General features: G+C 40.6%; 5 protein-coding genes, 2 long non-coding RNA genes, 1 other non-coding gene and 1 pseudogene across 16 annotated transcripts; 3 read left to right on the forward strand and 6 right to left on the reverse strand.

Annotated features, from left to right (window-relative positions):
- Positions 1-16389: 16389 nt before the first annotated feature.
- LOC147800355 (uncharacterized) lies at positions 16390-32107 on the reverse strand. The gene is made up of 11 exons (XM_087143699.1): positions 32042-32107; positions 31003-31074; positions 29535-29606; positions 28774-28845; positions 26821-26892; positions 24379-24450; positions 21822-21893; positions 20433-20504; positions 19875-19946; positions 17120-17191; positions 16390-16613 (listed from the first exon to the last, which is right to left on the reverse strand). Exons 1-11 carry the CDS (start codon positions 32059-32061, stop codon positions 16412-16414), a joined length of 870 nt encoding a protein of 289 aa, XP_086999825.1. The 5' UTR covers positions 32062-32107; the 3' UTR covers positions 16390-16411.
- A 2021-nt stretch (positions 32108-34128) lies between these two features.
- Positions 34129-58722, reverse strand: LOC110990914 (uncharacterized). 3 transcript variants are annotated; one of them, XM_087147712.1, is made up of 8 exons: positions 58575-58722; positions 47787-47858; positions 43804-43875; positions 42766-42837; positions 41874-41945; positions 39295-39366; positions 37590-37651; positions 34129-36857 (listed from the first exon to the last, which is right to left on the reverse strand). In XM_087147712.1, coding segments are annotated over exons 1-7 (405 nt in total). In that variant the 5' UTR covers positions 58577-58722; the 3' UTR covers positions 34129-36857; positions 37590-37608. The 3 variants fall into 3 exon arrangements, with proteins under 3 accessions (XP_087003838.1, XP_087003847.1, XP_087003854.1); XM_087147721.1 differs by lacking the exon at positions 39295-39366; XM_087147728.1 differs by lacking the exons at positions 47787-47858; positions 58575-58722 and adding an exon at positions 45370-45799.
- A 5015-nt stretch (positions 58723-63737) lies between these two features.
- Positions 63738-75140, reverse strand: LOC110981440 (uncharacterized). Its single transcript, XM_087141818.1, has 6 exons — positions 75075-75140; positions 73378-73449; positions 70526-70597; positions 69084-69155; positions 68194-68265; positions 63738-64003 (listed from the first exon to the last, which is right to left on the reverse strand). Coding segments are annotated over exons 1-6 (366 nt in total). The 5' UTR covers positions 75077-75140; the 3' UTR covers positions 63738-63927.
- On the forward strand, positions 67964-68036 carry Trnat-ggu (transfer RNA threonine (anticodon GGU)). Its single transcript has one exon. It is a non-coding gene; the product is annotated as a tRNA-Thr (tRNA).
- An 8923-nt stretch (positions 75141-84063) lies between the features above and the next one.
- Positions 84064-92101, reverse strand: LOC147800357 (uncharacterized). Its single transcript, XR_015427369.1, has 3 exons — positions 91776-92101; positions 84849-84927; positions 84064-84165 (listed from the first exon to the last, which is right to left on the reverse strand). It is a non-coding gene; the product is annotated as an uncharacterized LOC147800357 (long non-coding RNA).
- A 16562-nt stretch (positions 92102-108663) lies between these two features.
- LOC147800358 (uncharacterized) lies at positions 108664-124662 on the forward strand. Of its 6 annotated transcripts, XM_087142774.1 has the most exons (4): positions 108664-108931; positions 109525-109616; positions 114807-114949; positions 122148-124662. In XM_087142774.1, exons 3-4 carry the CDS (start codon positions 114892-114894, stop codon positions 122543-122545), a joined length of 456 nt encoding a protein of 151 aa, XP_086998900.1. In that variant the 5' UTR covers positions 108664-108931; positions 109525-109616; positions 114807-114891; the 3' UTR covers positions 122546-124662. The 6 variants fall into 6 exon arrangements, with proteins under 6 accessions (XP_086998900.1, XP_086998895.1, XP_086998890.1 ...); XM_087142769.1 differs by lacking the exon at positions 109525-109616; XM_087142764.1 differs by lacking the exons at positions 108664-108931; positions 109525-109616 and adding an exon at positions 108938-109203.
- On the forward strand, positions 123132-128815 carry LOC147800359 (uncharacterized; annotated as a pseudogene). Its single transcript, XR_015427298.1, has 3 exons — positions 123132-123141; positions 123379-123531; positions 124681-128815. The product of XR_015427298.1 is annotated as an uncharacterized LOC147800359 (transcript).
- An 810-nt stretch (positions 128816-129625) lies between these two features.
- On the reverse strand, positions 129626-136233 carry LOC147800360 (protein SPATA45 homolog). Its single transcript, XM_087142788.1, has 2 exons — positions 135879-136233; positions 129626-133017 (listed from the first exon to the last, which is right to left on the reverse strand). The coding sequence occupies exons 1-2, from the start codon at positions 136135-136137 to the stop codon at positions 132995-132997; spliced, it is 282 nt and encodes a 93-aa protein (XP_086998914.1). The 5' UTR covers positions 136138-136233; the 3' UTR covers positions 129626-132994.
- LOC147800361 (uncharacterized) lies at positions 134376-135288 on the reverse strand. The gene is made up of 2 exons (XR_015426308.1): positions 135130-135288; positions 134376-134430 (listed from the first exon to the last, which is right to left on the reverse strand). It is a non-coding gene; the product is annotated as an uncharacterized LOC147800361 (long non-coding RNA).
- Positions 136234-144179: the final 7946 nt, after the last annotated feature.

The raw sequence follows: 144179 nt of genomic DNA on the forward strand, positions 1-144179 counted from the left end.
CGTCGATTAATGAACAGAAGTTTGAAAAGAAAATGAAAAGACTTTCAATTTAATTTAAAACACGCCTTCTTTTGTTCCGCTAAGAGCCGATAGACTTGTACAAGCTTGCTAAAGTAATATGCGGATCTGATGGGAAATGCGAGTGGCCAAACTGAGTTGAAGAAAATGCACTGTCACAATGATAGTAGGATCTACAGCACTAGTGCTTTATTTTAGAAACACAGACTGATATCACTGAAAGTGTGATGGTAACCGAGGAAGACTGGACCGAAGGAAGACTGAAGATGGAATATTCTGAGAGTAATAATTTAATGCAGGCTGGGTGGTAACTACCGAAATCCGTGGTCAAACTTGCAGTAGTAAAATTATTGACAAATATTGCCTGGAGGGGTGGAAGTACTGCTTGGAGATTGCCGGATGGACCACAGAGAAATATCTATAAGGTTACAAATCTACCACAAATGGGAACTTCATCAACAGTCTTAAAAAGAAATTGGTCAGAAATTGGAAGAAGGATCGGCCAGATAATTAAAGAGTTAGAAATTCTAGGATTATACTTATTATGTAAGAGCAGTTCCCATATGTAAATTTTGCTCTGGTTTTTTTCTTTTTTTTTTTAATAAAATATGATATAGGCCTACGCTACTGAATTCAAATTTATAAATTTATAAATTATGCCGTGCATAAGTGACATTTATTCAAGTTAAAGCGGTTAGATTATTTCAAGATATCTAAGGCTTTTGACATGTCTTTTCATTGATTCCAAGATATCTTAAAATCAATTTTAAGATATCTTGAGCTCATATTCAAGATATTTTCAAATCATTTTAAGTCCTCTCTAAATTTATTTCAAGACATCTTTAAATAAATGCCTTTTAAGATATCTTCGTTTTCAAGACATTTTGAAATCGTTTTCAAGATACATTGAAATCGTTTTCAAGATGTGTTTAAATTACTTTCAAGATATCTACAATTAGATATCAGGATATCTTGAAATCCATTTGTCAGATATTGTAAAAACAGTTTTCAGATATCTGTACATCCATTTCAAGATATCTCCAAATAAATTAGAGATATCTTCAAATGGACTATAAGATATCTAGAAATGATTTTGAGATATCGTAAAATGGATTTCAAGCTATCTCAAATACGATTTACTAAAATCCATATCCATTTCAGGATACCTTGAAATAATCAAAAGAGACCGCTTTAACTTGAATAAATGTCACGCGCGCCACACTAAACAGTACACCATAAGAAGAGGTGACGCAGGGCACGAAAAATAAATTGCACCATTATGCACCAACAACTTGGAACCTGGCCGACACTTAGGCGCACGCGTGTTCACCCACCCTTACACGGCTATACTTGTGGGGTATTTCCTTTGTTCTCGTTTAGAAAACTCCTGGGTTGAAATTTCGACCGTAAGTCCCAGATATAAAGCACTTCAATTTGCGACAGATTTTTACCCATCAAAAATTTCCCCTTTTTGAGTTATTTCCAAATATAAGTTTCGTGAAATTCTGGTACCCCACAAGGGAGAAACTGGCCTTGTCGGGTACTTTCCATTGTTCCGGTACCCCACAAGGCCCCATGTATAAGCGCAGGATGACATGCATGTAACACACACGTGCTTACGAGTTCTTGTGCAAACTTGGCGTAGCGAACAAGAATAGGCCTGACACCTCTAGCTTTACTGTGATCTCTCTCCAGTTCGTAATTGTGTCGTCAGTTCAGTTTAAACCACGCCCACTGCATATAGAGTTACATGGAACCATGGAACCGGAAGTTAATGTGCAACTTGATTGTTCGCCCAATGGAAGCTTGCAACAGCGGTGCGTGCGCGTGTATGACGAAGTCACTTACGAACCGGATGTTACGCACTCAGTGCATAGGTGCGCGAGTTCATGCCCATTTGACGCGGAGCACGCTGAGTACGCGCAACGAGCATAATGTGGAATGTATGGTCTTCAAGTCAAGATTAAATCTGATACACCGTTTTCCTAAAGACTCTGTCCATAACAAGTACGTCTCACTTCATCAAATTAATACTATTAAGGAAATAAATACGTGCCAATTAGTACATTAAGGAAATAAATTAGGCACCAAAAGTGATATAACAAACAAGGTGTCGTAGCCCCAGGGATTCATGTGAAGCCTATTTTCAACCAACCAGATTAATTAACATATTATCTCACAAGGGGTACAGCATTATCATCAGGGATCATGATGACACCGCTACATAAGATGACTTCAACAATGGACACGTCATATGCACTAAATTTGAACCTCTATTCTACTTCACACAACATAAAACTGGCATTTTCCATTTACTTTGGCTTTACCAATTGTCCTTTTTCTCATTTGCACAGAGAGTCCAGTATTTATCGTATCATCTAACCGATTTGATTCGTTTAACATAACTCCCTCCATGTAATTATTCAATGATTTTACCAAAAAAGATCATATCACACATTTACCTTTACAAAAAATATTATTAAGCATTTTAACCTTAACTACATGTAATACACATGATTATACACCAAAACCCACTAAAAAGAGGCGGGATATTTTTCGCACAACCTGAATCTCACTCAGGCGTCCTATGCCTGATCTTTTTTGGCATCATGCATGTACAAAAAAACTCATCAGGGTGTCAATGTTTTTATTCTATGGTTCTCGTCTCTTTTTTATGCAGGGACGCACTTCTATTTCAACTCATTGTGATGTATGAGTTGAGTTTCACAGCCTCACGCATGGCGATCAAAGTACATCCGGGACGTTGGTGGAAAATTTGTCTACATTTTGACTGAGCTGTCCAACGGAACAGATGGGAAAGCGGTATGTTTGATTTTACAATAATTGGCATCAGGTGGCAAAATGACGGGTCAAATGTTGTTACAAAAACCATGGCTTGACCCTTGGAAAAATACACTGCACTGCGGGTATGTGGATTCTTTAGGGGTTGAGAGAAGCTAATGATTTCAGGGCACTAAATCCCTAGATGTGCATGTAGACTCCATGTTTTTCTCATGTCAAGCTTGTTGGGACGAATCAGGGGACGCGTTAAAGAACACCAGGGCTAATTTAACTTTAAATACCAGTTTGTTATGTGAAATGGACATCAACTTGCTGGTAATCGGTGAAAGAGGAAAGAAAGAGCTTTCAAAATAAATGAAACTTATATAAGCTTATGGTAAATACTTACTAGTTACTCAAAAACTCAACTACAGAGCCATGACACCTTGAAGACACCCAACAACTAGTGTAGATAAAGATTGAATTGTACAAATTTAAGTCAAGAACTCTCGCCTTCACACTTTTGGAAAGTGCAATTTCAGATGCCACCATGATTGACTATGTAAGGCAATTTTCAGGTCATTTATACTCGAATATATGCAGACTTTTTTGCGCGGTAACAGGACCGGAGAAATGTGGAATTGCACAAAAACAGCAAGCGGTAGGTCAAGAAGTCTCTCCTTCTTTCGCAGATATTTCCCTCACTACATGAAATAACGATATTAAACGTTCATCATTCTATAGAATAACATGTGCCCTTTCAGATGACGTCGACTGACAGACCTGGACAATTGTTAGGTTATTTATGCTGGAGACTTCTTTGCGCGCCAATAGGACCTGAAGTGTAGATAAAGGTTGAATTGTACAAAATTAGAAAACAGTGGGTCAAGAACCCTAGCTTTTTCTCGCTGATAGTTACTGAAATATGGATATTAACATTACATCATTGGATAAAAATATGCTCTTTCAGATGCAACCGTGGTGGACAGATTTAGAAAATTTTCAGGTCATTTATAATCAAATATGTGGAGTCTTCTTTGATCAGGAACAGGGCTGGACAAATATAGAATTCCACAAAAATAGCAAACAGTATTAAGAGGGGAACGCTTGTCTCATTTGGAGGATTTTTTTCATTACTGCATGAAATCAAGATATTAAACTTACATATCTGGATAGAGGAACATGTGCCCTTTTAAATACCACGGTGCCATAATTGACAAATTTTTTCAGTAATTTATGCTTGAATGTAGGCACACTTGTTTACGCGAGAACAAAATGTAGAATTGCACAAAAATGGCAAGCAGGAGGAGAAGAACTCCTGCCAACTTTCGCAAGAATTTCCCTATAAATACTAAACATATTATTAAACAAAGGAGCATTCCACCACGATTGCTAGATTGAGACAATTTTCTGGTTAGTTTTGGTCGAATATGTGCAGACATTTTTGCTCGAGTAAAAGGATTTGTAAAGTGTGGACAAAGGTTGAAAACAAAAACAGCAAAGAGCAGGACAAGAACTCCTGCATTCCTTCCAAAATGCTGGCAATCCTAAATTAAATCTTACATTAAATTACATAATTTTATTTTATTTGATAGGGTTCCTATACGTCCGTCGACGAGGCCCCAGGGATCGTCCTGCCAAAATTGCCACTTTTGTCCATGTACCTAGCCGACATTGCAGCATTGACAAGGACACACGCTCAATCAGATCAACACGCTCAATCAGATCAATACATAAAATTGCACATAATATATAATTGCTAATATTGCACTCGAGCAGAGGTGAAACCATGTTGAAGATCTAGCTTGGATATCACGTGTTATAGATAACAGTCCGAACACCACACAGCACCAGCATGTCTAGTTACAAGACTCACTATGCTATGAATGAAACATATGCCGGTCACAAGGTCTTAAAAAGGGGCTTATCCAAAACTTGCCTTCATACACAATGTACAACCTCCAGAATGAAAAGAAACATTACAACAGAAGTTTTGGTCCTGGTCGACATTCTGCTCTGTAGGTGTGATTACGGATGCTGTGTCCCGGGTTTCAGTGCTGCAATTCGGGGCTACTTGTTAGCAGGGCATGATTTGTCTTGTATGGTCTGAGGCCTGTGTTATTTTGTTACATTTCTGTTGGATGTATCTTGCCAACGAGACAAGTAGAATGATTAACGCCTCCCAAGTCCTAAAAGACAAAAACCTAATGACATAGCGCACGAAGAACCACAGATTATTGCCTGCATGAATCGTGTAGGCTTATGGCGAAAACAAATGTGAGAAAGTACGCTGTCGAAGTGCTTCAGACCATACAGCAAGAAGGACACAGATATGATCAGGCTTTGTGTGATCGCTCCCACAATCAAAAACCTACGCATGATGAATTAGCGGAACTCTTTCCAAACATGCCCTTTCCTCTGGTGCCTAACGCCGACCTCAATCCTTAATTTGATTTTTTAAATGTACACATTCAATGTAAAACCACAGTTTGTCTTGGTGCATGCCTTCGCGCATTCCTGGTTCCCTTTTCGGATCTCGGTTAGGCCTATGTGGGCTGGCAAACATTGGCACTTTCGAATCCTTCAAAAATGTCATAATGGGGCCCCTTGCACCCCTTTCCTGCAGTTTGCCTCACATTTTTTCCACCCCCAACTACACTACTGGAAACATGCAAACATGGCTTTAGTCACTTCCCAATGACTTATCAAATAAAGACTTTTTTCAATACGGCATTCACTTCATATGGATATTGAACTATCTGTGTGCTTGTGAAGACACCGATGACGATGATTTGATCAGCTTGTAAAGTGAACAAGAGAGTTTGTGTAGCCTATAATCAAATTCACTGAAAGGTATCCTTTAGCTGTTCCTCACATTGAGCCGACACGAAATTGAAGCGGATTCGAAAACGCGAATACTATTCTCTACGTTTGGGAAATGTATTAGTGGTCATGATGCAAACTAACCGAAGGCTTGTTTAGCAGTGTAGGCCCTGTCTAGCTTTTGATGGCGTAGTGGCTATTTGGCTCATTCAACATGTTGTTTGGGAGAAAAATCAAAAGTCTTATTCATGGTCCCAACATCCTTGCTTTCATTTCATGTTGATATTTTCGTAGGGATTTGGAGGTAATATCTGATAGGCCTAAGTAAATTCTTTGTAACAAAAAAACAATATATATTAATAAAATCCGTCAACCCTCCCCCGGGATACTGCTGTCTGCCTGCAGTTTGGGCAAATAGGGGCCCTTACTGGTCAACACCAATAGCCACTGGCGCGAATTGGGGGAATGGGATTGGAAAATTGTTAAGGGGTTACCTGTCTGGCCATGGATTACCATATGACACTATAGAGGGCGATGTAGGCCTATGACTCGTAGTCCTGCAAACAGGACATCCAAAGTAGGTACTCGTGGCTTACTGGTGTGTTTTTTTCTCCCTTTTGAGTGTCAGTGAATACATTTTGATTGGGGATAATATATCCCCATCCCACAGAATTCTCACTCATGCCAGTAGCTCTATCCTGGAGAAGCCGAAGCCGTGCTGGATTTTACAGTCATTTGCAAAAGTTGAAGGCCACCTTGAATTTTATTGGTATTTCTGTCACTGGGCCTACATTACACTGTCTCACTGAATGATAACTTAATATAATTTTACAGTGGTGCATAACATCAGTGTAGTGCTACATACCAACTTGAATGAAATGCTTTTGCAAAGGCAGGTCTTGTATGACATTTTGTCTGTAAGGCAGCTTGGGTAAAAAAAAAGCAGTTTAAGCGAACAGAAATAAGGGAGGGCACACTGAATATTAGACTGTTAACATGTCAAATCATGGAAATGTAGTCAAAAATGTTCAACCAAGGTACCAAGGTTACACATTGAAAATAATGTATGTTTTGAAAACCTCCCTTTTTAAAACTCTTACATGGTGTTTCAGATTTTTTTTAACTTCAGAAATCCCACGTACAGACTAGGCTCAAAACATGGTGAGTGGGCGTGAGCTGACTCCAGAGAATTCTACTCTTATAGTGAGAAACTTCTGTTCATCCAACCAAACCCTTTGCATTATCCAGAGCAGTACCTTGTGGTAATGAGCCACGGATGTTTGCTCAGTGCAGCTTGGGGTGAAACAAGATATTTAGATTTAAGTATTGCAAATCTGCTGTTTTATATGATTCAATTTAGGAATCGACAAGTTTTGAGTCGGCCATAAGCCTTCCTGGATGAGGGTTATCCAGGAGTAGAATAGTAACTTCAACGTTTAACTCTGTAGCCGTATAGCCGTCAGGTCTCTTATTTGGCATTTAGGCCTACTGTGGAAACTAACCAGACTTGACAACAGGTGGCAAAACAGCAGCCTTGCCATTACACAGGCTTGGCCGTTGGGCCATTATTCAGTCAACCATGTAGTGGAAGTAGTAACAGTTTGCCTTTAAAATTACTGACTTTTGTTCAGGAAGGCTTGCCACAGTCTTAAAAATACTGACTCCTGTGTCCGAATAAATTTAACTGACAGATAACCTGGAATATTTGCATCAAATAGAATTTTCCTGAAAAGACGGTCTTGTACCGACGTCCGTCGGTTTATGTCTGGGCCAAAAAGGTGGCTGCGTCCTTAATATTGCTTTCGATTCAGATTCAGATTAATGCAATCAGTATAAATATCCGACAAATATCCGACAAATTGAAAATTGAAATCTTTTTTCCCTAGTCGAGCAGTGCATTATAAGAGGTAAACTCTGGGGATGAGCTTGCTGTTTGTCCGTATGCACATTTCCTGAAAAGACGGTTTTGTACTGACGTCAGTCGGTTTTTGTCTGGGCCAAAAAGGTGGCTGCGTCCTTGATATTGCTTTCAATTCAAAAGGTTAGATGCCTTCTTGTTTCAGATTAATGCAATTCAGTATAAATATCCGACAAATTGAAAACACAACTAAGAGCCACAATAATGTTATCTATTTCTACTTTGATAAGGCCTATACTCGGCAAGGTTCAAGAGTCTATATTTAATTCCGAGGAAATTGATTACTTATAATTATAATGCTTATTATTAAGACCTCTTTTTTATAATACTTCTCAGTGACGCCGGCAACATACTGCGTGAATTAAAAAAAAACTTTTCTTCACAACATACGTACAGTTTCAATATATGTACCAATATTTGGTTATACACAGTAACACACTGGACTTTTAATTCAAATTCATACGTTTCTTTGTCTTTAAATTATCCATGCATGCGGCATCTAGATTTTTTGCCGACTCTCCGAGTATATTTACGAGGAACATTATGCCACTTCATTGGTTCTTTAGAAACAAATGCCCGAATAGATGGAATTAAGCCAGGTACGAACAATGGTAATTCTTCTAACTGTCTTCTTAATCTGCTTTAAACAAATGCATAATTGTCAAGAGATTTTTTGACAAGCTGTTTACATGCTAGCAGTTTTGATTCCAGACCCCAACGCCATGAATCGCCTTCAAAATGGGTTTTTAAGATACAGTAAATTATCTCAATACTGCCTTGCTCACTTGTTGCGATAGATTCAAAGAGTACTCTTGTGTGACCGTTTTTTAAATTATTTTGTTTCCTACTTGTTTTCTTCAGAAGACTGTGCAGCACAATATACCATCATGCGTCACTCGTATTTTAATATCAACACTACTGTTACCATTACAAGCTTGAACCCACACAACATTGTGTGTCCATTCCGGGGGGGAATACATCCCCTATACACATGTTAATGTGGGGGATGAGCTATTGAATCACACCCCACTTTTGTGGTGAGCAAAAAAAATAGTAGAGTGTAAGAATTTTTCAGACTTCCAACGACTAAAATGCATTCAATATCACGCAAACAATGTAAACAATTTCAAAAGTCATAAATATACCATTTAGAATACATATTATAGATGTACATTAATATCATGAACATATCAACCTCTTTATGTGTCAACCCCTCCCTCTTTTCACACTTTAATGCCACTTTCCTCCCCACAACTTTCTCCATCTCCAATCCCTCCCAATTTCTTGCTCAGATCTACGCCACTGCAATACAGGAATTAAGATCAGTTAACAATTTAAATTGGTTTCTAATATAATTTAATCCAAAGATTATACAATTGTAAGTATATACAGACAAATCTGGGGAGTCGTTGTTCAGACTCGCGCACGGGTTATTAACTTCTGAGCGGCCTAGTGCTCGTATGTTGGATGTGAAAAGTATTATAGCAATGCCTTCTAATTCTTGTCAACGTTTGAATTTATACTACAAGCACTCATAAATTCGACTCCTTTGGACTCAAGCTCATAAGCTCACGTGCATCCCTCGACCAGAAAAGGTCGTAAAAGGACAAATCTCATCATGAAATTAACAATTAACATCAGCACCCTCACTGGTAACAATTCCATCCAACCCTTAGAGGCCACTGTTCCCTTTTTTCTTCAGGTAATGCTTTTTCGTTTACCTCCTACAAATGCAGAAACACTGAAAACTCGATGTTTGGCATAAACTGCACAACTGTGAGTGATAACACGTGATGACAATGCATGTGCTACGCATGTGCAATGCATGTGCTCAGTGTGCCCCGCCAAACCATCCGTCTGAAAAGGGAGAACCATAACGTACTTCCAAGAAAGAACAGAGAAACATGATGTTTCAAGCATAGGAAGCTATACACAGACCTAAAATGAATGTCTCAGTGAAATCATGTCCATCTGCACGGCTGGCTTTCCTTGTTTTCTTTGGACTGGCCCCCTCTTCCCAGATAATGCAATGAGTGTTTAACAGAATGGTTTACGCAAGTTAGGGTTGCAGTTAAAAATTACATAATCTAACTTATGTATAGGCGCAAAGAATGCGGGACAGGTGTGCTGGTATCCAAGCGGCATTTACATATTTGGTTGCGTAGTTGTCCATGTGATCGTGCATGCGTAAAGCGGCGCGGGACTGGTGCAACTTTATGTTTTGTCTAGACCATGCCATGCTGCGCGTGGTGTAATTGGTGTCTGGCTGGTGTAGCCTGGTCTGGTGCGTGAACAGCGCTGTGTGTGTCCGAGAGAAAACGTAGTCCAGGAAAATCTACTAAAACGCATGACTGCATTTTGTGCACAAACAAATGTTACACTGAGGCTTCTTCCTGAGATGTCATCACAGTTTGCTCGTGAATATGGAAATACTCATTACCATAAAAAACCAAAAGGCATTAAAATACCCTTGAAAATAAGGTTTATTGAGGAATTAAAGTGAATTTTAGATGTTTGCTACTCAAAAACACTGATTGCAGCTACCCTTTAAGTAACCGTAACGTATCCGCAGTAGTAGACTTATTAGTCACGTGTACTGTTCTTAGTATCGGTAAGAAAGGATCGTGAATAGAACATCACTGACGTGTGGGTAGGGTTGTGGGCAGAGTTGCCGAGGTCTGCCCGAAGATCACCGTCTAGGAAGATGGTGAAATACTGGACAGCCAGAGTGTCAGCAAACGCCAAGAGTTACTCTTTATGTTGATTTAGTTAGCACCGGCAATTGGCGGATATATCTTGTGTGCAGTCGCCCGAGTGAGGAGTGCCCAGTTGCGGATACATGTTATAGGTTGCGGAGTGCGAACTATACGCGGCACTCTGCGATGTGTGGAGTGCCGATTATTCAAGCGTTCTTTTGTAATTGTCTTTTGTGTTATTTTTGTATAGTATAAAAAAATTTCAAGTGTTGAAATATATTGGTTATATAAGCTAAAGAAAAGTATATTAAATAAGTTCAGTTAAACTTGCCGTTATTTCATGTGCCCAGACATGCTCATTGTGTCAGTCGACCAGGTCACCCAACCAATTAACAATCAGTGGTATAGTTCCGCCAAAACGGCCCCTAACTCTGGACCTTAGATTGCTCGTTAAACTCCTGGGCCAAAGCTGATAATTAAGAGTTAGGTCAGGTGACTTTCCTGTAGTCAGTAATAGAACAGGACAACGCAACGCTCAAATAGTTGCAGACTTGAATTAGAGAGTGGAGGACAGACTAAAGACATTTCTCAGTGAGAGTGCTAGTGGTGCACTCTGTAAAACACGCCGGTCAGATGGGAATCAGGTCAACTCACCCCTTCGTCAAATCGCCCCCTTACCATCTCGCCCTTTTGCCAACTCCCCACATTTGAATCTCCCCCTTGCAAACTCGCCCCCTAGCAAACTCGCCTCCTGAGCAAGTCGCCCCCTCAGAGGAGAGTCCGCTGCTTTGGACATCTACATTTCTATGTGTCCTTCAGAAGGTGGGATATTGGAGAGTTCACCTTGAGAATTATTCAATAAACTTGCGTTCAGATGATTCAGTCGCCCCCTAAGCGGAAGTCCGCGATTTGACCTGCAATCGTTGAACCACAAAACCATCTAAAAATCACCTGAAAACAAGCCTCTGCCAGCCCTCTGATCGATAAACTGAATGGGGTGTCTCACGTTCTGCTGAATTTCCTTTAGAAAAATGCCTAGAAATGATCGGAAACATTCGGCTGCAGGTCCAGAAGATCCAGAGGATCCAGGAACCGCGCCACTAACATCACGTGATCCGTCCGACCAATCACCAGATGCTGTGCAGTGCGAATCTAACGCCATTGCAGCGCTACGACGAGAAATCAGAGGGCTGGCAAACGATCCAACTTCCGAGCTTGACAAAGCAATCCTCAACCAAGAAACACTCATGAATATAATAACTGGTATTGAGAACAAACCGAGGGAAATGGAGGAATCTCTGTCTTCTCTTCCAAATCTACGGAAGAACTACAGGCGAAGAATGAATCCTTGATAGACAAGATCTCCAAGATGACTGTCGAATTGGAAACGATGACGATAAATGTCACAAACTTAAAGGAAGCAGCCCTTAGGCTGGAACGGCATTCCCGCAGTTATAATCTCCGATTTGGTGGTATCCCTGAAATCTGATTCATAGATCCTGCTTATCCCTATAATGAGGTGAACAAGATTCTTGCTGAAAAACGCCAAAATTGAAAACGCTCACAGAACTGGTCGTAAGCCTGAATCCTCCACTGACAAACCGAGATGTATCTTGGCTAGATTTGTCTATTGTCCAGAACTAAAAACTGCATAGGCAAAACTGGGCAAACTGTCAAGGCAACCCTGTGAGATCTCCCGTCGGAAGATTTCAGAACCAAAAGATTTCTCCGTGACATCATGAAGAGGGCCCAAGAAGAGGGAAAGGGAGCCGTTTTCAAGCAATGCAACCTGTACATTAATGGAGTGAAAATTCCTCCCCCATGAATAGCCCAATACATATATATATAAATCATAGCTTGGATTAATCATGTCAAAGTTAAGTGATGATGATATCTGTACCCTTTTTTCATCTGATAGGACTTTGATAAGTTCTTTCTTTCTTACAATTTCCTTAATTGACACCCCTAGCACCCGTGTAAAGTGTTTTCCTTTCATTGAGTACTTAGACCTTCCCTGTTATGGTTATTCACATCCTGTTATATGGCATTTGTTATTGGTATGTGTATAAATTGTTCCGTTATAAATGCCTGTTAAGTATCCATGTAGTGTATGTTGTAACCCGTTAAGAACTAACTAAAATGGGATTTTCTGTGACTCCTGTAAATTGTGGACCCACCTTAAATGACTATTATAACTGAACATACGGTGACGATAATTGGTTTTGCACTACCTGTCTTATAATATTTTTCCTTTTAATTCCTTGGATTCTGAGGAATTTGTGGCTGCGAATTCAGTCTTGTGTTTACACATTCACCATTTACTAACGTAGTAAATGTAATTACTATCTTAACTCTCTTGAACTGCCCCTCGTTAGTGATCCTGATAGTCCTTGTCAAATTGTAAATCATTCTAGTTACTATTCATATGATAAATTTGTGGACTTTTTAAAAATCAATTCCCCACGGATAATTTTTCACTTCTTTCTTTAAATATACGTAATTTACCGCAAAAACAGACCACCTAAAAAATCTTTTATGTGCACTTAATTATAATTTCCCTGTCATCGGATTCTGTGAAGCTGGCTGAATGGAAATTCCTATATAAATAGTTTAAACATACCTGGATATACTCATCTGACTAAAAGCAGAGTTGGCAGAGCGGTGGAGGGGTTGCCTCATATTTATCCGTAAATCTTCAATATGTATCCAGACTTGACCTAAACGCTTATTCATACAAATCTTTTTCATGCATTTTTATTGAAATTTCCACACCCCAAAATCATAAGAACCTTATAACTGGGATTGTATATAAACCCCCGATGCAAACTTGTTTGCTTTATTACTAACTTTAAAAACCTTTTCTGATTAATTACTAATGAAAACAAGCCCTGCTTATTCCTAATGGGATCCCTACTCGACAAGCACTGCTTCTATGGGGCCCAATCCACAACCATTTTCCTTCCTGTTATACCTTTACTGCTTCTAATTAGGTGGAAATAAAGAATGAATGAATGAATCGTCAGATGTACCATATCTGGGTCATTTGAGCACTGATCCCGAATTGTGAGTAATGTTTATAAGTGGAGAAGACACCATAAACTTATTTTGAAATAGCCACAAATAACCAAACCTTGTGTCATCGCATTTCCAGTTAGGCAAGGATACGTCAAGTAATGTGCACCGCCTGCAGTAGGCCATCCCTTATGTTATTTGTTTTAACTTACTCCAAGCATCATTCAAGTGCTTGTATGCTGTGATGTCTGAACTAATGACAAATATATCACTTAATATGTCATCATCTTACAGTGCCTGAAGTTTAAGTTGGTTTAAGACACAATTAAGCCCCCAGTACGGCTTAGATTAAAATAAATATATTCCATTACCGCTTAATCGAGATATGTATTTTACAAGACAGGCATTCAAACTTTTACAACAAAGATTTTAAAAAAAATTCAATATATATAATATATACAAGCTTTCTGCGTCACTCATGGCCTCGGTAGGGTCAAATTGCACGATCATTTGTGTAGGTTAAAAATGACCATTTTCCGAACCGTTTATTCCGCCTCACTTTGATATGATAGAAATCTGTATATTCTGTGAGTCTGAACTTCTGCTTTGTACACGTGTTTGTTCGGTTTTGTTTTCTGCGTGTTTTGCTTGCACTTGCAAGTTGTTTGCTTTGGATTTAGTTGCGTAACACACGGTAAAAAACGTATACAGGTAAGGATTGAGGGACGAGTTGATTGGCACAATCAAAACCGCGGTCCACGCGTAAATGCTAGATGACAGTTTGACCCTCCCTGTCTGAGACAGAATCCCCATGATTATTATTGGCATCCAACAGCTGAAATCGGTTAAAATGATCGACGCCATCTTGATTGCCATTTTGATTTCACGCTCCCTGTGTGCATTTACTCGGACAGATTTTGCTGTCCGCTTCACACTGATGAAAATGGCTACGTAGCAAAATAGCACAATCAGGAAAGCAACCAGATTTACGCCAAGAAAGAGAACGATTGACAAGATCCAAGATGGTTTCTCTCCTGAAGGTTTAGGAATGTTAAACCTGGAGGGGCCTTCTGTTTCCTGAATCCCGTTAGGAAAAGGTGGGGGCTCAAATCGGACGTATGCTGTCTTAGTGCTGAGAGGAAGGCCGATACATACATCCGAAAGTCCATAAACGTCCGAATCAGTCCCAACAGAAAGTGTTGGCACTAAACTCAAACAAAGCGCCGAACACCATGAGACAACAACAAGGATTTTAGTTGTTTTGTCCTTGAATCCGATTTTTTTAAACGGAAAGACAATGCCAAGAAAACAGTCAATGCTGATAAGTGTAACGAAAAACACCGAAGCCTCACTAGACAGAACTGACAAAACTCCAGCTACTTTGCACGGTATGCTGACGCGCCAGTCTGGGGCATAGAGATAGTACTGATCGCCATACATTAGATCTGCCCCTGCTATGATTAACATGTACACACCCATCAGAAAGTCTGCTGCAGCCAGATTGCAAACCATAAGTGACAATGTCTTTTTTGTCCCTTCTTTCCCTTTCCGCTTAAGCCTCCAAATCAGCACAGAAAAATTACCGATGAGGGCGCTTATTCCTAATACCCATAATGCCACTCGCAATAGGACGTTTGGCATAAGGCTGTCGCACAGGTTCAAAGCTGGTTTAACCTTTGTTGTCAGGCAGTCGTCCTCGACGGAAAAATTCGGTAGCTCAGAAACGACACAGCATAGGCGGTAATCATCAACGATCGTCAAACTGCAATGTTGATCAAAAAGACACATCTTAATGCACTTTGAAGAATTGTAAACATAAGTTGTCTTAGGTTTGATAAGAAAAATACAAAAGTACAAACAAAATAATATAAAAGCACCAGCATCGTCTGAGGAAAACACTACTGCTTCCGGTGATATTAATCAAATTAGCAGTCACTCCCAAGGAAGCAACGATTTGTCTTGCGCGACAGAGAAAGCGGTTGGTATCAATGTTTAATTATTTTAACACTAAAAGAGCCAGGTTACCAGTTATGTTGGCCCCCTTTCATAGCTGTGTGGGGGGATCCCTCCCATCCAGTTGAGGTACCTTTTCGAATCTTGGCATATACCTACAGATGCTCACCTCATTGTAAATCTGAAGCTTGAACTCGAGCAGAAATAAATGGTTTTGTTGTTACGATTCCTTAAACATTCAAGGATGCGTGCCACAGCGCGTGCAGTGAGCACCACATACACTTTTGGCTGACCTGTCTCGGAAAACGGGTACTACACTACATTAATGTGTTTGATTTTCACAAAACTGGTGTCGAAATACCCAAGCACTTCGACAATATTGGTAAAGGTATCATCATGGACGGTGGATTCCTCCACCAAGGTCCTTTAGGGTTAAAAGAGTTTAGACAACTCTCATGGCAACTCTCTAACGAATTCCAAAATTTTATCCTATCTTCTAATTCAAAGAGCAAATCCATTGATGAGCATAACCAAGATATTCCATGACATACTGTGTCATTCAAATCCATTTCTGGGCATACTTTATGTCACATTGGTGTTACCTAAGTAGATTGAAGCAGTTATGACCTGTTGTTTTCCATGGTAACAGATCGCGATTTTATCGGTTGGGAAATGGTCACTTTGTATACCACATATTACAACATGTTCCGGATCGCAAGAACATAAGCGACGTCCACCGTGGTACCTGAGAAATTACCTCATGCACCTAGAAACTGCTGTTTCCAAGGCCTTTCGAAGGGATATCACCCTTTACACTTTACCTTTCACACTGATTCGAAGTCTAAATTCTCTCAACAGAAAGCTTTGATATTTGTATGAGACTTCCATATGACCACGAACTGTGGAAGTTTACGTAGGCCCTACTTGGGAATGGGAATGGCACGTCACATTTTATGGAAATGAATTGAAAAAGAAATATAACAAAGCCAAACAAATTAAATAATGTGCAGCATTCAGTTGTTTGGGAGCAAATCGACCTGGATATTTTTTTCCGTTTTTTTTCTTTTCTTGTTAAGTTTCGCTGATCCAGGAAAATAATGTACAACCCTTGTCAATTTTTAATGTACTACCATTGTCAATTTCACGAAAATAATTGATTCCTCTGTATGTTTACAACAAGTGACGCTCTGTTAAATTGGGTCTCATACGGCTAAAACATGCGCGTGTGAAACAAATCAAAAAGGCTGAAATTAAACACAAGGTCAGGAAAATTATTAAACTTGATATATTTCGCTCGGAAAAGAAATTGAACGACTAACTTTAGGTGTGAAGTCCGTATCCCTCCAAAAGCACCTTTTTCGATGTTTGAAATTGTCTTGGTCTTGGTCTTTCCCGACACATTGAACAGCATACTGAATATATTGACATGATAGATCAACATTATTTTAAATAAGTCACGTAAAAGGTCACAATAAGCAATTGCAGAAATAACATTGCAAGTCACATTTATCGAAATGACCATTACGAGCACCGCACTTTCGAAGTCATTGGCAACTCTAACCAAACCCTTCCCTGCATCATTGGTTTTTTTCGGCTGTTAAACCAAGCAAACAGAGGCAAAAGTTTTATCTGCAAACGTAGTTCTACATCCAATATTTCTTGTCTATAGGGTAGGAGCTTGAACCTAAATTCACCCCTTCCCTTCGTAAAACAGCTGCTGATGCACAAACACACCAGAGGGCAGGTTTCAACCCCCCCCCCCGCCTCCTGCTTCGGTTTGCCACTGCAGCTCCAAGGTTAGAAGTCTTTGACCCACAAGAGGTCTTTTGATGTATTATGTGTAATGAAATAGGCAGATTAAATATTTACCACAAAACAGCATAACACTAACACAAAACAGAGACAACCTCATACTTACAGCGACTGGAGGTTGGAAAGTCCGCTGAAGGCGTTGAGTGGAATATGATCAATTGTCAGACCTGTCACCCAACTGTCAAATCAAGTGAATAATAACTTGATAAATATTCTGTACAACTAGCTTTAGATCTTCAAGCATTTCCACACGAAGACTTCTTTAAGGGAGAACAATCAACAACTGTCTTCCTGACAGACTCGGTTCTGAATGGGCCTGCTGACCCTAAACTGTGACTTTCCAAGGGAGAACACACAATATTTGAATAGTCATAAGAATGCAATCGAAAACATAATCAAGTGCATCAAAATTAATAAAAGACAAACAGTATCACAAAATTAATAAAAGACAAACAGTACCAAGGGTGTAAATAAAGCGATTCCGCATGTCAACATAACATTACGCTCTCTTTGGGTTGCATATTGAGACCATCCTTAACGACACTGTATTTGTCTATGGCGTAAATCCCAGGGACTTGGGTCATATCCCCCACTTTTTGACCAGGGCAATGGGGGAATTAAGTCGCCTTAAAGGCGGATTGTGAGAAATTTCTTGGACTTCCAACTGAAATAAATTTCGTAGCACTCTAAAATGAAGAACAAAAAGTCAATAAATACGCCGGTTTGATGTCAAAGGTGGGGAGGCGTCTTGTTTGCCTGCACGACCATTGTTGGTGTGTTACTTCTTAGGTGATACCATCAGGACCTGCGTCATTGGCTGCTCTTTGTAGCTGTAACAAGTTGCAAGATTTTTACCCCCCCCCGTCTCCAACAATGGTCAAACCGAAGCATTCGTAGAGTGAAAAACACTAACAGTGAGATTGTTGTCGGGTGGAAACGGGCGATTGGTGAGTAAAAAGGCCAACTTCACAGACCTAAGCTTCAAAGCCAAATGTTATTTTGGTCCAAAACTCTGAAATTAGTGAATATGAGATTTGAGATTTCCATGTCATTGACCTATATGAAATAGCACCATCCGCAATAGGACTTTTAGATCAAACCTAATTCCATAATGCCACAATTTCTATTTGATTGTTGAAAAAATTTACAGAGAGTAGAGGCAATATTGCCTGAAACTGTTTATTTCTCGGGTCGTGTTTTGGAATCAACAACAGCATAAACTTTGGTAATTTCTTTTTAAAACTTAAAAGAATTTAAATCATTATTAAATTATTTACATTAGAACCATTTGAAATGGAAGCTGCAGAGTTCTTGTGGCGTTTTTGAGCCACATCTCTCCAAAAGCAGGCATGTTTTGTCCAGAGTAGTGGTTCTTTATTTCGGCGTTTTAAACATCAGTGGAGAATATTCTAATCAAGTACGCAGTTTAAGCGGATGTATTTTCGAGAATATAGGGAAAGTGACCGGATTCTTGCATGATATATAATAATTATGAAGATGAAGAAAGAAAATTTACCTGCGTGATCCCTGTTTTCCGCTTCCCCTACTGTATTACGTATTAGTGACGTAATCCCTGCTATGGCGTTTTGGGTTTTATGGTTTCTGTCCACTGCCCATTCAAAATATTGACAAATGAGTGGGGTCGCCAACGTACGACCAGATAATTCATTCAGTAGAGCGCCAGTGGAGTGTTTTGGAGGATTTATGGTGTGACGGATTCCGATCACATTGTTCGTCTTTGAAATTAATAAATAGATCAATATTGCAAGCATCCAAACTTACATGGTTTGGTCAACATTTAAGTCTGAAAAGCCGTATCCTCTTTTGTAATCCCCGTTCACCACTTCCAAGTTGGGGGGGTTGCAATCCCTGTCTTTAATGGTGTTTCAGGATTGTTGGTATATTTTATCAGATGTTGTATGGCCTCTTTAACTACTCTCCTGGTCAGGACATGCTCAACAGAAGTCCAAACGCCATTTTTTACTGAAACATTATGTGAAATCTCATTGTATATTGAGTAATCTTAAAATATAAACTACAACATCACAGAGTACCAATTTGGTCTGAAATGGACCTCTGCAAAAGATGCAAGTTTTGTGTCGATATCTAAAATATGAATGTCCCAACCATTTTAACTAAAATGAGAGTTTCGATCAAAATGACCCAACACAAATTCAGTTAAATTCAAAAGCTCCACATCATGATTAACATGAAAAATAGACATACGAAGGGTTCCAAGAGCTTGTGTATGGTGGGTTGATTGAACTCTTCGGATAAACGTCTTCTTTAGGGAGCGCTGCTCGCCCATAAAAAGAAAGCAATTTATTCTACATCATTTGATAATTTGCAATCTCTACACTAATGAGAAAATAAACAAAGGAAATTGGCAGATATTTTGATATTCCTCCCTAATCTACACATCAGAGCATTGTCTGGAATTGTATCAGAGGACAGTTTCATTTGCCATAGGCTAAGAAATATTGCGTGTAGAATACACCGCACCGCTTGCTCATTAACTTCGTAATGGCTTCGTGATATAACCTGAAGTTGTATTTGTGCGTTTTTAATCTAATCTCATAATTTCACGTGGCATCATTCTGTTGGCACTTCAGATTTCATTTTTATTTAATCCTCAAGTTGAACTGTACAATTCAAATATCTGTAAAAAAAATATTCTCGTGAAAGAACATTTCGCTTTCCAAATTCATGAAACGGTTAAGTACAGCTATGTAACCTGCACAGTTGCGTATTAATGGTTCATAATACTAATACAGCTGGTGCATCGCCTTCATAGAGCAAAGAACACATCAAGAACAAAGACAACGCGTAAAAACACAACTGCAAGGCCATCACATGCTTACAGATTTTGCAGATTAGACATTCCATGGAATGCATCAGCTTCAATGGAGCCAATGTCAGAATTTCCGATGACACTGTAATATGACAGAAATACACAAATCATGTTTGAACTAGGACAACGTGCATTGTCAAATGGGTTTACACTTTATAAGCCTTAAATCATACGGTTCATACCAGTTCACCTTACCATTGGGTCAACTCTGGGGAAAATATGCATCGAAACACTTCGCCAATCTGACCGTTGGTCCCACACAGGGTAAACGTATTAAGCCAACCCCTTCCCTTTTCATATTACAAAACCCAAGTCAATAGACAGAAATATGTGGATAGTTATCCCGTTTCGCTTGTCGGGGTATTATTGATTTAAAAAAGTATGACTCTAAAGCATTTAATTTTCACTTTAAAACGATGACCATAACTCGTGTATTTGTAAACGGTAAAACAAGTAATAAAATACCAATACCTTTTCTTGAAACACACAATGACAGTAATAATAATTTCGTGTGGATCATGGTTTGTTTCTTAGCACTTAGTTGAAAATGTTTATCCAAAAAACTTACAGCATCTGGAGATGTGAGAGATTACTGAAGGCATGGGATCTGATGGTATTGACGCTACCTTTGTCTATGACACTGTTAAATAAAGGGTACAGGAAAACAGTTGAAATACACTATGCAATGTAAGGTTTAGACAGAAGTTGGAAACAGGGGCTATAGAGCACCACCAATAGTTTGGCACGGGAGGCGCTTTTTTCACGTTTTCGGTAAGAAAAACACGACCGCCTTGCCCCAACTTGTATTTGAGCCAATGTCAACAGAAAACCTAACCCTACCGGTAAATTAAAACCCTTCAGATTCACTGACATAGTCATGATGATGATGATGATGATGATGACTTTAGATACCGGTAGTAGTGGTGGGAAATCCTAGACAAGAGGAATTTAAATTTGAATCCCAAAGAAAAAAATTAGACCAGATAAACTGATCTAAATGGGTCGTTTCACAAGAGCGTGCCTTCATAGGGTTTGCAACGCGTTGGCCAATCACAATGCCCGAAATCTGTCGACCCAATGTGCGTTTGGAAATGGTCGACAGATTTCGCGCATTGTAATTGGCCAGCGCGTTGCAAACTCTTGATGGCGCGCTATTGTGAAACGACCTTATTCAGTGGTTTCGTTCGCGGCCCTCTTCAAAATGTGATTTTCACAACAGACTGTGGAAAAGTTTGAGCTCGCGATGTACCTCCGGCGTCCTGTTTCAAAATAATATCGAAACCCCCGGCTTATTATTCACTGTTACATTCGAAGCCACCCTGCAATGGTTCTTCTTTTTATTACGATGTGATATATTAAGACCTACGTGGACGGCAACATGTGCAGTGAAAAAAGAATGCTATTATTCAAACCACTAACGTTGCAGCCTTTCAATGAAGTTGGATCTGTTTACCGTACTTAATTGTCTGTGCTTCATACACGCACGCTATACGCCACGTACACGTGTAGCCCCAACTGGGAGCTGTTTTTAGTTAATTTATGGGATCCCAGCTTTTGCCTTTTGCTGTTAAAAGTGTTTTTGCAATGTTCTTTCGAAGTTTATTACTGATTTCAAAGATTTAGCAAGACAGTACTCTTTTCTTTTAATGAAGGAGGAATGTATCATGCTATTGGAATGGGCTGGGGCACCCCTGATCATGTAGGCCCGGCGCTAAAAAAAAAACAAAAAAAAAAAGAAAACGAGTGATACTTTCTGGTGTTTGCAAAAGAGGGCAGCTATCTTTATCAAGCCAAAAGGGGAGTTATGGCAGCTGATGGACGGGGGGAGCAACTGCAAGGATTGAAGCTGTCAGTTCGCTAGATCGAATGTGTCCACGTGAGTTACATTGTCAAGGGAAGACAGCATGACGCGTTCTCTCTGACGAAATAAATATATCGGGAATGTTTAACAACTCACAAAATATAAAGTTTGGAGAGCCCATTGAAGGCATTTGACTCAATGTTACTGATGTTAAACTCCACGAGGAACCTGTCAAATGAAGGACAAAAAACACGATTAAAAACATCAGTTAAAAGAAAATAAAAAATATTTTGAAGTCGAAAATAACATTAATCACTTGAAGGACACTTTCAAGGGTTGAACCTACCGCTAACTGCTACGAGAAGAGGTTGACAAGACCTTGGTTTATAAGTGCATGCTGGCAACGTATGGGTAACAAGATTTCCTTAATACCCTCAGCTTACCTGTACAGGGCCAATTCACATTTCCATATTCCCCAAACAACAGTTTCCATCCCCATGCGAGTTTGCGCCAATAGAATTTCCATAGTACTATTTATCCTGAGCGAAAGATTACCTTACCCTTTTCTCTTAGCAGCAAGACAAATAAACCGTATTTTCAAGTACAGTCATGCAACCGAGGTTGAGCCATTATAATAGATAAAAATTGCTGTTCGTACCATCTAGACTGAAGGCACTCTAGGTGTAAACGGCATCGTGCACAGGCTATACAGCCGAATTATCATACGAAGTGTGGATATTCCTTTGTTCTCGTGTGGTTAAAGTAAATGCTTCTTTTTCTCCCACTAGGATAACTCCTTCGAGTCTGATGATGATTTCCTGGACTGTTCCTCTTCATTTTGCCACAGATAACCTCAACCCCAAAATGTCTCTGAAACTGTTTTTAATTAAGAGAGGGGAAAGCAATGTGTGGACGTGTGCAAGTCCACACAACGCCATTGTAGCCTGCATTATGTGGACTTCTTTTGTGCGGAGGTCCACACTACGTATGACACGCCTGTACAGGTTGAAAGTTCTGTGTGCGAGCATAGTGGCACTAATGAAAAAGCCCCCTTTTTCCAACTCAAGTGTCAATGTATCAGCAACGCAACGTGTGGTAACTGGAAAAAAAAAACAAGCTGCCAATCCCTATTTTTTGTGCGACCCAGGCGCCTTGTGATACTCAGCCACTGATAATTGAGATGCATTCCCCCACAGATAAGCTCGGCTGACTCTGGTTCGCACTCAAACTAATATCAGGGCATCTTAAAGACAGGAATACATTCCATTTGTTCTTCTCGAACCCAATTTGAACAGACGTTTCACTAAATATCGCCACATCGACGTCACTACTGCCACAAAGGCTCCCCACCCCCCTGGTTGTCCCACATTTTAACCTAACTACTCTGAGACTGCAATCAGTCAGATGGGCTGACATGCAGGGAAGGCATGCAAAAGGATCATTTAGATTTATCCCAAATCAGCCTAACCCTCCTCGTTAGATTCATCCAACGGTCGGACTAGCCTTAACATTAACCCTAACCCTAGCCGATTCATCCCACGGTCAACCTAACCCTAGCCTAGCCCTAAGCCTTTAATACACTACCTGTCAAAATTCATCCCACAGCAGCCTCACCCTAACCCTACCGGTAAATTAAAACGCTTCAGATTCAATGACATAGTCATGATGATGATGACTTTAGATACCGGTAGTAGTGGTGGGAAATCCTAGACAAGAGGAATTTAAATTTGAATCCCAAAGAAAAAAATTAGACTAAATAAACTGATCTAATAGGGTCGTTTCACAAGAGCGTGCCTCCAAAGGTTTGCAACTCGTTGGCCAATCACAATGCCCGAAATCTGTCGACCCAATGTGCGTTTGGAAATGGTCGACAGATTTCGCGCATTGTGATTGGCCAGCGCGTTGCAAACTCTTGATGGCGCGCTATTGTGAAACGCCCATATTCAGTGGTTTAGTTCGCGGCCCTCTTCAAAATGTGATTTTCACAACAGTACAGTACAACAGACATACTTCCGTCGTCCTGTTTCAAAATAATATCGAAACTGGCCGGCTTATTATTCACTGTTACATTCGAAGCCACCCTGCAATGGTTTTTCTTTTTTTATCACGATGTAATATTAAGACCTACGTGGACGGCAACCCGTGCAGTGAAAAAAGACTGCTATTACTGTTCAAAGCACTAACGTTGCAGCCTTTCCATGAAGTTGGATCTGTTTACCGTACTTAATTGTCTGTGCTTCATACACGCACGCTATACGCCACCTACACGTGTAGCCCCAACTGGGAGCTGTTTTTAGTTATTTATGGTATCCCAGCTTTGCCTTTTGCCGTCAAAAGTGTTTCTACAATATTCTTTCGAAGTTAATTGTTGATTTCAAAGTTTGCATATTGATTGAGCAAGACAGTACTCTTTTCGTTAAATGAAGGAGGAATGTATCATGCTATTGGAATGGGCTGGGGCACCCCTGATCATGTAGGCCCGGAGCTTTAAAAAAAAAGAGTGATACTTTCTGGTGTGCGCAAAAGAGGGCAGCCATCTGTATCAAGCCGAAAGGGGAGTTATGGCAGCTGATGGACGGGGGAGCAACTGCAAGGATTGAAGCTGTCAGTTCGCTAGATCGAATGTGTCCACGTGAGTAACATTGTCAAGGGAAGACAGCATGACGCGTTCTCTCTGACGAAATAAACATATCGGGAATGTTTAACAACTCACAGCCAATTGAGATTGGAGAGCCCACTGAAGGCATTTGACTCAATGTTACTGATGCTAAAATCCTGGAGGTACCTGTCAAATGAAGGACAAAAAACACGATTAAAAACATCAGTTAAAAGAAAATACAAAAATATTTTTAAGTCGAAAATAAAATTAATCACTTGAAGGTCACTTTCAAGGGTTGGACCTGCCAGTAACTGCTACGAGAAGAGGTTGACAAGACCTTGGTTTATAAGTGCATGCTGACAACGTATCGGTAACAAGATTTCCTTAATACCCTCAGCTTACCTGTACAGAGCCAATTCACATTTCCATATTCCCCTAACAACAGTTTCCATTCCCATGCAAGTTTGCGCCAATAGAATTTCCATAGTACTATTTATCCTGAGCGAAAGATTACCTTACTCTTTTCTCTTAGCAGCAAGGCAAATCAGCCGTATTTTCAAGTACAGTCATGCAACCGAGGTTGAGCCATTATAATAGACAAAAATTGCTGTTCGTACCATCTAGACTGAAGGCACTCTAGGTGTAAACGGCATCGTGGACAGGCTATACAGCCGAATTGTTCTGTGTTCAGTATATTTGTAAAGAGTTTTCCTGTAATCGATCTCCTTTTGCAGAATTAGCACCCTACTTAAGCTACTTAATTTAAACAATATCTATATCACACACATGTTATTTTCTCGATTTATCATCCGCATTATCGAAAGCATCCAGCCAACGAGAGTTAAGTGGCAAGTTTATTTCAAAAAGAATCCCTAAAGGCTTTAAACAGCTTTATTTTTATATTGCCAACAACCACCTCTTGCCAATTTCACATCTGGCTTGATTTATGACAGTGCATTCAACAAAGGAATCGTCCACTGGCGTGGCAAAGTCATATTGACAGGGAGGTAAAATTGAAGAATTCATCATCAGTACTGATGGTAAAGGAAGAGTTGCCATTCAATCAAAAATCAAAGGGCGGGGTGGGCGGAGTACCACCCGTGGCGAAGCTGTTCTAAGTGGAGAAGGGAGCTGACGTAATTTTTCTCCTTATATATTTGCATTTTTAACAATTTAGGGATTGATCAGTACATAGATACAATATCGAACTGCAGCGTCAACTTTTACTTTGAGATACAACTTTTACTGACAGTGAAGAAAATAAAAGAAATTGGACTACTTGACCGAGCTTCCTAGGAGTCACTCTCCGCTTTTTTGTTAATGAATTCATTATGATGCATATCTGCGCTATCTATCAATTATCTAAAATTATTGAAATACCATTGAAATCTGCTTTTTCGACGAACGATTTCAGATTGAAGGCATAATAAATATAACCAACCAAGGAAGGGGACCCGAAAATTTTGCAAATGATGTCCAAATTTACGGTACAATGCCAAAAAGTAACAGTGTTTATAACCAACAAGATGTTACTTCCACTTAAGCTTATATATTGCTGACGCCACCTTTAATCCGGTATAGGGAGAATAGGGTTCATTCAAATAATTTGTTGAAAGAAAGAGGGTGCTTTATAATCATTTATAAGCACCTTATCAGTTTTCCTATATATTCACAATGCCCGAAATCTGTCGACCCAATGTGCGTTTGGAAATGGTCGACAGATTTCGCGCATTGTGATTGGCCAGCGCGTTGCAAACTCTTGATGGCGCGCTATTGTGAAACGCCCATATTCAGTGGTTTAGTTCGCGGCCCTCTTCAAAATGTGATTTTCACAACAGTACAGTACAACAGACGTACCTCCGTCGTCCTGTTTCAAAATAATATCGAAACCGCCCGGCTTATTATTCACTGTTACATTCGAAGCCACCCTGCAATGGTTCTTCTTTTTATCACGATGTGATATTAAGACCTACGTGGACGGCAACCCGTGCAGTGAAAAAAGACTGCTATTACTGTTCAAAGCACTAACGTTGCAGCCTTTCCATGAAGTTGGATCTGTTTACCGTACTTAATTGTCTGTGCTTCATACACGCACGCTATACGCCACCTACACGTGTAGCCCCAACTGGGAGCTGTTTTTAGTTATTTATGGCATCCCAGCTTTGCCTTTTGCCGTCAAAAGTGTTTTTACAATGTTCTTTCGAAGTTAATTGTTGATTTCAAAGTTTGCATATTGATTGAGCAAGACAGTACTCTTTTCGTTTAATGGAGGAGGAATGTATCATGCTATTGGAATGGGCTGGGGCACCCCTGATCATGTAGGCCCGGAGCTTTAAAAAAAGAGTGATACTTTCTGGTGTGCGCAAAAGAGGGCAGCCATCTGTATCAAGCCGAAAGGGGAGTTATGGCAGCTGATGGACGGGGGAGCAACTGCAAGGATTGAAGCTGTCAGTTCGCTAGATCGAATGTGTCCACGTGAGTAACATTGTCAAGGGAAGACAGCATGACGCGTTCTCTCTGACGAAATAAACATATCGGGAATGTTTAACAACTCACAGCCAATTGAGATTGGAGAGCCCACTGAAGGCATTTGACTCAATGTTACTGATGCTAAAATCCTGGAGGTACCTGTCAAATGAAGGACAAAAAACACGATTAAAAACATCAGTTAAAAGAAAATACAAAAATATTTTTAAGTCGAAAATAACATTAATCACTTGAAGGTCACTTTCAAGGGTTGGACCTACCTCTAACTGCTACGAGAAGAGGTTGTCAAGACCTTGGTTTATAAGTGCATGCTGACAACGTATCGGTAACAAGATTTCCTAAATACCCTCAGCTTACCTGTACAGAGCCAATTCACATTTCCATATTCCCCTAACAACAGTTTCCATTCCCATGCAAGTTTGCGCCAATAGAATTTCCATAGTACTATTTATCCTGAGCGAAAGATTACCTTACTATTTTCTCTTAGCAGCAAGGCAAATAAGCCGTATTTTCAAGTACAGTCATGCAACCGAGGTTGAGTCATTATAATAGACAAAAATTGCTGTTCGTACCATCTAGACTGAAGGCACTCTAGGTGTAAACGGCATCATGGACAGGCTATACAGCCGAATTGTTCTGTGTTCAGTATATTTGTAAAGAGATTTCCTGTAATCGATCTCCTTTTGCAGAATTAGCACCCTACTTAAGCTACTTCAGTTAAACAATATCTATATCACACACATGTTATTTTCTCGATTTATCATCCAGCATTATCGAAAGCATCCAGCCAACGAGAGTTCAGTGGCAAGTTTATTTCAAAAAGAATCCCTAAAGGCTTTAAACAGCTTTATTTTTATATTGCCAACAACCACCTCTTGCCAATTTCACATCTGGCTTGATTTATGACAGTGCATTCAACAAAGGAATCGTCCACTGGCGTGGCAAAGTCATATTGACAGGGGGGTAAAATTGAAGAATTCATCATCAGTACTGATGGTAAAGGAAGAGTTGCCATTCAATCAAAAATCAAAGGGCGGGGTGGGCGGAGTACCACCCGTGGCGAAGCTGTTCTAAGTGGAGAAGGGAGCTGACGTAATTTCTCTCCTTATATATTTGCATTTTAACAATTTAGGGATTGATCAGTACATAGATACAATATCGAACTGCAGCGTCAACCTTTTACTGACAGTGAAGAAAATAAAAGAAATTGGACTACTTGACAGAGCTTCCTAGGAGTCACTCTCCGCTTTTTTGTTAATGAATTCATTATGATGCATATCTGCGCTATCTATCAATTATCTAAAATTATTGAAATACCATTGAAATCTGCTTTTTCGACGAACGATTTCAGATTGTAGGCATAATAAATATAACCAACCAAGGAAGGGGACCCGAAAATTTTGCAAATGATGTCCAAATTTACGGTACAATGCCAAAAAGTAACAGTGTTTATAACCAACAAGATGTTACTTCCACTTAAGCTTATATTGCTGACGCCACCTTTAATCCGGTATAGGGAGAATAGGGTTCATTCAAATAATTTGTTGAAAGAGAGGGGGTGCTTTACAATCATTTATAAGCACCTTATCAGTTTTCCTATATAAGTTCATAATATATGTTCAACAAGCCGTATCCTCTTTGAGTTATCCCTGTTCACCACTTCCCAGGTTGTATCGTGTTACTGGAGTATGATCCCTGGCTACATAGAGTTTCAGGTTTAATGGCATCAGACTAGCAGCCCCCGAACAGAGATATTGACAAATGGGAAGAGCCACCAACATAGGGCTGCATAGCTCAGTTGGAAGAGCACTGGTACGGTATTCCAGAGGTCGCAGGTTCAAATCCTGCTCCAGTCATTTTCTTTGTTCATCTTTATTATAATTTATAAGCACCTAGTCAGTTCCCCCTATATAGTTTCTTTCATAATATATGTTCAAAAAGCCGTATAATCAAATCATTTATTTCAAATCAGCTGTCATTATTCTCTTTAACGACATAGATCATAAGTTACTGAACACTTACAGGTACTCCAGAGAGGAGAGCCCACTGAAGAAATTTGAATCAATGGAGATGTTGTGAGCATTCGCCTTGAACCTAAAAAAATGATGGAAGAACTGTAGCATAACTCACATTGTCTGTGCTGAGGAAAGAAGACGTCCTGAACGGGTTAACTTGACACCAGCCCCTAATCGAATGCCTTAGTTTGATGGTTTTAACTAGGCCAACAATTTTTGTTCTCCTTTAATACTAACAGGAGGGAAAATTGTACGGCAATCCTTCAATCATATCACCAACTGAAACAGAATCAAGTAGCTTTTGAAATAAAGGGAATTGTCCAGTCAAATGATACACACAATATACGCATTACGGAATTCTTAAAGATTGTCGGAGGGCGTACCTCAGTCAAAACGGCGATAAGCAAATTCTTGTGCTGGTGTCTTTTTCGACGCAGGGTAATAACATGGTTCTATTGTTAGTTTTAACATTTTTCCCACTAAAAATTAAAATTGGTTTAATCAAAATACCATTAAGCTGTGGTCTTCGCCGAACTTTATAAGATTATTACCTCCTTTGGATTGCTCAATAAGAAATCTCGCAAAATCTTGCAATTAATGAAATCCAAATACATAGTCCAAACAAATTGCTTTATTTTCAATTTCTTTCTTTTTCAATCATGAAAAAATCTTTCCTTTTAATAACAGTAGCTCAGCATTTGTGATGCTTACGTTACACATTTGGATGTTGCTCAATATGAGTAAAACCTGGAGCCACACGACACTTACAGGCTTAGAAGACTGGAGAGTCCCGTAGAGTCATTTGATTCAATGGAGTCAATGCTAACAGTACCAATATCCCTGCAAAAGACGAAACCAATAACTTAATTGAAACACACTGAAAAGGTCATGACGGTATTTAAAATTCGAGGGAAGGTAATTAGTTTTAGAATCCTTGACAGGATAATGAAGCCTTTTCCAAAAAAACCTGTATTTATAGCATGATTATTAAAAGTTAAGAAGATAGCAGTCAGAGAACAGCGTTTGCGCCCAGGCATACATCCATTCTTAACACTCAGGTATAAAAGGTCAATTTGATTCAAGACGTGATATCGAATTTTGTGGCACTTAGTTACGTGACGTGATATTTATGTGACTGAGCATGATGTTTAATATTTGTTGAACATCTCTTTTTCTTCTGCAGTTACGTAATAGGGGCACACGGATTCAAAGAGTAATGTGTTACAGTAGGAAGTTGGGAGAAATGTTTGGATGATGCAATCAGGGGTCCTTGGGCGTGATCTTAAAGGTACATAATTTTTTTACTGATTAAAACCTTTGAGTTCGATTGGGTTTTCTTTTGGAGTAAAGGTAGACAAACGGTGATGAGGTCTTGATGAAAACTGACGTTACGTCATTATCATATAACGACGCGTGGCTTTATCTTAACGGTGCATGGCGACTCTTTAACAAGAGAACTGTCGGTTCGAATGGGTCCACGTTTAGAAAGTGGATAGACGGGAAGTGTTGTAGGTAAATATTAAAATGAAATTGCGATGACGTGAACATAGTATTGTTACGTCGGTTTAAAGCTGCATATTTCAAGGACTTATAACGAGAGCAGTATTTATAGTCCGATCTGGTTCAGAATTTTTATGCTAATAGGCATCAAAGTTGCACTTTCAGGGTGTTATATATTGACAACTAGCACAGGTATGTCATGAATAAATGGATCACTTCTTGTAAAATATGGAGGAATGACATAAAACCCATCTTCCAGATTTACCGCAAAGTATTAGTTTGTAAGAAAAATAAACGTTGGAAGGACGGAAACCACAGAGTTTGTTTGCTTTTTTGAAAAAGAATTTTTTGTAACACAATAATTATTAGTTTTGACTACCTAAAGGCGTCAAGGAAGACGCCACGTATATAATCTTGCAAGTAAAATCCACACAGATGTCGCTCAAGACATTGCATTTATGCTGAAAAATGACGTGAACTCGCAAAGTTTTTAAGTATTTTTCATTTTACAAAGATCAGGGCAAAATTATTGATGGGGCACATGCTGTGGTTAATTCATACAATTTGTGGCATACATCAAGTTTACGGTGTTCTCAGTGACAACAAAACTGGTACCCAAAACTCCCGACTCGAGCACTTTCCCTGGACATTGGTATTAAATTACATAGCTTGTCATGGAAAAACAGCTTACAGTGCTCTCTGTGACAACGCAAATGAGGAATTACAGAAGACTTACAGTGTTTTGAGACTGTAGAGCCCACTGAAGGCATTGGATTCTAAGGTGCCAATGCTTACACTTTTCATTATCCTGGCAAATGAAAGGAAGTACAAAACTGATATATTTAAAATTGGAAAGAAAGAATCATTTTATAAATTGATCAAATACTTAATTAACATTCAATAAAGTAATATAGCCGGTGGTACCTATGCCACCAATGTGGCATAGGTACGGATGCATATATCTTAATGAATTTCACTACAGGCTTATGTGCGTGAACTTTTCAGGGCACATTTTCTAGTTTTTCCCAAAACAAAACACAGGTGCCTTGATTAAACGGGCCACCCCCTTTTCAAAGAGAGGGGAGAGATGCATGCTCAATGAACTGGATTTGCGAGTGTATTTGAGAAATTAATCGTTGGAGGGACGAAACACTGTAACATTTATGTCGACGAAAAATTTCGTATCGATATTGGTATTGACTTCAACTTTGCGGAAAATACGAGAATATTGAACACAATGGCATTTGCTTTTGAACAGTTTTAAACAACAAGCTTTAGATGCAAGAGGAAAGTTCCATTTAACTTGGAGCTGATCAGGGGCTTAAATATTAATTGGTGATTTAACGAGAATAATCTCCTAAATTATTAGTAAAGAGGCATCGTGTTGTGTCTATGGGGCATACAATGTCGTATCTCAGCCTGCAGGTTATGATGTTTGACCGGAATATGCATAGCGCGCCGTTTATGCTAATTGCGGTTCCATTAAAAAACCTCATTGACTGAAACTCGATGAAGATATCAAAGATCAGAGAGAAAAAAATGATTTTAAATATGTTATCTACCACAAGTTACATTTCCCTGTATAGAGTCATTCAGCAAAACAGAATTACTGTGAGGACAGAAGCCACTTAATGCGTTTTTATCAAAAGTACTCCAAACCGAGATAGGACTTTTTGCACTGAAAAAACGATTGGCTTGTTGTGGAAAGAAGCACACACTTATCTTCTCTCCGACAAAAAATGACAAAATACGTTAAAAAATCGCAGAGAACTTACATTACGTAGAGATAAGACATCCCACTGAACGCATTGGACTCAATGTTACCGATGGTAACGTTTGTCAGGAGCCTGTCAAATTAAGGGGTAACAACATCATTGAAAATTAGTGAAAAAGGTATTACGTGCAAAGTTGGAAAGCAAATTGATAATTTGCAGGCCATTTCCCGTAGAGAAATATTGCAGATAACTACGAAGCCCATCCTCTTGGAAAAAAATAGAGCGGAAATGAGCACCTTTAAACAAAATTATGGAAAGAGAAAGCCACTTCCGTTGCGCAGTGATGGCACAACTTGGTATCGAAAGGCGCGTCGAAGGGCTGAGGCTCCAGGCTAAGTATCTTAAGACAGGGCTGGGCCTCAGCAATTAAACATTTTTTTTTTGTATACGGGATGCATTGTCGGATCGGTTTTTAAATTTGTATGCCTTTTTTATTTGTCTGTATCTAATCTAGAAATGCTCACAACTTCCGTTCCGTTTTCAAAACACAAAAAGTGATGAATTCCTCTTCGTTACTTCCCATTTACACGGGCCAGTATTATTGCACTCAAGCTCCCTTTTGGTTCGAAGAAATAGATTCACGATTGATATGCCAGGGTCTCCCAACACAAGTTTCCTTGCGTAAAGATCTCGAATGCACCAGGGAATGTAAATAACATTTCTAACAATATTAATATAGAAGTCATCAGTGACACCAAATGTATATGTTAACAGCAATTCCTTGTGACTTAAATGACATTTGGATTAGCAAAAAACACAGACAGATCCACAACGTATGAGTGCCAGGGAAGGGCAAGCCAAAGGCCTTTAATTGCTTCTGGAATAGGACCAGAACCAACATTTTGTCTTAAAATAACGCATGGTAGGTTATCTCTACAAAGGGATGGACTGTGTTTAATATATAACAGAGAAATTTCCACGTGTGCTAAAAAAGCAGAACGTCACTCATGTGATGCTCTGATGTACACGTATGCGATGTAGATTACCTGTTCGTTTTCAACTTCATTCGTTAAAATCTGTCTGTGTGAGAGAGACGTCATCTCTAACAACGAAGTTGGAGTTCATTTCTGTTCTTGTTTTCAGTATTCTATTGTTGCCTTTCACTGTGCTGTTTATGCCATAATATTTTGGGTTGTTTTCCAGGTTAACGGCCAACATTTGTTCTACATGGTCTGCTCATTTGCGCTTCGCACGGTGTGGTGTTAATCGCTGGGTGTGGGTATGAATGGTATCCGATGAGCATCTCCTGGATGATGGTGTTTCCGTAACTCATCTGGAGACGGGCGATCTCCTCTGCTTAGTTCAGCAACTTCGTGACATTTTCAGCTTCTTTGTTTGCTCTGGCATTATCCACTGTAGATCTAGGGTTAGAAAATGCGTCTTGGTTGGCAAATTCAGAAAGTTCTGTGGAACAGAAGAGGGGCCCTTTGTCGCTTTCTTGTAGCAATAAGGCGTGTCGATACAGCCAAATCTAAATCAAAGCCTGTAGAGCTCCTTTCGGGTTACAAACGAATAAAGGTAGGTCCCTTGTGGGGTTTTTCCAAACTTAAGCGCATATTTTTTGTCGCAGTTTCTGGATTTTTTTCTTTCTTTCGTTTGGTCAATGACAACTGCAGGGTCTACTTCTAGGACTTTCTTTATCATCTTCTTAGGGCCATCTGTTCCAGTCTCCAGCGAAGGGTGTCTGTAAAAGTGTCAAGCAGATCTGCTTGGCTGGTTCATAGACCACTTCAAAGTCGACATCTGTGTCATTTTTCCCACTTCTTGATTAAGATAGAGAGTTTGGCCGCTTTATCCCTAACACGGGTATCTGGGGTTTGTGACAGAGGTGGTAGCAAGTCAGTATTTGTTAGTCCAAGTCAAGTCACTTGTAAATTGTTGCAATCTAAACCAAGTCACAAGTCATTTGGTCCAGTCACAATTCAAGTCGCAAATCAGCTTGGTCCATAAAAAAGCAAGCCACATGTCTTTTCCTTCAAGTCTACAAGGTAAGTTGCGCCTTATTTCATCTCACTGTAAAAAGTAAACAGGGCCTGCCATCAACTGAAGACTTATAATTTGAGACAGATGAGTTTAACGCGCTTGAGTTACAATTACATGTACGCACGTACTGTTTATTATGCCATAACAATTTCCATGTGTACCACTACACTCTTACAGTAGATGTACATGTCCAGTAATTCTTTAAGAACTGTCAAGTGACACCAAATGTCTGCCACTGTGCCTGCCCAGTAAGATTATAGCTGACTGCCAGCAATTAGACAAAGGCCTAGTTTCTATTCATGAAATTTTCCTTTTATTTATTTTCCTTTTAATTATTTTCAAGCCACAGCCAAGTGATCAGTCCTAGCTTTGGGCACAGACGACCGATGTGGAAGTCCAAAGGAAGTCTTATGCCAATTATTTTAAGACCACAATTGGTGTAAGAAGATAAGGCTGAAGGTAATACCCAGGTGTGGGGCTCTCTGCAAGATTGCTTGTAGTTTCGTTAATCTTTCGATGTTTCTCCCCCCCCTATAGAATGTTGTCAAGCTGATTTTGGCTTTTACTCCGAAGTACATTTTAGTATTTCCTAGTCAATTTCTGTGTGTAATGTTGTGCTGTATGTAGCGTGCTAGTGATTGTCGTGACAGTCTTGTCTGATATCCGAAGGTCATTCGTTTTGGTAAGGAAGTCATCTGGTTGGAGTTTCGTCGTTTTCTGTTTATAACTTTCAATGTTGTATAGTGATCAGTTTGTCGTATAGTATTAGTAAGGTTTTTATTATGTAGCTATCAACTATTGACACTTAAAGTTTGTATTTGTAATTTACATTTGTTTTACGTGTGCAAAAAGGCCAAAGTAATTCTCTTTAATGGGATAATAAAGTTATATTGAATTGAACTGAATTGAACGTGGGGCCGAGTTGATTCTGCTGTTGCTGACAACAAATTTTGCTGTAGTTCCACATATATTTCTACTGATTATCATCTGGAATTTCCTTTCACAGGTAAAGTCGTTCTGAAAGGTGTGTAGCTGGATTTGACTGGCCTGTAGTCTTTGTGGTTTATTCGGTCTGTGCTGTGGTGTCTTGTGATGGTGTTCGTTTATGATGTTAACGTCTGCTCTACGCTCTGGGTCAATGCATAGACCTGAAGGAGAAAATACAACGGACTGCCAACTCCGGCGGGTGCACCGAGCATTGCGCGTAAACATGTTCCGTCAGCCGGAAGCTCTGGAGTTGCCGGCACAGGAAACTTCCGATTGACCTTTGTACCGTTGTCCACATGCGATGAACGATAGCGACAGGCGCTGCGCTCGTAATTTTGCCTCGGAACTTTTCTTTTTCGTGGAAAAACAATTGCAAAGTGGACGAGATAGACAACATACAAGTGTGTTATGACATTGTGATAATTATAAGTATACTAACGTGAGCATTAATAACAATTAGTGAGCCTTTAGACAGGGAAAGCTGTGTATGTATTCTTTTCTCATGCACAATTGGCAAACATGATCGATTACTCTCAGCCCCACCGACACTACCAGGTCTGGTTGGCTTGACCCAGCAAAACCTTTTTCTGACTCGTAAAGCAATTTTTAGAGTTATAAATACTCATCTGGTAGGGTTGTCGGATTTTTCAAGGGGAAAAAATAATAAATGTTTTCCCGTTCATATTCAAGTCTTTTAAAAATATTTTCAATGCTAGGGCTATGAGCAAATTTGTGTTATTCTACAAGATTTAAATTTAAGGGGCATCGTGTTATATTAGAAAAATGAGTGGGAAACATGAAGGCCCATGACATAATTTCCCCAATGACTTCGTACATGTACATGCCATACTTCATAACTGTATGTAAAACTAATAGGATCTTTATAGGCTGATTTTATGCTGTCAAAATTGTTTTGAGGCAAAAAAAGTGACAACATGCCTCGGCTTGGTAAATTTTCAGGCAGAATATTAATGACGGGTTTCTGGCTTCCCTTGGTCAGAGGAACAAGCAAAACTGCTAAACATTACTCAAATTGGTTTGTAAACGACCAAATCCCCCAAAATTCTGAATTACAAAATGTAAATAAACAGATTTACAATGTACACATACAAACATTATATTTTTTTCAAGCACCCCATTTATTATATAATAGTTTCAAAATTGTCTCTATCAATTTTGTCAAATAAAACTGAGGTTTCATTAAAACATCCTGTAAGACGCCTTTCTTTATTAGTTGAATTTGTCCATATTCACGGCAGGCTTTTATGTAGGTGGCGTAACTGAGGGCAGAGGTATCCCCAAAGATATGGAATAGAGCTGAGTTCTTAAAGATTCTGCAGGTACTCATGTACATCATTATGTGACACATTTGAAAGGTGTAATGTGCACTAGTCACCATGATACTTGACCTTTGGACTCTGGCACTAATATTAATGATTAAAGAACGCCTCCTAAAATCTTCACTGTTTAAAATCAAGTACTTCAGTTTTCAAGGAGGTAAGATGAAACGAATGAGGAAATTGCAAATGATAAAGTAAGCTTGTGATTTCTTTCCTGCAACATAACTTTATTATCAATAAATATTGCTTCCCCGAGGAAAAAATCCACAGTGTGCCAGGCTGGGATCAAGCACACAACATCCTGCATATACGGTTAAAGCATGTGGCCTGCTAAAGTTTTATGCTCCTTATGGGTGTTGCAAGTGCTGAAAAGATCAATCAGTGTACTCCTTGCAGTCTGCTGTCAATAGCTGTTGTGTCCTCAACATTGTGGCGCCCCTTCGTACATCGTTCAAGTCCACGTGAGCCACCGAGTTAGCGGATGGTGTAGTTGATGCTGGCACAACCTAAAGGAGTGGGATTCAACAAAGTATGAGCGAATAAAAGCCCGCTTGAACGGGGTTTAAACCCAACGTTCTTTTATCACATTCAAGAATGTATTGCACTTGCATTGTTTTTTTTTCATTTCAAATGCCAGTTTTGAAGGTGTGACAACATTCTGAACTGTTACAATCCAAGGATCACCAAAAGACCATATTCCAATTAGTGTGAAGGAACGTATATTGGTCATTCACAAGATGTTCATTAACAGTAACATTTTATTCATAATTTACAGAAAAATATTAAACTATGCAAAAATGGTTTCATAACTACCCTTAAAAATTAAACAAAACTAACGGGGTTCAGATCTGCTCGGTTGGATTGGCCCAATTTGATGACATGAACCTAAGATCTGGCATCTGGCCAAGAATTACTTTGAACAAGAGTTAAAATCTGACTTTTTGCTTTTGAATGGTTATAGCATGCATACAATTCTGGTTACTACTCAACAAACATTTACAGAGGGGTTAACATGAGGGGTTTTAATACATGTGAACTTCAACAGAAAAGCATGCATTGCAGTGCAATGTGGATTAAACATCCATACATGGAGCCAGGCGCAAGAAAATGCTTGAAAATGAGAACAAAGAAAAAAATGAAACTTGTTAAATTGCAATTTAAGAAATCAAATTTCAAATATTTAACACAGGAAAACTCAATTCAACGACCAACTCAAACAACCATCTCAATGCACTTACCAGGACCAGAATGATTAACTTATGATGCGGGCAGAAATTCAGTGGGTAGGCCAAGTTGGCACCTGCAGATACCACAAAATGAATTATAAGGAGAATTACTGTGAAGTGAAAAAGAATACTGGACCAAAACACAAGCAAACCAACTCAATTTTTTCTTATTATTTTTATTTTTAGTTTTTATAATGTTGATATTATCACCCCTCTCTTTGGCACTATTTCTACATGTTTGTGATAAGCTGACGATATTTCAACTAAGCTGAAGGAGAAAAAGACTTTGGTATTAAAACCCTAATGTACCGATAGTCACATTTTATGAACTCACCTATCATGCCTACTATTAAACAATGTTATCATCAGATCTTGACGATTCCTAACTAGGCCTACATGGTGTTGCCTCCATTTTTGTCTTTTCGCTGTTTTTGGGCTGGATCTGGCCTCTTCGGTATACCATAGAAACTCAACCCGCCTAATTTTGTCCTTGGGCGCTGCTGTCAGCAACTGCACAATCAGTACCTAAAACTTTATGCCATTTTGAGGAGGAAATATCAACACCTTATCGACGCAGCACGACCATGTATACGAACGACAGTAAAACAGAAGTTGTCAGTGCCGGTAACTTCGGCACTTCCGGTTGACGCAAGATCGACGTGCGCCCGCTGGAGTTGGCAGTCCATTGTATTTTCTCTTTCAGGTCTACGGTCAATGCGTACATCATCGTGGTCAACAAGTGACTGCGCTGCCAACATGGATGCCTTTTGCGTTTGTTTTAGCTGTATTAAGGCGACTATTTAAATCTCGTCGCCAGACGTCATTTACTTGTTTTCATGCTCGTCTTTTTGTTTTCGTGGATTTTTTTGGGGGGGGGGTGACTGGTTGCTTTGTTCGCGTGGTCGGTCAGCTTGGCAAGCGGAAAAGCGGTTTTATTTCCGGGGATTGTTGAAAGTCTTGCCGTAGGCTGGGCGTTTTTACTCTGCGGTGGTTGTTGGTCAGGCCACAGTGAGCGCACGGTTGTGATCTATACGGAATTGTAACTTCCATATTGTCCTTCAGTTGATTCCTTCTTGTATTGTGGCTAATGAAATGATGGTTCACTCAACCTTATATCAGGGCATCTTAGAGAGAGGAATACATTCCATTTGTTCTTCCTACAACCCAATTTGAACAGACGTTTCACTAAATATCGCCACATCGACGTCACTAATGCCACAAAGGCTCCCCACCCCCTGTTGTCCCACATTTTAACCTAACTACTCTGACACTGCAATCAGTCGGATGGGCTGACATGCAGGGAAGGCATGCAAAAGGATCATTCACATCCAAAGTGTAATTATATTGGCCTTAAACTGCACCTTGCGTCAGAATCAATCTGTTCGTGTTTTTCAGGCTTCTAAAACATCATCACTCGCCAAAAATGAACCGACTCCTTAGATACTCGCTGTTGAGTGGATCAAATGAATTCCACCCCATCTGTTAGAAACCCTTTCGGAATTAGGACAAGATGACTACTTAATACATATCTACCCTCCGTAAACATCAAAACTGCGATGAGTTTTGTTTTCCGTGACAACAAAATTGCTAACCAAGGGAGCGTCGGGATCAGAGCGAAGCCAATGGAAATTCGTGGTAATGTGCATAGCTTGTTATGGATATTCAGCTTGCAGTGTTCTAGATATGACAACACGAATTAGACAGTACAAAAACCTACACCGTTTGGAGATTGTAGAGCCTACTGAAAGCATTTGCCTCAATGCAACCGATGCTGACGCCTCTCAGGGACCTGCCAAATGAAAGGAAAAATGCATTCTGGTATTTAAATTTGGAAAGAAATAAGCCGCTGGTCAATTTGCCAGTAAACATTTATTGTTAACCGTTCGGTGAACGTTGACGTTATTTGGTATGAAACGATCTCCGAAGCTATCAAAATTGCTAAATCGACTGGAATCCGGCTACTGCGTAATTTTAACAAGTTTTGATGGGGAACCCTTGAGTAATATGTAAAGTAAAGGAATCTCTCTCATTCCCCAAACATTTAGTGTTGGCTCTAATTTTTCAGATGACGTCGTTTCTGTATAATTCATTTACATCTGGAAACCACACAAACAAGATGCTCTTATGTCCTGTGTACATGTACAAGCTGAAAAGCTTTTACACAGTAAAAAGTGTGGGGGTCAGTCTATTTTAGCGGCCGGCGTTACGTACATGAGGGTAAAAGAAGGCACGTCGCCACACCACGCTTGGGAACAGCTCTTGACCGGAACCGGAGACGTTTGGGGTGGGCTGACCCAAATGGATCAAACTATTGCAAAGATTAAAATTTCAGCACGAACTCCAACTTCCATTTAAGCAACGGCCACCCATGCACTCTACAGGTGTGACTAGTGTAGGGGTGGAGGCACCTCGTTTTTCATTAGAGGCCTATGCCCCATTAAGAAAACAAAAGGAAAAATCACGTGTTCGTCCGCCGTGGTGGTTGTGTTACCTTTTACTTCATGAGAACGAAGTAATTAAGATCCTGAGGATCCCTTTCCAGAAATTACAATGCTTCCTGTGAAACGTACCCTATCGCGCCAGCGACAAACAACTTTCTTATCTATGAAGCATTATGCACAATCTTTGCTGAACTGTTTATTATGGCATTAAGTTTCCTTTGCATCGATTAACTAATCGATCATGTTTAATAAGCTCTGCCCCCGTGGGATTCTTGAACAAGAAACCAAGTCAGCGGGTCGATTACTTGGGTCAGGCCCTAATAAACGGGACACATCATGCAAAAGTCAAATTGAACTCAGTCACATTGAAATCAAATACGGTGTTTTGTTGCAAGTCAGAATAATGGGGTTGCACTACTTTTTAGTGAGCCCATTGTTCTGTGTTCAGTATATTTGTAAAGAGATTTCCTGTAATCGATCTCCTTTTGCAGAATTAGCACCCTACTTAAGCTACTTAAGTTAAACAATATCTATATCACACAAGTTATTTTCTAGATTTATCACGAATCCCAAGCAAAATATTTTGCTTTTTATTGACCACAGGTCACTTGTCCAAAAGCATCCAGCCAACGAAGAGGCAAGCTTATTTCAAAAGGAATCCCTAAAGGCTTTAAACAGCTTTATTTCTATATTGCCAACAATTACCTCTTGCCAATTTCACATCTGGCTTGATTTATGACAGTGCATTCAACAGAGGAATCGTCCACTGGCTTGGCAAAGTCATATTGACAGGGGGTAAAATTGAAGAATTCATCATCAGTACTGATGGTAAAGGAAGAGTTGCCATTCAATCAAAAATCAAAGGGCGGGGTGGGCGGAGTACCACCCGTGGTGATGTTGTTCTAAGTGGAGAAGGGAGCTGAAGTAATTTTTCTCCTTATATATTTGCATTGTTAACAATTTAGGGATTGATCAGTACATAGATACAATATCGAACTGCAGCGTCAACCTTTTACTGACAGTGAAGAAAATAAAAGAAATTGGACTACTTGACAGAGCTTCCTAGGAGTCACTCTCCGCTTTTTTATTAATGAATTCATTATGATGCATATCTGCGCTATCTATCAATTATCTATTATGATTGAAATACCATTGAAATCTGCTTTTTCGACGAACGATTTCAGATTGTAGGCCTAATAAATTTAACCAACCAAGGAAGGGGACCCGAAAATCCTGCAAATGATGTCCAAATTTACTGTACAATGCCAAAAAGTAACAGTTGTTTATAACCAACAAAATGTTACCTCCACTTAAGCTTATATTGCTGACGCCACCTTTAATCCGGTATAGGGAGAATAGGGTTCATTCAAATAATTTGTTGAAAGAGAGGGGGTGCTTTACAATCATTTATAAGCACCTAATCAGTTTTCCTATATAAGTTCATAATATATGTTCAAAAAGCCGTATCCTCTTTGAGTTATCCCTGTTCACCACTTCCCAGGTTGTATCGTGTTACTGGAGTATGATCCCTGGCTACATAGAGTTTCAGGTTTAATGGCATCAGACTAGCAGCCCCCGAACAGAGATATTGACAAATGGGAAGAGCCACCAACATAGGGTTGCATAGCTCAGTTGGAAGAGCACTGGTACGGTATTCCAGAGGTCGCAGGTTCAAATCCTGCTCCAGTTAATTTCTTTGTTAATCTTCATTATCATTTATAAGCACCTAGTCAGTTTCCATATATAGTTTCTTTCATAACGTATGTTCAAAAAGCCGTATAATCAAATAATTTATTTCAAATCAGCTGTCACTGTTCTCTTTAACGACACAGATCATAAATAACTGAAAACTTACAGGTACTCCAGAGAGGAGAGTCCACCGAAGGAATTTGACTCAATGGAGATGTTGTGAGCATTCGTCTTGAACCTAAAAAATAATGGAAGAACTGTAGCATAACTCACATTGTGTGTGCTGAGGAAACAAGACGTCCTGGATGGGTTTAACACCAGCCCCTAATCGAATGCCTTAGTTTGATGGTTTTAACTAGGCCAACAACTTTTGTTCTCCTTTAATACTAACAGGAGAGAAAATTGTACGGCAATCCTTCCGAACGATGATTAATCATATCACCAACTGAAACAGAATCAAATAGCTTTTGAAATAAAGGTAATTGCCCAGTCAAACGATACACACAATATACGCGGAACGGGCAAAATCTCAGACAAAAACTTGATGTACGGAATTCTTAAGGGTTGTCGGAGGGGAGTGTCTTACTCAAAACGGCGATAAGCAAATTCTTGTGCTGGTGTCTTTTTCGACGCAGGGTAATAACATGGTTCTTTTAACAACGTGTTTCATGGTCACTGATGTCATCATTGCGTAATCCCGGAATCTATTGTTAGTTCTAATATTTTTCCCAGTAAAAATTAAAATTGGTTTAATCAAAATGCCATTAAGCTCTGGTCTTCGCAGAACTTAAGATTATTACCTCCTTTGGATTGCTCAAGAAGAAATCTCGCAAAATCTTGCAAATTAATGACATCCAAATAGATAGTCCAAACAAATTGCTTTATTTTCAATTTCTTTCTTTTTCAATCATGAAAAATTCTTTCCTTTCAATAACAGTAGCTCAGCACAGTTTTATGACGAAAGACGATGCTTATTAAAATAGTGCGTTTGCGATGGTTACATTACCCATTGGGATGTTGCTCAATATGAGAAAAACCTGGAGCCACACGACACTTACAGACTTAGAAGACTGGAGAGTCCCATAGAGTCATTTGATTCAATGGAGTCGATGCTAACAGTATCAATGGTCCTGGAAAAGACGAAAGCAATAACTTTATTGAAACACACTGAAAAGGTCATGACGGTATTTCGAGGGAAGGTAATTAGGTTTAGAATCCTTTACAGGATAATGAAACCTTTTCCAAAATAACCTGTATTTTTAGCATGATTATTAAAAGTTAAGAAGATAGCAGTCAGAGAACAGCGTTTGCGCGCAGGCAAACATCCATTCTTGGCACTCAGATATAAAAGGTCAATTTGATTCAAGTTATAAAATCAAATTTTGTGGCGCTTAGTTACATGACGTGAGTCTTATGTGACTGAGCATGATGTTTAATATTTGTTGAACATCTCTTTTTCTTATGCAGTTAGGTAATAGGGGCACACGGATTCAAAGAGTAATGTGTCACAGTAGGAAGTTGGGAGAAATCTTTAGATGATGTAATCAGGGGTCCTTGGGCATGATCTTAAACGGTACATAATTTTTTAGTGACTAAAAACTTTGAGTTTGATTGGGTTTTCTTTTGAAGTAAAGGTAGACAAACGGTGATGAAGTCTTGATGAAAACTGACGTTACGTCATTATCATATAACGACGCGTGGCTTTATCTTAACGGTGCATGGCGACTCTTTAACCAGAGAACTGTCGGTTTGAATGGGTTCACGTATATAATCTTGCAAGTAAAATCCACAGAGATGTTGCTCAAGACATTGCATTCATGCTGAAAAATGACGTGAACTCGCGAAGTTCTTAAGTCGTTTTCATTTTACAAGGATCAGGGCAACTTTATTGATAGGGCACCTCATGTTAATTCATACAAGTTGTGGCATACATCAAGTTTGCGGTGTTCTCTGTGACAACAAAGCTGGTACCCAAAACTCCCGACTCGAGCACTTTCCCTGGACATTGGTATGTATTAAATTACATGGCTTGTCATAGAAAAACAGCTTGCAGTGCTCTCTGTGACAACGCAAATGAGGAATTACAGAAGACTTACAGTGTTTTGAGACTGTAGAGCCCACTGAAGGCATTGGATTCTAAGGTGCCAATGCTTAAACTTTTCATTCTCCTGGCAAATGAAAGGAAGTACAAAAATGATATATTTAAAATTGGAAAGAAAGAATCATTTTATAAATTGATCAAATACTTAATTAACATTCAATCAAGTAATATAGCCGGTGGTACCTATGCCACCAATAGAAATTTTTGTAAACATCAACCTCTGTCTACAAATAATGTTCATTCGATGTTGAGTCCACTGAAAAACACTGGTGCCCAATCAATGCGCTGCACCAACACTTGAATGTTTATTGGGAATTGATACTGCTGACGCTTTTTTACGTGAATTTTGCAAAGTCACTTTCAGGTGCTTTTGAGGGCTGTAACTGATAACATTTATAATGATTCGCTTTAAAAGCCGTCAAAACAAAGCTTTTCCCGTGTCTTGCATGAAAATTCCCACACAGACCACGAGGTATCTTTGCCCCAAGTCTGCAAAGCAAGAGGTCCAGAATGATAAAGTTCGGCTTGAATTGGTGATAAAGTGAGGACATGATGTAATGATGTCCATTTTCCAGGAAATTACAGCTACTGACTGACCACTTAGCGACCTTTGCCCCCTGTTCTGGCTTCAAAACATATTTTCTATTACCTCCTTGATTCAGGTTGGATTGTTTGCTTATACTAGAGATATACATGTAGGTTCCCTATGCGGTTTCTAAGCCGCCAACCTCTTCCATAGTACATTGACCAACTGAGGAATACGAGGATTCATCCAGCTAGTTCGAAGAAACAGCACAACCCCAACCAGCCGGAGTTTTGAGGCTTGATCAATGGAGAAAAATGTTGCTGGCAAGGTCGGAATTAAAGAACTAAGAACAAACACGCACCAAGCGCACTCAGGATAGGGCCCACCAGTAGCGGTCGTACGTCAGTCCTGATTTCGCTAATAGGACGATACAACCCTGCAAAACTCCTGTCGACACGCTATCATCTTACGAAGTCCTAGCAACCCACGCGCGCAGCCAGCACCAGGAACTAAGATAACGCGCTCATTCTGATTAGTTGCCGTGCATGTTTAATGCACGATTTCCACGGGCATGAATTATTAATAGCCCAGACTTAACACAAGTCTACACAGTTACCCTGTTTTGCCACAATATTTCCGCATATGAAGTGGCAAATCTCCACCTATAAGTTATTACCAAACCTTCGACTAAAGAGCTGATGTCTTAATCAACAAATAGAAGGGAATGTGATTGCCTATATGACATTTGTGGACACCATGACCCCAATCCCTAAGAAATCAACACATTCGCTGTAGAAACGCATGGAAATGTCCAATATCTCCAAACTGAGATATTTGCTGCAGAAACTGATGGGAATGTTCAATCTCTCCTTAACCGGGACAGCGCTGCAGAAACCCATCCATGTTCAATTTCTCCAAACCGAGACACTCGCTGCAGAAACCAAAGGGAATGTTCAATCTCTCTAACCGAGACAATAGCTGTAGAAACCTTCGAGAATGCTCATTCTCCAATATCCCATATCCAACTGAACTTACTGTAATACCCATGTAGTATGTTGAGGGGGCTCCGCGTAGAGCCGGGGTATCAATTGTCTCTTGACAGACAAACAGATGCCCTGAGACACGGCTGTCTGATTTTGATGATTCTGGCATTTATTCCAGCTCTCCCAACATTTGAGTAGACTTCCAGTCAGTCACAGCAGGTACAGGTAATAAATGATGTGAAAGTGACGAGTGTCCCCCCTGATTCAAGAATTATCCCCTGGCAAACATTTAGTGGTGAGTCTCCCCTCATGACACTCAGGGCGCCATGTCGTTTCGAGTGTTCGCAACACGTAACAACAACCCAACTCCCCAAAACGACAACTTTTTACGTACGTCCCAACGGAAGACCCCAATTCTATTGTTCTCCCTGACCCGAGGTCACATACCGTCTTCCCAGATACAAGGTCTATTTTTAGAACATACATACAGATACTAGGTATTCAATTTAGAACAACGGAGCGCCCTCTCGTGATATAAATACAATTTACCATCAAGTTCAATAGTCAAATGTGTACGTGCTTAATACTGAAACTTATTTGTTGCTGAAACCCTTCCGCTACATCCACTAGACATGTATAATGAAAGGAATAGCATTTGGCCAATTTGGAAGCATTTCCTATCTTTTCCTAGCATTTTCCTATCCTCTCCGTCTTTGTTCACGGGCTTTCTTTGATGCCCCAAAGATCGTGAGCGTTGCGCCTGGCTTCAGCAATCGTGCAAATCTGACCCCAAACGATTTATAGATATTCGGGAGAAAACACCGTGGCTCGAAATGTAGACTGAACTGTTTGGAGCTCGCTGTCAGTCACCCTAACTCCCAATCACCAATTTAGCCTAAATTTCGCTTTTAGTTGGAAAGTAAGGCAGGCTTGTCTCATCTTTATAGGTGTTGCCCCAGGCTGCGCCAGCAGATCCGGTCGGCGTGATCTCTTAATTCACCAAAAAGCTAGAAGGAATGTTCTAAACTGGACCCATGGCAAGCATTGACTCGCTCGTGGCACACAACTATGTCTTCTCAAATGAGCGTCACAGATATGCAAATTGTCTATGTTAATGTGATACCTCTCCGTGGACCGTTTGTAAAAAAAAATTACTTTTTTCCCCTCCCGTTTATTCATCATAAGCAGCAACTTTGACATACTGGATATCGTTTAAAACAGAAATTTTCGATTTTAAATAATAAAAAACACTTTTCATGGGCCCTTTGAAACGTATCCTCTCAAGGAGATGTTGTTTCCCGACGACGGCTTATAGAATCCGGGCATAACTGAAGAAAAGCAAGAGACTAAATGCCGTAGAATCACTTTTGTGACAGTCTTAGTTTGACGCGTCATGATATCCTGCTTTTGTAATGAAACTGATTATTTTTTCCATCTTTCCTGCGTTTGTTCACCTGTTTCACGCAAAGTGGCGGATTCAATAGCATGGAGTTTTCAAAATTCATTTAGGACCAGACACGTGAGCGCAAAACGGTAAGAAAATATTTGTACTTGGCCAGAAGATTTTGGTTTCTAAAAGCCTGCCGTCAAAAATCAAGGACACAGCAAATTTAGAAATGCAGCAGTTTTTCATCAGCGTTACATGTATACAGCCACGACACTTGCATGATTGTATACTCCTCACTGCCAGGCTTAATTCGCTCAGAGTTCGACCAACTGACGCTAATATTCTGTTATAATTAGCAAGTCAAATCAGCATGAGGAAGCCGCTCCAGACATTTCACCAAATGACCGTTCGTCACCGGCAGGCAACGTTTAACCAAATTCTGTGTAAACCCTACACGAGGATTGGTCTATGGTCTTGGTCTATGGAACTGACCAAGTTTGGCTGACAAGAAGAAGAAACACTCAGCTGACATAACAAGTGGATGAAATAGTGAACAGCGGTTCATGATACGGATGCATATATCTTAATGTATTTCACTACAGGCTTATGTGCGTGAACCTTTCAGTGCACATGTTCTGGTTTTTTGCAAAACAAAACACAGGTGCCTTGATTAAACGGGCCACCCCCTTTTCAAAGAGAGGGGAAAGATGCATGCTCAATCAACTGGATTTGCGAGTGTATTTGAGAAATTAATCGTTGGAGGGACGAAACACTGTAACGTTTATGTCGACGAAAAATTTCCTATCGATATTGGTATTGACTTCAATTCAGAGATGCCCCACACGAAACAATGCAGATGTTATTAACAACATTGCATGCAGTGGTGACAAAATTACATGATCTTAAGAACTTTCGTTTTTTGGAAGTCCACCTTGTAAAAGGCTATATTCAGCTTTCTGAACGTGGAGCCTCATGCTTATTTTTTGTGACTACATTTAGCACCGAGAAATTCCTATGAGAGCTTGTGTTCGGATTTCATTGTTTTCTATAATAGCACAAATCAATGATCACAGTAAACTTACAAAAAAACAAGCGAGGAGAGCCCACTGGACGCATTAGATTTAATGTTACCGATGTTCACGGCTGTCAGGTTCCTGTCAAACAAAAAGAGTGTAACACAATCGAGAAATCAGTGAAAAGATGTAACGTATATTTTAATTAAAGATCACACTGCGGGGGACAGCCAACTAATAGTTAAGAAAAGCAAAAACATCTCTGATCCGTGTTGCGTTATATCAAAACCGTAGATAAGGAATATAAGGGCATCCAGTCCGCTCAACGAAACAAGGCCTGTAGCCGTTGCGTACTCAACTTACAGATAAACCGAACAAAATCAAACAACATGTTGCACCCCCACGGCCACGGGACTAGCCGCTACAAGGTGTACATTAATAGTTGATGAAAACTGTAAAACAAGGACAAGGAGACACTGATTTGGCTTGGTGTAGTGGTCAATGTTCTGCACTCACTGGAGTCTTGGGTTAGAATGCATCACGCAAATCGCCGATAATTACAACAAAAATCAGGAACTCAGTCCGAAAACTATTTGGCTAACAGAATAATTAAATGGGCAATCTGCTAGATATACACGAGGCTTGTTCTACAGACTAACATGTCCATCTATGATTTCTAAGTGCCTTTTACTCAAAGTTAAATACTTAAAACGCATGACTGAAACGTCGATTCTGGTATCGATAAAAATATCGATTCTGGCTCACTTCGCCATAGACATAATCGATTCCATCACTAAATCGATACTCTGCCTATCCTTATCTTTAGTCCAAGGATGGCTCACTACTTAGTTATGCATGAGTGCTTTCCTATGCTGTGCTCTAACTCTATGGCACATGCCACATGTACTCAAGGAATATATCAGTGCAAACTGGCCCTTATAAGCAATTGTACAAAACTAGCCAAAAAGGGGGGTTCAGTCCCCAAAGAAATACCTGTTTCAACAAAAGGAACATATGGGCCTGGGAAAAGTAGTTACTCTTTACTATTACAAAGTAAAAGTTGAGAATGCCGTTCTCCATAAATGCCTGGGAGCAATATCTATAAGTCAAACAGTACTGCCGAAACTTGTTCTCAAAAATTTAGCATTCTCGGTTCAATACACGTGTCTTCGTACAAGATAAATCACCCAGTATTTCCAACTGGCAAAATTCAGTCAGGTCTCGGGGAAGAAAGTTAATTGACCCCATATTCTGCAACACTATGACCATGTGCTTTCTTAAACTTACCAGGCTCTAAAATCAGTTTTAAATAGCTTTACATTATACATGTAGTTAAAAGCAACACATGTTCCCTGTCAGCACTTCCATGATCTGTCGTTAGGGTAAATAGGTAGAATGTAAGAAATGCAACATACCTGTAAAACAAGGACAAGGAGACACTGATTTGGCTCGGTGTAGTGGTCAATGTTCTGCACTCACTGGAGTCTTGGGTTAGAATGACCCTAGAACAAAGGCCACCACACAACCCTCCAGTGTCTCCCAGGAAGTGACATCATTTCCTGCCACATGTGCCCAACAACTGTTTCATGAGAGAGTGTGGCACTGCACCTGAAACAGCAGTGTACACCACTGACTGCAATAAACATAAAATGCAAATGTGGTTCCAAGAAGGATGAGGGAGGTGGTGTTTTTAAAAATATAAAGGGGGGGGTTCCCAACCCCACAACACTCTCCCTGGGCAAAATAAATGTTGTCCTCAACATTTGGCTTAAAATGGAAAATGTCTGAGTCCAAGAGTCATTATTCTGCATGGTCCATGGGAAGGCACGGATGTTCCACGCGGTGTCGGGGAAGAATCTGGTCACCATGATTGCATCGGTGTGTGAGCGAACTGCCAGGGCATCATTATTGGTGCAGTCCACTGCATCGGAGCTGGTGGCCACAGCGGTGTTGGCTGGATGGGTAATGATGTGAGCATGGGCTGCTGGTACATGTACTGAGTGGAGAGGTACGGGCTCACATGGCTCCTTCCAGTGCTGACTGAGTTGATGCCTGGCTGCGCTTGTGACTCGGGCTCACCTAGCTGTTGGTAAGTCAAGCGCTGTGGGGGCTGCCGTTGTCTGGTTGGGTAGTTCCGGTAGTCCTCTGAGGGTGCTTGATTGTCGGCTGGATCAGGGGCATCAGCAGGAGTAGGGGCGTCAACGGGACAAGGGGCGTTGACTGGGCCAGAGGCGTCGACTGGGCCAGGGGCGTCGGCTGGAGCTGGGACATTAGCAGGGGCTAGTACGTCCAATGGACTAGGGGTGTTGACTGGAACTAGGACATCAGCTGCAACCGGGGCGTCGGCTGGAACTGGGAGATCAGCCGGAACAGACGTACCAATCGGACCAGGGGCACTAGGCTGCTTGTCTACAGTGCCTGCTCCACTCTGGTTTGTGGACGGAATGAATTCCTCGGCTTCATGGTTCAGCTGCACGGTTGGCCGTTTGCTCCTTGGGGCGGGGACTGGTGGTGTTCTGTCTATTGGCCGCAGTTGATTTGGATGGACCAAAACTGGGTACTCGTCATCAGAGCTACTGGATAGGTCCTCTTCTGGTCTAGTGTCTTGAGGAGTTTGTCTTCGCGTGCGGGGAGCTGGTCGGGGCGGAGGTTCTGTTGGTGCCCTCATTCCATCGCCATTGATATGGTTGCATGGCAACAACAGGTTCTGGTGGAGTGTTCTCTTCCTCCCATTTCTGTTCTCAGGGACCAGTTCATACACTGGGGAGTTTTCACCTAACCGCTTGACCACGATATGGACAGCTGTTTCCCAGTGGGCTCGAAGCTTGCCTGGTCCACCCGTTTCATTGAGGTTTCTCACCAAAACTCTGTCGCCAGGTTGGAGGACACTGCTGTGTACCCTTGTGTCATATTGGCGTTTACCACGGGCACTGCATTTCTCCGCATTCTGTCGTGCCAACTCATAGGCCTCTTGCATCTGTCTCCTCCAACGCTGACTGTACTCCTGGTGGTCCCTCGGATGGGCGGTTGGTTGCTGCAGCCCAAAGGCTAGATCGATAGGCAGGCGAGGGTGGCGGCCATACAGGAGAAAAAAGGGCGAAAATCCCACTGCATCAGAACGAGTGCAATTATATGCATGGACCATTTTATTAACCGATTCTTTCCAGCGGGACTTGTCCTTTTCTGGCAGGGTGCGCAGCATTCCCAGAAGGGTCCGGTTAAATCTCTCCACCTGGCCGTTACCCTGAGGATGGTAGGGAGTTGTCCTGGAAGGAGTGATGCCACTTAGCCTCTGGAGCCTCTGGAAAAGTTGGTTCTCAAACTCCCTTCCCTGGTCATGATGGAGCTTGTGAGGAAAACCGAACCTCAAGACAAAATCATTAAAAATTTTGTCTGCAGCAGTCTTGCCGGATTTGTTAGTTGTTGGGTAAGCTTGCGCGAATCTGGTGAAATGGTCCATCACTACAAGGATGTATTCATACCCACCAACACTCTTCTCAAGGTGCACAAAATCGATTGAGACCAGCTCAAATGGTGCTGTCGTCACAATACTCTGTAGTGGCGTTCTCGTCTGGCGATTTGGCTTCCGCTGCTGCAGACATTTGCAGACGTTGGTGACAAAGTGTTCAATATCTCTTTGCATGTGGGGCCAATAGAAGCGGTCTCGTGTCAAGTGAATGACTCGTTCAGCCCCCAGGTGGCCCATCTCTTCATGTAGCTCTCGATAAACCAAGCGATGGTATTTAGAAGGGAGAACAATCTGGGACCTTTCACCTGATCTGCGACGTAGAACTCCATCTTCATCAACACTCAGTTTGCGCCAGTCACGAAGAAGTATAGTGGTGTCTGCATGCTCACCTGCCCGATCGTGTCTGTCTGGTAGTTGTCCACGGCTGACATGATGCAGAATCGGGCCGACGATACTATCGGCTAGCTGGGCCTCTTTTAACTCTTGTTTGCTGATTTTCTGGATAGACTCTATCTTGTCATCAGGGCAGGAGGTGGTAGTTGTGATAGCTGTTATCCATGGGCAAGAGATGGACTTTCTCGCTCTGATTGCCTGGGCCGCTGCACTCATGTGGTCCATGGTGACCTCGTTCGTACACTTCCCCATGTACTCATCAATCTCCAGAGGAGTACGAGACAGTACATCAGCATCAGCGTTGTTTCGTCCTGGGCGGTATCTGATGTTGAAGTTGAAGTCTGCAAGCTCTGCTACCCACCGGTGCCCTGTTGCATTGAGCTTGGCTGAAGTGAGGATATAGGTGAGCGGATTGTTGTCGGTATACACTGTAAAACTAGGTGCGTAGTACAGGTAGTCCCGGAACTTCTCAGTGATCGCCCACTTCAAGGCCAGGAACTCAAGCTTACCGGAGTGAAGATGGTAGTTCTTTTCGGCAGGGCTGAGAGTGCGCGATCCGTAACCAATAACCCGCTTCTTGCCATCTTGCTCCTGGTAAAGTACTGCTCCCAGCCCATCTCGAGAGGCATCGGTGTGCAGGATAAATGGCTTGTTATGGTCCGGGAAGCCCATTACTGGAGGACATGTCAGGCACCTCAGTAGACGGTCTAGAATTGACTGATGCTTGTCTAGCCAGGCGATCGGCTGTCGTGACGAGATTTGTGCTGCACCATTCTTCTTTGGTGTCCCCCTCAGTGGTTTCCTCCGTTTCTCACCATTCTTGGTGGATGGGCTGACTGATTCTGGTTTCTGTAGCAACTCGTACAGTGGCTTGGCGATGCTGGAAAAATTCTGGATGTATTGCCGGTAGTACCCGAGCAGACCCAGCATCTTCCTCAACTCACCGACTGTACTTGGCTTCTTCTCTCGAAGTGACTCTACAGCTGCCACATCAGCCGGGTCCATCTTATACCCTTCACTTGAAACAATCCGTCCCAGGTAGCGCACTTCTTTCTGGAAAAGGGTGCACTTGTTTGGTCTCAATTTGACACCTTTCCCTTTAAGGCGCTGCAATACTTGACGAAGATGCTCCAGGTGGTTCTCAAAGGTATCACTGTAGACCAAGATGTCATCCAGGTAGACCACAGCAATTTCACCAACCAGTCCATCTAGGCAGGACTCCATACACCGCTGGAATACAGCAGGGGCATTTGTAAGACCAAATGGAACACGGAACCACTCATACAAACCCCAGGGAGTGATGAATGCTGTAGCCGCACGACTCTCTTCCGCCATGAAGCCTTGATGATAGGCTTTGCCTTGATCTAGCGTTGAGAACCAGGAATTCCCACCGAGGCTATCGAGAACATCTTGGATACGTGGGATGGGCTGTCTGTCTGGTATTGTCTTACGGTTCAGCTCTCTGTAGTCAATACACAGACGAAGAGACCCATCCTTCTTTCTGACACAAACGACAGGGGAGGAGTATGGAGACTCAGACTTTGAAATCCACCCTCGTGCCAATAAGTCTTGTAAGTAAGACTTGACTTCTCGGTAGAGGGGTGGTGGCACCGACATATACGACTTCTGGACTGGCTGATCGTCTTGTAGGCGGAGATGCATCTGTAGATCTCTGATGCACCCCAAATCATCTTCGTCTCGGGCAAATGCTCCTGCTTCCTCCCTCAACATCTTCGTTGCTAGGTTACGCTGATGTTCTGTTAGTTGGCTTAGATCAACCGGAGGGACCCATTCATCACAGTCCTTTGTAGCTGTGACTGGCCTCGCCTGCACTTCAGCTAGGTCTGGTTTCAACACACGCTGGCAGGGCAGGATCTCGTTGACATGGGAAAGGGTGCCTAAGAGGGTGCGTCTTCTGAGCACGACATCACGGTTTGCACAGTTGGCTACCAAGATAGAGACTTGGCATGATGGTCCTCTTCCTAGCTTGAATACGGGTGGCTGAGGTTGGAGTTCGTCTGGGGATGGAGCGGTAAGATCTGGCTCGAAGAGAACAGTTGTACCTGCTGCTAAATGATCAAGATGCACCCGACATGGCACCTCCGCAATGCTTCTCTTTGGAATCGTGACATTTCTTCCAGCTGTAACGCAGCAGATGTTGTTTGGCAACTCCTCCTTGATGAGTTGGACAAGAGTTCTGAGTTCTCTTTTTGCCATGGATGGAAATGCAGCTCCCACCGCTTTTACTGGATTCGAACCTGCATTGTCCATGTTGACAAACTCCTCAATTACATTATAACCGATGATAGGATCTCCAGTGGTTGCTTGAGTGACTAACATTGGTACTCTAATCTCATGACTACGCTCTGTTACCAATCTGAAAGAGACTTCGAGCCATCCATCAAAGGGGATAGGTGAGCCATTCGCTGCTGTCAGGTGGATGTCATCTACGCCCAAGAGTTCTGAAAGGGGTTGTATCTGCAAGTCTGGGATATTGGCCGTTCTCCAATCGCTGGGAATGATGGACACCTGCACACCCGTATCCCACAGTGCTCTAGTCCTCACTCCCTGGATCGAACAGTTCACCAGGCATCGTTTCCCCACGAGTCGGGCCACTTCGGTTTGTTTTGAAGAAGATATATGGCAAACATGGGACTTCTTGGCTGTAGATTTCCTGGTTACTGCTCGTCCCGCTGCAGTAACCCGTTGTCGTTTCCCGCCCCATGATCCCTGGGCTGGCGGCATCCACGGGCGAAATGCTCACTCGAGCCACATCGATAGCAATGGCTGCAGAAATCACCATTACCCTGCTGCTGGCAATCAGGACAACCCTGGCGTCTCATTTGGTTGTTCTGTGACCGTCGGGGGTTAGACTGTAATCTCTGACCAGGTTGCAGTTGCTGGCCCCGAGAGTGATCGGGATGCAGGGAATCCTGCAGAGTTGTCAGTTGTCTCTTCAGGTTGGCTATCTCAGCAATTCCTGCCTTCAATTCTGCTATGTCTGACATCAGCGTACCCTGTTTTGTTTTCCCCTTCTCCACCGTTTCCACTTCACTGCGGTTGCCCTGCTCCACTGCTTTCACTGACGCAGTTTTTGGATGAGCCAACTTCTCCTGTCGTTTAGCCTCGTAACTTGCGGCGACATTGAGTTTCTCGAAGAGAATTTCATCAGTGATGGTGGGATCTTGCAATAGGGGCCGGATCTCATTCTTGACTGCATCACTTCTCAAGCCTGTTTGGAGTGCATGCAAGAACATGCTCTGGACCAGTGATGAATCATACTTTAAGCCAGATCCATTTTCTTGACTCGCGAAAATCACTTTCTGGCGTAGGTCTAGGGCTCGTACCAAGAAACTCTGTGCCGACTCTTTGTTGTCTTGGGCTAGACGAGAGAGTTGGTGATACAGCTCCGTAGCATCTTTTTCCTGGTAGTGTGACCGTAGTAGTCGACGGAGGCTTGGTAAAGTCAGGTTGCTCCTTCCCTCAAGGTAGCTACGGAGAGCGCATCCTGGGACAACAGCACGGATTACCGCTTCAACGATCTCCCTTTCACTGTGACCTTTGGCTCGGCCACTCTCGATCTGGTGAGCCAAGCTGGAGAATGTCAGCCGGTCTCGCTGACCTGGCTCCCCAATCTGCCCAGAGATTTTGAACTCCCTGCGGGTGAGAGTCAACAGTCCAGTTTTGGAACCAATGGAATGAAGGGGGGCCTCAGCAACTGCATCAGGTTTCTCCTTCATCAGTGGTTCTTTGGTTTCTTCTTGGGTCACTGCTGCCAAGCCCTGCAGGAACTTCTCCAGCTCTGAATAGACAGCCATCCCTTCATCTTCTTGGTCTTCCAGCTCTTCCCGCAGAAGATAGCGGTGAACTTTTCTGGTGAGGGACTTGACACTGTCCTCCCTCTCTGTCAGATCCTCAAAACCTGGGAGGCCCAAGTGTTGGCATACTCGGAGCAATGAGGCCTGGGACAGTGCACTAACCTGCCGCATCAATTGCTGGCACAGTTCCTGCGGTGACTTTTCCATCTTTGCAGGCGAACAGGAATACACACTTGGGCCAAACTCGCTAGGCTGGTCCTCCAGTTGTTCCCACCGTCCCTCGCTTATGGCTCTTCACCGTGGTCTGCTGATGCCGGCCTTTTTCCTCGTCAGGTTGTGAAGTCACAGGTCCTCACTGCCACTACCGCATTATTCTTTGGGTGTCTATGTCACTGGACAGGTGCATGCCATTGACTCTACACATCAATGCAGAGACAAAACACCTGTCCCTTCGTGGTCGCCAAATGTTGCACCCCCACGGCCACGGGACTAGCCGCTACAAGGTGTACATTAATAGTTGATGAAAACTGTAAAACAAGGACAAGGAGACACTGATTTGGCTTGGTGTAGTGGTCAATGTTCTGCACTCACTGGAGTCTTGGGTTAGAATGCATCACGCAAATCGCCGATAATTACAACAAAAATCAGGAACTCAGTCCGAAAACTATTTGGCTAACAGAATAATTAAATGGGCAATCTGCTAGATATACACGAGGCTTGTTCTACAGACTAACATGTCCATCTATGATTTCTAAGTGCCTTTTACTCAAAGTTAAATACTTAAAACGCATGACTGAAACGTCGATTCTGGTATCGATAAAAATATCGATTCTGGCTCACTTCGCCATAGACATAATCGATTCCATCACTAAATCGATACTCTGCCTATCCTTATCTTTAGTCCAAGGATGGCTCACTACTTAGTTATGCATGAGTGCTTTCCTATGCTGTGCTCTAACTCTATGGCACATGCCACATGTACTCAAGGAATATATCAGTGCAAACTGGCCCTTATAAGCAATTGTACAAAACTAGCCAAAAAGGGGGGTTCAGTCCCCAAAGAAATACCTGTTTCAACAAAAGGAACATATGGGCCTGGGAAAAGTAGTTACTCTTTACTATTACAAAGTAAAAGTTGAGAATGCCGTTCTCCATAAATGCCTGGGAGCAATATCTATAAGTCAAACAGTACTGCCGAAACTTGTTCTCAAAAATTTAGCATTCTCGGTTCAATACACGTGTCTTCGTACAAGATAAATCACCCAGTATTTCCAACTGGCAAAATTCAGTCAGGTCTCGGGGAAGAAAGTTAATTGACCCCATATTCTGCAACACTATGACCATGTGCTTTCTTAAACTTACCAGGCTCTAACATCAGTTTTAAATAGCTTTACATTATACATGTAGTTAAAAGCAACACATGTTCCCTGTCAGCACTTCCATGATCTGTCGTTAGGGTAAATAGGTAGAATGTAAGAAATGCAACATACCTGTAAAACAAGGACAAGGAGACACTGATTTGGCTCGGTGTAGTGGTCAATGTTCTGCACTCACTGGAGTCTTGGGTTAGAATGACCCTAGAACAAAGGCCACCACACAACCCTCCAGTGTCTCCCAGGAAGTGACATCATTTCCTGCCACATGTGCCCAACAACTGTTTCATGAGAGAGTGTGGCACTGCACCTGAAACAGCAGTGTACACCACTGACTGCAATAAACATAAAATGCAAATGTGGTTCCAAGAAGGATGAGGGAGGTGGTGTTTTTAAAAAAATAAAGGGGGGGGGGGTTCCAAACCCCACAACAAACAGACAAATCAAAATATAAGAATGAATCAAGTAAAATCTGCTACGTGGCAGACATGGGAAGCTTATAGATTTGTCCCAGACAGTAAAATCGGCAGACAAGCGAAACTAAACAAATCGCCATGGGACTAGCGTTGATGTCGATACGTCGTTAGAGCAAAACATCATAACTCCATTTTCTTCATGTGTAGTTTTCAAGATTCAACCAATGATTACTGGCGTATTTCATTGATATATACTGATTGTAAGCCACAGAGAAGGCATTGTTTTTAACTTATCCCCTGAGATTTATCGTATTCAATGTAATCTATTACAGTGGGTTTGTGTCAGGTTATTTTGGAATCAAAATCTCACTTTTTTTATAAATTTTTTAAAAAATTTTATAAGGCTTTAAACATTCAGAAATCATTGATCACAAATTCTAAATTATTTTAAACAAAAACTAGCATGAATTTGTATGAACGTTTATGGCGTTGAAAACTTCTGCATCAGTCTCAATTCAAGGTAGCCTGATACATGAATACAGTCTATTTCTGTTCAGAAGTAACTCACCTTCCAGTTTATGCTAAAACGTCGTTATCTGAGCGAACTTAAAGCAAACTGCCATTCAAAGCCTTCTTTGTTCAAAACGTTGAATCTCAAAATTCGTCAGAGTTCATTTCTTTTGCAATGAGACAACTTAAAGAACGTTATTCGAAAAGCCCCTAAGTCAAGCCTAATGATCAAGATTCAATACTTGCTTAATATCGTTTATTTTTTAAATTGAAAAATGTTCAAGTGTAGAGAATTTTATGAGAAAAAAACGCAAACTTTGTGGAAAATACAAGAATATTGAACACAATGGCATTTGCTTTTAAACGCTTTTAATAACAAGTTTTAGATGCAAGAGGGAAGTTCCATCTAACTGCGAGCTGATTAGGGGCTTCAATACTAATTGGTGATTTAACGAGAATAATCTCCTAAATTATTAGTAAAGAGGCATCGTGTTGTGTCTATGGGGCATACAATGTTGTATCTCAGCCTGCAGGTTATGATGTTTGACCGGATATACATAGCGCCGTTTATGCTAATTGTGGTTCCATTAAAAAACCTCATTCACTGAAACTCGATGAAGATACCAAAGCTCAGACAGAAAAAAAATGATTTTAAATATGTTATCTACCACAAGTTACATTTCCCTGTATAGAGTAATTCAGCAAAACACAATTACTGTGAGGACAGAAACCATTTAATGTTTTTTCTCAAAAGTACTCCAAACAGAGATAGGACTTTTGGCACTAAAAAACGATTGGCTTGCTGTGGAAAGAAGCACACACTTGTCTTCTCTCCGACATAAAATGACAAAATACATAAAAACTCGCAGAGAACTTACATTCTTCGGAGATGAGACAGCCCACTGAACGCGTTGGACTCAATGTTACCGATGGTAACGTTTGTCAGGTGCCTGTCAAATTAAGGGGTGACATCATTGATAATTAGTGAAAAAAGTAATACCTGCAAAGTTGGTAAGAAAATTGATAATTTGCAGGCCATTTTCCGTAGAGAAATATTGCAGATAACTACGAAGCTCATCCTCTTAGGAAAAATAGAGGGGAAATGAGCACCTTTAAACAAAATTTATGGAAAGAGAAAGACATTTCTGTTGCACTGTGATGGCACAACCTGCTATCGAAAGGTGCGTCGAAGGGCTGAGGCTCCAGGCTAAGTATCCTAAGACAGGGCTGGACATCAGCAATTAAACATATTCTTTTTGTATACGGGATGCATTGTCGGATCAGTTTCTAAATTTGTATGCCTTTTTTATTTGTTTGTATCTAATCTAGAAATGCTCACAACTCCCGTTCCGTTTTCAAAACACGAACAGTGATGAATTCCTCTTTGTTACTTCCCATTTACACGGGCCAGCATTATTGCACTTAGCTCCCTTTTGGTTCGAAGAAATAGATTCACGATTGATACACCAGGGTTTCCCAAAACGAGTTTCCTTGCGTAAAGATCTCGAAAGCACCAGGGAATATAAATAACATTTCTAACAATATTAATATAGAAGTCATCAGTGACACCAAATGTATATGTTAACAGCAATTCCTTGTGACTTAAATGACAATTGGATTAGCAAAAACACAGACGGATCTACAACGTATGAGTGCCAGGGAAGGGCAAGCCAAAGGCCTTTAATTGCTTCTGGAATAGGACGAGAACCAACATTACGTCTTAAAATAACGCACGGTAGGTTATCTCTACAAAGGGATGGACTTTGTTTAATATATAACAGAGAAATTTCCACGTGTGCTAAAAAAGCAGAACGTCACTCATGTGATGTTCTGATGTACACGTATGCGATGTAGATTACCTGTTCGTTTTCAACTCCATTCGTTAAAATCTGTCTGTGTGAGAGAGACGTCATCTCTAACAACGAAGTTGGGGTTCATTTCTGTTCTTGTTTTCAGTATTATATTGTTGCCTTTCACTATGCTGTTTATGCCATAATATTTTGGGTTGTTTTCCAGGTTAACGGCCAACATTTGTTCGACATGGCCTGCTCATTAGCGCTTCGCACAGTGTGGTGTTAATCGCTGGGTGTGGGTATCAATAGTATCCGATGAGCATCTCCTGGATGATGGTGTTTCCCTAACTTATCTGGAGACGGTCGATCTCGTCTGCTTTGTTCAGCGACTTCGTGACATTTTAAGCTTCTCTGTATACTCTGACATTATCCACTGTAGATCTAGGGTTGGAAAATGCGTCTAGGTTGGCAAATTCAGAAAGCCCTTTGTCGCTTTCTTGTAGCAATAAAGCGTGTCGATACAGCCAAATCTAAATCAAAGCCTGTAGAGCTCCTTTCAGGTTACGAATGAATAAAGGTAGGTCCCTTGTGCGGTTTTTCCAAACTTAAGCGCATATTTTTTGTCGCAGTTTCTGGATTTTTTTTCTTTCTTTCTTTTGGTCAATGACAACTGCAGGGTCTGCTTCTAGGACTTTCTATATCATCTTCTTAGGGCCATCTGTTCCAGTCTCCAGCGAGGGGTGCCTGGAAAAGTGTCAAGGAGAGCTGCTTCGTCTAGACTGGTTCATAGACCACTTCAAAGTCGACATCTGTGTCATTTTTCCCACTTCTTGATTCAGATAGAGAGTTTGGCCGCTTTATCCCTAACACGGGTATCTGGGGTTTGTGACAGAGGTGGTAGCAAGTCAGTATTTGTAAGTCCAAGTCAAGTCACTTGTAAATTGTTGCAATGTAAACCAAGTCACAAGTCATTTGGTCCATTCACGATTCAAGTCGCAAATCAGTTTGGTCCATAAAAAAAAACAAGCCACATGTCTTTTCCTTCAACTAGGGCTACAAGGTAAGTTGCGCCTTATGATTTCCACGGGCATGAATTATTAATAGCCCAGACTTAACACAAGTCTACACAGTTACCCTGTTTTGCCACAATATTTCCGCATATGAAGTGGCAAATCTCCACCTGTAAATTATTACCAAACCTTCGACTAAAGAGCTTATGTCGTATTTAACATATAGAAGGGAATGTGATTGCCTATATGACATTTGTGGACACCATGACCCCAAACTCTATGAAATCAACACATTCGCTGTAGAAACCCGTGGGGATGTCCAATTTTTCCAAACCGAGATATTTGCTGTAGAAACTAATGAGAAGGTTCAATCTCTCTGTAACTGGGACATGCGCTGCAGAAACCCATCCATGTTCAATTTCTCCAAACCGAGATATTTGCTGCAGAAACTAATGGGAATGTTCAATCTCTCTAACCGAGACATTAGCTGTAGAAACGCATGGGAATGTTCAATCTCTTCTAATCGAGACATTCGATGTAGAAACCTACGAGAATGCTCATTCTCCAATATCCCATATCCAACTAAACTTACTGTAATACCCACTAGAGACATGTATAATGAAAGGAATAGCCCTTGGCCAATTTGGAAGCATTTCCTATCTTTTCCTAGCATTTTCCTATCCTCTCCGTCTTTGTTCACGGGCTTTCTTTGATGTCCCAAAGATCGTGAGTGTTGCGCCTGGCTTCAGCAATCGTCAAATCTGACCAAAAATGAGTTATAAATAATCGGGAGAAAACACCGTGGCTCGAAATGTAGACTGAACTGTTTGGAGCTCGCTGTCGGTCTTGACCATTTGGCCCTGGTCGCCCTGACTTCCAATCGCCAATTTAGCCCAAATTTCGCTTTTAGTTCGAAAGTAAGGCAGGCTTGTCCCATATTTAAAGGTGTTGCCGCAGGCTTCGCCAGCAGATCTGGTCGGCGTGATCTCTTAATTCACCAAATAGAAGGAATGTTCTAAACTGGACCCATTGCAAGCATCGACTCGCTCGCGGCACACAACTATGTTTTCTCAAATGAGCGTCACAGATATGCAAATTATCTATGTTAATGTGATACCTCTCCGTGGACCGTGTGTTGAAAAAACTTTACATTTTTTCCCTCCCATTTATTCATCAAAAGCAGCAACTTTTACATACTGGATATCGTTTAAAACGGAAATTTTTCGATTTTAAATATAAAAACAACTTTAAATGGGCCCTTTGAAACGTATCCTCTCAAGGAGATGTTGTTTCCCGACGACGGCTTATAGAACCGGACATAATCGAAAAAACCATGAGACTACATGCCGTAGAATCACTTTTGTGGCAGTCTTAGTTTGACGCGTCATGATATCCTGCTTTTGTGATGAAACTGATGATTTTCTCCATCTTTCCTGCGTTTGTTCACCTATTTCATGCAAAGTGGCGGATTCAATAGCATGGAGTTTTCAAAATTTATTTAGGACCAGACACGTGAGCGCAAAACGGTAAGAAAATATTTGTACTTGGCAGAAGATCTTGATTTCTGAAAGTCTGCCGTCAAAAATCAAGGACGCAGCAAATTTAGAAATGCAGCAGTTTTTCATCAGCGTTACATGTATACAGCCACGACACTCGCATGATTGTATACTCCTCACTGCCGGGTTCAATTCGCTCAGAGTTCGAACAACTGACACTAATATTCTGTTACAAATTATGAAGCCAGGAGAGCCCACTGAACGCATTAGATTTAATGTTACCGATATTCACGGCTTCCAGGTTCCTGTCAAACAAAAAGAATGTGACACAATCGAGAAATCAGTGAAAAGATGCAACGTATATTTTAATTAAAGATCACACTGCGGGGGACAGCCAACTAATAGTTAAGAAAAGCAAAAACATCTCTGACCGTGTTGCGTTATATCAAAACCGTAGATAAGGAATATAAGGGCATCCAGTCTGCTCAACGAAACAAGGCCTGTAGCCGTTGCGTACTCAACTTACAGATAAACCGAACAAAATCAAACAACAGACAAATCAAAATATAAGAATGAATCAAGTAAAATCCACTACGTGGCAGACATGGGAGATTATAGATTTGTCCCAGATAGTAAAATCGGCAGCCAAGCGAAACTAAACAAATCGCCATGGGACTAGTGTTGATGTCGATACGTCGTTAGAGCAAAAACATCATAACTCCATTTTCTTCATGTGTGGTTTTCAAGGTTCAACCAATGATTACTGGCGTTTTTCATTGATATATACTGATTGCAAGCCACAGAGAAGGCATTTTTTTATCTTATCGCCTGAGATTTATCGTATTCAATGTAATCTATTACAGTGGGTTGGTTTCAGGCAATTTTGGAATCAAAATCTCACTTTAATTCTTTATAAGGCTTTAAACATTCAGAAATCATTGATCACAAATTCTAAATTATTCTAAACAAAAACTGGCATGAATTTGTATGAACGTTTATTGCGTTGATTTATTCTTATTCTCATCATGTTCCCGAATTGAAAACTTCTGCATCAGTTTCATTTCAAGGTAGCCTGATACATGAATACAGTCTATTTCTGTTCAGAAGTAACTCACCTTCCAGTTTGTGCTAAAACGTCGTTATCTGGGCGAACTTAAAGCAAACTGCCATTCAAAGCCTTCTTTGTTCAAAACGTTGAATCTCAAAATTCGTCAGAGTTCATTTCTTTTGCAATGAGACAACTTAAAGAACGTTATTCGAAAAGCCTCTAAGTCAAGCCTAATGATGAAGATTAAATACTTACCTAATATCGTTTATTTTTTACAGTTGAAAAATGTTCAAGTGTAGAGAATTTTACGAGAAAAAAACGCAAACTTTGCGGAAAATACAAGAATATTGAACACAATGGCATTTGCTTTTGAACAGTTTTAAACAACAAGCTTTAAATGAGGGAAGTTCCATTTAACTTCGAACTGATTAGGGGCTTCAATATTAATTGGTGATTTAACGAGAATAATCTCCTAAATTATTAGTAAAGAGGCATCGTGTTGTGTCTATGGGGCATACAATGTCGTATCTCAGCCTGCAGGTTATGATGTTTGACCGGAATATGCATAGTGCCGTTTATGCTAATTGTGGTTCCATTAAAAAACCTCATTCACTGAAACTCGATGAAGATACCAAAGCTCAGAGAGAAAAAAATGATTTTAAATATGTCATCTACCACAAGTTACATTTCCCTGTATAGAGTAATTCAGCAAAACAGAATTACTGTGAGGGCAGAAACCATTTAATGCATTTTTATCAAAAGAACTCCAAACCGAGATAGGACTTTTTGCACTGAAAAAACGATTGGCTTGTTGTGGAAAGAAGCACACACTTGTCTTCTCTCCGACAAAAAGTGACAAAATACATAAATAAATCGCAGAGAACTTACATTTCTTGGAGAGAAGACAACCAACTGAACGCATTGGACTCAATGTTACCGATGTTAACGTTTAGCAGGAGCCTGTCAAATTAAGGGGTAACATCATTGACAATTAGTGAAAAAGGTATTACATGCAAAGTTGGAAAGAAAATTGATAATTTGCAGGCCATTTTCCGTAGAGAAATATTGCAGATAACTACGAAGCTCATCCTCTTAGGAAAAATAGAGCGGAAATGAGCACCTTTAAATAAAAATTATGGAAAGAGAAAGACACTTCCGTTGCGCTGTGATGGTACAACTTGGTATAGAAAGGCGCGTCGAAGGGCTGAGGCTCCAGGCTAAGTATCTTAAGACAGGGCTGGGCCTCAGCAATTAAACATATTCTTTTTGTATACGGGATGCATTGTCAGATCGGTTTTTAAATTTGTATGCCTTTTTTATTGGTCTGTATTTAATCTAGAAATGGTCACAACTCCCCTCCGTTTTCAAAACACAAACAGTGATGAATTCAACTTCGTTAATTCCAATTTACATGGGCCAGTATTATTGCACTGAGCTCCCTTTTGGTTCGAAGAAATAGATTCACGATTAATATGCCAGAGTTTCCCAAAACAAGTTTCCTCGCGTAAAGATCTCGAATGCACCAGGGAATATAAATAACATTTCTAACAATATTAATATAGAAGTCATCAGTGACACCAAATGTATATGTTAAAGGCAGTTCCTTGTGACTTAAATGACATTTGGATTAGCAAAAAAACACGGACATATCCACAATATATGAGTGCCAGTGAAGGGCAAGCCCAAGGCCTTTAATTGCTTCTGGAAAGGAACCAAAACCAACATTACGTCTTAAAATAACGCATGGTAGGTTATCTCTACAAAGGGATTGACTGTGTTTAATATATAACAGAGAAATTTCCACGTGTGCTAAAAAGGCAGAACGTCACTCATGTGATGTTCTGATGTACACGTATGCGATGTAGATTACCTGTTCGTTTTCAACTTCATTCGTTAAAATCTGTCTGTGTGAGAGAGACGTCATCTCTAACAACGAAGTTGGAGTTCATTTCTGTTCTTGTTTTCAGTATTATATTGTTGCCTTTCACTGTGCTGTTTATGCCATAATATTTTGGGTTGTTTTCCAGGTTAACGGCCAACATTTGTTCGACATGGCCTGCTCATTAGCGCTTCGCACAGTGTGGTGTTAATCGCTGGGTGTGGGTATCAATAGTATCCGATGAGCATCTCCTGGATGATGGTGTTTCCCTAACTTATCTGGAGACGGTCAATCTCCTCTGCTTTGTTCAGCGACTTCGTGACATTTTAAGCTTCTCTGTTTTATCTGACATTATCCACTGTAGATCTAGGGTTGGAAAATGCGTCTTGGTTGGCAAATTCAGAAAGTTCTGTGGAACAGAAGAGGGACCCTTTGTCGCTTTCTTGTAGCAATAAAGCGTGTCGATACAGCCAAATCTAAATCAAAGCCTGTTGAGCTAGGTCCCTTGTGCGGTTTTTCCAAACTTAATCGCATATTTTTTGTCGCAGTTTCTGGATTTTTTTCTTTCTTTCTTTTGGTCAATGACAACTGCAGGGTCTACTTCTAGGACTTTCTATATCATCTTCTTAGGGCCATCTGTTCCAGTCTCCAGCGAGGGGTGCCTGGAAAAGTGTCAAGGAGAGCTGCTTCGTCTAGACTGGTTCATAGACCACTTCAAAGTCGACATCTGTGTCATTTTTCCCACTTCTTGATTCAGATAGAGAGTTTGGCCGCTTTATCCCTAACACGGGTATCTGGGGTTTGTGACAGAGGTAGTAGCAAGTCAGTATTTGTAAGTCCAAGTCAAGTCACTTGTAAATTGTTGCAATGTAAATCAAGTCACAAGTCATTTGGTCCATTCACAATTCAAGTCGCAAATCAGTTTGGTTCGTAAAAAAAGCAAGCCACATGTCTTTTCCTTCAACTAGGGCTTCAAGGTAAGTTGCGCCTTATGATTTCCACGGGCATGAATTATTAATAGCCCAGACTTAACACAAGTCTACACAGTTACCCTGTTTTGCCACAATATTTCCGCATATGAAGTGGCAAATCTCCACCTGTAAATTATTACCAAACCTTCGACTAAAGAGCTTATGTCGTATTTAACATATAGGAGGGAATGTGATTGCCGATATGACATTTGTGGACACCATGACCCCAAACTCTATGAAATCAACACATTCGCTGTAGAAACCCGTGGGGATGTCCAATTTCTCCAAACCGAGATATTTGCTGTAGAAACTAATGAGAAGGTTCAATCTCTCTATAACTGGGACATGCGATGCAGAAACCCATCCATGTTCAATTTCTCCAAACCGAGATATTTGCTGCAGAAACTAATGGGAATGTTCAATCTCTCTAACCGAGACATTCGCTGTAGAAACCTACGAGAATGCTCATTCTCCAATATCCCATATCCAACTAAACTTACTGTAATACCCACTAGACATGTATAATGAAAGGAATAGCCCTTGGCCAATTTGGAAGCATTTCCTCTCTTTTCCTAGCATTTTCCTATCCTCTCCGTCTTTGTTCAAGGGCTTTCTTTGATGTCCCAAAGATCGTGAGCGTTGCGCCTGGCTTCAGCAATCGTGCAAATCTGACCCCAAACGATTTATAGATATTCGGGAGAAAACACCGTGGCTCGAAATGTAGACTGAACAGTTTTGAGTTCGCTGTCGGTCGTGACCATTTGGCCCTGGTCACCTTGACCTCCAATCGCCAATTTAGCCTAAATTTCGCTTTTAGTTGGAAATTAAGGCAGGCTTGTCTCATCTTTATAGGTGTTGCCCCAGGCTGCGCCAGCAGATCTGGTCGGCGTGATCTCTTAATTCACCAAAAAGCTAGAAGGAATGTTCTAAACTGGACCCATGGCAAGCATTGACTCGCTCGCGGCACACAACTATGTCTTCTCAAATGAGCGTCACAGATATGCAAATTGTCTATGTTAATGTGATACCTCTCCGTGGACCGTTTGTAAAAAAAATTACTTTTTTCCCTCCCGTTTATTCATCATAAGCAGCAACGTTGACATACTGGATATCGTTTAAAACGGAAATTTTCGATTTTAAATAATAAAAAACACTTTTCATGGGCCCTTTGAAACGTATCCTCTCAAGGAGATGCTGTTTCCCGACGACGGCTTATAGAATCCGGGCATAATTGAAGAAAAGGAAGAGGCTAAATGCCGTAGAATCACTTTTGCGACAGTCTTAGTTTGACGCGTCATGATATCCTGCTTTTGTGATGAAACTGATTATTTTCTCCATCTTTCCTGCGTTTGTTCACCTATTTCACGCAAAGTGGCGGATTCAATAGCATGGAGTTTTCAAAATTTATTTAGGACCAGACACATGAGCGCAAAACGGTAAGAAAATATTTGTACTTGGCAGAAGATCTTGGTTTCTGAAAGCCTGCCGTCAACAGTCAAGGACGCAGCAAATTTGGAAATGCATTAGTTTTGCATCAGCGTTACATGTATACAGCAACGACACTAGCATGATTGTATACTCCTCACTGCCGGGTTAAACTTGCGCAGAGTTCGACCAACCGACGCTAATATTCTGTTATAATTAGTAAGTCAAATTGGCATGAGGAAGCCGCTCCAGACATTTCACCAAATGACCGTTCGTCACCGGCCTGTACAATGCCAAAAAGTAACAGTTGTTTATAACCAACAAAATGCTACTTCCACTTTCGCTTATATTGCTGACGTCACCTTTAATCCGGTATAGGGAGAATAGGGCTCATTCAAATAATTTGTTGAAAGAGAGCGGTTGCTTTACAATCATTTATAAGCACCTAATCAGTTTTCCTATATAATTTCATATTATATGTTCAAAAAGCCGTATCCTCTTTGGGTGATCCCTGTTCACCACTTCCCAGGTTGTATCGTGTTACTGGAGTATGATCCCTGGCTACATAGAGTTTCAGGTTTAATGGCTTCAGACTAGCAAACCCCGAATAGAGATATTGGCAATTGGGAAGAGCCAACAACCTGGGGCTGGATAGCTCAGTTGGTAGAGCACTGGTACGGTATTCCAGAGGCCGCAGGTTCAAATCCTGCTCCAGTTAATTTCATTTCTTTGTTAATCTTCATTATCATTTATAAGCACCTAGTCAGTTTCTTTCATAACGTATGTTCAAAAAGCCGTATAATCAAATAATTTATTTCAAATCAGCTGTCACTGTTCTCTTTAACGACACAGATCATAAATAACTGAAAACTTACAGGTACTTCAGAGAGGAGAGTCCACTGAAGGAATTTGACTCAATGGAGATGTTGTGAGCATTCGTCTTGAACCTAAAAAATTATGGAAGAACTGTAGCATAACTCACATTGTGTGTGCTGAGGAAATAAGACGTCCTGGATGGGTTTAATACCAGCCCCTAATCGAATGCCTTAGTTTGATGGTTTTAACTAGGCCAACAATTTTTGTTCTCCTTTAATACTAACAGGAGAGACAAATGTATGGCAATCCTTCCGAACGATGCTAAATCCTATCACCAACTGAAACAGAATCAGGTAGCTTTTGAAATAAAGGTAATTGCCCAGTCAAATGATACACACAATATACGCGGGACGGGCAAAATCTCAGACAAAAACTTGATGTACGAAATTCTTAAGGGTTGTCGGAGGGGCGTGTCTTAGTCAAAACGGTGATAAGCAAATTCTTGTGCTGGTGTCTTTTTCGACGCAGGGTAATAACATGGTTCTTTGAACAACGTGTTTCATGGTCACTGATGTTATCTTTGCGTAATCCTGGAATCTATTGTAAGTTCTAATATTTTTCCCAGTAAAAATTAAAATTGGTTTAATCAAAATATCATTAAGCTCTGGTCTTCGCCGAACCTAAGATTATTACCTCCTTTGGATTGCTCAAGAAGAAATCTCGCAAAACCTTGCAATTAATGAAATCCAAATAGATAGTCCAAACAAATTTCTTTATTTTCAATTTCTTTCTTTTTCAATCACGGAAAATTCTTTCCTTTAATAACAGTAGCTCAGCACAGTTTTATGAGGAAAGACGATTCTTATTAAAATAGTGCGTTTGCGATGGTTACGTTACACATTGGGATGTTGCTCAATATGAGAAAAACCTGGAGCCACACGACACTTACAGGCTTAGAAGACTGGAGAGTCCCTTAGAGTCATTTGATTCAATGGAGTCGATGCTAACAGTATCAATGATCCTGCAAAAAGGGAAACCAATAACTTAATTGAAACACACTGAAAAGGTCATGACGGTATTTAAAATTCGAGGGAAGGTAATTAGTTTTGTAGTCCTTTACAGGATAATGAAACCTTTTCCAAAACAAATGCATTTAGCAGGCAGTCAAAGAACAGCGTTTGCGCCCAGGCAAACATCAATTCTTAGCACTCAGGTATAAAACGTCAATTTGTTTCAAGACGTAAAATCAAATTTTGTGGCACTTAGTTACGTGACGTGATACTTGTGTGACTGAGCATGATGTTTAATATTTGTTGAACATCTCTTTTTCTTCTGCAGTTACGTAATAGGGGCACACGGATTCAAAAAGTAATGTGTTACAGTAGGAAGTTGGGTGAAATGTCTGCATGATGTAATCAGGGGTCCTTGGGCGTGATCTTAAAAGGTACATAATTTTTTAGTGACTAAAAACTTTGAGTTTGATTGGGTTTTCTTTTGGAGTAAAGGTAGACAAACGGTGATGAGGTCTTGATGAAAACTGACGTTACGTCATTATCATATAACGACGCGTGGCTTTATCTTAACGGTGCATGGCGACTCTTTAACCAGAGAACTGTCGGTTCGAATGGATTCACGTTTAGAAAGTGGATAGACGGAAAGTGTTGTAGGTAAATATTAAAATGAAATTGTGATGACGTCAACATAATAAGGCTACGTCGGTTTAAAGCTGCATATTTCAAGGACTTATAACGAGAGAACTATTTATAGTCCGATCTGGTTCAGAATTTTTATGCTAATAGGTATCAAAGGTGTACTTTCAGGGTGTTATAAATTGACAACTAGCACAGGTATGCCATGATTAAATGGATCACTTCTTGTAAAATATGGAGGAATGACATAAAACCCATCTTCCAGATTTACCGCAATGTATTAGTTTGTATGAAAAATAAACGTTGGAAGGAGGGAAACCACAGACTTTGTTTCCTTTTTTGAAAAAGAATTTTTTGTAACACAATAATTATTAGTTTTGACTACCTAAAGACGTCAAGGAAGACGCCACGTATATAATCTTGCAAGTAAAATCCACAGAGATGTCGCTCAAGACATTGCATTTATGATGAAAAATGACGTGAACTGGCAAAGTTTTTAAGTCTTTTTCATTTTACAAGGATCAGGGCAACTTTATTGATAGGGCACCTCATGTTGTTAGTTCATACAAGTTGTGGCATACATCAGGTTTACGGTGTTCTCTGTGTCAACAAAACTGGTACCCAAAACTCCCGACTGGAGCACTTTCCCTGGACATTGGTATTAAATTACATAGCTTGTCATGGAAAAACAGCTTGCAGTGCTCTCTGTGACAACGCAAATGAGAGATTACAGAAAACTTACAGTCTTTTGAGACTGTCGAGCCCACTGAAGGCATTCGATTCTAAGGTGCCGATGCTTACACTTTTCATTCTCCTGGCAAATGAAAGGAAGTACAAAACTGATATATTTAAAATTGGAAAGAAAGAATCATTTTATAAATTGATCAAATACTTAATTAACATTCAATCAAGTAATATAGCCCGTGGTACCTATGCCACCAATAGAAATTTGGTAAACATCGACCTCTGCCTACAAATAATGTTCATTCGATGTTGAGTTCACTGAAAAACACTGGTGCCCAATTAATGCCCTGCACCAACATTTGAATGTTTATTGGGAATTGATACTGCTGACGCTTTTTTACGTGAATTTTGCAAAGTCACTTTCAGGTGCTTTTGAGGGCTGTAACTGATAACATTTATAATGATTCGCTTTAAAAGCCATCAAAACAAAGCTTTTCCCGTGTCTTGCATGAAAATTCCCACACAGACCACGAGGTACCCTTTGCCCCAAGTCTGCAAAGCAAGAGGTCCAGAATTGGACCTCTTGAATTGGTGATAAAGTGAGGACATGATGTAATGATGTCCATTTTCCAGGAAATTACATTTACTGACTGACCACTTAGCGACCTTTGCCCCCTGTTCTGGCAGCAAAACATATTATCTATAACCTCCCTGATTCAGGTTTGATTGTTTGTTTATATCAGAGATATACATGTATGTCTGTTCCTAAGCCGCCAACCTCTTCCATAGTACATTGACCAACTGGGGAATACGAGGATTCATCCAACTAGTTCGAAGAAACAGCACAGCCCGGACCAGCCGGAGTTCTGAGGCTTAATCAGTGGAGAAAAAATGTTGCTGGCAAGGTCGGAATTAAAGAACTAAGAACAAACACGCACCAAGCGCACTCAGGATAGGGCCCCAACCACCAGCGGTTGTACGTCAGTCCTGATTTCGCTAATAGGACGATACAACCCTGCAAAACTCCTATCGCCACGCTGCCATCTTACGAAGTCCCGGCAACCCACGCGCGCAGCCAGCACCAGGAACTAAGACAACGCGCTCTTCTGATTAGTTGCCGTGCATGTTTAATGCACGATTTCCACGGGCATGAATTATTAATAGCCCAGACTTAACACAAGTCTACACAGTTACCCTGTTTTGCCACAATATTTCCGCATATGAAGTGGCAAATAATACCTATAAGTTATTGCCAAACCTTGGACTAAAGAGCTGATGTCTTCATAAACAAATAGAAGGGAATGTGATTGCCTATATGACATTTGTGGACACCATGACCCCAATCTCTAAGAAATCAACACATTCGCTGTAGAAAAGCATGGGAATATTCAATTTCTCCAAACCGAGGCATTCGCTGCAGAAACCAATGGGGATGTCCAATTTCTCAAAACCGAGATATTTGCTGCAGAAACTAATGGGAATGTTCAATCTCTCTATAACCGGGACATGCGCTGCAGAAACCCATCCATGACCAATTTCTAAAAACCGAGACACTCGCTGCAGAAACCAAAGGGAATGTTCAATCTCTCTAACCGAGACATTAGCTGTAGAAACGCATGGGAACGTTCAATCTCTCCTAATCGAGACATTCGCTGTAGAAACCTACGAGAATGTTCATTCTCCAATATCCCATATCCAACTAAACTTACTGTAATAGTAACAGTAACAATGTTTCCCGACGACGGCTTATGGAATCCATGCATAATTGAGGAAAAGCAAGAGACTAAATGCCGTAGAATCACTTTTGTGACAGTCTTAGTTTGACGCGTCATGATATCCTGCTTTTGTGATGAAACTGATTATTTTCTCCATCTTTCCTGCGTTTGTTCACCTGTTTCACGCAAAGTGGCGGATTCAATAGCATGGAGTTTTCAAAATTTATTTTGGACCAGACACGTGAGCGCAAAACGGTAAGAAAATATTTGTACTTGGCCAGAAGATCTTGGTTTCTGAAAGCCTACCGTCAAAAATCAAGGACGCAGCAAATTTAGAAATGCAGCAGTTTTTCATCAACGTTAGATGTATACAGCCACGACACTCGCGTGATTGTATACTCCTCACTGCCAGGCTTAATTCGCTCAGAGTTCGACCAACTGACGCTAATATTCTGTTATAATTAGCAAGTCAAATCAGCATGAGAAAGCCGCTCCAGACATTTCACCAAATGACCGTTCGTCGCCGGTAGGTAACGTTTAACGAAATTCTGTGTAAACCCTACACGAGGATTGGTCTATGGTCTTGGTCTCGGTCTATGGGACTGACCAAGTTTGGCTGACAAGAAGAAGAAACACTCAGCTGACAACAAGTGACTGAAATAGTGAACAGTGGTTCATGATACGGATGCATATATCTTAATGTATTTCATTACAGGCGTATGTGCGTGAACCTTTCAGGGCACATTTTCTAGTTTTTCGCAAAACAAAACACAGGTGCCTTGATTAAACGCGCCACCCCCTTTTCAAAGAGAGGGGAAAGATGCATGCTCAATCAACTGGATTTGCGAGTGTATTTGAGAAATTAATCGTTGGAGGGACGAAACACTGTAACGTTTATGTCGACGAAAAATTTCCTATCGATATTGGTATTGACTTCAATTCAGAGATGCCCCACACGAAACAATGCAGATGTTATTAACAACATTGCATGCAGTGGTGACAAAATTACATGATCTTAAGAACTTCCGTTTTTTGGGATTCTACCTTGTAAAAGGCTATATTCAGCTTTCTGAACGTGGAGCCTAATGCTTATTCTTTGTGACTACATTTATCACCGAGAAATTCCTATGAGAGCTGGTGTTTGGATTTCATTGTTTTCTATAATAGCACAAATCAATGATCCCAGTAAACTTACAAAATACAAAGCGAGGAGAGCCCACTGAACGCATTCGATTTAATGTTTCCGATGTTCACGGCTTCCAGGTTCCTGTCAAACAAAAAGAGTGTAACACAATTGAGAAATAAGTGAAAAGTAGTAACGTATATTTTAATTAAAGATCTCACTGCGGGGGCAGCCATCTAATAGTTAAGAGAAGCAAAAACATCTCTGATCCGTGTTGCATTATATCAAAACCGTAGATAAGGAATATAAGGGCATCCAGTCCGCTCAACGAAACAAGGCCTGTAGCCGTTGCGTACTCAACTTACAGATAAACCGAACAAAATCAAACAACAGACAAATCAAAAAATAAGAATGAATCAAGTAAAATCCACTACGTGGCAGTCATGGGAGATTATAGATTTGTCCCAGATAGTAAAATCGGCAGCCAAACGAAACTAAACAAATCGCCATTTGACTAGCGTTGATGTCGATACGTCGTTAGAGCAAAAACATCATAACTCCATTTTTTCATGTGTGGTTTTCAAGATTCAACCAATGATTACTGGCGGATTTCATTGATATATACTGATTGCAAGCCACAGAGAAGGCATTTTTTATCTTATCCCCTGAGATTTATCGTATTCAATGTAATCTATTACAGTGGGTTGGTGTCAGTCTATTTTGAAATCAAAATCTTACTTTTAATTTTTTATGAGCCTTTAAACATTCAGAAATCATTGACTTCTAAATTATTCTAAACCAAAACTGGCATTAATTTGTATGAACGTTTATTGAGTTGATTTATTCTTATTCTCATCATGTTCCCGAATTGAGAACTTCTGCATCAGTTTCAATTCAAGGTAGCCTGATACATGAATACAGTCTCTTTGCGTTCAGAAGTAACTCGCCTTCCAGTTTGTGCTAAAACGTCGTTATCTGGGCGAACTTAACGCAAACTGCCATTTAAAGCCTTCTTTGTTCAAAACGTTGAATCTCAAAATTCTTCAGAGTTCACTTCTTTGCGATGAGACAACCTGAAGAACGTTATTCGAAAAGCCCCTAAGTCAAGCCTAATGATCAAGATTCAGTACTTGCTTAATATCGTTTATTTTTTTAAATTGAAAAATGCTCAAATGTAGAGAATATTATGAGAACAAAACGCAAACTTTGCGGAAAATACAAGAATATTGAACACAATGGCATTTGCTTTTAAACGCTTTTAATAACAAGCTTTAGATGCAAGAGGGAAGTTCCATCTAACTTCGAGCTGATTAGGGGCTTCAATACTAATTGGTGATTTAACGAGAATAATCTCCTAAATTATTAGCGAAGAGGCATCGTGTTGTGTCTATGGGGCGTACAATGTCGTATCTCAGCCTGCAGGTTATGATGTTTGACCGGAATATGCATAGTGCCCTTTATGCTAATTGTGGTTCCATTAAAAAACCTCATTCACTGAAACTCGATGAAGATACCAAAGCTCAGACAGAAAAAATGATTTTAAATATGTTATCTACCAGAAGTTACATTTCCCTGTATAGAGTCATTCAGCAAAACACAATTACTGTGAGGACAGAAACCATTTAATGCGTTTTTATCAAAAGTACTCCAAACCGGGATAGGACTTTTTGCACTGAAAAAAAGATTGGCTTGTTGTGGAAAGAAGCACACACTTGTCTTCTCTCCGACATAAAATGACAAAATACATAAAAAAATCGCAGAGAACTTACATTCTTTGGAGATGAGACAGCCCACTGAACGCGTTGGACTCAATGTTACCGATGGTAACGTTTGTCAGGTGCCTGTCAAATTAACGGGTAACATCATTGAAAATTAGTGAAAAAAGTAATACCTGCAAAGTTGGAAAGAAAATTGATAATTTGCAGGCCATTTTCCGTAGAGAATTATTGCAGATAACTACGAAGCTCATCCTCTTGGGAACAATAGAGGGGAAATGAGCACCTTTAAACAAAATTTATGGAAAGAGAAAGACACTTCCATCTGTGATGACACACCTTGGTATCGAAAGGCGCGTCAAAAGGTTGAAGCTCCAGGCTAAGTATCGTAAGACTGGGCTGGACATCAGCAATTAAACATATTCTATTTGCATACGGGATGTATTATCGGATCGGTTTCTAAATCTGTATGCCTTTTTTATTTGTCTGTATCTAATCTAGAAATGCTCACAACTCCCTTCCGTTTTCAAAACACAAACAGTGATGAATTCGTCTTTGTTACTTCCCATTTACACGGGCCAGTATTATTGCACTGAGCTCCCTTTTGGTTCGAAGAAATAGATTCACGATTGACACGCCAGGGTTTCCCAAAACAAGTTTCCTCGCGTAAAGATCTCGAATGCACCCAGGAATGTAAATAACATTTCTAACAATATTAATATAGCAGTCATCAGTGACACCAAATGTATATGTTAACAGCAATTCCTTGTGACTTAAATGACATTTGGATTAGCAAACAACACAGACAGATCTACAACGTATGAGTGCCAGGGAAGGGCAAGCCAAAGGCCTTTAATTGCTTCTGGAATAGGACGAGAATCAACATTACGTCTTAAAATAACGCACGGTAGGTTATCTTTACAAAGGGATGGACTGTGTTTAACATATAATAGAGAAATTTCCACGTGTGCTAAAAAAGCAGAACGTCACTCATGTGATGTTCTGATGTACACGTATGCGATGTAGATTACCTGTTCGTTTTCAACTTCATTCGTTAAAATCTGTCTGTGTGAGAGAGACGTCATCTCTAACAACGAAGTTGGAGTTGATTTTCTGTTCTCGTTTTCAGTATTCTATTGTTTCCTTTCATTGTGCTGTTTATGCCATAACATTTTGGGTTGTTTTCCAGGTTAACGGCCAACATTTGTTCGACATGGTCTGCTCATTAGCGCTTCGCACGGTGTGGTGTTAATCGCTGGGTGTGGGTATGAATGGTATCCGATGTGCATCTCCTGGATGATGGTGTTTCCCTAACTCATCTGGAGACGGTCGATCTCTTCTGCTTTTTTCAGCGACTTCGTGACATTTTCAGCTTCTCTGTTTACTCTGACATTATCCACTGTAGATCTAGGGTTGGAAAATGCGTCTAGGTAGGCAAATTCAGAAAGCCCTTTGTTGCTTTCTTGTAGCAATAAAGCGTGTCGATACAGCCAAATCTAAATCAAAGCCTGTAGAGCTCCTTTCGGGTCACAAATGAATAAAGGTAGGTCGCTTGTGCGGTTTTTCCAAACTTAAGCGCATATTTTTTGTCGCAGTTTCTGGATTTTTTTCTTTCTTTCTTTTGGTCAATGACAACTGCAGGGTCTACTTCTAGGACTTTCTTTATCATCTTCTTAGGGCCATCTGTTCCAGTCTCCAGCGAGGGGTGTCTGGAAAAGTGTCAAGGAGAGCTGCTTCGTGTAGACTGGTTCATAGACCACTTCAAAGTCGACATCTGTGTCATTTTGCCCACTTCCTGCTTCAGATAGAGAGTTTGGCCGCTATATCCCTAATACAGGTATCTGGGGTTTGTGACAGAGGTGGTAGCAAGTCAGTATTTGCTAGTCCAAGTCAAGTCACTTGTAAATTGTTGCAATCTAAACCAAGTCACAAGTCATTTGGTCCAGTCACAATTCAAGTCGCAAATCAGTTTGGTCCATAAAAAAGCAAGCCACACGTCTTTTCCTTCAAGTCTACAAGGTAAGTTGCGCCTTATTTCATCTCACTGTAAAAAGTAAACAGGGCCTGGCATCAACTGAAGACTTATAATTTGAGACAGATGAGTTTAACTCACTTGAGTTACAAATACACGTAAGCACGTACTGTTTATTTTGCCATAACAATTTCCATGTGTACCACTGCACTTTTACAGTACATGTACATGTCCAGTAATCCTTTAAGAACTGTCAAGTGATACCAGATGTCTGCCACTGTGTCCACCCAGTTGGATTATAGCTGACTGCCAGCAATTAGACAAGGGCCTAGTTTCTATTCATGAAATTTTCCTTTTATTTATTTTTCTTCTAATTATTTTCAAGCCACAGCCAAGTGATCAGTCCTAGCCTTTGGCACAGACGACCGATGTGGAAGTCCAAAGGAAGTCTTATGCCAATTATTTTAAGACCACAATTGGTGTAAGAAGATAAGGCTGATGGTAATACCCAGGTGTGGGGCTCTCTGCAAGCTTGCTTGTAGTTTCGTGAATCTTTCGATGTTTCTCCCCCTATAGAATGTTGTCTAGCTGATTTTAGAATGTACCCATAGATTTTGAAGGTTGTTTCATCAAAGAGGACTTGAAATGACTTGGCACAAAAGATTTTTCAGATTTCCCCTTCCAGTGGTGGGCTGAAGGTTACTACTCCTAACGATTTTGCGTCAAGTAAGTGTTCGTGACATAGGCCTAGACATATTTTATCTCAAGATGAGAGAAGACTGTGCAGTCGTGGAACGTTGACTTAAAATCCTCAACAACTAGCCCTTTAGTGATCATTTTCCCTTAAATGAATTTGTTTGGAACGCGTATATCGACACTGGTTCTGCCTATGTCTAGCTAGTTCATCTCTCGACGTCCTTCTGAATGCCGGCTTTGATTGCGTAACGAGTGGGAAACACCGTGTCGCTGGCTCGTCTCGATAACTGTCTCAAAGTTGCCTCCCTCGATACATAAGGCCTACCACTGTATTTCTGAAGATTGGCAACAGCTTCTGGGCAAATTGTATTGCTTCTGGTTTCATGCCGAATTTGACAAAGATTTGTTTGTCATTCTTAATATCCTGGGTCAGGCTTTTACTCCAAAGTATATTTTAGTATTTCCCAGTCAATTTCCGTGTGTAATGTTGTGCTGTATGTAGCGTGCTGGTGATTGTCGTGACAGTCTTGTCTGAAATCCGAAGGTCATTCGTTTTGGCAAGCAAGTCATCTGTTTGGAGTTTCGTCGTTCTCTGTTTATAACTTTCAATGTTGTATAGTGATCAGTTTGTCGTATAGTATTAGTAAGGTTTTTATCATGTAGCTATCAACTATTGACATTTAAAGTTTCTATTTTTAATTTACATTTGTTTTATGTGTGCAAAAAAAGCTAAAGTAATTCCTTTTAGTGGGATAATAAAGTTATATTGAATTGAATTGAACGTGGGGCCGAGTTGATTCTGCTGTTGCTGACAACAAATTTTGCTGTAGTTCCACGTATATTTTTACTGATTATCGTCTGGAATTTCCTTTCATAGGTAAAGTCGTTCTGAATGGTGTGTAGCTTGATTTGACTGGCCTGTAGTCTATGTGGATTACTCGGTCTGTGCTATGGTGTCTTGTGATGGTGTTCGCCTATATGATGTACGCATTGACCCAGAGCGTAGAGCAGACGTTAACATCATATATGATGTTAACGTCTGCTCTACGCTCTGGGTCAATGCGTACATCATCGTGGTCAACAGGTGACTGCGCAGCCAACATGGATGCTTTTTGCGTTTGTTTTAGCTGTATTAAGGCGATTATTGAAATCTCGTCGCCAGACGACATTTACTTGTTTTCATGCTCGTCTTTTTGTTTTCGTAGATTTTTTTGGGGGGGTTGGGATGACTGGTTGCTTTGTTCGCGTGGTCGATCAGCTTGGCAAGCGGAAAAGTGGTTCTATTTCCGGCGTTTGTTGAAAGTCTCGCAGTGGGCTGGGCGTTTCCTCTCTGCAGGCGGTTGTCGGTCAGGCCACAGTGAGTGCACGGTTGTGATCTATACGGAATTGTAACTTCCATATTGTCCTTCAGTTGATTCCTTCTTGTATTGTGGCTGATGAAATGCCACCTGGACCACAATGCTTGTTTTGTCAGGGGCCTGGCACGTATCCATACGGTGTGGGTGTCATCTTTGCAAACAAGTACCAAACTATCTTTGGAGTGCTTTTAGTAAATGCAAAAAGTAAGACCTTCTTTGTTGTAGACTACGTGTATGTAACAAACTTTGGTAAAGGGAGGGGAAGAATCTCGAACTTCATAAGTAGCTTGATTCCAACTGAGGAAACAATGCCTGGTGTTATAGTTAATGTAAGTTGTCGTACAAATACACAGAAAGCAAGCACACAATATTATCACTCACAGATCGCGCAGGGTGGAATATCCTTGGAAAATGCCGGGCTCTAAATCCGAGATGTTACCGTTCAGCAGATCCCTGTATACATCACAAAAAAACACAAAATGTGTTGGCTGCTTTTTCACGATTCCTGTTTCCAGACCAAGTCGGACCCAGACCAACTCCGACCCAACGACGGCAATCTCTGACCCATTTTTAATAATGTCATTTTGAGCTCACGTTGAGTGTTGCTTAAACCTATACATGCGTATTCCCGTTAAACTTGTAACTTGGCCATAATAGCATTTTCAAAACCTACAAATAATCCCCTTTTTGGCAAAACAGTGAGCTGTAAGTATTTGCTTCAAGTCCCGCTTCTATATGTTTAACGCACATAGAATAAAAACGAAGGGCAAACAAAACAATCTAACTTTTGAATGTGATTTCATGCACTTTACCGTGTACTTGCCAAATGTTACAGTTTTCAGTTACTGTTTGCACTCTTGTAGGTTTACCTTCCATATCTATCCCAATTCAAGAATAAAAACAAAATCGATTTTAATTAATAAAAAGTCTCATTTCTGAGACTATTATGTAATCCTCATTCACCCCACCTATTTTGAGCCTGTGCGAACACCTTCGATGTGGTAGCCATCCAGAGACCACACCAATCCTCAGAAACCTGGCATTCCAGGGAAGCCTTATTCGAGTGTGTACAAACCCGATCTTTCTTGTTTAGATATTCTTGCCGCTGATATTTTGGTTGTCAATCAATCACTATCACTTCATAAACATCTAAAGGCAAACAACAGCTAATCCAGACCCAAAAGGCAGTCTCAGGACTTGCTGGCTGGCCGGCAGTGTTCAGTGGTGCGTGGGTGTTGATTGTGGGCTACGTTTGTGGGATGGATTTTGGGGTTGGATCTCTGCATATATCATTGTTCGCAAATCACTGGTAAACCAACAGGTAAAATGCCTAATAAGTGATTCAGTTTGTCAAGGCGTCCCACGAGAACTTCTTTTAAACTTTTTCAAGGTATTAAATTGAGGTATTGCGTCCAGTAAACAACGTTAGGTAAGTACAATGCAACGGACTGTTCACCGGCTAATCCACAATTGTTTTTAAAAAAGTATTCTAAAGAAATAATTAAATGGAAAATGCGACAAGTACAATAAGCAAGGTAGAATATCGTGGCCACTAGACCTTTTTTGTGCAGAAACAAGTGAAACTTACAGCCAACAGATTGTCTTGTTTAAACTACGAATGGTTTGAAGATTCCAGCCCTGAAAACACTGACTTCTCGAATAAGTACATCTGCACACAGACGGACAAAGTACGCTTTCTGAAAAAAAAACAAAAATAAAAAAAAAGTTCGCCTGTCTGATCATAAAATACGTGTAAAAAAGCTTTAATGGAATAGGTTATAACAGGAAACTTCCTCAGAGGCTGTTCATGGAATAGTTATTAGGTTGTTGCTGCTGACATGGTCCTCTTAGTAGACCGTAAATCGTCACGGTGTTAACTCTGTGTCCCATCGTGTGAAGCGTCTTGAAGCAACTTAAGTTAACTTCGAGTAATAGTGGAAAAGCTGTATCTAGCTGTCTGGAACAATGTCTAGAACATTGTCTAGACAATGTCGAAAACAGACCGGTCTTGGTCTCCATTTTAAGTCATCTGTGTAAATGATTTGTGTATTAATCAGACCTAACAAAATACATTTAATACCATCAAACACGACTTCGCTTGGAATCCTTCACATAAATCCAACAAATGACAATCATAAACCAACATTTGCACAACCTCTACTTGTAGGCACAATTCGGATGACGTCACGTAGCCAGCGATGAAAATATCACGCCGTTAACTCAATTTCACTTTCACGTACAGATGTGACACATCTTGTTCTACAAGGCTGAACTTAATCAGACGAACAGTTATCTTGTTATGGAAACTTAGAAGTGCACTTTTAAGATGGTGTCATGTGCCCCGCGATAAGGGTATCGATTACGTCTTCTCAATTCCTTAACATAGACGTAGTCACATGCCAATATTAATTCCAATCAAAGTCGTAGTTCTGTAATAAAGAAACCTTTAAAAATGTGGACCTTTAATGTGACATTGGGTGCCAAATGATAACATCATCAATTCGTCTTCTCAGTTTTAACCGAAGATCTAACGAAAAAAGTGAGACCGACATTTATTCAATCACTTGCCACTAATAAAAAGATGAGGGATCTCACTATTGGTTTTCTATAGATTTCCTCGTAAAATCTCGTTAAAAAGCTGGTAATTTTGACACCTGTGGCATCAGCAACCCCAGTAGCATTTAGTTACAATGTCGGTGGTCTTGCACATTCGGTTCGTTTGCCATACATGGACATGCTCATGCACTTATTGATTACACGAAAGATGCGTTCCAGTTCCAGTGGCTCTCATATGAAGCTAACTACGGGACAGACATCAAAGGGGGATGTGTTAATTGACAATAGGCAGGGGTGCGTATGGGGGATTGGACTTGTTAAGGGGGTACCCTCTGTCCCATTTCGTACTTGTAGAGTGGTTCTGATTCTCTTTTGTGCAGTAATTTCCTTTGCGCAGTAGGCGTGGTTTAACTAAGGTGACGCCACACCGGATATTTATCTGATCGCCACAGATTGTTTTGGCCATACAGCAAAATAGTGAGAGCCATGCGACTAGCTCTCAGACAATGAAAATGCACAATATGTGGGTAAGGCACGAAACTGTTTACCACAATCGTGTTCGTCTTTTCCGCTAAGGCAGTCTTGAAACCGGTTACATCTAGCGTCTGGAGTCGCAGAAGACCCGTCTTCGCAGTAAATCAACACTTCGTCAAATACTTCAGATGGCAATACAACTGTGGAAAGCATTATAATATTCCTAAGCAATAGAGATTTTCCCTTACCTTTTAAACTTTTGTGTTCAAATTCATAAGGAATAATTTTAAATGTTGTGTCTGGAAGACTGGAACACGAAAAGACTACAGTAACAGCTTATTCTAACAGATAATCAGTCTTTTTCCAATATTTGTCTCACCTTATGACCATCGATACAATGTTAAGGCTAAATTAATCTTAGGCCGATTGATTTCAGGAATGTTTCTATCAAATTCATCGGATGGTGTACAACCATTATACACAGACATATTTAGCACAATGTATTACAAGAAAAAAAAGGTCGAAAAAGCGATTAAAATGACATAAAGAACTGAATCAACATATTCACAGAAATAGTTCTACTAATTTCTTGCACGAAAAGGGAAATAAACATTACTTCAATAGATGGAAACACAAGTTTGAAAAATGGGATATTTAGTCTTTTTTCAAATTGTAGACCTATGTAAAACAAGGAGAGCAGAGTGCAATCAAGGCAAATAATAAGTAGTTTACTGAATGTTTGCTCGGCATTTGTCTTGGTTAACGAAGGTATGTAATTTGAAATAAGAATACTCATATAATCAAAGTAGACACGAACAGATAAAAACATTAAATTGTGTGAAAAATTTACCTATATTTATACAACATTGAATACAAAATGACGCAATTGTTTTAAACTATTTGGGATTTCTTTGGCCAAATCACAAACTTCGTTCAAGAGGACAGGGTTTTATTTTGAATGTATCACAAACTGTAAGTGCATACAGTTAAACAATGTCGAAAAGAACAGTGGAGGTTGTGACATTGTGGCATTTTTTCATGAAAGGAGGAAAAGCAGGGGTATCTCTTCCAGCCATTTAACAAAAGGATTTTCTTCCTTCTGACATAATGTATACAGTTCAAGAATCAGTATACAGGCACTGAAAAGGAACGCTGGTCTTTAAAGCTTTCGTGCATTTGTACTTTTGCTGTCCAGTGTTTAGTTACTACACTTTACATAGCTATGAGCCCTCAGGTTAGAGTCCTGTAGTGTAAATAAAAAAGAGTCGAAGGGTGCATATATCAAAAATGCTGATGCACCGCTTCAAAACAGAGTAAAATAATAGGAGTTTTCTTAATGGAGCGCAGTTAACCCGAATTTCAGTACATGCTATTTCAGGTGCTGGTGTAGCTCTCGGGATATCGACTCTAGTATTCTTGGCGGATCCCCCCCCCCAGAAAAGTGAAATATATTATCTTTAAAGGGCACTTTGACAGTTTAAGAACACATTTAGTGATTCTGAGTCAGATTTTCCCCCAACTCACAAGCAGCGTGCGCAATTATTTCCAGCAAACAGACGGTAAGTTCCGCCGTGGATCTGCTTCTTAGTTGATTTCAGTAAGTTGTTAAATGCAGAAAAGCATCCCGTAATAGCATAAATATGAAAAACGTACCCAAAACCCTTTATATAGCCAAACAATTGGACATTTATTGAAACAAAATCTGTATCTTCAAGTGCTGTAGTAAAAGATTTGCACTTAAGAGGAGAAAATTTAGTTTACTCGATAAATAATGCAACACACTTCGAAGGAGAAATGAGACGATGAGCATTTACTCAATACATCCGGCTTTTCTTGTTTTGAATATATTTTCATGTGTTAGTCGAAATGTTTCGGTCAGAATCAACAATAATTTGGCGCCCTTGCGCTCTCAAGTGGAATAAAATTACTGGAGATATTCGATCTAACAATAACAATCATAATTGCGTATGCCTCACCGACACGAAAGCTCGTAGAGTATACACCATTAACGGAGCACAAGGTTAATGCGATGGTAACCATCAGTGAAGCCGGCGCCATCGCGGAGGTGCTGAAACCAGTACGTCAGCTTCTGAATGTAAGAAGAATGGGGAAAATTAAGGGATACCGAAAAAGTATGCTTTTTGAGGTTTGTGAACCGAGATTTCAAATGTTTGTCACAGACCCAAACACTCTACATAGTTTGTCCAAAGTTATTCTGAATGTCAACAGTTCAAAAAATAGGTCAATTATTGATTTATGCTTGGCATGTTTTTAATTTTGAATTAAAATAAAATGCCCCCCATGCATAACAATTTCCTAACTTTATCTTGGCAAAGCATTCGTGCCATGTCGAAAGTGTACGCCAAGATATAAAAGTTATTGATTGAAGGTAAGGCAGACTAGGAACAATTATAAGAAAATTTATTTCTTCCTTCACATCTCCTGAACCAAACAGGACAAGTATTTCATCTCTCTGTGGGTGGAAGTATAGTTTCAGTGATCAAAAAGCGGCACATCAATGAATTTCACAAAATAAACAAGAAATGTATGGAAAGGGATGGCAAAATCATCTTAATCATCTGAACTTTAATCTGTAAATTCCCACTCCCTGAGCACCGGCTTATTATTTTTTTTAATAAATTAATGTTTTATTTATTAATGTTTCTTGTGCCCTTGTCTGTTTGGTTTGTGAAACAAATCTGAACAAAAGAGACGAGTGCTACTGTCCTTCTTGAGTATGTTTTAATCGTCGTTTAATCCTAGCCCACTCACCAGTCGACGCTTAGTGTTAATGTAGAATGTGGTCTTCTGTTGATTGGATCGGGCAGTTACACAGTCCTCGATACTATGCCTGGTGAGGAAGTGGGCAAACTGGTAAGATACAAACGGTGGCCTATTGGCAGTTAAGAGTTATAGATGGCCTCATTTTACGAACATAAAATGGATAATGATCACAGTGGCAGAGGTGTTTGCACTTGTAGCGATCTCTGGCCGTATGGAGTGCTTGTCAAGCACCACGAGGCAAAGCTGATTGGCTGGGGCTACCTCAACTGGCCAAAAAAAGTCAAGCTTAAGTTGTTGCCATGGGGTGGGTTACAGCGGAGCTGATCGCATGTTGATGACCTTTTCGCCAGTGGAAACTGTTCGATGCTAGTGTCAATTCCCATGTATCACTCCCATTCGACGTGTGGAAATTAACGGCATCGACCCTGCGCGGCAGTTACTTGACCAAACCCTTGTGAACCATGCGGACATGTCCTTAGTAACTTGCCAATCCTCTGTTGAGCCTTTTCGTTTTGAAGACTTCGGTTGCACAAATTAACAAACGATCACATTGAAACCCACTGTATGTGCTCTAGAAGGCTTACACCAAATAAAACACCGCAGAATAAGGAAAAGAAATGCTACATAAAAATGAAACTTAGGCTCAAACTAGTTGCTAAGGTGATAAAATATTTCCATTTTCAACTTCGATCTCTTGGTCTTTTTTCCACTAAATTTCTCAATTTTAGAAGTCTACCCAGAACAACGACACACCGCTTGCGACAGGCCAGAATCTCAACCACACAATACAGTTGGTTTTGTCTAGTTAGATGTAAAGTTGGTTTTGTCTAGTTAGATGTTTTTGACTAAAACTGAGTTAAAAATACAGACACTTCCACGCAGCACGATCTACGTGCTTCACGTGCGCAAAACCGATCAAGCCACGTACCGTGCACGGTACATACGGTACACTTGTGAGCAACAGCATGTCTCGCGCGTATCGGAGCCGGTGATTATAATCGTGAATTTCAACATTTCCGGGCAATGCCATAATGACCGATAGACCTTGGTTTCAATAACTTGCTTTCATTTTAACTTACTGTAGTTTTGCGTTCGTCCTTTGTTCCAGAGTGTCTGAATCTTACGCTCGCAAGCACGTATAGATTATGCGGGATAAATGGAATCGGTGCTGAGTCAAGTCTATATGCAAAACGCATCCGGTTGGGAAGAGAAAAAACATCTAGTGGAAAACCGTCAGTAAATCTAAAAGCTTCACACCTTTCTCCACCACAGCCCACTTTTGAAAATCTCAGGAAAACTTCAAATTCTGTGCTTCAAGCCTTCAAAAATCGAAACTACTTCTTACAAAACGCTTTCCACAAAAATCACTAGTTTTGATCACTCAGGTACTATTTTTCAATTTCATTTTCACAAAACACGTTAGGAAAAGGCCTTATCTTACCATGAAAATTTTTTTGTCAGGTACTTTTATTTCCAAAAAGTGAAAACAAGACGTACATTTCATGAAATGAAGCAGTTGCTTGCCTGGCAAGAATTCTCATGGCCCTTATTACGTATGCAAATGGCCCTGAAAATAAGACATGCGCAGTTAATAATTTTCCTCTGAAACGTGCATTGGTTATGGTCTGTGCAACCCGGGGAGGGCGTGGCCATGGACACGAGTCCCAACAACTTTGCCCAGGATTGGAGCCCTCGGCTCAATGATGAGTCTCTGCATCTTTCCTAATGGAAGCACTGGCCATCTCTAACAGTGGACCACTAGCAGTCAGTTCGTTGAGCGACCCAACTGGTCTGGAACCCCTATCACTAGGCCACTTTCTTTGCCTTCCCCCTCCAGGAAGCTTATAAGTAAGCCACGGAGAGTGCAATATCTCAATAATGAGTCGGGAATACGGCGGAGAAAAATATTCTGTAGAGTCTCCAAAAATGAACAGAACCTCTGTGAGAGGCTCGCGTCGGGAATGTGACCGTGAAGGATGGGGATTGTGCTCAAATTAATTTAAATTATTTGAAATTTTTTTGGGAAGTTGCACCGAATGTCTTGTTTTATTCCTCTGGAGTTTACCTATCTACACTGAGATGGGACAAGAATCAGAGTGCCTTCAAAAATTGTGAATTAGACCCAAAGTGATTTAACCTAAAATTCTTTCCTTTTGGATGTTAAGTTGTTCGTTCTTTAACCTGTTATTGTTGATTCTTCCATTTTTTTTCTGTTTTTTTTTCTGCCAAGTTGTATTTCTCAATTAGGAATGCCTCTGCTTCCACTAAGGACTTTGGATTTGAGACGAGCACGTGGAGTGAAAGGTTGGCTGAGATCATCTCTGCAACAGTGATGCAAATTGGCCAACTTTAGAATTTAGGAGAGCCATGGAACTCTTTGGCCCAGTGACAGGCTTTTCGCCTGCCTAAGTCCATCATGTCGAGTCTTTGGGATTTCAACTGTACTGGTAACGTGAAGGCAATAAGGCATGAGGCATGAATGATTGTTTCTGTCATGAATGTCTTCATGTTTAGTACAAAAACAAAAACAAGTTTAATTTAAATGTTGCTGTTATAAGAATTGAAACGAATCCATGTGTAGTACATGTGCATTCTGCATATACGGCATATTTTTCTATGTAGGTTTCTGTAACTGTGAAGGACTTACATTAGGACAGAAGACATGTTACAGTTTGTTGCGCAAGTACATGAAGAAAATCATGTCTGTAATATGCTGATTCAATTTCAACTGCCATTCCATACTGCATGTTGCTTTTACTCTGTAAATTGAGGTCAGTGGTGAAACGTACCTGTTTATAAGTAAAGGGCTTTAACTATGGTTCCTTTTCGCAGTAATTTTCATGGAGGGATGTGGAGTGGATGGAGAGTAGAGAAATGGTGCCAGAAACAAAAGAGACATCCTTTGGGGTTTAAAATTTCTGGTAAAAAGACCCCGAACAAAATTAAGTAAGATTCTGGCCTCCCTCCAGGCGACAAAACTACACTACGCGACGGCACAACGGCTCCCTTGCGTCGTGCCGTCGGGTCAAACCGTTGCCTCCTTGCCATTACGTTTGTACACACACGACGCGTCGATCGCATCGTGCGTCGTGTCGTGCGTTGCGTCGTGCTTCAGGCGACGTAATAGGCGACGCGATGCACGACACGACGTACGACGCGACAGGCGACCGAAGGGGCGACGTTTAGGCGGGAAAAAATGCAACATGGAAAGGACCTAAGGCAGCACGACGAGACGGGCGACCCCACGACACGACGTGTCGTGTGTGTACAAACGTAATGGCAAGAAGGCGACGGTGCGACCCAGCGGCATGACGCAAGGGAGCCGTCGTGCCGTCGCGGCGTATAGTTGCGTCGCCTGGAGGGAGGCTAAAGAGATAGAGAAATGTTTTTCGTCAATAGTACACCATAGTTCGTAGTAGGTCAGTTATTTTACGAGAATACAATTTGTTTTGTGAGATACAACTTTGTCTTGCAAGTGACAATTTTGTTTTGCGAGATTGCTTTTTTTACTTCTTTAAAATAATAAATCAGGTAGGTTTTGTCATTTTTGTCACAAAATTTTCTTTTTTCACTTTTTCTTCTCTTTTCTTAATTTATCTTTTAATTATCAATATTTTATGGTGTTTATTTCTTATTTTTTAAGTTTTATAGTTTGATCTTTTCTCATTTTACTCATCCTTCACTTTATTTATTTTTGAGTGTTTTTGTTCATTCTTTTATTTTTATTTGTTGTTCTTAAATTATCTGTGTTTTCCCGGTTTTGTTTTATTTCTATTTATTTATTTTTTATTCTTTGTTTTTTTTATTTATTAATATTTACATTTAATTTTGTTTTCTTTTTTCATGTTGTTGGCGATGGCGCCCATATTGTCAAACCATTGACATACGTAGCGACCTGTATGCGACTACCATCTAAGATGACTGATTAGAGTCACATTTTAGTTTCTTATATTTGTTGACAGAAATAAATAAAGCAAGTTAACGAAAAGAAGGATTTTGTTGTTAGGATTCCAACTGCCTTTTAGTGTGAGGGTTCGCTGGCATATATCACAGGGCCACTCTCACAGTAGTTTCTAATTTGTCGGCTGATTGGTCTTGTCAGAAAGCGTCCCGAAACCATACTCGATAATTTCCTTTGGAACTGCATGTAATGAAATATTAATTAATATCGCCTCCCCTTTCTGTTGGGGAGCGTTGCGAGTACGGTTTGTTGCAGCTTAAAATTAATTCTTTACAAAATAAAGATCATTTGCTGCCCATCATCACTTGGTAATATCGAAAATTAATCACCAAACTAAAGTTATTTTCCCCTCCTTTGTTCAACACGCTGTGGCCTTGCCTTTATCGTGGAATTTAATTTTCAGTGATTATTGCTTTTGCCATATTACTTGTTGTGGTTGATGAGAAAGAACAAGGATTGGACAGACTCGCCATGTAGATACATAATGTGTGGTTCGTGACACGGAACGGTGGAGTCCTATTATAACCGATAATCCAGGAAGCCATAAACTAAGCAAGCCAAAAAATTAATTGATATGTGCTCTGACTGTGGCGCCGACACAAAGAAACAAAATCAATTTACAATAGTAGACCAAACTGCGAAGCAGGAATTCATCGAAAAAATCGAAACCTGTCACGAAAATTACCCCAGTAATTTGTCTCATACTGTCTTTGCAAATTATCCACGAATATCGGCAATAAATTATTTAATTATTTATTTATTTATCTGTAGGTGAACGCGGGCCCCTCGCCGCATTTTTACGACGAATAAGTCAATACTTTGGAAGGAAATATTATGGTGTTTCCGTTTTTGACTTTATTGTAAACCACAAAAGAGAAAAAGAGACCCTCAAAAAGATTATAAACCCAATTAGAGAAGAACAGAAAACCAAAAGCTGTAATGTACATAAAAAATGTACATTCGCCTGGTAATTTCAGCAATAACTGTTTCATTTTATTTATTTGGTTGGTTCATTTTCCCCATTGTCATATTCAGTTTCATACTCAGGACACCCGCGTGCGTTTTAGTCATTCCAGAATCGTCCGGTCATTCAAACTAAATTGTCGCCATCCTTGGGGCTTTGCTTGAGTTTTTGTTTTGTTTGTTTGTTTTTTTATTTTGTTTTGTGTGTGTTTTGTTCTTCTTCTGTGCGTGAAAGTTCCTGAAATAGGCTAGCATAATTCGTGTTTAAATTAATTAAGCTTCAGTTCGATTAGCGTGCTAGCTGTCACATTCATTAGCCAAAGACGCAAAATCGGGGCTCCGTGACATCTACTTTTCAGTTTTCACAGGCTTAATTTAAGACAATGAAAGCCAACTTTGTGACCGTATGGCCACGGAAACGCCTGCACGGGTTGCCTGTTTTTGACTTCAAACGCAGTCAGTGTTCCTAAATGAAAGGTCGATTTGTCCACAAACTGTCGACTCGCATGTAAACGCGACTGCTCAGTCAGCTTACATCTGCCGTGTTACAGACCGCGCCCTAACCTGAAGCACATTCCCGGCCAGCAACTACTAATAGAAATAAAATAAATAAGATGCTTCCATTCCCAATTTGGATCCCAAACGACAAAATGTCAACAAATACAAGTTATACAATCTGCGAAAACTCTTTACATGGTAAGATTTGTCATTAAGGTGCATATAAACTTCCAGTTACCATGGACACGCTCAAGATTTGTTTACCAATAGATGTAGCCCCACCCCCATTTATGATTTGATATTGTCTAGCATGAATCTAGGTTGTCTAGACTAAAATTGACTAGACCAAACTTAATTAGGGCAGGGTAGGGTTTTGAAAACAAGGCAATGTCCAGATCACACCATGTTTTGTTGGATATACATTGTTTCTTCGCATATTCTGGATAAGGAGGAAATATTTTTTGAAGAATTCGAACGATGACACCCTGTCATGGTAGGGCAATTTGAGTTATCAATTATTTATGTTTTATGGATATTTTATCGATACATACTGTATTTGCACAGTTGTGAAAGCAAACTTACATCATGTTTCTCTGCATATTCTGAGCAAAGAGGTCACACTTCGGGAAAATTTGAATAATGACACCTTCTAAGGGTGAGGCAATTTGAGTTATCGATTATTACTGCTTTATCTATAGTTTATCAATACATACTGGGCTACGATGAACCTGACTTTTGTTTTACCGTTTAACACTATAAGGCCTACATAGGATTGCTTCAAACTATAATGTGTCTGAGCTTGATTCATGTAATGTTCAGTTCCACTTGTATAACGAATCACTTTTGAATTTATTAGACATGCAAAGACTTCCACGTTGGGCTTCATCGTGGTGTACATACAATTTGTTGCCCCTCACGTGTATTGGGGAACACCCACACGCCCGATTTCATACACCACAAGCCTGACATTGCAAGGGGTATTGCTCTGTCGTAAACTACCTGGAAGCTGTGTCGGGAGATTTCTTTTGCGGGTCCCAGTGCCTCCAAAGCCTATTAATGTACTCCGACTACATGTATATATCGGAGAATCTAAGGGTGCATCCCTGTAAAAGGGCCACAAATGCGTCCGTCTAGCTCATTAATGAGTTATACAGTCAAAATGTCCTACATTAGAGAGTTGTGAGAGCAAAAGAATTGAGGGATTTCAGAAATATGGCACTGAACCCCTAGCCTGAACTTAAGTCTTCCAATTAGGAACAATTTGGATGCAATTCCGATGCAATCGGGTCCGAAAGTGGTAACTGCATCTTTCAGTTGTAACAATTTGAATGTAGCAAATTTGAATCTATTGCATTTCGTGTGAACTTGAATGACTTTATTTTACTTGAACGACTTACATAGGCTATCCAAACCTTGTCCATTAGATCAATGAATATCGAACGAATGATGGCGCTGAACTCAAACGAAAAGGAGTTATTTAACATTTAGCTTACCTATCAACTTCAAGTGCTGGCTGTAATAAAAGTCTTCCATAGGATAACAAGTGAAATGCAAATGACCTGAAGTACGAATCTTCTTGCGTTCAAACGAACTCCAGCCAATGAACTTGTGTTTGGGCTATCTCCAGCCCAAACGAATTCTATTCCAAAGGTCTCAAGTCCGAACAAGTTCAACTTCGAGAAAGTTTCAGCCCAAAGTAGCTGACGTCCAAACAAGCTCCGGTCCTGTAAATTTCAAGGGTAAACAAGCTAAACGCCAGAAGACACCTAATTCCAAAGGAGCAGGCAAAATGGGAACCTATCAATCGCGTTTCATTCCAGGAAATGACACAACTGTGGTCGTGATCGCCTACCTAATAAATTTTTTGCTACCCGAAAAGGTATTGTATGGTGTATGTTGTGCAGGCTCAATTACGCAGGTCTTAGTTACCAATTCTATCCATTCTATTCAGTCTCCCATCTACGCCAGCAGGTCTTAATTATTAATACCATTCATTGTGTCTAGTGTTCCACCTACGGAAGCGCTAATCCTAGACGACGCAACGGAGGGAAACACCTTAATTTGGAAAAGCCAATGTCCAATTGTGCAGTACGTATTAAAACTCGCACTCGTCGTCGTACCCGTTCTTATATTCTTATAATTCTTTCTGTACTCGGTACTCATGAGAATCTACTTGTACTGGTACTCGTACTTTCAAGAAAAACTTGCCCTCTACTCGCACTCATACTCTTACCAAAGTACTCGTACTAGTACTCAAGGAAAGGAGCTCGTATTGGTTTTGACAGTCACACTAAGAGTGGGGCTGAACTTCCTGCTTGAACAACGGATGGTGAAGGACTTTTTGGTGGTTACTTATTTCTGATATTAAAACAGGGAATGGAGTGACAATGGGAAAGGAAGTGAAATGAAGATCACATAAATTGGTTAAAAAAAACTGTCGTATACCATTCCCTTCCAATGTTTGCTCACCAGATTTGAAACGACGTCTAAGTGGCAGCGTTCAACGTAAAATTTATGCGTATGCCGATATGAAACATTTGGCGCAGCTGACAAAGGGAGCTCATGACGGCATATCATTATTGTCATCACAGATCGTCTCCTCCAATGGTTTCCAATATTGATGAGGTTTCCGTTGTGTGAACAAGTTATAGATTGGAACCTATACGTTACCTAGCATCCTGGCTACATTTTTCCAGAGCAGTCATTTTTAAAGTGTGCGTTCGCAAGAAAGAGCATGGCAAATGCGGTCTTTCACCCTCAGTCTTGGTATTTTTTTTCCTTAACTGACTTCATGGAAATTGGCCAAAAAATATGGTGAAATACTTCATTGAGTTGAATGATAAGGAAATAATAAAATTGTTCGCAATGGTATCTTACAGATTTAAGTATTTTTTAAACCAAAATACTTAAAGATCGGTGTGCTTCAGCAATATTACATTGTGTGTAATTATTTGACTTACGAAAACTCAACTGTCTTTTCTGTCGGTCATTATTTCTTAGCTATAGGAAGTACACACTGCAAAAACTGGGGTGTTAAATTTAACACCCGCGGTGTTATCAGAAGACTACACCAACATTTTCACTGGTGTTAAGATTTTGGTGTTATTTGGTATTACTTGTAACACCTTCTAGTGCACTGTAACACTTATAGGTGCAACGTAATATCATAAGTGTTAAAGTAACACCTTGTGGTGTGGTCATCTGATAACACCCAAAAGTGTTGATTTTAACACCGGAGTTTTTACAGTGCAGGTAAGTAAAGAGATAGACTACACCAACATTTTCACTGGAGATATAGGAGATATATTTGGAGATATATATATATATTTGTGAAAAACCGCCTTCATACTAATTCAACACTCTTCGTAAAGAACCGCCTTCACTATGTACATGTATTCCACGTGTCAATGGGTTTACGTGTGATATGAGCTCCCTCCGGTCCGTCAACTGCTGAAGGCCATTTTTTTAAATTTCTTAATTAAATTTCTTTACGGCCAAATGCAAAGACCTTACATCTAATCCTACCTCTCCCGATGCTGAATAACCTAGTTCAGTCGCCTTGGAGGTAGGGATTTCCCCTTGGCTGGTATCCTTTTCACCAGAGCCAGCCAGAGCCAGCCTCTTGCCAAGTCCCATAGGAATACATACTAATCTCTTTGCCACATGGCCCTATGGGATTTTTTTACACAAAGGCTGCCCTGGCCAGGCAGAGTCTGCCATACATCATTGTCGGTCTCTCTGATGTGTCTCTGAGCTGTCTAGACAGCTGTCTGGGTTTCACGTTGCGGGGGGGTCACAATTTTGTTGACTTGGTGCCCCCTCTTTACTGGATAAAAGCTACTGCGACCTTATTCTGACCTTTTTTTCTCTCTTTTTTATTGGTAGGCATTGGCAGACACCCTTAAATCAATTTAAATGCCATTAAAAGGTATTTGGGGTCGGGGTATGATTATAAGTGGCCTTCACAATTTGACGGTCCATGATCAGTAAAATATCAGGTCGGGCATCGGAGGGATTCATTAATTAGTTAAATTAATTACAGGTACAATCCGTCATTAAATTTTGCAATTATCCAACATTAATTGACGAAATTATTGTTGACCAGCAAATTTGTTTTAAAGTGTATATGCGATGAATTTTTCTAAGACACAATTCTTCTTCAATGTTATGTTCTTCTCTCTTTGTCATTCCTATCTTGTTTAAATTCATTGAAAAGTGCACTTTTTAAAACAATCAAAAATCATCCATGCTTCCCTGTACAACCGAGGGCGCTATTGCTGTGAAGTCGTCCGGGGAAAACATGGTTCACTGCACAGGTTTTACTGTTCAAACTGTGAACCCAGAATTTTAAGTTACGTACTGAAAACATTTCTTAGAAAGAAATTGATACTTGCTTACTGCACATAAATAAATATGAATCAGCAAAGAAGAGAAAACCTAGTCCAGCAAAATGTATAAACACAAACCAAGTAGTAAGAATAAGAGAGTTAGGGACCACAAAAACCCTTGGGTACCTATACGACCCAAAAATCTCGGGAAATCTCCTAAAAATCACCCATCACACCGGCCTTGGGTACCTATACGACCCAAAAATCTCGGGAAAATCTCCCAAGGACACCCATCGCGGCTCCCCTTTTGCTGGTGTGATGGGTGACCTTTAGGAGATTCTAGGCCTTTGACCTACATCCGATCCACTTGCTGGGAATTATCACTCGCGAGAAAAAAATTGATAAAAAAAAAACAATAATAAACACTACTTAAAAATAAATGGTAGATCAAACTACAAACGTGAATTGTTATTTTTGCAAAGACACGAGAAATTCGATCGACTTGATAGATTCGTACGATTGCTTTCGTTGTTTAAATTCCAAAAGTTTACGCAAATGCATCGGTTGTAAAGAGTGTCACAATTGTCACCAATGTAACGATTGCGTCAGATGTAAGGACTGCTCCACCAGCGACGATTGTGGTAGATGTATGAATTGCGTGGCTTGTTTTAATTCATACGATTTCAGAAATTCAAATGTCTTGGACAGTTGCGAGGACTGTTACGAGTGCGCCCATTGCATCGAGTGTTTTGGCTGTACCTACTGCACCTGCTGCGTAAATTGTGTCGAGTTGGAAGGAATGGATCACGTGGTGGTCGTAGACGGCAAGCATAAAAAGCTGAGGCACGCGCGAGAGAACGAGCTACTGCCCGGTTCATCGACTAAACTCGACGCGGACTTATACAAAATTGGATTAATTATTGAATATGACGCTGACTTCGAACATTTAATTAAAGTAGAAATTTCACCCGAATAAAAATGAAAACATTTTTAAAAACCTATATATAAATAGAACCATGTCAAGTAAAACGTATATCGTCTCAAATGACCACGAGCGACTTAATGCCAACAAGTGTGATTTCAGTGTTACCTATGGTCCCTTTGACTCGAGTAAGTTAAACATTCTGAAACCCGTGGTAAAAGAAGGGGCCAAAGTGAACCAATGCACTTTTCCCATTTTTACTATCACAACGGCGAAAACAAACGTCTGTTGATTATGACGATAGAACCATGTTACGGTATAAACCCACTTTACAAATATGGCACCCGAGATAAAACTCCCGAAAACATCCAAGGCCGCCAAATTTGTTACCAGATACAAGAACCTACGTCAAGCGTACTCGATCACATAAATTTGGCCGTTTATAAATTCATCGAAAATCATGAGTCTAATCTCCCGGCTAACACTGTAAACGCCTACAAAGCTAGTCACGATATCGATGAATTGAACAAGATCGAATAAGTAGTTAAACCGCCTTAAACGGCTAAAAACCAAATATACGTTAAAATAGATCCCTTTGCTTCGCTATTTGATCACCAAAAAAGATCTATCGACTCGTCAAATATCGATAAATTTATCAATAAGAGATGCGACGCGCAATCATTTATTTGTGCAAAAGACGTATACTACAGTACCCACGGTTCACTGTCTTGCGGAGCCAGCGTCAGGTATAGAGTGACAGCGGCAATGTTGAAATTAGAAACGACGGTCTAATTTCGAGTAAGTCAGCGTTGCAAGCGTTTAGCGGATTTGAATTAAAAGACGATTAAATTTGAAAAATCAATTTAACCTTGGTTATTCCTCGGAATAACTGGGATTTATTTTTTTTTTACCTTAAATAAATGAACCCTTATATAAAAGATGACTGATGCGGAACTTTGTCACTTGCTGAATCTAAAGGAAGTACACATACCGGGATCTCAAAAACAAAGTAAACCGGCGCCCGCATGTAACCATCAAATACTCGAAATAGATGAAAGATACGCTTGTAAACACTGCGGTCTAACTTTTGGGTTTGATTCGTTAAATTCATACACCTTCGCCGACATGGGAGATCGATACTACAAGCATCACGTTTGGAAAAAGCCACCACCGCCAAAATCGAGAAGAACGTTACAGAAGTACAACATTTGTTTTAAAAACGGTGAAGCGGGTGAAAGAGAATATAAGTTAAACCAGGTTTTAAACGGTAAGATCTCCAGAGGTAAACCGTTGAAGGCTTTAATCGCGGTGTGTTATCAAGAGACAACCGGGGAAACCGAATCTCAAGTGAAAGATCTATTTCAAGTTTCGGATAAGCACTGGGAAAACGCCCGAGAAAAGTTTTAAAATAGTTTAATTTAAAAATGGAAACACATACGTTTTACTTGACCGAAAATTCTCAAACGTTTGAATTAAAAAACGAGATTAACAACATTAAAGGTGATAAAGTAATACGGGCCAAAAACATTCAGTTTGAAGCTGAATATTTATACGTAACACAAGACACCGACATTCAATGGGATACAAATTTGGACAGAAACGAATAAAGAAGAAAAGAGACGACTCCCAAACTTATTTTGACGGGAATGAAAGAACCGATATATGCTTTGCTAGCTCCAAGTTTGGCTCAACCGTTGCCCGAGTCGCAAAGAGGAAGCATCGTGGTGTCTACCGGGTACTACGGAATCGATTGGTTTGATTTTGTTTTAAACGCCATCCCTGGAGTATGTTTTAAGGTGCACTCGGAATCGAAAAGGGTGACCTTCTCCATTACGGATCCCAATCTCAAATTGCAACTCAATAGAGAGGTGGCTAACTTGTTAAACTTGCCCGAAAACAAACTTTCACCCAACGTTATTTACATAGGTGAGTATAACTCAACTCCTACGTTTATTCACTGCCAACAATTGGAGCACTCCAACAATTTTTATACCGGAAAGTCTTCTAACCTGCTTGGCGTTATCCTTTACGATTCAACGAACAAAACGCCTAAAAAGCTGATACCCCGCAACATCAGCAAATTGACCTTTTCTTTGAGAAACGAGCGAGATGAACTCTTGAACAACACTAGCAAAATTTTGATTGAATCAGATATCTATTAATAAAATGGAGAAAGATATTGAGGCCCATACTTTTCACATTACTGAAAATCCACAAACATTTCGACTCGCAAATCCAATCAAAAACGAGTCAAGAACCAAGTCGATTTGTCCCAAAAATATTCAGCTGGAGAAAACGTTTTATAATGTCACGAGAAGTACAATGATTGAGTGGGGCTCACAAGAGCCTGTTGATGGAGACGACGCAGTTAGACAAACTGAAATTAAAAGAGTCGTCGATAACTTTATGACTGAACATTTTCGCGGTTTAAGTAAAGATGGCCTTATGAATTTTTTTAGAGATTGTCTTTCGTTGTTTAGAGGATCATGGATTTATATAGTGGAATTTTTACACAAACCAACGAGATATATACCTTACTGGGCAATGGCTGTTCGAAACGTTGCTCTTACTTTTACAGGGATTACGAAGTGTTTTTGCTAGAGAGTTTCGAAACTCCCCTGTTTATCATGCTTTTGATTTTACCCGTTTGGGAGAGGATTATCATTATATTTTTTCTAATATCGAAGCAAGAGGTAATGAAAAAACATCAACAGATCTCGGGCAGTAGAGTCGTGAAGCGGCGTGTGTTATTTTGGGGATAATATTAGGGCTTGAAGCTGTTTTTGATAGGCTGGATTTTGGTTCTATTTTAGATGAGTCACCTAACACCGACGATATCTCAACAGTAAAAAAAGAAAATATATATGGTATTATGATCAACGTCTCACGCTTTATCTTGTAGGTCGCGGAAAACAGACTTGCTAAATGATTATAGAGACCGAGTACCATCGCCCACAGATAACTCAAACTATGGTCCTTTGTTTAGGGGCGATGCAGCGCCTATATTTAACCGACTTTACCTAAAAGAAGCGTTTGAATCGGTTAAATTATCAGGGTCAACGGGGTCGATTGTTTTAGAACCCGGGTACTACGGAATCGATTGGTTTGATTTTGTTTTAAACGCCATCCCTGGAGTACGTTTTCAGTTCACGAAAAATCAAAATCATTATTGTTGATCCGTTTTTAAAGCTCGAATTAAGCGAAGCCGTGGCTCAATTGCTCGGTTTACCAGTTGGCCAATTAAAAACCCTCTTTGTATATCAAGGAAACTATGACTTCGAGCAAACCAAGTACCTATTTGTCCATTGCGACCAACTCGATCCGCATTTTAACTTATTTAACGGAGAGCCTTCCAAAGTACTCGCTACCCGAGATACAGATTTATGTAATATAGAAGTTAACCCAACTTGTAAAAAGCTGGTACCCCGCAACATCGATGAATTGACCTTTTCTTTGAGAAATGAAAACGGTCGATTGGTTTTAGGTAAAGGAGATGGAATTTTGCTTGAGGTGAATATCGTTTAAAAAATCTTAATTATAAAAGATGACCACTAACATATATCCAGATTTACCAGCGAGCGAAGCGAAACCAGCGAATGAGCGAAGCAAGCGGAGCAACGAGCAAAGCGAACAGCTCGGTCAAGAAGAATATTACCGAAGCAAAGCGAGCGAAAGTGTCAATCTACAAAGTGAAACCAAAATACACAGACTCAGAAAGATCGAAGAAATTAAATCCCAAATCCAAAGAGAACGCGACGCAAGGGAAGCTTGCTACAAAAAGATCAAACGACTTTTAACAGCGGTCGGGTATGTGGAATATGGAGTAGAAGCCCTGGGCGCCACATCGCCAGCCGTAGGCATTCCCGCCATTTTGGGAGTCGTTACCGGGCCCGTCGGACTTGTGATGGAAGGCATCGCTATCGGTGCGTTTGGCTTTTACGCGGTTCTAAAGTACGCCTCCCGTAGACTCGCCCACAAAACTAAAAACACGACCAAATCGAATGTTGGCAGACGCTAAATTAAACACCATCGAGGAATACGTATCTCATGCGATAGAAGACGGTGACATCTCTCAGGAGGAATTTGTCCTTATTTTATCCGAGCTGAAAAAGTTCAACGAGATGAAAGAAAAGATCAGATCGAATTCGTCTACAAAATTGGAACGTTGGGTTAACGAACGGGCCACCGCGCTAGCCAACGAACGGGCGGCGACTTTAAAAAAAGATCTTATGAAAAAACTTGGCGAATAAGCCTTACAAAGTCGGTTAAGTATGAAGAAAATCCAACGAGCGAAGAGAGCCCGTCCGCCTATAAAAACTTGGTCTTTCCGACGGCCCCTCCTTTTTAAAAGAAAAATAAAAACTTATAAAATAAATGGGAGGCAATTTTAGTAGTCTAAACATTGTAGTCAACGAAGGAAACTCTTTTACAGCCGAGTTTCCAAATTTAACACACGCGTATAAATTACCGAAAGTAACCACGGACGAAGTGGTTAATAGGTGGTCGACCGAGCCGATATCGTTTTACCAAAATCAATTTAAATTTGCGGTCCATTGCGCGACGACGGCCTGCGGTGTGGGTTTTGATCTACTGTCCGACCCCGATCCATACGTCTCGGCTTTAATGAACTTTCACGTGTATTACACCATACGAAAAATATTTTACGACTGCGTGATGCCCATTCCGAGCGACGACGTATTTGACGCGTTACACAATAATTACGACCATCGGAAGTTTATCGACACGTACCTTTTATACGGAATTTGCCCGAATAAATCGTACAAACAAACAAGAGACAAATTATCGGCCGGATTAGGCACCGCTTATTATTATGAAGCGAGCGGAGCGAGCTATATACCTGTCCCGGATAAAACTATGACCCGCGTGATTTACATGTCACCGACGTCGTTAAATATATGGGATCTACCTACATGGGCTTTGGCGTGGCTGATCCACCTAAAGGCTCGGGCCATGCGAGTACCTATACGGTCACCTGGATTTCACAGTCGGACGCGGTTACTTTGGCCTGGTGGGATTTTGTTCCTAAAAAGTCTCAGTTTACAGATATAGGGTTTAGAAAGGTAAATGAATCTATTAGAGCTTACGTCTACGCGTTATTAGGATCCCAAGCTCAAACTAGGACGAGTATTTTGTCTTATGGCACCGGTTAGACGGGCGGCAACGATTTGAGACGCTCGTGGAGTCAGAAGTCAATTCAACACCTGATTTGACAGAATCAATCGAGCATTTTCAAAATTCGCTACAATACGCAAAAACGCCTTTAGATTTTGTGGTCAGACCGGGGTTATATCTGATACCCTCTGACATGGACTTACGCATCGGCACTTTTGAGGGATATAACAACAATTTACAAGTCGCGACTGCGGATATGCAGACTGGTTACGTACCGGGTTTAAATATGGAGCCTGAGGTTAAAGACGATTTTGCAGAAGAACCAAAGCAAATCGAAGCGAGCCCTGCCAGACCAAAGCAACCAGAGGGAGCAACGAGCATCGCTCCGGCTCCCCCTTCTAAATCGCTCGACATACACAACGGAGAGAAACTATCATTAACCGTCGAAGCCATTGCCGTGGGTGTCATCGGTTTTACGTTATACAAGGTTTTAACTTGAACGGTTTGAACTAAGACATTAAAAAATTCCGCCCCAAATTTGAGATGGAATTTTTATTTTTTTAAATTTTTTTGCCCTATTTACCCATTCTTTTGCACGTACGTTAAAAGCAAAACACCCAAGCCTACAAACAAGGTCCACAGATGCTCTGCCACCCATCCGACCGCTTTACTCGCCACGTTGAAAATCAAACTCAAAATGCTACCTATGACCCCAGGCAAAGCGCCCAAAGCTTTCAACCCCAGTTTCTTTAACACGTTTGCCAGGTTCCACAGTTGACGTTTGATCCAATCGGTAAGTCCACCTTTGGAAGGAGGTGTCGGTTCAGGCGTTACACTAGGAGTTCCGACACCCCTGACGCGAGCTACGACGCTACTAACGATGGTCTAGTGATCTATATCGGCGCGCATATCACCCAGCATCTGCTGAATCTCCGTTTGATCGGTTTGAATCTCGATTAATTTATCTTTAATTTCGTTATCCATATTTAATTTAACCTTATTTTAAAAATGGCTAGTGTTTTAATGATGGTGGGAGGAGCGATAGTAAACGCCTTGGCTTTCACGGGCTCAAATTTTTTATTTAGCAGTTTATCAAAAAGTAAAGTCGACGTAGAACGAAAGCGTCACGACCTCGCGTTGGAGCAATTGGCACGAGCGAAAGAAGAATGGGAACAAAACCGCGTACACATGTTAGACTTTTTAAACGAACGAATGCGACAAGAACGCGCGAGTCAGCAGACATTTATAAACGTGGACGAAGCGTTGCGGGCTTATTCGGAATTGACCGGTAGGAATATTACGCCGTTACCGCCAGAGCCTATATTTCCGATTTTTACGAGCCTTCCGAGGATCAAAAGATTCGCGAGTTTGTTTGGGTATATATCCGGGACGGCCTTGGTGGGGTTGTTAGCTTATCGATTTGCGTAACTTATTTTAAAGTGGAGAGAGAATTTTCAAAGTTGTTTTACAGCCCACAGGGTTACTGGCGAGGAGAAAGCGCGGTCGATCATCTACACGAAACGACCGGTGCGGACAAATTAGCCATCAGAAACTGGCTAAAAAAGCAGGCCGTTTGGCAAATATATTTACCAAAACCAAATTACGTACCCAGACCTACAATGTTGCAATTAGAATCGGTCGAACCTAATTACGCGCGTCAAATGGACGTACTTTATCTACCCTGGGACCGCGTTAAAAGAAAAACGTTTAAGTACGCTTTGACCGTGGTAGACGTGGGTTCCCGGTATAAAGAAGCAGAACCGTTGACCAGTAAAACCGCCGAACAAGTGAGCGAGGCAATAAAGAAAATTTACGAGCGATCACCTCTGACCTGGCCAAAATTCGTGATGATAGACTCGGGATCTGAATTCAAAGGCGACTTCAAACGGTTAATGGTTAAACACGGGGTACAAATTCAGGTGGGTGAACCTGGGGTACACAGATCTCAAGGAATCGTAGAAAGGTTTAACCGCACTTTAGCCGAGCGTTTATTCGGCCACCAATACGCTCAAGAAATGATAAACGTGGGTGAGCGTAACGTGGAATGGGTGGAGCGTTTGCCTCAAGTTATAAAATCGGTAAACGAGGAAAAAACGCGGTTAATAGATGCCGTTCCTGCAGAAGCCGTCAAATTAGCGACCAGAGTAAAACAAGCACCGAGTGCACCTCCAAAAACGAGCAAGCAAGAACTTCCTCCAGACGCGGTCGTTAGGTATTTATATTATCCGGGCGAGCAAGAGGGAGGTACCGTCAGAAGGGCAACAGATCCGGTCTGGTCCGTGGACGTCTATCAAATTGAAAAGCGCACGAGTCAATTTAAACGAGTGAAAGGCAAGAGGGTCAAAACGGGTCCCACTTTGTACTATTTATTAAACGGCCAAATAGGAGTTTTGTCAAAGAGGAACTTCAGGTAGTACCCGAAGACACCGAATTACCGCCGGATTAGCTTATGCCCGTAAGCCAACGTATCGATTCCATTTGATAATATGTAGCGCTTTGTGTCCAACGGTGACAGACTAAGTTTATTTTGTGAAATGGTGAACATCCAATGTTTATCCGATCTAAATAATTGTTGTTTATTGAAATAATGCGTTTGGTCAAATAAGCAGCTTTTATACATCTAGTGGGTTAACCGTTTCTCGGTTACTACTTTGGAGACCCCTTTCGCCTTCTTTAAATTGTGATCGGTAGTTAAGATCGAATACATTTTTGGCCTGATGCAAACGGCTTCTAAAATTGTTTTGCCACCAAATTCGTCTTTCATTTTGCCTATGACTTTTTTATTTTTGGTGCTGTAAAGCGGATGATCGGGCGGGTATTTACTAAAGTCAAACAAATTGCGCTTTTCGTTTAGGTAGTCGACCAAGGAATGTGAGCTTCGCTCGATTTGAACTAATAGAGAATCAGTGTCCGTGTAAAGTAAGCGTACCCCCAACCAAAATTTGCTTTCAGCTCGTTGTAATAAAAATCGTACATCAACGTTTTTGAGATATCGAGAATACTTACACCGCAATAGATTGGCTTATTTAATTTTGTTTTGGTTCGGTACATCTCCACAAACGAAAGGGAACAATCCTGAAATGGTACCGTCGATTTGTAATTCGGTTTATAAGTTAATTTTCTGTACTTGTCGGAATCTTGGGCATCCCTCAATAAATGACCGTCAACACGAAGCCTGACATTTTCCATCGTCTTGCCAAAGACCGAGTTGTTCATCAATTTGAAAAAGTCTTTCTCAAAATCATTTTTTGCTTTCTTGCGTAATTCGGTATTTTTGTCAATATAGCTTCTCATCCAAGGCCATTGTTTAAACGACATCACGCGGTGAACTTGTTTTAAGCAAAGCCCGAGTTCGAGATATTTTTTGCAATGTACGATGATGAACCACATATTTTTCTTTAGTGTTGAGAGTGCATACGAGTTTATCGACCGAGTTTGGCGGCTCACCTTGGCCAATTAAATTTAACTGATAGCCCGAAAACCATCCCTTTGATACAGCCATATTTTCAGGCGCTAGTGGAAAATCATTGTGGGCGTTGTGTAGGTGTTCGGGGTACTCTAAAGTGACTTCAAATATATAGCCTATGTCCGACTTGGGTGATATCCGAGCGATATTTTCTTTCGTAAATTTGCCTAAGTCTTTGGCCCACTTAAATTTCCCGACCGGTAAAAACTGAGACATAGCCCAACCATATAGATTATTTGCATCTAGGTACAAAATGTGTGACTCTGGCTCGTTGGGGTCATAGTCAGGTAGCTCCGGAGCGTTGGCTTTCGCATACCGCTTGGCTCCTACAGAAGAAATCCCACCTCTTTTTGCCTTTTCAAAGAACAAATGCTTATCAATGTCGGTTGGTAGTTCCAGTTGGATGTCAGAGTGTTTTAAGAGGGCATCCCACGACAGGCCTGGCGCCGTATAATAGTTGGCCGGGTCAAGGCCGTAGTTCTTCTTGCATACCTTCCGGAAGTTTTCAAATACACCTGCGAGCAATAACACGTCCGTTTCCACATATAGGTCGTGGTAATCTCCCAAGTTTTTACAGCCAAATGTTTCCCATACTGTTTTCGCACGAGTATATTCTTGCTCGGTTATCCCTCCCTGCTTCAGAGAGCTATAAAAAGCGTCTACTGGCGGGAGGGTTGTTTCTTTAAATCTGTCAAATGAGTCCATATATTCGTAAGGGTAAATTCCTTTTTCCAACAATAAATCTGTATTATTTAAAATCATCGGGCAAACAATTTTTAACCAACCGATCTAGCGAAGCCGCCATGAAATGAAAAGAGTCGAGAAACTTAAGTTGACCAAAAGAAAACGATATATAATTTTTGGTGTTTTTAGCTATCAACTTGATTGATCCCCCGTTAAATTTGTGAGCGCTTTGCATGATTAGATGTGCGTCATATTTCTCTAGATTGTGCAAAATCACCGGGACGGTCGTTTGATTGGTCACTATTCTTAACTTGAGATTACACCTAGCGTGCGCTGGGCCCCGATATTTTCCCGTCACGTGGCAATGATCGCGAACTTTTCTAAAATTATTGATGGGCTTTTTACAATCCAAACATACCCATTCTTTGAACTCTTTATCTTTGCCTTCAACTTTAACTATACGACAAAACTTGATTTTTTCTTCTTTTGTCTCTGGTGTTTTTGGAATATCACATTGACAGTGAGATTCATCCGCGCGCTTCGCTCGATCTATCAACTTTTCGCAGATCCAACATCTATGACAATTTTCATAGATTTTTTGTAATTGATCGTTCCAAATCAATTTCGCTTTATTTTTAAACGTTTCGTTGATCTTCTTTGTTTCCTGAGAAAGTGACCCTACAAAATTAACGGCCGCGTCTTGGCCTCTGAATGTTTTTCGGCAAGTGCAAACTCCATCGCATCTGACGACCGCATATGAGTATCCACAAGGTATATGTTTTTGAGTTTTCACCGTGTTTGTATCGGTCGGCGGTAACCTTTCTAAAACCGACTCAAAATCAGCGTAAATTACAAAAGGTGCATCTTGCTTATTTTTGTAATTTTCAAACTTGAGTATATTCTCGCCTTTGACCAGCATTTCAACTTTACATGTAGGAACGTTTAAGCCTTGGCAATCTTCTTTGTGTCTGGTTAACTTTTCTTCCGTTTGGAAATGCGACATGCAATTGAAACACCAGTGTTTTTGGCCGTTGTGTTTATTGATGTCACCCGTCAACCGAGAAAAGTTTTTAACCCAACAGTAGTGATTTTCGCCACCTTTGTTAAATAAAAGTAAATTGATCGGTTCCTCCGAGCGCTTGCTTTTGTGGAGGATGTAAATACCGTCTTTTTTGGCGTAACCAAACACATTGATCGCCAAGCTATTTTGCGATTCGATACGTGGGATTTGTGAAATCGGTGTTGGAAAGCTTATGTTTGTAAAATTTAAACCATCTGATTCTGACCGGTAAGTCGAAGGCCGCTCGTCATGTATTTTATATTTTGGATTTGTTTCTAGCTGACTTTTGACTCCGTCTGAATATAATTTTAAAGCTGCCCGCAACGCCCATCGGATACATTCCTGATCTTTATTTTGAACGTTTATGATTGCTTTTTTGTCTAAGAGTTCCTTAGGCAACGGAATGTAAGAAGAACCCACTGGATTATATTTAACTACGTTGATGTAGAAAGCGACCACTTTGTCCAACCCGAGCCTTTTTGTGTATGAGCCTCCACCTCTTCGATTTGTGCTTCGCGTTGCTTAGTGGGTGCATTTTTAACACCAGGTTTATTTGCTACTACGTCTTGATCACTCTGAAAGGGAAAAGTGCCGTAGTCAATCGTTCCGTCAAGTTTTTCCAATCTAAACTGCACTTTAAGATGTGTTTGTAATTTGTAACTCCCGATTTCTTTGAGTTCAGCCAACGCTGTTTGCTCTATCAACTGCTTGTAAAAATCAAAAAAATGTATTAAATCGTCTTCATAGAAGCGAGGTATTAATTCCCAATTACGGAAATTATTTTTAAAACGCCTTATACGTTTAATGTCTACTTCCTCGAGTTCTTTAGGTTGTGTATAAGCTTTAATCGCATTGATAAAGTCCTGTTTGACATATCTGTCTTTGTTTGCAAAAGGAATATTATATTTTTGTACCGTTTTCAACAGCTGCCGATATGACTGACGCGGGAGGTACCTAAATTGTTTTTGATCCGCTCGTATAGCTTCAATGAGCTCGGGTTTAGTGCGAGATTTACGGGTGATTGCCGGTAATGGGATGTTATACCGCTTGACAAAATCTTCTAAAAACGCCTTCTTAAATCGATTGAAAGACGTTAGTATAGGTCGGTGTTGCTGGTTGCTCATATCTCTATTTATATCTAAGTCTCTAAAACTTTTATCATTTTTATTCAACATGTTCTTTTAAATACTACTATTTTTATATAAAGAGCATTTATTTAAGGTGGTTGTAAACGCTGGCGGCTCAATACACCGTAAGTTATTCTACTAAATCACCAAAATAATTTCCAGCAAGTGGATCGGATGTAGGTCAAAGGCCTAGAATCTCCTAAAGGTCACCCATCACACCAGCAAAAGGGGAGCCGCGATGGGTGTCCTTGGGAGATTTTCCCGAGATTTTTGGGTCGTATAGGTACCCAAGGCCGGTGTGATGGGTGATTTTTAGGAGATTTCCCGAGATTTTTGGGTCGTATAGGTACCCAAGGGTTTTTGTGGTCCCTAACTCTCTTATTCTTACTACTAACCATTGCAAACTTAAGGCTTCTTCCTGGGACGAAATCACAATTGAATTTCGCTCATATATATATATACTCATCAGCATAAAAACCAAAAAGGCAGTAAAATACTCTTTGAATTAGTGAAACAAAAGTTGAAAATAAAGTTAACTGAAAGGTGCATTTTGAAAGTCTGTAATAAACCAAATGGATTACTGCTACCCTTTGTATAACACAGCATAGTTCAAGGTTGATGACAGAACGAAAGATTAGCTTGTACCACCGGGTTGTTGTACAATGATGCCGTTCGAACAAGGAAACTACTACTCCTTTTTATGAAGACTGTATTTTAAGGCGAAACAGGGCAAACTTTAATCAAGCATGCAGAGAATTGTAGTTTACCGAAGTTGGGGTAAAATAAATGGGAAACCGAAGGAATCAAAACCTTAGCAATCAGGGAATTTATGTTTTAATTAAAATTTTGTAGCCTGAAAATCACTCCAAGCTGAGATCGAAAAAATTGCAAAAGGACATCTCAGTCCAGTGAAAATCTCGACCGGCATTTCGATCTTCGAGTGAGTACGTTTCATGATTTCGTCTTGTCTCAAGTTTAAATCAACTGGAGTGTAACTCGTTGGAATGAGAAGGTGCCACAAGACGGGGTCTACATGATCTCTGCGTGGTTTATCTACTGAATTATTCGTGCGTATTATGCCTGAAGGGATCTACATGCATTTACATGGAGTGTAAACATAAACATAGCTTTAGGCTACACTCTAACAGACCGCAAAAGGATTTCGACCTATTTATATACACTGCAAAAAATTTATTAGGTGCATACAATAGGCCCCCGTGTATTAAGAAAATGTCATGCACTTATAGGCCTAATTAATCCTTTGATTCTTCAAAATGAAATTCATTTTGTTCAGTGGCCTAATATTTTACAACCAATGAGATTCTTATGGCCCCAAATACACGAGAAGTGATTTTTTTATTATTAATGATGGCAATCTTGAAATTACAACATTGTTTTCAAACCACTGAGGGCTCCTTGGGTAACATCAATATGCCCAGAGGAATCCGATCGTATGCCACATACGCACGGTGCTTTTATCTGCCGTGTAACCGTAAATTTAAGACAAAGCCACCTATTACAAAGCCACCCGACAAATACTTTTCAGCAATAGCCACGTGCTCAATTACATATTAGCAAAATTAAATCACAAATGTGTCAGTCTTGCACTCGAGCTTCGATGAGACCACTCCGGCGATAAATGGCCCCGAGCATTTACACGTTCCACCCGTAACCCCTGAGTTCAAGTTGCCAAGGCGACGATGTCGACAGTAGAGGTGACAACAGCTCGGGTATACGGGCTAAGACAAAACAGTCCGAATACCGCCACACTAGCATGACTACTAGGAACTAGACTCACCGTGACTGCGCAGTGAATTAGGCATGTGGCCAAAAAGTCCTTGACTGATCCCAGGTCACGGAACTTGCCTCCCACGGTGAAGAAAAACGTTCGACTTCAGAAACAATCATTGCAGCAAGTCCGGAGCTATGGTGAGTCTTATGTGATTTGTGTTTTATGAAAAGGCCTATTTAGATCTGTTTAATTTCTGTCGACGCACAAATCTACTGTATAAAATCCTTACCAACAAGACAGGGAGACTAACTTACGCATCGTAAGTCCCAAAAGGTAGACACTTCTTCAAGCGAATATGCCTGTCAAATATTACACGGCGAATACGAGTGTGAACAAGTACGCCAGCGAAGAAGGCCTACACATAATGCATTAGGCCATGATCAGACCATACAGCAAGGAACAGATACAGGTATGATCAACACCATATCGGACAAAGAACCCACTTATTATGAATTAGCAGCCAGATTCTTGTTAATTAAACATATTTCCCTTGATGCCTTCCACCAACCCTTACTCCATGTGAAATGTACACACTCAGTGTAAAAACTAGTTTGTTGGATTTGGAGGTGTGTGTGCCTGCGTTTATTCATGGGGCGCCTCCCTCACCTGGATACGCGCCCCTTGTCCCCTCTGAAATTTCACTTCGACTGCGCTTTAAGTACAAACACACTGATATGGCCACGGTCATTTCCCAATGGCATCAAATATAATAAACATGATTTCTTCACAGAATTCACTTTAGATGAACAGTATATGCAGTATAACGGTGTGCATAGCCTATGGAGTGCTTGGTGTGAAGACTGCGATGAAAGGAACACGAGGGTACGTGTAGTGTGATGAATTCATTATTATTGATAAGCTTTGTCAGAACGATCATGCCTTCGGCATCGCAGCTATTTCTGACAAACAGGAAGATTTGACACGAAACTGTTTTGAAAACGCGAACCCTACCGTTTGGGGAATGGGGGGATGGCATGTATTTACATTGTGTATAACAAGATGATCCTACGATGGAATCTGACCGAGCTCTTGGTCTGGATTTAACATTGGACCCTACTAAGCTGTTAACTACAATAGCCAAGTGGTTTAAATTTCTGTCAGGAGCTAGGGTGTCGACTGAGAAAGGGAGTTGCTGATATCATATATATGACGATGTTCATAATGCGGTACAAATCTGCAATGGAGCCTGAAAGTTAACCCCTGATGGCGCCCTTCCGAAACCCTTGGATAGGAAAAATAACGTGCACAGATTTTAGAATTTGTAATATTTTTGTTCAGTTATTTCTTTGAAAATCCAACTTGGAAAAGGGAATTTGGAAGATATTTGCTAGTATATCAATTTATATAGAAACTGAAAAATCACTTGACCTGAAAGAGAAATATCCTGCCAAAAAATAACCCATCACTTCTGAAAATCTAAAATACATGAAGAACAGTGCGATGCGGCAGTCTCGTGCTCAGATGAATATTTACGGTTTGAAATTTTATGCTAGTCCGTTGGTAAAAACCGAAAGAAAAACAGATCAAAATATTTTACATAGTCTTGCTTTTATAAGTAGTAAACTTAAAACAAAGTTCTACTTCAATTACGAAAGATTCAAATCTGTTATTTAACCTTTGTTGACAACAACTGCGTGATGTCAACTAAACGGAATATGGAACCCATCGACTGCAAGTAGGCAAATCTCTGCAAAGTTGTACAATCTCGTTTTCACGTAAGCACGGGCAGTGACAACAAACGTGCGTGAACATGGAGACCTAGGTACGATATCGCCGGAAGTGAAAGGTCGTTAAGAAAAATTTTTTACATATATCAATGTAACTTTTCCTAAATATTAGTTGAGGAAGACAAAGGTAAAATTCCAAGTTGAGTGTTTCATGGGGTGGTTTCCGTTAGGAAATATTCTTCCAAATATTATCGAACAGGATATGACGGCTCAACGTAAAATCCCCATAGCAGGACGGCACAAGGGTTCCAAAAGCTCGCTGCGTGACCTTTTACTTTCAAGCTCTAAACAGGACCTTATTTCGCATTGAGATATTAATGATTTTTAACTTCTTTCCCTCATGAAGTGTAGAGGGGTGTATACTGGTACTCCATCCCTGGGATTTATTCAATCATACCAATAGCCCTGTCCTAGAAACGTCATTACCGTGCTGGAAGTTCACTCGCGTAAACTAATGTTATGAAATTTAAGACGGGAATTTATAACAGCAAATTCCTAAACTACTTAAATTTACATAGCCAGCCATTCCTTTTTGTTGACTGAAAAACTGCATTAGGTCATGGTGAAAAAAAATTATCTTGTTTTCGATCTAACTCGTATGTGCGCGACTTGAAGTCGTACAAGTTGTGTCTCGTACTTACGACGTAAATAAGACTTATATCTCGAACGTACGATTTACAATACGACTGTTTTATCATGCTTGCTTCACCACAATATACCACATCACTATACTATAGTGGAGAGACCGTTACGTGGCCGGTCTCAAACGAGTGTTAAAGCAGCGGCTAGCTTTTCCGAACCCTGTTCCGCCGAAAATCATGCCCATTGTCACGACGGCCTCCACACGGAGGCTTTACTGCACTCCAAGAGTACTTGGATTTGCGACCCATCAGGAGTCATTAACTTTACCGAATGCGTTTGGGGGGGGGTTACTCGGCGTGTCCCCATGGTTGCTATGAAATTTCCTGAATTTCCGTGTGACAATACCCAAACATTAACCAGGCAGGCTATGGGCACCTGCTGGGACTGACTGACCAACTCACTGAGGTGTACTCTTCTACATGTATTTCCATATCATACATGCTTGCCCTATTTGTAAACCAAAATGCAAACTAGAAAATCACACAACCATCCACTGATGCTGGCTGGCAATGAATGGTAAAAACATATCGAGCAAAGATGGACCAAACGTCAAGCTTTAATTTCCGGGGGAGGCAAAAATGGAAGATTTATGGAATTTGTGTGGCCTCTCCGAGGGGTGAGTCAAAATTTGGGGACTTTTATACGCTTTCGAAAAGATATGAAAATGGTCCCCCGAGTTGACTTCCATTTAAAACAATAATATTTGGGGAGTCGTAATGCCTATTCAACTCTCCTCCCCCCCCCCCGGCCGAGTCTATCAGTACAAGAGGGCAACTACCTGTATTTAATAGACTTATAATCTGTGACTCTGCGTCCGTATTCACAGCAAAGACGGGAAGATGAAGAAAAATATCATTTAAAGGGTGGCTACAATGAGTCAATTTGTCGAATACAAACCTTTGCGTCTCACTTATTTTACGGCCGTCTTGGTGTTTATGCTGATGAGATTTCCTTATTCATGAACAAAACTGTGACGTCATATTAGGAAGAAGTTTCAATGTTGCATTGGTTTGTAGAGAGGGTGTCCTGCATTCTTATAGATTTTCCTGGACCCAGTTTTCTCTCTCAGTGCTGTTTATGTGCATAGCGATAAGAAAGCACCAGTCCCTTTCTCAGAAATGTGGTACTTCTGGGATCACAATTTGAATAAAAACACCGTGCTCTGAACTATGTCTTTCCCAGATGACTAAAACGCCCTTAGCTGTCGGAAAAAATATGGATAATTTTGGTTGTTTAAAAACATGCAATTTCAAAGCAGTTAACCACGTTGGAAAGTAAAACCGTTTTCATACAATGAAGAAAAATATAAAGTTGAAGAATAAGTGTGTCTTGAAAAATTCATTGCAGCAACATTGATGGTTTTGGCTTCAGGGCATGTCAAGTTTTGCGAGTATCTTCGTCGTCTGTTACAAAGCAACTGGTCGTTCTTTTCTCCGCCGTTGCTGTTGAAAATATAAATTTGACGAAACTGGCCATGACAAATTGCATTATCAGGCAACCGTTTCATGGAATATGAGTGACAGGCTGTTCACTTGCCCACGCGCTTCGAAGCCAACGACCCATTAACTTATTTTTTAAAAAGAGCCCCTTTTTGTTTAAAAAATGGTTACTGACACTCCATTGCCGAGGAGCAGGTTAAGTGCATGGCCAACCTTTGGAGTTTGGAAGCTATACTCTCTGTGCATTGTCTGTTATTAAGGACGAGGGATAGTTCAATATCTCTTGACCCTTTGTCAAACAGTCAAACCGTATCGAATGCCTATTTCAACCTACGTGTATATATTCATGTGGATATGTAACTGTTAAGTCTTTGCACTTGAAATGTAGCTCAGAGATAAAGCGGGTTCGTTGTTGTTTCCTAGCAGATACGATGCAGGGATGAAATCAGATACTGAATGGCTGTAGAACTTAATTCGGGAAGTATATCTGAACATACAGTTTTAAGCTGAATGGCCGAACATTCATATTTATCCGTGGATGGTTTTAGAAGTTGAGACCTGTATACTGTGAATTTCTGCACTGTGAGGTGAGCGAGGTCAAGATTGCAATCTGACATTTATAGGTATCGAAGTGTTTGTAAGTATAAAGCGGTCTGTTATTTCCAAATAGTTAATTTTTTTCTTCTTCACAACGTTGTGGTTGAATCTAGGGATAGGCTAAGACTGTCTAGAGTGAATTTCATGGATGGGAATGCTATTCCACTCCAGTTGTTTCTTTTGGATACTCGTTCAATTCATTCGATCTTAATGTACCACCTAAGTGAAGTCAAATTGCATTCGTGGGAAATACGCCTGTAGCATTTGTAATCAAAATAATGGAAATTCCTGTTTATTTACAGCACGGTGACATCTTTGCTTTGAAGTTCAAGTACTTGTTCCTCCGTTAGGCAAAGGAGTTTTCGTGTCATTTCCTGTAGTCCTGTTTATGCGTATCAAAACCTCCACTCAAACCTGCTCCATTGATACATGCCTGACCGAGTTCAGGTGCACTTGTGGTTACGTCCTGAGAATGCATGCTTCGGGTTTCCTCAGACTCGCTGTTTTGATCAAAACCAAACTGCACGGGGCGGGCTTCATAAAATGTTGAAAATGCGTAAGTTAGACAACTGTATTAGAGATCTATCCGGTTAATCCAAGTAAGCGAACCAACACACCGAGTACAGAATTGCGCCTTGATTGGTTTTCTGTGTAATATAAATCTATATTATTTTTATTACTTACTTGGGCTAGGACGGCGAAATGTCTCCAACGTGCTGCTTCCAAAAAGGACTAAATAAGAGACTCAGGCTGAGGGAGTGCCGTTGAAAGCCAACACATTTAAAGATGTGAAAATGGGGCTCTTGACATTTTAAAAAGTTTTCCAGTACAGATAAAAAAGAAGCAAAACAAAAATTGAAAATAAGGCTAACTGAAACACTGAAGTGTAGTTTCAAGGATTTTAGTAATCCATTTATATTACATGTATCCCTTTAACAGATACCGCTTGGTTCTGTTTACCTGCATAATTCACAGTTAAGGCGCGCTCTGAACATGGAAACAGGTCAACGCGCGTGTGTTTTTGTCAGTCCTTGCAATGGCCTGTCCAGTATTGCACCGCGTACAATACATCTGTAGGTTTGCATATAAATAAATAACCCAGTCAATCAACTAAGTGATTCAGTCGTCAAGTACAAGCGCCTGACACATAACCCGACAGCGTTGATAAAAATGATCTGGGTGCATTATTTCCTCTCCAAACATGCCAAACGTCACCACGGGTTACCGTCTAAATACCCCCCCCCCCTTTTATTCATTGCTGGGGTTTATTGAGGGAGCAGGCCATCAAAATGAAAATGATTGGGAGTATTGTGCCCTGTTTTGTTCAGCATTCTATCAGACACGTCAAGCGTGTAAGCTACGTTGGGTATCGCGAATAGTACCCGGTATGCATATCAACGTACACGTACTGTACCCATGACGGTGCTGATTGGATCATGGAGGAAGGAACATCTGTATCAACTCTGCAGTGGACAGATGCACGCAGACATGACAGGCCTAGTATGACAGACTGCACTTTTTACCCTGGTTTGCAGCCGATATGCTAGTGCAGGAAGGGTGTGCGTTCAACAGTTTCACTATCCAAAATCTCCATATTTACCGAACAGAACACACCGGGGCCTCTGAGGACGAAGTGTGCGGGACGGTTTCTAAACCTCGCGGGTGATAGGGATCTAACAGACACGCATCGCCATGGAAACATCATCGGACGGACGCACAAATGCCATAAATGCAACTTCGAAACCTAGAGGTGAGCACTTTGTAATTGTTCAACACCGAATTGAGAGGTTGACGTGGACCGTTTTGAATTTTTTTACCGGACACGGTTGAAAACTGGAATCTCCGGCATGTGTCATCTCACGTTCGTTTGAACAGGACAAGGCTGAAAGGTTCTTGTTCTGATTGAAGAAACTGGGGGAGAGGTGAGGTTTCGATTTAAGGAGCCGAGATTAGTATTTTTCGAGGGAAGAGTAATTAATCTGAACTTAATGTCCAGTCATGCGTAAGGCTTGGTCTGGCGCACGTCATCTTCCTTAGATATGAATCTGGGACGTTCGTCCCAAATCTGGGTGAAAGAGGTAGAAGTCGTTTTGAAAAGCCGATTTCCGGAAAACTAATCTTTGAAACAAATACGAAAAAGTAAATTTGCTGGTGTTTACGAAGTAATCGATTTACATTTCTGTAATGTTTTAGTTTATATTGATTGAATGCAGAAGTGCTTGCTGTTGCCGCCCACCGCGCACACACCCACCCACACCCTACATTATGTGGACTTCTTTTGTGCAGAGGTCCACACTATGTATGCCACGCCTTCACATCTTTGTATACATTCTGTTGTGGACATTCCGTGTTTTCGTCTAATGTATAGTGAAGAAACTATGGTGAACGAACTCGTTTTGACTTTTGAACACTACAGTTGAAATGGATTTTTATTGAGTTTACCCTTACACTGGAGTATATTCATAAACACTGCACGGTGTATATTCAGTGCTTGTCTGAGCGCTTGTGTAAAAGAAGTCACAATTTCCTTCTTACTGGTACGGATGTCTTCACCACTTGATCACTGACCTTTTTTGTTGGATTTTGTTGACGGTTTCCTTGAATGTTCCTTCCCGTACCCAGTAATGCTCTAAACCTCTTCAGAGAGGGTGGAACTTCGTGTGAAAGTGGCGAAGTCCACTCATCTTCACTTCCTGCGTTTTGTCTCCCACATGCACATTAATTAAGTGGTACACATGTTACGGCCGATAATGTAACAATCAGCCAATAATGTAATACTGGCCCATAATGTAATAACAATCGACCAATAATGTAATAACCCAAACGACCCATAATGTAATAACAATAGACCAATAATGTAATTACCCAACACCGGCCGATAATGTAATAACATGGAGGGTGATAATGTAATAACATGGAGGGTGATAATGTAATAACATGGAGGGGGATAATGTGATAACATGGAGGGTGCTAATGTGATAACATGGAGGGTGATAATGTGATAACATGGAGGGTGATAATGTAATAACATGGAGGGTGATAATGTAATAACATGGAGGGGGATAATGTGATAACATGGAGGGTGATAATATGATAACATGGAGGGTGCTAATGTAATAACATGGAGGGTGATAATGTAATAACATGGAGGGTGATAATGTGATAACATGAAGGGTGATAATGTAATAGCATGGAGGGTGATAACGTAATAACCGTAAATTTGCTTGTTTCTTAGAAGCCTTTGGGGTACTTAGGTTTGCTTCGAATTTTCCCTGCATATCCTTCTTATTTTACCTTATTGCTTTTGAAGTGACAATTTTTCAAAATTTTTGTCATCAAATTATAACTGAATGGTTATCATCTTTTCCCAAGGTATATGTAACACTCAGATGAATTATGGTGACCCCATGGCATAAATCTTGTTCTTTTATTTAGTGTTTAGGTGATTTCAATTAACAGCACAGTCACCCATTGGGCTTGATTAGCATTAAATGTGCAAACTTCAAAGCTCTATGCATCTATCCCCTTAAGTACATGTTCCACTGGGTTGAAATTTTGCAAATACATGTAGCTAGAAAGGGAAGTGTTGAGGAAGAAAACTGACATCATGTCATGATGACGTCATCAGTTGACAAATCGCGTGACATGAAAGGTGCTCCCTTTAGTTAAAGCCCCATATATTTTCTAAAAACGTGTCAAGTTGGGTAAAGACTTTGAAGACATCGCAAAAGGGATATGCTATAGACGAAAACTGACCTCATGTCACGATGACGTTATCAGTTAACATATCGGGTGACATTAGAGATGTATCTTTTAAAGCCCTGCATCTTCTGAAGTACATGTCCGACTGGCTTGAATCTTTGCGTGTAGTGCGAAACTCTTGTGTTATATACGAACATTAGCTCAATTTAATGAGGAGCTTATCACGTCAAAATGAATACAATACTCCCTAAGAAGCAAGCCAGAGTGTCCCCTAGCAGGTCAGCATCCGAACTCTCAGTTCAACAGTATATACTATGATTCCTACCCTCTAACCTCGAAAAACACATGAAAGTGAAAAATATTCTTGCACAAACCTGTCAAAATCTCATCCTGGCTCAAGCTACTCCTTTTCCACCTTATTATGTTCTTCATTGTTCTCATGTACACATAGCTTGTTTTTGAGCTTTCTATAGTTTCTTTAGTATAGGGCCTAAGAGGGATCTGCAGTGTAAACTCGAAGAAAACCTAAGTCCCCCAAACCTTTCTAAGAAATAAGCAAATCTACAGTAATTACATTATCGGCCTCCGTGTTATCACATTATCGGCTTGTATTACATCATTGACCGATTGTTACATTATTGGCCGCAACAACATATACATTTCTCCACACAGCTCCTTTGGAATAAAAGGGGGGAAGTGCCGACTGGAGCGTTTTGCCGTCAAAACTCCGTATGGTTTATTATGCTAACTCAGGCTGCGCAGTCACAAATCGATTCTGCTTCCCGGCGGGTTGTTGGGACGATGTCAGTTGCAAATGACGCATTTATCGAAACGTGAAAGGAATCTCTCCGTGACCCCTAATTGCTTCGTACATCTTTACAATAGCGCTTCGTTAAACGAGATGTTTTGATAGTGTTGTTATAAAACGCACAACGTACAACGTATCCCGCAGCGCTTCTGTGATGCATGCTTCATGTCGTAAGCCTAGTTTTGTCCTGCCTCTACCAACAGCATGTAAACATGTGTTTCAAGACCATTCTGTAAGCTGCTGTAGAAGACAGTGACAAGTGCCTCAAACACTCTGGAAAAATACAAAGAAGTTTCGCTAGTTTTGAAAGCACACATCAAACTAGAAGAGCTAATTTCTTCATCTTTCGTTTTCTTTTGAATTTTAGAGCAGGCTTGGCTGACGACTTATAAAGATATTTCTAGCCCCCCCCCTGCAAACTGGATGATCTTTCTAGAAATAAAGGCGTGAAGCCCATCACCATTTCGAAAATCAATGCCTACTCTCCAGTGCATTTATTTATTTCGGAAATACAAACTGGCAATCCATTTGGTGGCGTCTTTTTAACAAACCACGCAGTTCAAATGCCACAAAATGTTCTAATATGCAAATCATGACTTCGCTAGCGCAGGCAGTTTTCGGTCTGTTTTAAGGCCTGCATGATAATGTATTCTCATTGTTCTGTTCACACGCGGCACATATCCCATTCATTCCCCGCAGGAAGCTGCCAGTTAACATACAGGTAAACCCATGCTTGAAATCTTTGCCTGGCAAATGAATGCCTTCACCAATACGGAAGTTGGGTTTGAAATCAGTGAACTATCTCCAACACTGAATAGCAGTTCTTGTTCAAGAAACGCAGACGTTGACATCTCAAAAATGGAAGACAAAAATTGAGAGAACAATTTTGATCTGCACTGGCTGTCTGAAAGGGTTGAACCTCGGATCTCTGGCGCAGTTTTGAAGTTACTTTTTAAAGCTTCACAAATTACAATAGTGATTCGTTTTTAAACTTTAAACCAGTTTATTGATTTATTTTTTGAAAATGCAACACAATGGGGAAAAAATATTACATCATCAGTGACTGTGACTGCTTCTAGTGACATGAGTCAGGTCAAGCGTTATACTGGCGGCTTTGCAACAGCACGTCAGGGAGAATATAGCCTTGGTCAAGGCGTTTGTCAGTCGTCGCAGCGCAGCGCGCATTAGCTGCTCGCTGACCTAGTACGTACCGCGTACGTACATGTACATGGGTGAGGCTACAAGCCAGGCACTCCGTGCATGACGTCACTACGCAAAACATCACTGCATAAAAACCCATTTACTTAACACAGATATGGTGGACCGACTACGGACTACACTGTAAACATGGAGGAAGGAACAACACGCTCACGACTAGGTCACGCGTGCACGATGAATTACAATTAGGTATTCTTACATGGGCAGTTGACCGGAGCCACACGAGTAGTGCACCGAGTGCCTGCCTTTTAGCCTCACCCTTGATTTGGCAATGTCTGCAGGTGTGTACATGTACATGTGGTTGAGGCTAAAAGCCAGGCACTCCGTGCATGACGTCAAGGCAAAGAGCGACCTCACGCGGCCTAAGAAACTTTCTATCTTTTAAAGTTTCTCTATTTTCTCTTATTATATTACACTGTGTTTATGGTTCATATTTATTTTACGTGTATTCTTTGATTCGTATGTTAATGAAAGTATGGAAACAAATGTTGTTTTGGAATTAAATTGAATTGAACTGCGTACTACCACGACGGAGTTGTCGGATTTATTTAGAGTCTGTATCCTCCACAAGGGGACAGTGTTCGTTTGCAAGATTTTCAGCATCTGCCCATGGAGAAGAAAATTGTTCCTTCCTCGATGACCTGCGTTGTCAGGTAGCTGTTAGCATCCATATCAATTTGTGTGTGTGTGGGGAGGGGGGGAGTCCCATTCCGCCGGGATGTCATCATCCATCAGGTTGCGCTCCGGCAAGTGAAGGACATAAACCCTGTCCACGGACACAAGATGCCACATCGAAGCACTCTGCTACCGAATTTGGAAACAGAACTCCCAAGTCTGTCAAATTACGAGATGTGAATACAAGGTTGTGGATTTGAAAAGACAGAAAAGAGTGATCTGGAAATGTGACATCCAATTTAGGGTTAAGCCCCGTATCCTCCATGTGCAATCATGGATGCATGCATCGTTGCTGGCCCCTGATGCTCTGCATGCATGGGGGCGATGATGTATGAGGGTATAAGCTCATGGTGAATAGGATTTACCTGTAAAGAATCCTTTAATAATAGGATGGATGGAGATTCGCGTCTCAAGGATGCTCCTGGGGGAGATTAGCCGCGCTGAGTGGAAATAACTACAGCATATAGTGATGAGGGAAAGCAGTAGCAAAGAGATTCATTTGAACTGAGAGCGTATAAGTACGTGCGTACACTTGTCGTCCTGTGCTCTCCGCAGAAGATGGACGAGTGAAACATCATCATAATGTGCGGCATTTCCTCTCGTCTGCTTATGAGGATCCTGTTGAGAGTACGCGTACATGTAACGACCGGCGAGAAAATGACTGTCCGTCTAACCGCACGGATCACACCGTCTGTTTTCATTGCACAGAACTACGTGTAAATTCGAGTGTGGTTTGGTTTTGTACATCAGTCCCAATGTAATGACGGTTAGCCTAACGCCATTGTTCTGGTCAAATGGAAGTCCGGAAGAACCGAAGAAAGACTTTGGACTTTGAAATGCGAGGGAATATAGGTAATGACTCGTAATACATTTTGAAAAAAAGCATATGCATTGTGGAAGTGTGTCATCCAAGGTAAACAGTATGCCATTTGCAAGGCATACTATCACATCATCAATAGTTCATTTTGGGAACGTGAACTGAATTCTTATTAAACGTTGGCAGTAAATACGTGTACTTCATTTCCGTCATTAATTTGTAGGGGTGCGAGATACAGAGTGGGTCAAGTTCACTTGTTTTTACTAAAAGCATGTGCTTAGTTACATCCTTTTCTGTGTCTTTGGTCACTTTGGTCAAGCCAACTTTTAAAAAACTCAAAATCGGTGTGGGTGACAGAGATTTTCTGAATTATTGCATGTATAAAATGAAATTCAAAAAATTATTCTTTAAACTTCGACCTTTGGATTGTATGTTGTTTCAGGTGAATAGAATGCATATCAAGTACAAGTCATCAAGATGTATTTTTGCGTTGGGGAGATGTTAATTATATGTAACAGGTTTTTTTTGCCCTTACCCAACGTATATTAATAAGCACTGTATGCTCTCGGACAAGCAATGAGCATACAGTGCTTATTAATATAGGTTGGGTAAGGGCAAAAACCTGTTATATATAAGTACAAGTCAATTGCATTTCAGATGCCATCTGCTAAACCGTTAGAGTGAAAAGCCTCTTTAGTAACAACAAATGTACAGCCTTGATTGTACGAAGCATAAATAAATCAAATGGTGTAACAGGAGCGTTGTAATGAGATATGCTGAGATAGGTCGTGAATTAATCATAAATCATTTCTCGCGAATGAAGAGGCAAATCCTCCATCGCATGTGGTGACCAAACTATTCCAGCTAAAAGATTAATATTTTAAGAACAGCGATACAAGAGAGCAGAGCACGGCCCGTTGCAGGAGTCGCCTCTTGCGTTTTACAAATCGTCATCCACCCTTCTGCTTTCTGTCGTGTGTGCTGTCCTCTCTGTGAGTTTTATTGTAATAATCTTAAAGTGTGTTTGATGAATGGCGTATTTCATGACATTTTGACAGGGTGTACCAAAGGGTCATTCTCTAGATTTTTAGAGTGAAAATTTTAGAAACGAAGAATGAAAGAGGAAGCTAGGAATTAATACGAAAATGCCAACGTCATGGAAAATTACAGGTAGAGCATAATTGACAAAACGGCGCGGGCAACTACTGCATACGTGCATGCATACACCGACATGCACACAGACAACAGCGCCCCCAGCGTTAGAGCCCCCCCCCCATTACATACCCATACTCATTTCGGGGGAAATTTCCACCTCCCAAACTCAGATTTATGCCCCTGCTTGTGTTGTAAGGGCTAGGAGAAATCTGTCACTGGATGGTAAAGTTGAAATTGAGACTGAAAGTTAAAAAAGGTGAAGACCACATATGTGATTTCCAAAGCCATTATTTCTTTATACCTGTAACTTCTTTTTCATGTGGAGCTCGAGTATAGATCTTGCGGTATATCCGACCCATATCCTGCAGGCTTCCCAAATACACACGTGTACATATATACGGTACTTAAGCATCTGTCGCCATTATTCGTATTATACTCATCATTACGTGTTTTTCGAGAGGTTGTGCAGGGTAAAAGGGGATCCAATTTGTTGAAGGTTGGCATCACACGATCGAAACATTCAATTTTGTGAGCACCGATATGAAACTAGATTGTTCTCTTTTCATATTACAGAAACGTATCTGGATCCTCTAAAGGCCTGCGCGCTTAGTGGTGAAAGCGGCGTGAACATCGGCAAATCAGAGTCGGCCACGTACAGCAAGTACATGAACATTGTGCGTCAGACCAGACCCACTGCGTCACGTGTCTCCGTGCTGAACGACGAGGAGCGCAGCCGGCTGAGCAACGTCATGCGGCGCATCGACGGGGAGCAGGCCTACAGCACCGCCGTCATGGACCGCCAGAAGAGACAGTTCAAGAAGTCACTGGAAAGCTTGGACCGACACCGAAGTGGTTTGCTGGGCCACATTGCTGAGGTCGTCACTACGCCTGCACTTCTGCGGGCCAAGCAGAGCTTGCCTCTGACTCACAGACAGCAGAGGTGTATGAGACGAGGTCACAAAGCCGACTAACGATCCATCAGCCGCCAATTCAGCACCCGATAGCTTTCCAAAAACGAAGGAACGGACCAAGCGGGGTGCAGCAGATCTGCCACGGAACTCCCCGCTGTCAAATCGCTCTCAAGGACCCTTATGCACTGCGAATTCGCGGTGAGGGGACTGGGGCAGAACCAAGCGATGAGACGGGGGAAGCCAAAGGGGAGAATGTGCCCATATTTTACACAAGACTCTGTCCAGAGAAACTACAAGAAGAAGTCCGCATGGTTAATACAAACGAAGATGCGAAAAAGGCCAAGATAGTTACTGACTAATTGAGGGCCAGCTCCAGTTTTTGCTTTTGGTTATATTTGAAAGTGTGAATAAATATAAATTTCAAATTTCTAGCATTAACTTTCCTAGTAAAATAACAGTCTAACATTGATTGGCAGGGCCGCTTTTTATTCTGGCATTGTCTTCTCGCTGTGGATCCATTCTATCTTTTTATGCAGCAATATGTACGCTTTCTTTCCGAATCCCATCCGTTTAACCGTACTTTCCAACCGCTAATTCATTTCATTAGTGGTAATGTACATGTTTAGGTTTAAAGTCTGGTTTCCATATGGTCGTTTGTAACGTAGACGGTCCCCAAGACACGAAGACGCAGACACAAACGGAAGAGACGGTGCATGTCATTACATGTACACCCAAAACATGAAACAAAATGGCGTCTGAAACGCCATGATTCTTTGCGGAAAATGTGCTCATAGATTGACAGTACGGCCTCATGAAGCCAAACCTGTACTCCAGTTTCATGCATTTCATTGATGGTCAGCTATTTAGTTGATCATAAGGGTGTGATATTTAAGCACTGAGGAGAATATGGGCAAAATTCGTGAAACAAAGGAAGAGGGACATCGTTGTATGCCGGTCATGTCAGCAGGCGTGTTTGTATGGGAATACCACGGCAACTCGACGCAGACAGTCGGCAAAGTTGAACCTAGCTGAACTGTGCCGAACAGGTGAATAGAATACATACCAAGTACAAGTCAATTGCATTTCAGACGCCATCTGCTAAACCGTTAGAGTGAAAAGCCTCTTTAGTAACAATAAATGTACATCCTTGATTGTACGCAGCATAAATAGATTAAATGGTGTAACAGGAGCGTTGTGATGAGATATGCAGAGACATTAGTGAATTGATCATAAATCATGTCTTGGGAATGAAGAGGCAAATCCTCCATCGCATGTGGTGACCAAACTCTTCCAGCTAAACGATTAACATTTTAAGAACAGCGATACAAGAGAGCAGAGCACGGCCCATTGCAGGAGTCGCCTCTTGCGTTTTACAAATCGTCATCCACCCTTCTGCTTTCTGTCGTGTGTGCTGTCGTCTCTGCGAGTTTTATTGTAATAATCTTAAGGTGTGTTTGATGAATGGCGTATTTCACGAGGAGATTGGGGTTTATCTCTATGCAATTTTGACAGGGTGTACCAAAGGGCCATTCTCTAGATTTGTAGAGTGAAAATTTTAGAAACGAAGAATGAAAGAGGAAGCTAGGAATTAATACGAAAATGCCAACGTCATGGAAAATAACAGGTAGAGCATAATTGACAAAACAGCGCAGGCAACTACTGCATACACCGACATGCACACAGACGACAGCGCCCCCAGCGTTAGAGCCCCCCCCCCATTACATACACATTTCCGGGGAAATTTCCACGGTTGGCAAGTTTCAGGATTATTGCCACCACCTCCGAAACTCAGATTTATGCCCCTGCTTGTGTTGTAAGGGCTAGGAGAAATCTGTTACTGGATGGTAAAGTTGAATTTGAGACTGAAAGTTAAAAAAGGTGAAGACCACATATGTGATTTGCAAAGCCATTATTTCTTTATACCTGTAACTTCTTTTTCATGTGGAGCTCGAGTATAGATCTTGCGGTATATCCGACCCATATCCTGCAGGCTTCCCAAATACACACGTGTACATATATACGGTACTTAAGCATCTGTCGCCATTATTCGTATTATACTCATCATTACGTGTTTTTCGAGAGGTTGTGCAGGGTAAAAGGGGATCCAATTTGTTGAAGGTTGGCATCACACGATCGAAACATTCAATTTTGTGAGCACCGATATGAAACTAGATTGTTCTCTTTTCATATTACAGAAACGTATCTGGATCCTCTAAAGGCCTGCGCGCTTAGTGGTGAAAGCGGCGTGAACATCGGCAAATCAGAGTCGGCCACGTACAGCAAGAACATGAACATTGTGCGTCAGACCAGACGCACTGCGTCACGTGTCTCCGTGCTGAACGACGAGGAGCGCAGCCGGCTGAGCAACGTCATGCGGCGCATCGACGGGGAGCGGGCCTACAGCACAGCCGTCATGGACCGCCAGAAGAGACAGTTCAAGAAGTCACTGGAGAGCTTGGACCGACACCGAAGTGGTTTGCTGGGCCACATTGCTGAGGTCGTCACTACGCCTGCACTTCTGTGGGCCAAGCAGAGCTTGCTCCTGACTCACCGACAGCAGCAACTCCAATCGGTCAGAGGTGGAAGAGACGAGGTCACAAAGCCTGACGATCCATCAACCGCCAATTCAGCACCCGATAGCTTGCCAAAAAAACGAAGGAACGGACCAAGCGGGGTGCAGCGGATCCGCCACGGAACTCCCCGCTGTCAAATCACTCTCAAGGACCCCTTATGCACCTCTAATTCGCGGTGAGGGGACTGGGGCAGAACCCAGCGATGAGACGGGGGAAGCCAAAGGGGAGAATGTGCCCATATTTTACACAGGACTCGGTCCAGAGAAACTGCAAGAAGAAGTCCGCATGGTTCATACAAAGGAAGATGCGAAAAAGGCCAAGATAGTTACTGACTAATTGAGGGGCAGCTCCAGTTTTTGCTTTTACTTATATTTGAAAGTGTGAATAAGTATAAATTTCAAATTTCTAGCATTAACTTTCCTAGTAAAATAACAGTCTAGCATTGATCAGCAGTGCCACTTTTTATTCTGGCATTGTCTTCTCGCTGTGGATCCATTCTATCTTTTTATGCAGCAATGTGTACGCTTTCTTTCCGAATCCCATCCGTTTAATCGTACTTTCCAATCGATAATTCATTTCATTAGTGGTAATGTAAATGTTTAGGTTTAAGGTCTGGTTTCCATATGGTCGTTTGTAACGCAGACGGTCCCCAGGACATGAAGACGCAGACACGAACGGAAGAGACGGTGCATGTCATTACATGTACACCTAAAAGTTGAACAAAATGGCGTCTGAAACTCCACGATTCTTTGCGAAAAATGTGCTCATAGATTGACAGTACGGCCTCATGATGCCAAACCTGTACTCCAGTTTCATGCATTTCATTGATCTTCAGCTATTTAGTTGATCATAAGGGTGTAATATTTAAGCACCGAGGAGAACAATGGGCAAAATTCGTGAAACAAAGGAAGAGGGACATCGTTGTATGCCGGTCATGTCAGCAGGCGTGTTTGTATGGGAATACCACGGCAACTCGACGTAGACAGTCAGCAAAGTTGAACCTAACTGAACTTTGCCGATCGTGCGCGAGCTGGTTTGTGTTTGTCTGAGTTGTCGGCGAGACCAACATCATGGATGCATCCGATTAGCTTACACGTGTAAATCAAACTTACACGTGAGCGTTCGTTCAGCCATCACGTGATCCTCGTGCTTGCCCTGGTGTCAGCCACTACTACCCCGGCTGGCGAGCGGGTCTCTGGAGGTTGCCGGAGCGTAATGACGTTACGGATGGTCTGTTCGTGCATGGACGTCCATGATAGAACGTGGCGAGGACTTGACCTTTTCCCAGAATGCTTTGGCGAGTACACTGTAGCGTTCGATAACCCTCATTTCGAGGCTTCCTTTGCGTTTAACACTGGTGTATTCAGGGAAGCTAATCGAACGCACCAAATGTTTCCATTTGTGGGCGTTGCGGTTTGCGTCTTAATTGCGTTGCTCTCTGCGTTTCTTACATCGATGTGGAAACCATTCTCTAGTCCATGGGAGTAAAATTGGGATTCTTTTTCTTGAATGATTGTTCTTTTTTAACTAAATGATCAAATACATCCTCAACAAAAGGGCCATTACCATACTTCTAAATTGCTGGAGTTTTCAGTTTTCACAAAACGGTTTGCCCCCTTCCCGCTGGATATCCCCGTCATCGCATTTCAGACTTCTAGTGGGTTTGATAATTGAGTTACACTGTCGCATATCAAGTCGCTGAGCCATAATCCTTCCTGATACTAAGACCATTAAAATCCATTTCGGGCGATTTTAAAGATACATTAAGGGACAGACCGTTAAGGAACGTTTTGAAAGCTTTTCAAATTTTTATTCGCACACCTTTCCCCTGAAGCTGTTCTGCAGAAAGTATTTATATCCATTTAACCCTTTAGTTCCTATTTTTCACAATATTCTCTAATGAGCAGATATCAATATTGTGTATATGTACAGGTGCTAATGGGTTAATTTAGTGCATACCGTATAAAATGCCATGCAATTTTGTTTTTGTTTTTTTTTTACTCGAAAGTTCCCCTTCAAAAGAACGTATAAAGAATGTTATGGCTGCCACAAATCGGTTTTTCCATTTCTGCTGCCGGTCGTTCCGTTCGATCTTCCCGCAAGGGAAAATCCCCAACCCCCTGTTATCCACTTTCAACACTGCGCCATCTTCAAGTATTCACAAAAACTTACAGTGGTCTCGAGCGCGTTCTTTTTTTTTTTCTAATTATTTAAATCAAACTCCATTTCAGGTTTTAACCAGTTTTGGCAGAAATACATGCTTGCTGACAACATCAAAACTTCGTCTAATGTCGTTACTGCACAGGTTCAAATTTGCGGGTTGAGGCCCGTGAAAAACAAAGACAAGACGCATTGAGTGTCGAATGTCACTGTAACTATACTTTCATATAACAAAGGTATGCTTTATTATTTTCTCGATCTAAATATACTTTATAGAGCGTGTGTTACCGAAAAAGCGTGTAGTATCGCCATAATTACAAGTCTGCCATGTTGCCATCAAACTTTCAGGGAAAGTTGGGAACCTACAAATATCCGTTAAAGGACGTTACAATAAGGTTAACACATTATACACTTTATGAGGCCTATGCATTACATACAAAGATACCCACTTTCAAAAAAGGGCACCAAACCTGTCAACCACACTTCACCTCTGCTTCTTTACTTTATGAAGTTACACACTCTCGCCCGTTAAAAAAGAGTTGATGATGAGCTTTCACCAGGAACGTTATGTTCTGTGCAACTTGTCACAACTCTTAGACGTATAAGAAAACTATGTGCCATCATTTAGGTTGCCCTATAAATTAAAAGTGCACTTCAACAAATTTGAAATGGCCCACGTCTTCCCTGCCAAATGAGAATACTGCAGCTGTGATGTCATTTTCTAATTGGTGCATCCAAAATGTGCACAATGGAAAAGATTTACTTCAGCGCCAACAATTTACCAAAGTAAACAAAATTTGCGAAAGGTAAAAATATCCATTTGTAGGAACAGCATCCAACGTGGCATTGCGTGACTCTTTAAAAAGGTTGTGCTTACATGTTCTTATATTAATAACATATTATATGGTATAATAATGCATGCAGCAACATGCGATAAACTGCCAAACGTAGCTGAAATTGTCTACACAATGTAAACATTGGCTGAAAATATCAACCTCGTTCCTTGTCATTAAACTCACTTTATAAACAGATTTCCATGTTACGTTTTCAGTCAGGCAGTGTAAGCCTGTGTACAGCCTTTTTACGAAGTTGTTTACAAACTGATGTAAATAGATTTGTTTACAATCTCAGTACAGCTTGTGTGTATAATAGTGTGGTATTTATTTCAAGTATCAAGTTAACTTTCGAAAAACATGTATACATGTAATAGTTCATATGAGACGGACAGGACCCCGTAACAACAGCCGTTGTGCATGAAACGTTTGACAAAGCATTTGTCTTTCATTAATTAGCATTAAAACTTCAATCACCAATCATCAAAACTGGAAAAGAAGATATTTTTTTGCATCCTTCCGTTTTACAAGTGACTGTAGAGGACACATGCTACAAACGCATACATTAAAATTGGAGACTTTTAAAAGTTCCATTAACGACCACTATCTTGTAATTTACATATGTATTACCGTGGTTGTTTTAATTGTCAGTCATGTCGAAAACCACGCCCAACCATTTCACCGTTTTTATGTTGTTTTCAAAATGCTTTTTAAATGCATGCGTACATAAAATTTGAAAAAATAAAGATGCACCCTCAAGCTCGTTCATAACATTTTTACCACTTACCGTGGTCGCTTCTGGTTTTTTAATTCCTTGCTCCCAAATGCAATTGAGGATTCGATGATAACGGCCCTCTGCTTGTCGTTGATTTTATCAGTCGTCATAGGGACGAGCAATTTGGCCCGTTTTGATACCCGGAATCGGACATTTGGAACCAGCGATACCATTCGGTCCTACCCACCCCCGACATAACCACTGAATTTCGGATATACTGTATACGAACATGATTGATTCCAAAACCGTTGTCGGGTGTGGAGGTTTTGGCTAGATACTTGGGCCTATTTTAACTATCCTAAAGTGCTGCCTTATTTTTAATATTGCTCAATACACTTGTATGCTTATATACTTGAGATGGGCGATACATTCCGACTCCCTTCACTTTCTGACCGTTTTTGAGCCACAAGTTTACACCCCCTCCCCCGAAAAAACAAATACACATACAAGGTACCAAAGCTACAATTAAAGTAAGAACTAGAGAAATGTAAGATATCATTGCTGGGGAATATCCAAAGTCTTGCTGTTTTTGATACGGAGTTCTTTGTGCCATTTTCACTTTCAGAGCCGAATTGTCCATGATTTTCACTTCAGAGCACCCTTATAATTTAACTCTCGCTGATCACGTACTGGTATTTTGACAATACATGTATTTTTAATTATTTTCATCGAATTTTTTAATGGGACGGACCAAAAAGTGGGTTGACAAATACCTAGTGACTTGAAACTGGAGGGTGCGGTAAAAGTGAGAATTTTCATAATAATTGTACAGAACTCATGCCATTAAAAGTATAGCTGCATTGTAATGTGCATGCATGACACGATGAGCATATTGTTAAGTTTTCCTGGGTTCCTTATTAGCCGAGGTTTACCGTATAGCAAGTAAGTAAACGCCGATCCCTTTAACCTTTACACAGCCGGGTTGGAACCCGACCCCTCCCCCACATTTTCATTGATGTTGTTGCGAATACATTTTCTGTCAAACCCATCGATTTCAATTTTATGAAAATTGGACTCACGATTTTCGCAAACCACCTTTTCCCCCGAGACATGTCCACCAAAATTTAATGTGAACTTTTCCCATTGACGTGTTCAACGGACGCTTTCCGACGCTCTTGAGGTTGCAAACCATAACAACAAACATCACGTTGTGTTGAAATACAGCTTCTAAAAAACTTCACCAAAAAAAATTCAGATGCACTCAAACGCCATGTTTTTGAATGCACCCCTAGTTTTAGATTGATCTAGCATGGGACGGTCGAGTTCTTGGGGCTTATCCCCCTCCCCTCCACCCACATACACAAACACCGCCTGTGAGATGGTCCGAAAAGAAAAACCTGGTTCATTCAGGGATAGTAGCAATATTCTTTTAAAAAGTAAGGTCTAATACCAGTGCACTGACGATGACGTTCAGTAACAATCATGACTTGAGTATCGTCGGATTGGCAGTTGTTCCCAATGCCAGCCTTTTGGTTATTTTATTACAGTGAAATCAAATCGTCGCTTGTCGCCATGCTATGTGACTGGACATAAAGTAAACATGCATAATTCTGCTTTCTAACAGATATTGCCTAAAACTATATTTTGTTTTGACGCGCTTAGAATATATGTGTTGATTCGAACTACTAAATAACAAGCACAAATAGGTAGAAATGAGTTACGCCGCAAAATGAATGATTATTGGTTAATTCTTATTTTTACTTAGAATCAATTTTTCTTTATTATTTTGGTTTCATACCTTGACAAAATAAATATTTTGTCATAGTGTTGAGTAAAATGTGTTAATTTGTTCAGTTGTGATTGTTTTTATTTTGAAAACAACGATCGAGTGTTAATACAAAATCAAAATTATAATGGTTATAAAATATTATGAACATTGCTTCAAATGAGATTATAAACCATGGACATACATTTGTATAACAATTAAAATACCTAAAAACTTAATCAAAGAAGACATTTTCAAATTCTCGTCAAAAACACAATAAAAGACGCACTCTTATTTCAGCCAATAAAAATTCAGCATCTAAATGACGTCACAGCGTGTTGGAATTATGTCTATTGTCTTTCGCTGGTCATAAAACCCCCAATACCTTCATGTTAGCACAAATAAATACGCCAAACAATTTCGGCGCAGTTTGACCTTGAGCTGGCTCACTGTACGACGTGACAGGCGACGTCGTGTATACAAACCGCGTAATGGCAATAAAGACGCGGAGACAATGCGACGCGATGGCACGACGCAAGGAAGCCGTTATACCGTTTCGTCGTACAGTTGCGTTGCCTACAGCGAGAGGGGCAGAAATGTGTCGTAAATAGTACACAATAAGTTTTACTTATGACGTATTAATGTGGTGCGTACCAATCACAGACATAACGCAAAGTCTACAAATGCGTTCCGTGTGAATTGCGTGTGGTGCAGTTAGATAGCATGTGTTTGTTTACATGTGCTCTCAAAATACGTTCCATCTTTAATGCTGCTATGGTCTCTTCTTTTCAAATATTGCAGCCACAAAATTGTTTCGAATCTGCATGGGCAAAATTTAATAAGTAAACAGAGGAAGTTTCACAATCGAGAATAGCTTCCTTGAATTTTATCACTGGAATATTCTTTAACTGTGCATAATTAAATTCCTTATACCGAGGGTTTATTTTGGGCACACTTTTTGATATAGTCACGGGCCATCTGTTGCACAGACATATAAACGCATAGACCACCAGGTCCTATTCAAAACTACAGGGGTTTCTCGTGATCTGCGCGGCGCCCGTCAAAAATCAAAACTACGGGGCAAACTCAACCCTCGATATAGGGAATTTACGCACAGTTAAAGAATTCCAACCATAAAATTCTACGACGCCATCTTGATTGTAAAAAAACCTCTTACTTAATCTGGCCCAGAGGGATTCAAAACAACAGTGCGGTTGGAACAGTTGAAAAGAAGAGATAGCTGTACCCGGCCGGGAAGAGCAAAAAAGGAGAACATATTTGGGAGCACGTGTAAAAAAAGTACAGGCACTGAACCTGCTACTATCTATCGTTTCGCCATTGTTTGGCCATGTTTTTTAAAATCATAAGTATACACCCAAGGCTTGGCGGTCTGTGCGTTTTTAAAACATTAATAAATTGCCGCATGGTGGCTAAGCTTTTGCTCCATGTATGTAGAATGGGCCTGCTGATTGGCTTCCTGATAGACATTAGTTTAATACAGCATTTGAACAAATACTATGCTCTTGTCACAATATTGCTTAAACAATGTACAATGTATGTAGATTTTGCAAGGTCAGCTATTGATGTGTACATTGTTTACACATTGTATTGTAGGAAATAAAATCCTTACAAAATAATAACCAGAGGTTTTGAGGGTCTCATAGAGTCTGTAGTATTCATTTTTGTTTGCCTGAAAGCGTCCTAAGAACACCCATATCTTGTATTCCACATCAGCTTATATATTAAGTTTGTAAGATGCCTTAGTGATCAACTCAGGATTTTCAAGATATTAAGAAAGATTGGTTGAAAGGTCCTGAAATCAGGAAACTGTTGCTAAGAAATCTGGGATTCAAGAAAATTCTGGACAAATCTCACCCCTTACATGGCTTCTCAGATGCATTTTAAAGAAAATAAACACAAATGAAAAGCAATTTATATACAAAATATATGTACACTTTGATTATATCATGGTTATGCAGTGTTTCAAAGCATTACAAAAAATTATAGTGAAACCAGTTTCTAGTAATGTACGCCCTGTACATGTGCTTATGTATGGCCAGAGCTACATACATGTGATAGAGTTAAAGTCATAAAAGCCGACCTCCAATAATAATACAGCAGTAAACAGAGATTAGGAATTACCCCCTTAATTAACTAAAATCAGTGTTGTCAAGATGTCCACATGAACAGTTACAAGTAAAATAAATGATGCCCTTGTTGCAGTGCGCTTAAATAGCCTGACTGGAATTTTAGGAAGTCTTTTGATGGTCTCATGAGGCCTTGTGATGATTTGACTACAAACTGACCAAAAAACTAACCCTGAGGCCAGCAGAAAGTTTAATTCTGTGTCAGCACACACCAGCATAGTTCGTCACCAGTTCGTCAGCCCAGTGTCCAGTGAAGATGACTTGAAGCTTGCCCATTCACTTAAGTGTTGCACATGGCCCACTGTTTCTTTGGCAGTTAAATATCTAGATGGCTGTAGTCTGTAGAATAAGCAATTACATGTATTTTGATAAGCATTACCCAAATCAATTAAATCATAGAGACAACGGGGCTTGAGCTGTGGGTGAAGTACCTGACTTTACAGTTTCACCCCATTTCACTTTGCCCTAACGGGAGGGGGGGTTGCCAAGTGGATGCATGTGCTCCCTCCATTTGGAATCTGTGAATAATAACTATGCAGCTGTAACTTCTTTTCTCGTTGTGCCCTGAAAAAATGTGTGCCCCCCAGACATGCCACTTATCCTCAATTAATTTGCACTATACCCACTTTGCCCCATTTCACCCTAGAGGTCACCAATTCACCCCCAGTGTAAACTTCATTACTTTTAGTTTTGGTTTGAACTTATAGGCAGATGCTGCAACCTGGACGGTTAATGCCCAAAAGATTCCAATTTAGGAAATTTGCCAAAGAAAAGCTTACATGTACATAATGGTCCATAAGATCTCTGCCTACAAGCCTATGCAAAGTAATGCAATACAGAGTAACATGGCCAGGCAACAAATTTATCTAATTCTTTCGGTTTGGCAAAGTCAGCGATGGTCTTTGCCTTTAGGAGCGAAGTTGTGTTGAAAAGAGTTGTAATGCACATACTTAGTTGCATCAAAATATACTAGTTATCGAAACCTTTATCGATCACGTAATGTGAATATTGCATTTGTAATGTCAAGCAATCTCAAGTATCAGACAGTGCACACTGGTAAGATGATCTCTCGCTGCCTGGTGATGTCTTTGTTGTGTTTTTTTAAATTAAAATTCAATTTTGTGTTCCTGTCTAATTTACAAGTCAAGTTTGTTGGTAACGGATTCCAAAAACTTTAATGCTCCTATAGTGAAATGTTTCAAATGGAAGGACTGAAATGGAAAAAAAGACTGGGGTCGATCCATGAAAGAAATGGGGGAAAGTTTGATGACAGTTGAAATCAATTATATCCTTTCTTTCATTAGTTCCATTTTATTGTCAAATCCACTGTCACATGGCTAAGGGTGAATTCCACCAAATCATTGTATTTCTGCACGCAAACTCATTAATATTTCATGATCCCACGGGGTGTTTACAATAAGACATGTCAAAATCAGGAAGAGTCATAGAAATATTTCTATAAATCCCGAATTTGGGACTGATTTCCAGTTTCCAGTTTGGGGTATTTCTTTCACAAAAAGCCCCAGATTGCGGGCCTATTTTGGATAGAGGCAGGCAGCTATATTCAGAGCTAAGCACATACATGTACCGTACAGTATAGTTTTACAACTATTTTAGGGGTATCTTTGAGGAAAGGCAAGTAAAATTCTTCTGCCCTCAATGTGATTGGTTCACACAAATGTGCAGAGGCCTAAACATCTCTTCCAAAGTGGGCCCCTATACTGGAGCCGTTTAATGGAAAACGATGTAAAACTGTAAATAAACAGATACAAAATATTTTGAGTAACAAGGAATAAGTCACTAAGTTCCATAACAATACACAATGAAATGTAGAAAATGCAGAAAGTCTAAGGACTGCAAAAAGTCTACTCTACCTAAAGTACATGTATACACATGTACATGTAGGTCAATGTAAAAGGACACAAATAGATGTAAATACATGTACATGTAGAAAGAGTTCAAGTACAAATTAATGGGTAAAAATGCAATGTGTGAGGAATGTAACTATGAAACCTCATAAAATGCAAACAGTCCTGTGCGTACAGACAGATAAAAATGCAACATGCACAGTAGTGAAAATGAAGAACACAGGACACAATGTACCGGAAATCTTTGCTTAAACATACTGGTGAAAATGCATGTACATGTCAAATTACATGAACAGGGCAATACTCCATAACACGCTTCAATTTAAAAAGATCAACTTGTGAAGTCAAAGAAGGCAAGATAATTACAGACAGTTCCACAAAACAGAACTTACGATAAAACATAACAGGCACTGGCAAGAATGTATGTATTGTAATTGTATACAAAATACTACGCACGTGAGTGGAGGAGGTGAGTGTGACACTGAGAGGGCTTTATATACCAGAAATAAACCCTAAATTGGACTTATAATAGACTACAGAGGAACTATATATTATAAAGGAAACACAGAAATGGTAAACTTACGGATCGTGCTTGAACAAGGGCTTATAAACAGGTGTAGCAAGTTGTAAAATGTACGAGTGAAGTAACGTGAATGACATGGAGCGGGAAAGTGAAAAGCGATGGTAGAGGGCGCTAGACTAGATTACTGTGGATGAGCAGCCCGAGAGCAGAACTCGAGGCAGAACAAAAATAAAAATTGTGGCTGACCCCCATAAAATTGAAACAAAAGTGATCATCTGGCCATAACTGAATTTCCAGTGAAAAAATGGAGGGCACCCTCTTCCCAAGAGTCAACAGGTGGCGCTATCAATGTTTTCTATGGGGCATATTTGGTGTAGTGCAATTCTAACGTGTTAATCCACACCATCTATACAGAAGGGGCATTGGTTATGCCAAATTTGTCATTTAGTGATTTTACATCTGAAATCATCGTAGGGGCCTAATTCTGTTGGGGGTTGCTCGTTGCTATCAACATTTTCAAAAACAATCAAGCACAACCTGACAACTCAGTGGGCCAAAGTGGACACGGAAAGCTTGTACTACATGTAGTGGCCAGAAAGACAAGGCAAAAGGCAATTTTCAGATTCAAATGGGGCAAGGTGACCAACACCCTGTCGGCCTACACAGGCCCAGGCCTGAGTCTTATCGCAAATACTGCATGGGTGATTTTGCACAATAGTAGAAAGGCATTGTGGGAAGGAAAAGGGGCAATGCTTGCTCCTTTTTATTTTGTATGGTAATCGAGTTCACAATGTTCCACAAGAACGTACATGATTTGTTCGCGAAATGCCTCCGCTCCTTGTGCGTCTTGTCGTTAACTTCAAAGGTACAGCGGGAATCGCTTTCGGGTTGTGACTGTCCTTCGCTGAACACGGTGCTTTTGAAAGCGTTCTTGCTGTGTTTCCGCTCGGCTCTGCACCAGTCCTGCCGACTATTCATCTCCACCGTGCACCACGATTCTCGTTGCATGTTGATCTCATACATGTTTGACTGGTGACTGTCAACGCTCTGGGCCGTATTCTTGGACATGTTGTAGAACTTTTTCAAAAGTCCGGGAAAGAAATCTAGGCCTACACAGTACACATATAACCACTTCGTACAAGGTGAATGCTTCAATATTGTCAATTGAGGACGCTCTTTATCTACACATAGCAACCGGTCCCATGCTCGTTAGCAACGGTTGATCATTATCCTCGCCGTGCAATCAAAAGAGGGCGTTATTGACAACCCGTTGGTTAAGTCTATGATTGGTACCACAGACCGCAGACAAAAACGCATAGACCGCTAAGTCTTGGGCGTATACCCATGATTTTAAAAAAGTATGGCCAAACAACGGCGAAACGATAGATGGCAGCACGTTCAGTGCCTGTACTTTTGTACACGTGCTCCCAAATACGTTCGCCTTTTTTGCTCTTCCCGGCCGGGTACAGCTATCTCTTCTTTTCAACTGTTCCAACCGCACTGTTGTTTTGAATCCCTCTGGACCAGATTAAGTAAGAGGTTTTTTTTTTTTTCAATCAAAATGGCTTCGTAGAATTTTATGGCTGGAATTCTTTAATTGTGCGTAAATTCCCTATATCGAGGAGTGAGTTTGCCTCGTAGTTTTGATTTTTGACGGGCGTCGCGCAGGTCGCGAACTTGAAAACCCCTGTAGGTTTGAATAGGACCCGGTGGTCTCTGCGTTTATATGTCTGTGCAACAGACGGCTCGTGACTGAATCAAAAAGCGTGGCCAAATTCACTCCTCGGTATAAGGAATTTAATTATGCACAGTTAAAGAATATTCCAGCGATAAAAATTCAAATAAATATCTTCAGAGGTCATCGGTTAATGAATGGAAATTTGAAAATCATGAACTGGGCTTTAATTTGAAGTGCATTTGAAACGCCTTAGTTTCTCGTGAGTATTTTTCCTGATGTTTTGAAGTTAGGGTATTTATCTATTCCACCATGTTCCATGTATTTCTGCACGCGAGCTCATTAATATTTTGTGATCCCTCGGGGATATTACAATAAGGCATGCCATAATCAGGAGGGTACTTGGAAATATTTCTATAGATCGCGAATTTGGGACTGATAGTTTACTGTTCGGGAAATTTCTTTCACAAAAAGCCCCAAATCGAGGGCCTATTTTGGATAGAGGTGGGCGGCTACATTCAGAGCTGAGCGCATAGTGTTACTGCTGATGAAAAATGGAGGCCAACCTCTCCACGAGAGTCAACAGGCGGCGCCATTTCGGTCCGATTTTGCGCTGTTTTCTATGGGCGCGTATTTTCTGTAGTGCAACCATAAATAACCTGTGAGTGCAACCATATACTGAGTTCGGGCGGCATGTTCTTGTATATGTTCACGAACAGCTCAATTTGGTGCTCGTTAGTTGGACGCTCGAACGCCGCTTACGTACAACCAGTCATCGTAGGTTGTTGCATGCAACATGGCGGCATCCATGTACGTTCTTTCAAAGTAAACTTTAGAAAATTGGACAGAGTTAATTTCTGTTCAAAAAAGGAACATTCATTTCTTTGTTATGGAAAATAGTTTTTAATTTTGTAAACTTTCCATTGTCTCTGGCTTTGTAAGCCATTTCGCTTTTTTTTTTTTGCGGCTGGTTCAAAAATAAAAATCTCACGAGTTCTTCCGTGTGTTCCTGTAAAACCCTGACGAGGAGGTGGTGTGTGATCCTGTTCTAAGAACAGTGTTCTGAAGTCGTGTTCCCGCTGTTCGAGCACGAGAACAAGAAATCTGCGTCAAGAACAGGACGCCCGATCTCGAGCATAGAGACTACGCTCTTGCGGCCTCTATTGTCGGTCTACAGACATTTTTAATGAGTCTGTAGGAACAGGGCGACGTCTGTAAGGGTGCGTCTATTTTCCACAAATGTGAGGCGACAACAGGACAAAGACTCGACACTGCAATAGCACGACGCGACAGCTCGCCGGCATGACGCAAACGTGCGTTGCGACGGCACAACGCAACAGCACAATGTGCAAACAAGACGGCACGACGCAAGGCTCGATCGGACGCCAAAGTGCGACACGACGGCAGGATAATACGATGCAACGGCACGATGCGACGGCACAATTATATGCTGCATAACAGTCACATAGCATGGCGACAATCGACGATTTGATATCACTGTAATAAAATAACAAATTTATTTTGGCCGGCATTGAGAACAACTGCCAATCCGACGATACTCAAGTCATGATATGATGTGACATGATTTACAGACGTAGTACACTGCATGACCTTGACCTTCAAGGTTAATAAAGCCTTGGACGTAAGGCTTGTGGGTCAAAGTCTTGGCCTTGAGGATCAAACCCTTTGCTCCAACACTGGCTTGTACTCAGACTGACACGTGCAAAATGGCATAAAACGATGACGCGATCATGTGATTTATACAATTTGAATATTCAGTGACAACCTTGCATCTTGCATCAAGTTACATTTTGACAATTTGAATTTGCAACAAAGGACAGCTTACAATCAATTTCTTTAACGTAAACCTTCAACGAGCACCTTTCTGTCTCAGTTAACCTTAATTTCAACTTTGCCTCAAGATTTTCAAAGGGTGTTTTATAGCCTTTTTGTTTTTCATGCTACGAGTTTTTCCATATTCATTGCACAACTGTGATTTTACCCCGGGAGAAATCCTCAACGCAAGATAGTATTGATAGGAAGAAGCGCACTGACATTTCACACTACTAAAAATACGACAACTTAAGGTCCTAATGTTAAAAATGAATTACAACATGACAGGAAAATAACTCACTTTTCAATTACATATTTATAGAGAAGAAATTCACTTTAAGGGGCATCCACGGGACAGGGAAATGTGTCTTGAGAACTACACCACAAATCAGATCCACCACTTAACATATTATTTAGCAGAATTATTGGGGTCCTGGTTCAACCTTCGGCTGTCTTTTTGCGCAAATAAAGAAAACGCCACCCCCCCAAAAAAAGGAGAAAAATATCGCGTGCCATTAACATAATAGTTCGTGCGTGTAGACGGGTGTCCAGACGTGCACGGTACGAGCACTTGTCCGTGTTAATGCGCGCGTTTATAAAATACTAAGGAGAAGCTGTCCGGAAAAAACATTTCATGTTGACGACCATTGTTTTATGTTTATTTTTGGCTATGTGATGCACTACTGTAGCGTTTTGGTCACTCAGCCTTTACGGAGAAACATTCTCTATACAGTAAGGTTAATGGTTTTATCTCCTTAAGTTGATATGAACAGCAAATTATAACTTCTTTGAAATGGCCAAATGGTTAAGGGCGCGGTTTTCACATCGAAAGTCGGTGGGTTCGAATCCCAGCGGTATCTTTTTATTTTCCCAGCGCTTGCTGTCAGACAGTAGCTATAAGAGACGCTAAATTCACCCTGTCAATTACCATCAGTACCTTAGCCTACCAGGTAAGCTCTTCTGTTGGGACTGTCCGCGAAGTCCAGGTGAGCGCCTTAGTACAGGTTCGAGACGTATGGCCGACTCGGCGGCCAGGGCTTAGGGGCTTGTCTCGTTTCCTCCCTTGCATGGCCGCTCGAACCCTTTTGGGTTAAATGGATGGACAGGGAGGAAGTGTGGTGGGCCGGGAACCCCGAGAACCCAGAAGAGTCCTATATGGAAGCCGGTAACTGCGATTTGTAGCGAATTTCAGGAGTCCGTGCGCCTGAATGCTTGGTCAACACCGCATAACTTTTTTTTTTCTTCCATCGCCGCATTTTTTCACGTCCCTGGGGACCCAGAACCACGAGGCAATTCTCTAGGTTTGAATACCCCTTGCTGATACCAATGCTGATATCAGGCTTCATTTATAATCTTAGTCTCCTACATAGAGAATAAAAATGAATCCCAACCGTGTTCGGGTTACATTTCTTCTATTATAAGTGATCTCAATATAAAAGCAGTAGCGTATTTAGTAATTGTTTATGGTTCAGAAGTAACAGATCCGGGGGTGGCACAGTTGGGCGGAATAAACTAATCATGTACAAATAAAGGAAAGCTTTGTTTTTGATAGTACTGGCAATCAACCAAGTTGAAAAACCGCTCTAAATACCTCTCTTCATACATGTGTAATGTTTTTAATCTTTTATTTTATTCTAAAAACGTACAATTATAGATGAAATTCCTTTCTTTTTTTCGAGTCAGGGCCATGTAGTAACTTGAGCAAATTTCATTTCCATATTCAAGGCTGATAGATTGGGAATTAACAACCACTGGCTTGTCTGAAAACTTTTGGTCGATTCAAATATTTGGACTGGTGGGTGTAATGTGCTATTACAAGATAGGAGAGCGATGGGCTGCTTGCCCAAATTTTAAAACTCAAAGGCCTGATTGATCCAGCATAGAGTTTAAGTTTCAAAACATGAGTACTGTACTGCCTCCAACCCAGGTCAAGGGCAAACCCTGTGTGCGAATTTCGAACCTACAGTCGGCAAAACCCTGACGCTTATCAGCGCAGCAGAAATTGACCCTAGCTTGCAGTCACGATTATTTCCAGTAGTTGAAAAAGTTGGAAATTCACAGACGTTAGCCTCACGTTAGCCTATCAGCCCTACTCAATTCATAGGCTCATAACCTGGATGAGAGACAACCTTTCCTAATTTTTCACCCCAAAGCGATTTTGGAACCTTTTTCCCTTCTGTTTTACACGTTTTGGGGAACATTTTCAAAACTGGCGTTTTCTAAAGGATGCAGGAGAGTAAATAACCAAAAACTGCTTGCTCTCGCGAGCCAAATCACAATTTGTGTGCACGCAAATCCTCTACGAAATAGAGCATTTTGTGGCCCAGGAACTTGAGGATTTGTAGAAAAGTCAAATTTAGACGGGTAACTTAAAGAGTATACAAGCTAGCGTCTCAGTGATATTTGGAAGAAATTGGTGTCTGAAAACGGTCTACTTTTCGGGATGTGTAGGCATCAATATTTCAAAATGGCGAGGGGCTTCAAGACTGCATTTCAGGGGTGACCTTAAGTGGAAATAAGTATCTTCAGAGGTCGTCGATTAATGAACAGAAGTTTGAAAAGAAAATGAAAAGACTTTCAATTTAATTTAAAAACACGCCTTCTTTTGTTCCGCTAAGAGCCGATAGACTTGTACAAGCTTGCTAAAGTAATATGCGGATCTGATGGGAAATGCGAGTGGCCAAACAGAGTTGAAGAAAAGGCACTGTCACAATGATAGTAGGATCTACAGCACTAGTGCTTTATTTTAGAAACACAGACTGATATCACTGAAAGTGTGATGGTAACCGAGGAAGACTGGACCGAAGGAAGACTGAAGATGGAATATTCTGAGAGTAATAATTTAATGCAGGCTGGGTGGTAACTACCGAAATCCGTGGTCAAACTTGCAGTAGTACAATTGTTGAGAGGTATTGCCTGGAGGGGTGGGAGTACTGCTTGGAGATTGCCGGATGGACCACAGAGAAATATCTATAAGGTTACAAATCTACCACAAACGGGAACTTCATCAACAGTCTTAAAAAGAAATTGGTCAGAAATTGGAAGAAGGATCGGCCAGATAATTAAGGAGTAAGAAATGCTAGGATTATACTTATTATGTAAGAGCAGTTCCCATATGTAAATTTTGCTCTCGTTTTTTTCTTTTTTTTAAATAAAATATGATATAGGCCTACGCTACTAAATTCAAATTTATGAATTTATAAATTATGCCGTGCATAAGTGACATTTATTCAAGTTAAAGCGGTTAGATTATTTCAAGATATCTAAGGCTTTTGACATGTCTTTTCATTGATTCCAAGATATCTTAAAATCAATTTCAAGATATCTTGAGCTCATATTCAAGATATTTTCAAATCATTTTAAGTCCTCTCTAAATTTATTTCAAGACATCTTTAAATAAATGCCTTTTAAGATATTTTCGTTTTCAAGACATCTTGAAATCGTTTTCAAGATACATTGAAATCGTTTTCAAGATGTGTTTAAATTACTTTCAAGATATCTACAATTCGATCTCAGGATATCTTGAAATCCATTTGTCAGATATTGTAAAAACAGTTTTCAGATATCTGTACATCCATTTCAAGATATCTCCAAATAAATTAGAGATATCTTCAAATGGGTTATAAGATATCTAGAAATGAGTTTGAGATATCGTAAAATGGATTTCAAGCTATCTCAAATACGATTTACTAAAATCCATATCCATTTCAGGATACCTTGAAATAATCAAAAGAGACCGCTTTAACTTGAATAAATGTCACTTACGCGCGCCACACTAAACAGTACACCATAAGAAGAGGTGACGCAGGGCACGAAAAATAAATTGCACCATTATGCACCAACAACTTGGAACCTGGCCGACACTTAGGCGCACGTGTTCACCCACCCTTACACGGCTATACTTGTGGGGTATTTCCTTTGTTCTCGTGTAGAAAACTCCTGGGTTGAAATTTCGACCGTAAGTCCCAGATATAAAGCACTTCAATTTGCGACAGATTTTTACCCATCAAAAATTTCCCCTTTTTGAGTTATTTCCAAATATAAGTTTCGTGAAATTCTTGTGGGGTACCAAAATTGGTACCCCACAAGGGAGAAACTGGCCTTGTCGGGTACTTCCCATTGTTCCGGTACCCCTCAAGGCCCCATGTATAAGCGCAGGATGACATGCACGTAACACACACGTGCTTACGAGTTCTTGTGCAAACTTGGCGTAGCGAACAAGAATAGGCCTGACACCTCTAGCTTTACTGTGATCTCTCTCCAGTTCGTAATTGTGTCGTCAGTTCAGTTTAAACCACGCCCACTGCATATAGAGTTACATGGAACCATGGAACCGGAAGTTAATGTGCAACTTGATTGTTCGCCCAATGGAAGCTTGCAACAGCGGTGCGTGCGCGTGTATGACGAAGTCACTTACGAACCGGATGTTACGCACTCAGTGCATAGGTGCGCGAGTTCATGCCCATTTGACGCGGAGCACGCTGAGTACGCGCAACGAGCATAATGTGGAATGCATGGTCTTCAAGTCAAGATTAAATCTGATACACCGTTTTCCTAAAGACTCTGTCCATAACAAGTACGTCTCACTTCATCAAATTAATACTATTAAGGAAATAAATACGTGCCAATTAGTACATTAAGGAAATAAATTAGGCACCAAAAGTGATATAACAAACAAGGTGTCGTAGCCCCAGGGATTCATGTGAAGCCTATTTTCAACCAACCAGATTAAACAACATATTATCTCACAAGGGGTACAGCATTATCATCAGGGATCATGATGACACCGCTACATAAGATGACTTCAACAATGGACACGTCATATGCACTAAATTTGAACCTCTATTCTACTTCACACAACATAAAACTGGCATTTTCCATTTACTTTGGCTTTAACAATTGTCCTTTTTCTCATTTGCATAGAGAGTCCATTATTTATCGTCATCTAACCGATTTGATTCGTTTAACATAATTCCCTCCATGTAATTATTCAATGATTTTACCAAAAAAGATCATATCATACATTTACCTTTACAAAAAATATTATTAAACATTTTAACCTTAACTACATGTAATACACATGATTATACACCAAAACCCACTAAAAAGAGGCGGGATATTTTTCGCACAACCTGAATCTCACTCAGGCGTCCTATGCCTGATCTTTTTTGGCATCATGCATGTACAAAAAAACTCATCAGGGTGTCAATGTTTTTATTCTATGGTTCTCGTCTCTTTTTTATGCAGGGACGCACTTCTATTTCACCTCATTGTGATGTATGAGTTGAGTTTCACAGCCTCACGCATGGCGATCAAAGTACATCCGGGACGTTGGTGGAAAATTTGTCTACATTTTGACTGAGCTGTCCAACGGAACAGATGGGAAAGCGGTATGTTTGATTTTACAATAATTGGCATCAGGTGGCAAAATGACGGGTCAAATGTTGTTACAAAAACCATGGCTTGACCCTTGGAAAAATACACTGCACTGCGGGTATGTGGATTCTTTAGGGGTTGAGAGAAGCTAATGATTTCAGGGCACTAAATCCCTAGATGTGCATGTAGACTCCATGTTTTTCTCATGCCAAGCTTGTTGGGAAGA

This window comes from Acanthaster planci, linkage group LG01 (assembly GCF_054643075.1).
Source record: "Acanthaster planci isolate LZ-2023a linkage group LG01, COTS_SCS, whole genome shotgun sequence".
NCBI lineage: Eukaryota > Metazoa > Echinodermata > Asteroidea > Valvatida > Acanthasteridae > Acanthaster > Acanthaster planci.

Coding starts and splice junctions, on each gene's coding strand:
- LOC147800355 (XM_087143699.1), bottom strand. CDS start 32,061: ATGTCTTATCTCTACGTAAT. Junction 28,846..29,534: donor CTCTCCAGTCTTCTAAGCCT/GTAAGTGTCGTG, acceptor TCATTTTTTTAG/GTTCAAGGCGAATGCTCACA. Junction 19,947..20,432: donor CTCTCACATCTCCAGATGCT/GTAAGTTTTTTG, acceptor GTCATATTACAG/TGTCATCGGAAATTCTGACA.
- LOC110990914 (XM_087147712.1), bottom strand. Junction 41,946..42,765: donor CTCTCCAGTCTTCTAAGTCT/GTAAGTGTCGTG, acceptor ATTATTTTTTAG/GTTCAAGACGAATGCTCACA. Junction 37,652..39,294: donor CTCTACAATCTCCAAACGGT/GTAGGTTTTTGT, acceptor TGGTATCTGCAG/GTGCCAACTTGGCCTACCCA.
- LOC110981440 (XM_087141818.1), bottom strand. Junction 69,156..70,525: donor CTCGACAGTCTCAAAAGACT/GTAAGTTTTCTG, acceptor CCCTTTTTGCAG/GATCATTGATACTGTTAGCA. Junction 68,266..69,083: donor CTCTCCAGTCTTCTAAGCCT/GTAAGTGTCGTG, acceptor ATAATTTTTTAG/GTTCAAGACGAATGCTCACA.
- LOC147800358 (XM_087142774.1), top strand. CDS start 114,892: ATGGAAACATCATCGGACGGACGCACAAATGCCATAAATGCAACTTCG. Junction 114,950..122,147: donor TGCAACTTCGAAACCTAGAG/GTGAGCACTTTG, acceptor TTCATATTACAG/AAACGTATCTGGATCCTCTA.
- LOC147800360 (XM_087142788.1), bottom strand. CDS start 136,137: ATGTCCAAGAATACGGCCCAGAGCGTTGACAGTCACCAGTCAAACATG. Junction 133,018..135,878: donor GCATTTCGCGAACAAATCAT/GTACGTTCTTGT, acceptor CTTATTCTACAG/ACTACAGCCATCTAGATATT.